The 113,007-nt window shown below is 41.2% G+C and overlaps 14 protein-coding genes across 16 annotated transcripts in view; 7 read left to right on the forward strand and 7 right to left on the reverse strand.

The window, feature by feature from the left end:
* Positions 1–17,411: 17,411 nt before the first annotated feature.
* Positions 17,412–24,513, forward strand: anapc5 (anaphase promoting complex subunit 5). The gene is made up of 17 exons (XM_076104495.1): positions 17,412–17,928; positions 18,011–18,090; positions 18,250–18,359; positions 18,474–18,717; positions 18,944–19,010; positions 19,166–19,267; positions 19,380–19,570; positions 19,682–19,763; positions 19,896–19,988; positions 21,065–21,246; positions 21,497–21,632; positions 21,784–21,858; positions 22,593–22,714; positions 22,796–22,903; positions 23,099–23,246; positions 23,367–23,529; positions 23,618–24,513. The coding sequence occupies exons 1-17, from the start codon at positions 17,731–17,733 to the stop codon at positions 23,836–23,838; spliced, it is 2,322 nt and encodes a 773-aa protein (XP_075960610.1). The 5' UTR covers positions 17,412–17,730; the 3' UTR covers positions 23,839–24,513.
* Positions 24,514–26,827: 2,314 nt separating this feature from the next.
* On the reverse strand, positions 26,828–31,905 carry ggt1a (gamma-glutamyltransferase 1a). The gene is given in 12 exon segments (XM_076104496.1): positions 26,828–26,999; positions 27,844–27,966; positions 27,969–28,168; positions 28,595–28,722; positions 28,806–28,993; positions 29,263–29,399; positions 29,836–29,985; positions 30,153–30,313; positions 30,767–30,959; positions 31,336–31,425; positions 31,503–31,633; positions 31,733–31,905. Coding segments are annotated over 12 exon segments (1,821 nt in total). The 3' UTR covers positions 26,828–26,852.
* Positions 31,906–35,323: 3,418 nt separating this feature from the next.
* lrrc75ba (leucine rich repeat containing 75Ba) lies at positions 35,324–49,105 on the forward strand. Its single transcript, XM_076104611.1, has 4 exons — positions 35,324–36,332; positions 38,818–38,946; positions 40,408–40,520; positions 46,778–49,105. Exons 1-4 carry the CDS (start codon positions 36,048–36,050, stop codon positions 47,382–47,384), a joined length of 1,134 nt encoding a protein of 377 aa, XP_075960726.1. The 5' UTR covers positions 35,324–36,047; the 3' UTR covers positions 47,385–49,105.
* Positions 49,106–50,005: 900 nt separating this feature from the next.
* On the reverse strand, positions 50,006–56,969 carry ggt5a (gamma-glutamyltransferase 5a). Its single transcript, XM_076104697.1, has 12 exons — positions 56,800–56,969; positions 56,248–56,375; positions 56,053–56,148; positions 55,052–55,238; positions 54,783–54,943; positions 53,841–53,987; positions 53,497–53,627; positions 52,161–52,345; positions 51,812–51,903; positions 50,817–50,923; positions 50,543–50,653; positions 50,006–50,459 (listed from the first exon to the last, which is right to left on the reverse strand). Exons 1-12 carry the CDS (start codon positions 56,967–56,969, stop codon positions 50,313–50,315), a joined length of 1,662 nt encoding a protein of 553 aa, XP_075960812.1. The 3' UTR covers positions 50,006–50,312.
* A 2,070-nt stretch (positions 56,970–59,039) lies between these two features.
* asphd2 (aspartate beta-hydroxylase domain containing 2) lies at positions 59,040–64,748 on the forward strand. Of its 2 annotated transcripts, XM_076104860.1 has the most exons (5): positions 59,040–59,356; positions 59,887–59,966; positions 60,453–61,649; positions 62,137–62,250; positions 62,457–64,748. In XM_076104860.1, the coding sequence occupies exons 3-5, from the start codon at positions 60,785–60,787 to the stop codon at positions 62,585–62,587; spliced, it is 1,110 nt and encodes a 369-aa protein (XP_075960975.1). In that variant the 5' UTR covers positions 59,040–59,356; positions 59,887–59,966; positions 60,453–60,784; the 3' UTR covers positions 62,588–64,748. The 2 variants fall into 2 exon arrangements, with proteins under 2 accessions (XP_075960975.1, XP_075960974.1); XM_076104859.1 differs by lacking the exon at positions 59,887–59,966.
* Positions 64,749–67,168: 2,420 nt separating this feature from the next.
* On the forward strand, positions 67,169–73,647 carry cabp1a (calcium binding protein 1a). 2 transcript variants are annotated; one of them, XM_076104668.1, is made up of 8 exons: positions 70,067–70,201; positions 70,957–71,142; positions 72,561–72,591; positions 72,818–72,961; positions 73,061–73,170; positions 73,291–73,365; positions 73,473–73,545; positions 73,622–73,647. In XM_076104668.1, exons 1-8 carry the CDS (start codon positions 70,067–70,069, stop codon positions 73,645–73,647), a joined length of 780 nt encoding a protein of 259 aa, XP_075960783.1. The 2 variants fall into 2 exon arrangements, with proteins under 2 accessions (XP_075960782.1, XP_075960783.1); XM_076104667.1 differs by lacking the exons at positions 70,067–70,201; positions 70,957–71,142 and adding an exon at positions 67,169–67,903.
* Positions 73,648–76,125: 2,478 nt separating this feature from the next.
* On the forward strand, positions 76,126–80,969 carry mlec (malectin). The gene is made up of 6 exons (XM_076104603.1): positions 76,126–76,330; positions 76,729–76,951; positions 77,456–77,634; positions 77,914–78,090; positions 79,983–80,040; positions 80,668–80,969. The coding sequence occupies exons 2-6, from the start codon at positions 76,750–76,752 to the stop codon at positions 80,910–80,912; spliced, it is 861 nt and encodes a 286-aa protein (XP_075960718.1). The 5' UTR covers positions 76,126–76,330; positions 76,729–76,749; the 3' UTR covers positions 80,913–80,969.
* Positions 80,970–87,735: 6,766 nt separating this feature from the next.
* On the reverse strand, positions 87,736–93,898 carry hps4 (HPS4 biogenesis of lysosomal organelles complex 3 subunit 2). The gene is made up of 12 exons (XM_076104680.1): positions 93,500–93,898; positions 92,779–92,869; positions 92,507–92,650; positions 92,301–92,408; positions 91,885–92,001; positions 91,304–91,398; positions 91,142–91,214; positions 90,634–90,758; positions 89,908–90,544; positions 89,539–89,665; positions 89,077–89,188; positions 87,736–88,743 (listed from the first exon to the last, which is right to left on the reverse strand). The coding sequence occupies exons 1-12, from the start codon at positions 93,529–93,531 to the stop codon at positions 88,572–88,574; spliced, it is 1,833 nt and encodes a 610-aa protein (XP_075960795.1). The 5' UTR covers positions 93,532–93,898; the 3' UTR covers positions 87,736–88,571.
* Positions 93,899–94,903: 1,005 nt separating this feature from the next.
* LOC142964384 (uncharacterized) lies at positions 94,904–99,004 on the reverse strand. Its single transcript, XM_076104681.1, has 7 exons — positions 98,672–99,004; positions 98,384–98,558; positions 98,180–98,250; positions 97,929–98,099; positions 97,753–97,850; positions 97,093–97,158; positions 94,904–97,007 (listed from the first exon to the last, which is right to left on the reverse strand). Exons 1-7 carry the CDS (start codon positions 98,685–98,687, stop codon positions 96,864–96,866), a joined length of 741 nt encoding a protein of 246 aa, XP_075960796.1. The 5' UTR covers positions 98,688–99,004; the 3' UTR covers positions 94,904–96,863.
* A 1,820-nt stretch (positions 99,005–100,824) lies between these two features.
* cox6a1 (cytochrome c oxidase subunit 6A1) lies at positions 100,825–102,377 on the reverse strand. The gene is made up of 3 exons (XM_076104442.1): positions 102,258–102,377; positions 101,233–101,375; positions 100,825–101,134 (listed from the first exon to the last, which is right to left on the reverse strand). The coding sequence occupies exons 1-3, from the start codon at positions 102,364–102,366 to the stop codon at positions 101,045–101,047; spliced, it is 342 nt and encodes a 113-aa protein (XP_075960557.1). The 5' UTR covers positions 102,367–102,377; the 3' UTR covers positions 100,825–101,044.
* Positions 102,378–104,001: 1,624 nt separating this feature from the next.
* LOC142964595 (C-type lectin lectoxin-Phi1-like) lies at positions 104,002–105,283 on the forward strand. Its single transcript, XM_076104990.1, has 6 exons — positions 104,002–104,080; positions 104,168–104,251; positions 104,332–104,418; positions 104,632–104,771; positions 104,920–105,035; positions 105,130–105,283. The coding sequence occupies exons 1-6, from the start codon at positions 104,002–104,004 to the stop codon at positions 105,281–105,283; spliced, it is 660 nt and encodes a 219-aa protein (XP_075961105.1).
* Positions 105,284–105,350: 67 nt separating this feature from the next.
* On the reverse strand, positions 105,351–107,877 carry LOC142964488 (phospholipase A2-like). Its single transcript, XM_076104828.1, has 3 exons — positions 106,472–107,877; positions 105,768–105,901; positions 105,351–105,623 (listed from the first exon to the last, which is right to left on the reverse strand). The coding sequence occupies exons 1-3, from the start codon at positions 106,669–106,671 to the stop codon at positions 105,505–105,507; spliced, it is 453 nt and encodes a 150-aa protein (XP_075960943.1). The 5' UTR covers positions 106,672–107,877; the 3' UTR covers positions 105,351–105,504.
* Positions 107,878–109,686: 1,809 nt separating this feature from the next.
* LOC142964490 (phospholipase A2, minor isoenzyme-like) lies at positions 109,687–110,854 on the forward strand. Its single transcript, XM_076104830.1, has 4 exons — positions 109,687–109,726; positions 109,917–110,073; positions 110,151–110,278; positions 110,730–110,854. Exons 1-4 carry the CDS (start codon positions 109,687–109,689, stop codon positions 110,852–110,854), a joined length of 450 nt encoding a protein of 149 aa, XP_075960945.1.
* Positions 110,855–111,257: 403 nt separating this feature from the next.
* The window catches only part of prkab1b (protein kinase, AMP-activated, beta 1 non-catalytic subunit, b), a 3,473-nt gene continuing 1,723 nt past the window's right edge, over positions 111,258–113,007 (reverse strand). Inside the window, exons 5-8 of the mRNA XM_076104827.1 lie at positions 112,786–112,900; positions 112,368–112,501; positions 112,181–112,249; positions 111,258–111,513 (exon numbers count right to left, since the gene is read on the reverse strand). Coding sequence (XP_075960942.1) covers positions 111,436–111,513; positions 112,181–112,249; positions 112,368–112,501; positions 112,786–112,900 — 396 coding nt within the window. The 3' untranslated portion in view covers positions 111,258–111,435. The remainder of the gene's footprint in view (positions 111,514–112,180; positions 112,250–112,367; positions 112,502–112,785; positions 112,901–113,007) is intronic.

Below are 113,007 nucleotides of genomic sequence, written 5' to 3' on the forward strand. Positions count from 1 at the left end.
GGGAAGGAAAGATGACAACTGTAAATGAGCATCACCAATCATAAAGTTTTAACTCCTTGAAAGTGGAAGGTTGGATGAAACTCGTGGGAGATTAAGTGAGATTAAAAATGCTTAATACCTGGCAACCCATCATTGGGCAGCTTTCCATGAAGCGGTGACACGAAAGGTGACTTTGACACAAAGAGTAGAGCGGTGGATGACACTCTGTCATGTGGGAGCAGGGCTTTTTTTCCCATTTCAGTGCAATAATGTCTAATAAGCTGCAAGAGCTGCGGTCATTGGGAAGTTTTTGGACAGAAACATCTTTGCTGATATAATATTTGGTTTATAAAAAACTGCTGCGTCCACAACCTGTAATGTCCTCTTCCTGATACTCTATGGTCAGTTCATCATATTGTACATATCTTAGCTTCCTATTATTAACACCAGGGGAGTTTTCACACTTTAAATTGTGTTTATGAAAAAGCAATCTTTCCAAGTCATTCTCTCTTTATGGGGTTCTTTTATAAATACTCATTGAAAGATATAATACCAGCTATAAATTAAAAGTGTCACTGATCCCAGTGGGCTGCACAGTATCTCCGCACACTGTAAATGTTGGCTCTATATCTAAAAATTTCATTGACGTCGGCGCAGCCAGTCCATGTTCAATTCCCCCCCCCCCCCCCCCCCCCCCCTCCCACAGTAATGTTCCCCTGAATTAAATGGGTTTGCGAAATTGAGAATACAGGAAACCATTTTGGAGAGATAAAATTATTTTGGTAGAGTGCAGAGCAAAGCGTATATCCTCTTCTAAGTGATTTCAGGGCTACGAAAATCAATAGCTCTCTAGTTGCATTTCTGCCAAGTTGATGGAGGTGGTTGAGAACAGGTGCAAAGATAGATCAAGTTGGAAATCAATCAAATCTGAAACATTCCATTTGAAAGGCGAGAAATGTAGGGCGCTGAAGTGAGCAGGAGTCAATTTTGGAGCTCTAAAGGTTCATTCATGTTGAAAAAAGCGTACAGCAGCTTGTCGAGGAGGATTGGGAGGTTAGTTTTCCATTGTTACTGTCTAAATTTCCTGAGAATTTAATGTTTCCCAAAACTCAACATGTGTTTTACTAATCAATGGATTACTCTCCTGGAAAATATGAAATAAAAGTGATGAAATAAACAATAATACATTTAATCTACCTTAATCTACTTCACTGGTGGGCTAGGTAGTGCTTGAGTAATTCATTTATCATCTCCAGCACTTAACTTTCTCAAGTGGAAATGGGAGATTTTCTATTTTCAGCCTCAAGTGCAAGACAGAATCCTTTTCTCTCCAGTTTTTTTCCCTTTGTTTTGATGTATTTGAGCCAATAATAATGCCTTACACTGCGCTGATACTTTTATCATTGGACGTGACCTTTCGGTGGGTTGAGAAAAAGGCAAACACTTACCTGTGAAATGTCACAATACTATCCTGGATGTCACTGTAATTGTATTTTTTGGGGAAAACAAACCAAAAAAACAATAGTGGCGAGCACAAAGGTGGCTACTTTCAGGGAGTGGACTCGGATATGTGTGTTCTTGTGTAAACATTGACCCAACACTTTCTGTGAAAACACAGTTGTTTTGATAAATAGCCCTAAAATTTCATTCAAATTTGAACAATTAATATTATGTGGACACAAATTCTGTGGAAATTGTATCTACCTGTTCTAGTCACAGCTGAAGGCATCATGCAAGTTTGGGTCTCCTTCATGTAATCTTGGGAGACAAACGAGGTGTTCCAGGACACTGCACATCTTTAAACACCAGCAACAAAGGACTTTCAGTTCTCTGCTGGGTTTTGACAAAACACTGAAGTTTTAAGACTGGATTCACAGACATAACATTTAAAAAAATACATTTTTAAATAGACCTGTAAGTGTAAAGCTCTGGGACATGAACATGCCCACAATAATAGGGACAACAATTATGAGATTCAAATTTGGCTGCAGTAATGAACTGGTGTGGATATTTCATAATGAAACAGAGCCATTTGTCATACCATAGTAAATGGACATCTGACAGTCATGTAAATAGTTTGCTTCCCAGAGTCACTTCAATCATATCTTCAGACACTGTTATTACGTTATCAAGCACTTCAAGTTACCATATAGACTGCTGGCTGTCTTTGGTCACACAGAGCCAGAACAAAAGGAGATGAACACTGAGGAGAAGAGTCTTCTTTCTTTTTTTTTTAAGTGATCCTAAAATATCACACAAATATCATACAAAAAATGCAAACGCTGTTATAAAAATAATAGCTAGCTTGCAAACCCAGTGAAGTCAAACAGTAAAAACAACTCAACCTAGAAAACTGTTTAATCTGTTCATGACTCAAGCTGTGTTGAAGGTTTCCTTAAACTTTAGAAAATACTGGATGAAACCTGACAGTGTTTAGTGACTGTGCCCCCAGGTCTCTGCCAGATGTCAGGCTCCACCACTTAGCTCCCGAGGTCAGAGAAATTCAGCGGGTATGTACATGACAAGTACGAATAGCTGTTTGTGTGAGTAGCCATAATTGCGCCGATAGGAACCATTACCTGTCCTTCCCAGGTGAGATTATCAAGTCAATGGTCTTGAACTAATGACCAGAACATTGAGCCCAGACCTCTGCGTGCTGCTCAGTGCCTGAGTGGCAAAGACGAAATCTGTCTGGGATGAAGCACCAATCAGCCTTTTCGACAGCTGCTGGTAGGAAACGTATGGACAACTGAATGGTATTTATAACAGCAGACAGTGAAGAGTCAGTCTAAGACGAATAATGGTTTGCAGCTCCACTTTGAGTCATTTGATTAAATATTGATGTTGAAAGAATCTCTCTAATAAAAGATTGAGCGTAAAAGAAATTTGAGCAATCAGATGTTGATAGGAAGAAATATAGAAATTGTTCTTCTAATTAATATTTTTATACTGGCAATGGAAGAAAACGACTATGTGAAACGGGTCACGAGACAAGCAGTTCCCCTAAGCTCCATGAAACATGATCGCATCTTAAGCTAATTGTTCTGGTTATAACTCATAGCTCTCATCAGTGTTGTTTCCAGGCAACTGTTCTCAGCAAAAACACTCTAAAAACTAATTGTATGGCTACATTAGCAGCCCCGCACCAAACAACAACAAGACAAAGTTGGTGACTAGCTGGTGAACATAGTGGAGTATTTAGCAGCGCAAGAGACACATTTTTTCCCTCAGAAATTGGTGGAGACCAAAACAGTGAATATTGGATTTGCATTCGTCGGGTGGACCAAAACATGACCTAAAATTATTAATGCAAATTTTCTCAAGTTTACAATGTGATAATTTCCTAATGTTATGTTTCCAGCTTGTTGTACTGCCCTCAAATTAACAAACAGTTAATCCAGGTATATAATAAAACAGGTTTACTTACATATCACCAAACATTTCAAAATGTCTTAATTTGTGAGCATGTGAAAAAGGGTAGTTAGCAAATTCACAGTACAACCAAGTTGTAATATGCCTAATATCCACTCTCATGTAGAAGTCTGGCATCAGCAATCTGATTAAAAAAAACAGTCCATGCTGAAACTTGTCAAAACTTGTTGTGTACTTATTTTGGTTGGTTGGCACTTTTACCCAAATCGTCTCCAAACTGTATGATTTTTGTTAACACGGGATACAGACAAAGTCACATAACCAGAAAATACTGTATTAACGAAACAAAATAGGATGCAAGGTTTTCCACATTCGTGGACTGTCCATCTGTGACGTGACGCATTTTAGAACGTAAAGCTTCTATAGTAACTACAAGGGCACTCAGAGAGCGCAGACCTTCGGCAGGTTTTCATAAGTGTCAAATAATGCGTGTATCCGCCCTTTGATCCGGATCCACTCCAACATTTAATGGGTCCTTCGTAGGCCCATACACCTTTCCACCAGTAGTTTTTCTTTATCCTGCTGACAAACAGACAAACAAAGTACACTGAAAACGTAACCTCCTTGGCATCATAAGTGTTTCCCTTTAAGAACATTTAAGACGTCCTTCATAAGAATTTCCTTAAATGCCATCATACTTGTGAGTAGTAACTTTTTTAAATCTGTCTTAACGAAGCCATCATACCAGCTGCCTGGCTTGGAGTCCTAGCCGTGATTAGATGGATAATAAGAATGATACAAAAGAGCAGCTTTGTATCCGGTAAGGCTTTAATAGCACCACATCTGCTCACCTCAAAATAAGAGCCAACCATAATCTCACACCTGCTGTTGGCTTTCGCTCAGCTGCACCGGCAGATAAATCTCACGGACCAGCACACGCATGCATGCGTACAGACGCTCACACACACCCAGACTGTCAGCGTGAATCCAAACGTCTGAGGCCAAACATCTGGAACTAATGCTCAAGGAGATTCTCTCTGATTTTATTGAATTATTCTCCTTCTGAGAAGAACTCTATTTGGTCGACACTTTAGAGAGGGCTAGAGTCAACTCGACATCTGCGGTCTATCAGATGTACTGACGCCCAGAAGCGTCAGTACATCTAGTGTAGCTATCCTGTTTTTAAGGACTAAAATTAATATCATGCTTCCAAGGCAATCCTGTTAGCCCTGTCTAATCCGACGCAGATTGGCAGACTTGAAGACTGGTCTCAGAGGCAGTTTGAGGATTACCCAGCTTGAGTTTGATAGACACCGCACTTACTGGTTGCTATGTTTCGGCCAGAGCCGGGGATTGCATATTCAGAGAGAAAAAAACAAGTCAATCTGTATGAAAAGAACAACTGCGTTCACTGACATTCTCATACTAAAATTGGTTTTGTTTACACCGCACACTTGAAGATAGACATGGTGATGAGAGCATGAAGAAGAATAAACTGCAACTGAGAACTCAATACAGCACAAGCAGCAAGTGCCATCCAATTGTATTCAATGTCTCACATGGTTGTCAGTGTTTGATAATTACTAGTATATCTACATCTGTTCCTCTTGTCTGTGCGGGTAGAAGACGTTTTTGTGCTGCAGTTGGAGTATCACTTTCATTTAGCAGGCTTTACCAACATGTCTATATGTCTAGCTTTCTGCTGTCCATTCTACCGCCCAGAGGTCTTTCAGACAGCAGTCTGTATCATGTCCATTTCTTAGGCTGACACGAAATGAAAAATGAAAAGAAAGTTGGTCCTCTAGCACTGCTGAACATTGCAACTTTAGGTTAAGTCATTATAGGTAAAATGCTGCAGATAAATTACTTCTCTCTCATCCACTTACGCAGCATTCATCAGAGAGTTGAATACATTAAGGCTAATTGAGCATTTTTGCCATTTGGGCTCTATTAATTGAAAAGCCATCACTGCCAGCCATGCACCAAATGACCACATTAACTGTCAACATTATGTTTGACATCCTACTAGATGAAGTAGTGCTTGGGGAGCTCTCAGTGGGCTCTTGGAAACACCAGACGAGAGAGAAAGAGAGAGGAGCCACGCTAAGCTTGTGTGTAGGTGGTGGGGCCTAAAGTCAAAGAACAAATTGCCGTCTCTTTGCGTCACTGCTGCTAATCACCGATGGATGGATTTGCCATGTCATCAAGGATTTGTGCCTGCTGGGATGAAACGGTGCAAACTTTTCATGGTGTGTTGTACGATCAGACGGAAACGAAACAGAAAATAGAAAACGAGCCCTGCAGTCTATTTAGAGACAAAGTCTTACATGCTGTATTCTTCGTTTCGCACATCATTTCTGTTCGCAGTGCATCTATCATGTCATATCATCCGCCTGCAAGATATTTTCACTCTTTGGGTCTCACCCTGTTTGAGTATCTGAGCCTGTGTTTCAGAGTAGCTAGCCTAGAGAATAAGATGCTGATTCCTGTCTCCTTTGGTACTGACTGCACTGCACTCATGTGCAGCCCTGTGCAGTGTGTTGCTTGTAAGATGACAACAGTGCTTAATTCTAACATAAAGGTATATGCCAGATCCCTCTAGATATCCTTTGACTTGGGCATTTGCTCAAGGATTTTGCAGCATTGTGCTCGGAAAATGTACTGCAGACAAAAAAAATAGCTGAAGCATAACATTTAAAATTGCTTAGCATTTTAGAAATGCTTATAAAACAAATCAAAATGAATAAGCACCCAAACCCATTTTACTGACATAGACAAGCAACTAAGGCCTTCTGAATGAAATGCAAATTCTTACCTATCAGTCATACTACAAAAGTTACATACAGGATGTAATGATCATTTTGTAATAACAAAACAAAATGAATAAATAAACCAAAATAGAAAGAAATACAACAGAGTGAGCGATTTTGTTACCACATCTTTCCTTAGTTTTGTAAAGATACAGAGTATCTAAAACAGTAAAATGCATTTGAACATCTTATATTGAATAATAGATTATGGATTAGTCTTTTATTCATACTGCAGCACGTGGAGCCCTGTGTGACTGATTCCCTAGAATGAAAAAAAAGTTGCCCTTAATCCCACGTTGAGGACATTCCTGCCAAACGTCTTCAAGGATACTTTCATGAATATGCCTCGGAGACATGAGCCTCCATTGAGACTTTGTCCACTGAATCTCATTTCCATGTTGGCTTCACTGGTAATGGTGAATGGTAACTAAGAGACAGACGGTGCTATTTAGTAATGTGGGGAATATAAATCCAGGGTGTACAGTGGAGTTTTTATTATAATTCATTATCAAGAATTTTCAAAGGGTATAGCGAGTAGCTGGAAAAACAAAATCATAGACAATCTTCTCATCCCTTTTAAATGTCAAAATGCCTTTGTTGCCCTGATGGTTTGGTAACGAGGGAGTCCAGAGGAACGTCTCTCAAAAGGAAACTTGAGAGTGAAGTTATGATGTCTGCATTTGAACTCACATTAAAAGTCCATCATTCACCGGGTTTTTATTTGCAGCTATTCATTACTATAGTGCAATGCATTTTAAATAAAGTGATAGGTATTTCCAGGTTGTTTTTCTTTCAATGGATTAAGGCTATGTGTAATGTAAAAGGGGTTGCATGAAATGGAAATCCCACAGAGAATTAACACCCGAGCCTGTCAGCTCTAGCATTTTACTGTTTTTGAGCGCATTGTTCATGTTTTTCTTGCTTGCAACCTGCGACTGACTAGTCTATCTCATTTCCAACACAACAGGCAGCTGTTTTCAACAATAAACTCTGATAAACCGATGCTAACTATGCAGCACCAAACTGCAGAAAAAGTTTGCAACTAGTTGGTCATATAGCGGAGCATTTAGCAACTAAAAAGCCTAAAACACACCAATGCCTTTTTTGGATAATCCCAATCAATCACTGATCAGGATCAGGTAATATCAAACTGATGCTAAAAGGTTACTTCACATGATATAATGTAAACTTTAATGCCAGATGAAGCTGTAGAATAGAAAACATGAAGCCATCATGGGCTAAGAGACCTGCTCAAACCTTCAGAAACAGCCAGATTGTAATCCTATTATATCAGGCACTCTGCTCAGACAAATGAAATCATGTGCTGCTACTGGAAAGATTCCAAGTTTACATAAATAAATTAAGAAACAGATTCACTTCCACCCCCTTCAGTGATTGCACCTGGATTCCCTCAACAGAAAGAAACGCATAATTTCACTGATAAGGGCTTCTAAATAAATTGCACACAAATTGTATTTGATTCAAATGGGTCTTCATGTTTTGGCCCTCTAACATTTGTAATGCATAGCTAGTTGTATGCATACTTTTTATATCTGCAAAGCAAATACAGAGAAAGTGAGAAAAATACTGTTTAAACCTCTATCGTGTAAATCTGCATTGTGAGCACAAATGACTCCAATGGTTTCATTGGTGAGACCTTTGCTGAAACATTACTTTCACATACAGGAGACCGTAGAAGACAACTAGAACGTAGCCCTTCACATTATTTAACTCGGTGAATACGAACCAGGAATATTTGTGCCCTAGGGGTTTCCTCTACAATGCCACGGGGATACGGGGAAAGATTATAGAGTAGCAGAAAGATTTTAAAGATTCACATATTCACTCGAGTCAGCTGAACACAGCACATTGTGATTAAGCTTGACAGCTAGTTGGCAAGCAACCAGGGATAAAGCTGGCGATAGCTAAAAGTAATGAATAAACAGATTAAAATGAATAGCTGACAGTAATAAATACAACTGTTCAAATTACCTACGAGTAATTGATAAACTACAAAGGATACATGATTGAAACAGTAAGCAAGAAGTAATTGATAAAAAGTTGAAATAGTTAGCTAAAAGCAATGGATAAACAGCTGAAGTTAGACAAGCAGAAGATAATCAGTTGAAATAAGACATGACTACATGAGTTAGCTAATGGATAAACATTTCAATATCAGCTAAAAGCAATGGATAAATGGTTAAGTAAAAGATAAACGGTTGAAATAGATTCCACCCCAAATGGTAGACAAGAAGAATGTAAAATTAACTACATTTTACTGTTCAACGGTGTGGAAAAATTATTGTAACAATATCCAGTTACAAAACATCAGTAGAGATAAATAACACAGAGTTTTAAATCAATTCAAATTAACATGACAGCAATATAGAGGTCCTTGAGTTCTTCTGACAGGGCTGTAGTGGTAACTTAACTCAGACAAAAAAAAGAGCCATGTTGATAGCATGGTATTATTGCACACACACTTTCAAAGTATCAAAGAGGGAGTATATGTCTGAAAGAGTTAATGAGCTTGAGCTTCAAGGTATGCGGCCTGTTTTAACAGACAAGTGTGGATGGATGGGACTGTTTGATCACTTGTTATCCTCCAGGTGCGCAGCTCCAAGGTTGCAGTGTTATTGCATCTTGGCTAATTATATAAAGTCAATACCAAAGTCTTTCCACATCTCAATTCATTTGGCTCGGCAAGGGCCCTTCCCCACTGCTACAGTTGCTAGTTATGAAAATCCTGGCACCTTATTACAACCACGATCGCTGTGCTCCGTCTGAGCTTTGTTCAAAGGCCTTGTCAGTGAGTGTACCCTTAATGGCAGGGTATCTGGACAGCTTTGGAATGAAAATAAACTATACTTTGTTTTATTTATTGAGACAGATTTTTTTCTAGCAAAAGAGTTGCTCAAACCAGCCTGAAGCAACATTATATTAATCCATGGCAGTGTCTGTGTGCACGTGTGCTGGGGGGTAATTAGGTGTGCAATGTTAGGCTTTGTTTCTTTAAATAGTCAGTTTCATCTCCCCAATTAAGCTAAGATAGATTAGTGCAATTTCCATTTCAAATCCCTAAGAAATGGTGAATATTGTGGCAAACATGTCATTATCCTTGCCCTGAAGAAATTGTATGATGAATTATAAACAGGAATTGAAATGAGGACTGTGCTGACACCGTGAGAATTCCCATTAGAGGCCAAGAAAATGAAAGATCTTTCATCAAAGTCTGAGATGACAGCACTGTATCATTCACTTCTAGCAGCTGGGTGTGCTTTTTTTTCTGCACGAACCTCAGATTATTGCTTATCTGTAGTTCTAAAATGCACTTGAGTTTTCTCCCTCTATTTAATCTGATTATTTTGTGCACCTGGGGAGAACAATTTTCAACAATGAAGAAAAAAAAACAACCCTCCCTATTGTCACTTATCCGACTGAGAGAGATAGTTTTCCTGATTTGAAAAGTGGATTTCATCAAAAGCATTAACACTGTTGTGACTGAAGTTTTCTTTCTTTGTCTTGCAACACGTAAACTATATAAAATGGGAAGTAATGATCCCAAGTGTATTACAATTTAATGGCGTTATTACAGCATACGAGCACAATTAGTTCATCAGCGGAAAGAGGAGATAATTTCCAATGGCTCAGCTTCATTTAATGGTAGTCCCAGAGATGCTGGCACAGCAGAATAAGACCATGTACCAGAGGCCTGCAACAGTGGATGACATTTGGAACCATTAACAGCTACTTATAAGTTGTGATTGTGTAAGGAATTTACCTGAAGAGCCACTGTACTTAGCAGAAAATTGGTGTGAAAATGCAAAAACATGATTGGCTTCTTTGTTCATAGAACATGCCATACAAAATTGCTCTTGAATTTAATTCATATTTAATGGCATACTTTACAATTACAGCAGGCATTTCTGCTGATGCTGCCGCTTTACTATATCCTTAATGTTCTATCAGAAAAAAGGTAAGTTGGGAGCGATCAGATGATGTATGGCTTCAACAATGCATTTCATTCCATGACATCAATTATTCTTTGACAGTTTCATGGTTGTCGGCCACCCATAATGGTATCCGATGGGTCAACTTGAAATTGGACAGGTGAGACGGTATGTCATCCTGACATAAGGACAATAGGAGCAGCATGAGCGTTGATATCTAGAAAAATTGATCCAGGGCCATATTCGCCAACATGTTTCTACTGAAGGGATATTTCAGATTACAGACTAGATATGATTATATTGTTTTTTATGTTTGTAAGTAGATACATTTGTGTTTAAATACAAAACTATACAAGTTGTTCATGCTATGAATGTGATGCTGTCAGTTCAAAATAAAGGCTGAGCTAAGCTTCCAACTGTGAGAAGCTCGTCAAAGACTCAGTCATTTTGAAAACAGCCAACCACATTCCTGAGAGAGACTACCGTCAATGCCTGAGTTGCCATGGCTGCATAGCGAGGATCTCTGATGTTTATTTTCCCCCCAATGCTTTTAAAACTGCAAGGCAGGAGATACTAATCAGACTCAAAGTTCTTTTATTACCGACAAGAATCGTGTAGCTTTTGCTGCGGCTGCCTTGTTCCTGTCACTCCTTAAAAATGATAAATGATTTTGCAATGTATTCAATAAATTACCTTGAGCGTTGCAAGACAAGGAGAGTGCAGATCTGTGGGTGGGAGCAGATAAAGGTGTCCTTGAGATATTGCATGCGAGAAAAATTCACAGTGGATTTAAAAACAAACTAGACTATTGCAAATATGTGTTCTGTGGAGCTGAAAAGCTTCCCATGATTTGCCCGCAGTATGTCTTATTTCCTCAGTTCCAGTCACTTTGACAGATACCTCGCTGTGTGTAATGCTTCTCCATCATCTACTGAAGACATGTAGTATAGTGTCAGTCCATCTAACTGTGTTGATATTTTTATTTTCCTACACACCTGTGTACCTAAATTGGAATAAAGATTTACCTTAAATACTATGTGGAAACCCTTCACTTGAGGAGCCCTCGTAATGGCCCTATAAAAGGAATTGATATGAAATGGTGATTTTGTGGAATGTTCCCTGGAAACTGTCTAAATCAATTACCTAATCAATTACCTACTAGCATAACCTCGAAAACGTTTTTTAACACGGTAGGTTGTCAACATGCAAACATTGACCCGCTGCTATGTTGTAAATTACAGGGGAGCATATAAATAATTTTCGAGGAACACGTTCTCCAAAAAATACATTTATATTCAGTTTTTTTTCCAGTTATTGAAGACTCTGAACTGTACTACGTCAATCAGCTTCTTTCTATGAGCATATTGTGTTTGCCCAAGTAGTTTTGGTTATTTCACAAGACAGATTTCTGTATTTCGTTTGGATTTTAAGGCATTATGTAATGCGTCTAATAAACCGAGCAAATCATTTCCCTCGGCTTAAAACCAAATAACTATGATGTCTATAATGGAAGTTGAAAACTTTTCCAAGTATGTTGTATTCAGGCTTTTTGGTTTACGGCTCTGTCACGACCAGCAGCAACAGTTTAAATATATTTTTGTGGTATAAAAACACCCACTCACACACATAAGCACACGCACAAATACACACAAAAGCTCAAATAAACAGACTCAACAAACCAAACACAGTTCCCAGAGAAGGAAATCCACAAACACACACTGACTGTTTCTCTCTGTGGATACCTGATGTGGTGAAGTAGGTCCAAATGCACTGTCACAGCCTTCGTTCTATTCTAAACTGTTTAAATCTCAGCACTGTGGACATTACTTCAGCACTATGGATAGAGGAAGTCAAGGTCCATTCAAAGAGATTGAATCCCTGCAAAGAGGCTGAAATGGGCGGTTATTCCATACATGGAGAGGTGGGTGTCATTTATGAGCTCCCAAATCCATTAAAGTCCTCAAGAGTCTCCTGTGTTTCTTTTTCATTCTTATCTGTTTTTTTTCTTCTTTTTGGTTGGGTGGAAACAACACAATGACAATTTAAACCAGCCAAGATGTAAAACATTTCTCCACCTCTCATACGCCATGAATTGCAGTAATGAAATGTAATATTCACTCTGGAATTTGCGGAATATATTTTTAACTTGCTCTCCTCAATGTGTTATTAATGTACAGATGAAATACCCTGAAGGAATCATAGAGGGCATGACCATATCTTAGATGAGAAAAGGAGGAGAGAGAGAGAGAAAGTTGCAATAAAATCCAAGTAAATCCCTCTGATACCATTTGGCAGATGGTTGGTTGATATACCTCAGGCTGGATATTAAAAATCTCAGATGGGCTGTCCAACTGACAACTTAATCCATTTAGAGACACTGAGTAAGCAGCAGGAAGCTGAGTCAGGGTCAGTGTACACAGAGGTTTGTCGTTTCTCACACGAGGCACAATAAGTTTATCTCTGGTAATCTATTCCCCACGCTTAAGAGTCAAACAACAACAGCAGGGAGGCAGGAGAAAAGTTCAATCATCCTGTTTTGATATCATGATGATTAAAAGGTGTCACAACATGAAAGCCCACTCAGACTGAGTCTACTTGTACATGAAAAGAAGGAACATGTGGTGGTTTATGCCATTTTCAATAAAAGAAAGCCAGTAAAGACATCGCTGTCTTGATGTGAGGGTACTGTACGTTATGAGAAATCCTTGGATTGCAAAGGGTAGCAGAAATGACCTTTTGAAAACCGTGCCGTTCAATATGTTAATTAATAAGGCCCTGATCCAAGGCAGAGCAAGATTGCCTGGGGCCAAAGCGGTCTTACTGACTTTCCTATTAGTATCCGCAGGAAAATGGAGGAAGAGATTTGGTCTAAAGGGAATATACAGAAAGGTGGCTTAGATAGTCGGCAACTTCTTTAGAAACAGACATGGCGTTAATGAATAGAGAAAAGTATGTTGCAAAGTAATTAAGTTCCAGCCATTGGAGAAAATATAAAACTACGTGTGCCCTCACAATGTCTCAATATAGCTTCGTCAATAGAACTTACTTTGTACAGTTAAAAGGTGATATATAGCTACGTTGTTCATTGACACTGATCTGCTACTGAGCTTATGTATTACTGTATATACTGCAGATATGAATGACATTCAGTTAAGAGGTTAAATAAACGTTCTAATGAGCACATTTCAGCAACAAGGAAATTCAAAGCACTTTACATAAAACGTCAAAAGACAAAAGACAAACTGAAAAAGAAATACATTATAAAACATTTAAATTCAATTAAATCCAAGAGAATAGAAAATATCAACAAGCTAAATTTGATTAAGACAGGTATAAAATACAAGAATACTGTATAATGCAAACAGAAGAGTCCTCAGCCTTGATATAAAAGAAGTGATACTTGTTCCAGACGACCTGAGAGGTCTGGATAGTTCATCATGTAGCAGAATATAAGAAATGCCTTAAACCATTCATAGCTTGTATTTTAAAATCAATTCTTTGACCGACAGAAACCCATGAAGACTTCAGAACTGGAGCGATGTGATCCACTTTTTTTGTCACGGTCAAAGTTTGTTTCCTGTTTTAGTTTGAAAGTCAAGACAAATGGTCTTGTCCTGTTTCTCTTCCTGCCTTTGTTTGTTGATTGATCTGTGTGATTGTCTGCGCTGCTCTTATGAGTTTCACCTGTTCCTGGTTATCTCCCTCCTTTCCTTGTGTATTTAGTCTCTGTGCTCCCTTCTGTCACTTCGTCTTTGTTGCTGCATGGAGTGTAGTTCACCTGTATAACCTGCCTGCTGTTCCTGCCTGCTTTTTGCACTCTTGGCTTGAAAGTTTTTTACTTAATTAAAGGATTTTCTTTATATCTGAGCATCTGAATCTGCATAATGTGTTGCATGTGCTGCTCCCTGCGCCTCAACACTCTTGGTCTTAGTGAGGACTCGAGCAGCAGCGTTATAAATCAGCTGCAGCTGTCTAATCCCAGTATTTTATTTTGGAAGACCTGTAAAGACACCATTACAGAAGTCGAATCTACTGAAGATAAATGCATGGACAAGATTAGAATAACTCCTGCTGAAACACATGTCCTATAGTCCTTGACTATATTCTTAACATGACTGCATACTGATTTTGTAATTATCTTAATGTGGCTGTTGAAATTCAGGTCTATGACCAAGATTTCTGGCTTGGTCTGTGGTTTTTCACCATGGCTGATAGAAGTTGAGCGCTGACTTGTAATCGTTCCTCCTTTGCTCCAAAAACAGTTACCTCTGTTTTATCATTCGTTTAATTGAAGAAAATTCTGACACAAGCAAGTGTGTGTTTGTTTTTCGCAACCTGAGTGAAGCTTTTCTATTCTTATCAGCTTGGCATTTCTCAATTAGGATGTTTTCTTACTAGAGACAGCAACACCTTAGTGGGTGCAATAGCATCAATAATATTTGTAATTTTTTAGAATTAAAATTATCTACAAGCTCATTGACTGAGACAGACAGGGCAGATGTGGCAGAGGGAACTTTAATAAATGTTACAAACCATTTTACTGTGGGTAACTTAAATCTGTGTTTGAATAAATGTGTTTTCCTATGATGGTTACTAGTTTTAAGGCATTTTCAGCCATAGATTATTATTATGAGCAAATCATTGTGGGCAACGTTGTGAATACATTTTGGATAAAATAACAAATTCTCAAAATCTTGAGCATAAATAAAGCAGCACACAACTATTTGTGTAAAGATATAGTGGAGTAAACAGAATGAAAACGTCTCCTGTGTGTATTGTTATCCAAGCTTCTCTTGGCTTAGTTCATGTGGTCGATCCAGCCGTGCATGCTTTTTAGTCCCTGTGTGCCTGCCCCAAATGGCTGCTGCTCTGCACTGTGCTTACAAGGGCATTATCACAGAAGGTGACCACTTTAAGATCTGTCAGCACAGTTGCCATTGTTTGCACTGGTCATGCTGTTAGCACCATTAGCTGCTAGCTGCAGGCTCAGCCGTCGCCATGTCGAGAGCCATGTGGAGGCAATCCCTCAATCACAGATACGCTCTGAATTTCAAACAAAGCACTTTAATGGGTAACTTTGGCATTTTTCAACCTGGACCCTATATATTTCTGTTCTGTTGATCGGGAACACTGCAGATAGCATCTGCGAAACGGGCTGCAATGTGAAATAGGGTCCAGGGTGAAAGATTCTGGAGTTACCCTTTAATATTGGGATTTGTTACGGGCATAGTTCAGTGAAACTCTTTGATATCAACATTTTAGCTGGATGGATGGATTTATGTCACAGCAAACAGTTTCTTTTGTCATTGGTCACGAACCTAGAAGCTAACAAATAACACACAAGACACGACACACAAGTTTATTTGTGCTGATCCTTTGAATGTCAAGTCCTACAAACTGTGCAGTCATACAGTTGGTAATGTTAGCTTACAGTGACTCATGTATTGACAGAGGAATTTACAGTCAATTTATTTAAGCTTTTCAAAAATATCAGCTCTGACAGGTGTTATTGTGCACCATCTAACGTCACCTCACCGAGAGAGAGAGAGAGAGAGAGAGAGAGAGAGAGAGGGGATAGTGGGGGTGGAGGGGGCCACATTGTTTGCACTGTCTCTTATCCCTCTCAAACCTGTTCCTGATGAAATCAATTTTGAACCAGACTGTATGACCTGCTAGTTCAATACTGCCATCTTCTGGATAAAGTTGCCTATTGTACTGTAAGAGTCATCTTCTCCCAACACAACCTGTTCACATTCCCAGCCTGTCTAATAATGATGCTTCATTTCCCCCAACCTTAGACCAACAACAAACACATTATTGATACAGACAATTTAAAGTAAGACTTATGAAGACAGTTAGTGAGATCATGTTGTCTGCTGATAGATACACATTATTCATGTAAATGACATCAAGTCAGGAATCTACGTTTCCTTAGAAAGTCAAAATCTGTAACCAAATGCGTGAGCAACAACAAGCTGGTGGTAAATGTGCTAAAGAGTGCATAACTTTAGTTCTATTTTACTTTTGTCACCTACACTGTATCATAACCACATCATATATATAGTTGTAATAGCACGATATTTTCCTCTGAGTCTGCATAATGGAAGGGATTTTCTCCTTGACATATGAGGATAGACATTGTTAAAAGTCTGAACTGTTTGGGTGATGTAATATAGCCACACCATATTGCCCACTCATTAGGTGAAAATGTCTTTATTTACTGTAAAATCAAACAGAAACATCCAGATATTGGCAGGTGATTAGCAGCTATTCACATTTCTACCTCAACAGATGTGCCTGACACATGTTTTGGATGTTATAGTATCCTGTTAGTGTCCCAAAGTAAGTCTATGGAAGAAACACCCTGAGCTCTCTCTGGCCAAGATCCTGCTCTGATGTCCCCAGGACTGTGAGCCAACTGCCAAATGAGACACTGCCCTCTCTGGTGGTCATAATGTGTAACTTCATCACTGGCTGATATAAAATATCTACATTCACCGGAAGTATTTCTTATTGTGTCTCCCTCAAGGGGTCTATCTCATGGATGTATTTGTCTCACCTTCACGCTGCTGCAGATAACAGTTGGCATGAGTATCTTTAAATAATGAGAACTTTCTGCCCTCTTGTGACCACGAACACAGATATGAATATAACGTGGGATGAACATACATGACAATATGACTCCTCAAGCAACGAGGTTGACACAAACTATTACTTCTGGTAAAAAATGTAAAACAATTTTTAATATGGAGTTTTAGTTACAAATTGTGACTGTTGGTTACATCCAAAAGCTCTTCTCATATATGTATTTTGTATATTATGCTGTCTATACGTCAGGCAACCTGCACCTATAAAGTGTCAAGTTATTCAAAACTTGGATGGATGGATGGATGGATGGATGGATGGATGGATAGATAGATAGATAGATTTATTTTTCAGAAGTTACGCATTATGACCACTGGAGAGCAATTAAGACTGAGGATTGTATCATAGACTGTATGAACTCCACTTCTGCACAGTTAGAATAGCTGCCATGGTCAAGACAGAAATAATAGTGTGTAACCACTTCCGGTGAAGACTTTCAAACTAAATGTGTATTAACTGTGAGTGACCGTGGGTATGGTGTGCTTAAATTCGACTGTATCGATTTATAAAAGCAGAAAGTCGTCACTTTAACACGTGTATTTCTATCGTTATTCCCATCTCTTTGTTATTGTTGTCCCAGACCAACGACTGAAGCTTGAAACCTGAAAATAAAGTTTAATGAAAAAAGAACCGCCTCTTGATGACGTGTTTTTAAGGGGACAGACGGAGGGCGGTTTGAAAGCAAAGAGGCAACTTCTGTCAACATGTTTAAAATAAACCAAATTAACTAACAAGACAGAAGTGAGCGTTCGCTGTCAGTAAGATATCGTACCTGCAAATGATCCGACACTAATAGTTTTTGCATTATTGCCATCTTTTAGGAGTTGTATCTAAAGAAACTTGATACGCTAGCTAACCGCTAGCTAGCTAACGTTACTGCTGGATGCGTTTGACTTTTATTTCCACTAAATGTTGACTCGGTGTAGCACAGAAGTGGATTCTTTCTTCGCCGTAGCTTAACACTAGCTGTCAAAATGGCGAGTGTGCATGATAGTTTGTATTTCAACCCCATGATGACGAACGGAGTGGTCCATGCTAACGTGTTTGGTATCAAGGACTGGGTGACTCCGTATAAAATCTCCGTCCTGGCGCTGCTGTACGACATGACTGTGTCCAAAATCACACTGCCAGAGAGAAGACGACTGAACAAACTCATCCTACCCTTGCAGCAGGTTAGTTTTGTTAATGTCGCTGTCTTGTAAACGTGGTGTTGTAGCAGGTGTTTCAGAGTCCTGTTTCATGTGTGGTCATCAGGGTCCAGACCTCACTCTCGGCCAATTCCTGAAGACTGTGGAGGAATGTTGCTCTCAGACTGCATATGCTGTCAAACTCAGGTAAGCTGCTTCAGTCTGACATGTTGTTTAGTTGCTCAGTAGCATGCGACATTGTCTTTTTGCGATGACATCTACTGACACAATAGCAAAGGTCCCAGACAGTACAATATCGCAATAATGTTAAAATGTTGCTGAGGCCGTTGTTTTTGCTTTTCAAAGGCTGCATGAAATGGCAGACGGAGAGCTCAAAGACATGGAGTACTTCTTTTCCACTCTTCCCACTCCATTCACTACTTTTGATTCTGAGGCTTATAAAACAAGTGTTGTAGGTGAGTAACACACACGATTTAAATGCTCTGAAAGTCGGATTTGAAGTCCTGAAATGTCTCATTTGTGAAGAAGACTTGCATTAAGCTATGTCTCACCTGTTTGTTTGTTTTCAGGGCTTTTTATGAGACACATGCTTCTGGCCTACAACAAGCTGTCTTTCAGTCAGGTCTACAAGTTGTACAAGTCCCTGCAGCACTACTACCACAGTCACTACGCCAAGCCTGCCGATGGGGAGCCGAGTTTGCCAGCGCTGGTCTCTAACGACTCCGACATGGACCTCACCAGCACTGAGGATACTGTTGGGGACAGAATAGACCGAGAGGAGTTGGACACCCCACTGCATGAGTCAGAGCTTCGGTTAGTGATGCCGTTACCGGATCAGATCATTTCTTTGTTGTAGCATATTTTACTTTCATGGGACAGACCTGAGTGTTTCAACCTCACCTTGAACGTTTGTTTTCATTGTCTGCACCTACTACTTTTATTAAATTGTTCAGTTACTTTGTGTACACCAAACATGTAAACCATGGAAAGACTTAATGCAACAAGGACGATCTCGTGTGTTATTTTGGCTCCGCTCTAGAAATGACAATACTCCAAGCAGAGGTCCCCTGTCACAGAAACAAGCAGAGTACTTTCTTGCAAGACAGGTGAGTTTTTAAATCAAGGAACTGTATTGAATTGCATTAATGCCATCTTGTTCAAACCAGCAGATTTGACACTAAAGGTAAATCAAATTAACCAAACGCATCCTGTGTCAAACCTATATGTGCTTTTGCGGTTATTGAAAACCTCTTCTCTGCAGGCATATCTTCTGAAGAACGATGAGAACAAAGCTCTGAAGCCTGCTGCGCTGCAGGAAGAGCTCAACAACATGCTGAAATTTAACCCGGATTTTGCTGAGGCGGTGAGCTCCGTCCACTAACTTCCCATACTATATTAACAAGCCTGCCAGAGGGGAGGATATCTTTTTTTTAATCAGATTTGTGGTTTTTCTCTCTCTCTCTCTCTCTCATCAGCATTATCTAAACTACCTGAACAACATGAGAGTCCAGGACATCTTCCTCTCAGCTCATAGTCTCTTACATTATTTTGATCGCCTCATCTTGTCTGGAAATGAGGGAAAGAGCAACGGGGATGAGGGCTACGGCCGAAGTCTCCGCTACGCCGCTCTCAACCTGGCAAGCCTGCACTGTCGCTTCGGCCACTAGTGAGTACACGATCTGGTGGAGTCTGAGCAGACGGGACAAGTTTCTTCTTCCGAGTATCCGTATAAATCGTGGCTTACATTATAGCTGTTCTCACTTTTCTTTTCCCTCAGTCAGCAGGCTGATCTGGCTCTACAGGAGGCCATCCGCATCGCCCAGGAGTCCAATGATCATGTGTGCTTGCAGCACTGTCTGGTAAAATACTTTTTTCTACTCTTATCATTTATTTAATGTCGCTGTTTTATGGCGATCGATGGTCCGTCATGTCTGAATTTCATACGAGTGTGCTTTAGATCTTTCTTCCCGTCTCTTTGTGTCCTACATCAGAGTTGGCTCTACACGCTGGAACAAATGAAGGGATCTGACAGCACTGTGTTAACTGAGGATTCGGTGAAAATGGCTGCCCATTTCTGCCTGCCAGTGAGTGCAACATGAGCTCTCGAATAAGAATGTATATTTTAAAGTGGCTATAGCTGTTTTATTATTTTTTTAATTGCCGTGGCTCACTTTTTACAACAGTCTCCGTTTGCCAAACTCCTAATACAAAATGCTGTAATCTTAAATTTGGCCTCAAAACTGCACAAAGCAAGCAAAATGGAAATTTCTGTGTTAAATTGGGCATCACACCATTAAATATGTTCATCACTGAATTTTAAACATAGTTTCATTTTTTTTTTTAAGTATACTAATTACTAAATAATTCTGCCGAACGGTAACACATTTTCATCAAAGAGTGGCCATTTCCTTAAGATCATACAAATAATTATGAGAAAATGTGCATTTAGAAGTAAAGCAATATAATTTAGAGAAACACATTTTTTTAATTTTATTGAATATACTCCCATCTCTGCAAATGTAGTGAATGAGTCTAACTTTCTACAACAGTAAATCCCGCACCTTCACAATTACTACTGTAATAAACACTCATTTCAAAATGTTGAAAGTAGTTAATGAGGAAATGAACCGTATCTCTTTTCCCTCGCTTAAGTTATCAAGTGTGTTGCAATGCTCAGCTGGATACATTTTGAATGAGCAGAAATGCTTGAAAATACCTGATTCAGTGAACTGTACTCTTAGTAGTTAGCATTATGCTAATCTGAGGCAGCTGCTTTCTGAGGACCAATCATGTGATTCAATGTTTTTGCACTTTGGCTGTAAAGGAAAACATTTTCACTTTAAAGTAAATTATTTAACAATTCAATAGGAGTGTTGTACATTGAAACTCTGATGTCAAAACTGAGCTAATGCAAACAGGAACCACTGTAACAGTGGTGTCCTTCATGTAACCATACATTATGTACAGCTGGGCTACAGCGGGCATCAGATAAAGATGTCGGCTGCACCTCTCGTTAGAAAATGAAAAGAAAGGTTTAAAATGAAAACACAGCTTTCCACACATGCATAAAAACAACGTATAATGCATCATTGTACACAGCTAAACCTGATCTTTGACATGTGTGATCCACCTCACTGATTGATAATCCTCCCCGCTGTAGTACTTGGCATCTCTGGGCATTCAGTCGTTGGTCCAGCAGGGGGCAACACAAGGTAAGACAGCCCACAAACTGATGGACGCACTGAAGGACACGGACATCCTGCACTGGAAGCACAGTCTGTCGGAGCTGATCGAGATCAGCCTGGCTCAGACTACGTCCATATGGAGGATGTACGGCAAAAGGTCAGGCTCTTCAGCTCGCCACCCCGACACATAGCTGTCAGTTGTGTTCACTGACAGTAGGCCGCACGCTAGCACACAACCTTCTCCTCGCTCTTATTAAATCATCTCTGCGAAACACTAATGGGCAATGCAAACTTGTCATCAAATATCATGAAAAACCACAAGGTGTGAAAATAAATGACTCAAATCTGCATGACCAGCACTTTTTTTCCTCTAAGTCCTTTACAGTCTGTGCCCGTGTCTTGTGCAGCACCATGGCTCTGCAGCAAGCCCAGCTGCTTCTCAACATGAGCAGTCTGGAGCCAGTCAACTTTGGGGTCCAGCAGAACAACACAGAGGCGTTCGCTGTGGCTCTGTGCCACCTGGCCGAGCTGCACGCCGAGCAGGTAACGCGTTTGAATTGGTTCTCGTCCGTCTGCTTCCTGCCCCCCCGCTGCTGCGTAACCCATTAGTCAGTTGACCCAGTATTGCGGAAGGGTAATAAACATCGATGAAGTCTTCAGAGTTCAACACGTATATTGTTTGCTTTTGTTACAGGGCCGGTACTCTGCCGTTTCAGAGATTCTCCAGCATCTGAAAGAACAGTTTCCTCCTCACTCACAGCATGCTAAGGTGCGTTCTATCAACCATTCTGTGTTAGTCGGTGCTGTCTTACAAAGGCAGAGAGCAGCAACTGCAGAAAGAGGGAAGTCTCAGGCTGGCTAGCAAAACCGTGTAACAGACAATAAAGTTTGTGTGTGTGTGTGTGTGTGTGTGTGTGTGAAACTGCACTAATTAGCTCATCTCAATCAGCTGTGTCTGTCTAGCAGCAATCAGAGGTTGCTGTGATGATGGTAACTGCTGAGTCACTCTTCGACGGGTCATTGCATAGAATTTAAGCTGAGCCTCACATCTCATCCCTCTGCTTCCCAAACAAAAAAAACGATCTCCTATCACTTAGATTTTATTACCGTGAGGGTTTAGGACCTGCTGATGAACACACATGTGAAATTTGTGTGTGTAATGTCAAGAATGTGAGTGTAAGAGCAGGTTAGAAAACTTGTACTGTTTGCTGGTTATTTACCAACCAAAAGGGCAATGCAGAGTGCAATTACTGCAGTTAAGGTTGATCTTTAGCTACTATTTCCACATGCTGTTTTCACATGAAATATGAATTTATTTTGCATAATATTTTTGCATGGTAAAACAGATGGAAAATATATATATATATATATATATTATTTACATATATTTGGCTGGGTTTTGAGGGGGAGACTTTTTTTCTGTGATGCATGATATGAGCATTCTTCATGATAGGAAATATTCAACAAATAATTGTTTTTTGTGAACCTATTTCTCCGAATCAGCTCTGGATGCTGTGTGATCTGAAAATTCAGTTTGAAAGACACATGAACGAAGGGAAGTACCATTTGGCAGAGCCACTGGTGATGGCGATCTCTGCCTTAAACAAAACAGAAGGTCTCTACAGGTAACGTCAACGCACTTCTGATCTTAACAATGGTTGTCTCACACATGTTTGTTGGAGCTGTAACACCATGTTTACTGATAGGAAAGCTCAAGTTCTGAAGGCTCTCAACCGGAGCACTGAGGCGTACAACATCTTACAGCGGCTGCAGGTGCACTGTGAGAAGACTAAATGTACGGAGGTGGTCATCAGGTAGATAGTCACTTCATTATTTCTGATCATTTGTTTCCTAGAGTGTAGAGTCAACTCACCTAAACTCCTTTTTTGTGGAATTTAATTGACTCACTTATTTCACGGCTCCCATAAATATTTGATGTCATCGGGGGATCATTGTGAGCCACGTTTTATTTTCTCGTCTACATGACTGCCTGTTTGTGTCTTGTACAGAGTTATGCTTTCTACCGCTGAGCTCCACTGGGAGTCGTCTGGCTTCTCCACAGCGCTTCCTCTCCTCCTGCAGGCCTTGGCTCTGGCTAGACAGCACCACCTACAGTCCCTGGCCTCAGAGACCATCCTCCACCTGGCCTTCACTCAGGTCAACGTCTCAAACACTGCTACGGCTCTCATACATGCAAATCACCAAAGCCTTTTTTTTTTTTTTTGCAGTGTGGCTGGTGGTTTCTTTACTGTTTTTTGTTTTCTCTCCTGTCTGCAGCTGATGTTGGGGGTTCCTGAGCACGCTCTGAGTGTTCTGCATGAAGCCATTGAGCCTGTTCTGGCCCACGGATCAGTCATGGACAAGGGACGAGCCTTGCTGCTAACTGCCCGCTGTCAGATGGCAGTGGCTGGGTTCAGGCCAAACGGACAAGGGCAAGCAGGTAACAACCTCTACAAACTCCCCCCGCACCGCCACCGAACACTGACCCCCTAGCTATTTACACACTGCTATTTATTGTCTCCCTGCAGATTTGCATTTGGCCGTTTTGGCTGTTGACACGCTAAATGAGTCGGCAGCATATTTCTCGAAGCTGAACTGTAAGGAGCGGCTGCGGGACGTCCACTACCTGCAGGCTCAGCTCCACCGTTCTCTGGGACAAACATCGCAGTGCAACAAAAGTGCCATGCTCTTCCGGCTGCTGGACCAGGAGCTGCAATCGCCAGCACCACCGGTCTCCATGCGACTGTAACTGCTCCCTGTCGAGCAACAAACTAGAGTCATCTTGGCTTCTGAAAAGGACACTGCTGAGTGGAGTCACTGCGGTCTTACCACTAGATGGGGACAAAGATCTTTCCTGCTCTGTCGGCACTAAGGTAGTCATAAACAAGGCTGTGTAACGGGTAGAGCCACAATAGATCAGTTGTCTCTTCACTTGTGATCGGGTACAGATTCAAATGATGGCGTGATGACGAACGGAACATGTTTTTCAATACTTCAACCACAGCAACAGTCCAGGTTTGTCAGACGGACATAACGAGCCTTCCAACAGCGCGGTAGAAATGTCTAAAGTTTATCAGGAGCTGTCACAGCTGTGCTGATTTAGCCTCCCCCTTTTGATGAATGAGGGTAATATCACAGTTGGCTACAAGATGAATGTGTTTCAGTGGCCCGGATGATTCATATTTCGCCAGAAGAATAGAGATTAAGCTGGAATCTGGAGGAGGAAATCGTGCTCCCATTTATAATGTAATATCGCCCGTGATGACGTAACACCAGATACTGTATCTGTATTCCACTTACGTCCGACACGGTTTGTGAGAACGATTTCTGGCTGATAACATTACATTCAGGTGTCTCTTGACGGGCATGTAATCCATTACTCACTGCACTTCTTTCAAGAAAATAAACAACTTGTTTCATCTTATTTTTTGTTTTTGATTAATCCCACGCAAGTGTAGGAATAATGGCGTGGGGCGTGTACGGTATCTGCAGTGGGAACATCTCTACGGTAGAGTTTAGTCATGGGTTCAGTAGTATTTAAAGTTGTCTATATCTTCTTCCACAACCATATCTAAGGTGCGGTTTCTGTGTTGACAGAAACTTTCTCTCTCTCTCTCTCTCTCTCTCTCTGTTTACCATCTGTCTGCAGTTCCCCCTGGAAGTTTCTGTTGACCGAGTTAAAGTACAATGTTTGTCTTTGTGTCAGTTACCGCGTAAACAAATTACAGTTTTGCATAGTAAAAGCAGGCCTGTTTTCAATGTAAATATCTCGCAGAGTTATGTGATGCATCCAGCTCTCACAAGTGAGGTTTTGTCACCGTTGCATGTTGTGATGTCGCTTCAGGCACTGGGTGATATAATACCTGTTTGTCTTGATTACAACTGACATTGTGAGGGCCAGTTCACAGGGTCGGTTCACGAGTGCAGTTTATAAAAGGAGTGTATGTCAACATAGTTTCTGCTTTTACCCAAAGAGTCTTTATGTCGAGGGTATTATTTGCTGAACTGGGATCCAAACCACTAATTGTTATCCATCAAGTTGCACTAAACCATTTAAAGCAGAAGGTGTAATTTGACGCTGTTGTTTACAAAGTGCTTTTCATGCAGCGGAGCAATTTACAAAGTTGCGAACATTCTACCAACTGTGAGGATATTAAAGCTCTTTTAAACCTGAACGGAGGAAAAAGCAGCTAAAAAAAGTTTTTAAACATTTTTGAGATTGAGGTTTTTACCAAAGGCAACTCTACTTGGTTTTTCATTTTCTCAAAGAGCGCACATGAGTGGAGATATTTACTGAATACTGATTGAAACTCACTGGACAGTGAAAGTAAAACAGGGTAAGTCTCTTCAGGGGTCCTGAGTCCTGCTCACGTTTTGTTTGCCTCCCTTTACCGTAATTGAACCTCGGTACGAAAAAATGTGTTGTGTTTTCGGTTTGCTTTGTTTGTCGGCAGAATTAAGGAAAAACTACTCGACGGATTTTCACGAAACTTAGTGGAAGGGTGTATCATGAGTCAAGGAAGAACCCATAACATTTCGGAGCAAATCTGAATCACGGAGCGGATACAAAACAATATATCTTTCCCTTTCTGCGCAGGCCCTTCCAATTGTGTGTGTTTTAGTGCTGAAACAGTGAGCTGATTAATAAGTTGATACAAAGAATTATGCAACACATTTTATAATTGAAAAATCTTTTAAGTTTTTAATCAGTCAAAAATGCCAAACATTCACTGTGCCAGCTGCTTTTCTGTTTTTACTGGGTGTGCCCTGGATTAAATGTATTAATATGTTATTTCCACAATACATGAGGTTCAGTATAAACACTAAATAACAAAATCTGACCAGCCACAAACTAAAAGAAAAGATAGTATATAGTGATTTCATGCCTAATATTCCAGTAACAGAAACACCCACAGGGTCTGTGTGGTCAAATATAACATCTTTGTTCAAAAATGTTTAATAGCAAGCATGGCAACAAACATGGCATAAGAACAATGCATGTTTAGAAAAATATATCTGCAAATGTATTTTTCAGATTACACTATACATTAACTTAACCTCTACTCGATATTAAACATTTACAATTCAAGAGTAATAGTTTCACTATAGAGTCGCGGTAGAAAACGGCACGGGCAGTTTCCTCTAAATGTTTGTTTCAGGATCAACTTACAACCAGGAGAAAGATTTGGGTAGAAACAGGCAAACATTCTGAGGTGTCCTTATTTTTAATTGTTTCATGGGTCTAGTTTTCAATTGATGGTTTGTCACCAGTTTGACAATAAAATAGATGAAAGTACTACATGGACAACCACACGGATTCTTACCTGAAAATGCATAGTGATGAAACCTTTCTTATTATTTGCCTAATTATTGATGCTTACTTTGTTGTTTTTTAATATGTTGAATACCATGTCATACATAAAATAAGTCTATCGTATAAAGAAGATTGTGTTTTAGGTTTCCCCAAAACGTCACCAGTACACAATGGTGATGAAACAGGAGTCAAACTAGGTACAACCTCTTATTTGACTTCCAAACTCAAATGATGCCCAAAAAGATAAAAGTAATGCTGAATAATTGAGTTTGAGTAAAAGAGGTTTTGGTCATTTTCCATGTTTGTGTAAAAGTAAGTAGTGGCTGTGTCTCCATAGCTTAAAACACTGCTTCTTCAGTGCAGGCACCTTCTTGTATTGTGGCTCTATCCGAGTGTCTTTGAGGAGACTGTCCAGACTGAGGGGAGCAGAGAAGGTCCTGAAGTCACGGTCAGTATCCTGCTGGATAGCCACCTTTCCTGGGGTCGGACTCCGCACAGAGACGCTCTCCCTGCCGCACCACCGCTTGGACCACGGAGTCTGGAATCGGCAGCAGCTGTGTTACGTGGTTCTTCTGGACCAGACCCTCCAGAACACTCTGCCGTGGTAGAACCATTACACATACACAAACATATAGAGTCTTTTGCAGGAGGTTACGGTTTTACTGGTCCATGATGGAGATCAATACATTCTATCCATTAATAATGCATTTCTGATTGTTTTCTAATATTTTACAAGTCTATGGCATTATTTCCTACCTTTCTGGCAGCCAGCACACTATGAAAATCAACTTGCATGAAACTTGGTTGATATGGAAATCTATCAAAGAACTGTACAGACATGCATTGTGCTCAAAGTTCAGTGTATGAAAAAAAAGAAGCATCAGTATTGCATAACTGAGTAATGTTGTGGGCTGTGTATTTCTTCCTTCGTTTTGAGGATGATATTTTTTTAGATGCAAAGTGCATCGATACAAATGTGTTATTAACAGCTTAGTTATTGAAGCGAGGGGTTCTTTAAAAGAGTGTCTGATGTGTATCGGTATCGGCTGACTTTCAAGGTTGCAGTTCCCCTATCGTGTCAGACGTGGAAAAGTGGTATGAAATAATCCAGATGAGAGCTGGGATTGCTCTTTGTCGTTACATCTAGATTCTTGAACACAATCTGAGAGACTAAAGACAAATAAACACTTATTAAGTGAAAGTATTATTATCTCAAGTTTCAAGTCTTTGGAAGTTTATTTTCATACTGACATGAATTGAAACGACTGGTTGCCTGTGCCGTAGGAAATCAATCAAAAAACAAACGCATGGTATGCTTTTTAAAAAATTGCAGTCTTGTAGTCAAATGAGTAGCCTGTGTAGTGACTCTTTAACAGCTGTTAAGCCATTCCATATGTTCAAAATGTTGTTTTGCATTATACGCCTCAATGGGTGACCCACCTTTTCAAAGCCCTGCTCCACTACTGTCATATTTGGGTTGAGCTGATTGTGAACTCGTGGCTCTGTCACAGCTTTCTTTAGGTCATAGTTGAAGAACAAGGAGTTCAGGATGACCTGTTTCAGCCAGAAAAAAAAATGACATTTAGTTTCAAATACCTGACTGTGTGTTGGCTGCCGGATTGAAATGATGTCTGTGAATGAATCAGACTTACTAAGGCGGTGGCTGTGGTGATTTTTGTGCCCCCAGACGCTCCTACAACCATTTTCACTTTGTTGTCTTTGTCAAAGATGATAGTCGGACACATGGAAGACAGAGGCCTCTTGCCTGCAACAGATAAACAGAATGTGGCTGCGACTGCTTGATTGATAAATGTTTACTTTTTTCCTCGTGGTTTGATCGGCCACGTGCAGAATTTGCACAGCTAAAAACTGCCACGTGGATTTGACACATTTTTTAAATATGACTGTAAACAAAGAACAGCAGTGAGTCACAGTAGGAGGATGCTGCTAGTGAGCTAAAGCTATCAGAGTTCCTGACAATGACAAATGCAGGAACAAGTGAAAGCATGGTGGAAGCATCACCTCTGCATCATCCTCACTAGAGGGAGGGTCATCCTCTTTGTCATCGTGGAAACAAGGGGTTTAATTTAAAAAAAACATTGCTATCCATCAACACAGACATGTGTCCAAAAGTCATAACCAAAACTGGGGGTTGTAGTAATACGAGTGTGATAACTCAGTCCAGCCACACCTGGTTGAATGAAATTGTTCGGTGAAGGAGGGATTCCAAACCCGTTGGTCATGTGCGGAGAGCTGAAGTCGTCCATTTCATCGTTAAAAATGATTCCAGTTGATCGAGACATGACTTTGGAACCAAAGCTGGGGGAAATAAAACAGCTTTTCAATGAGTGATCAATAATCTGCCTGACAGGAAATATTTGTCTGAAAGTTTGACTTCTTACTATAAATTGATGGTGCTGGTGGCTGCCACGGCGCTTCCGTCCTCAGCTATGACTGACAGGTGAGCCGTCCCGTGGTTGTCTGGGACAAAGTAGTCCGGCTCGTAGTAGCTGTCTGGGTGGGTGGTGTCATCTGTAATTTTACTCCTTATGCCATCAGCAAAGTAGTCTGAAGTCATGTTTAGAATGAGCTGATGGGACAAAACAAGTCAGTCCCAGAGGAGAAGCTCATCACGTGAAAATGACAAACGGTAAATAATAGCTTAGCACTCTTCCTGGCCTTTGTAACAATACAGCAAACACTGTCTTAATCTTCTCAAATCAGGACTAAATAAAGGGATTTCCCACCCACTCTTATAGAATTGCCCAGTGGAGACAGCGGTGATCATACGGAGTATACAGTGAAGCTTGAAAGCTCTAAAGTATATTATTGACGTGTAATAATAATAACATGTCTTACATCGGTAATATTGAGATAACGTGGGTCCCCGAGTCTGCTCCTCTTGGCATAAGCGAAACGGAAAGCCTCCACGATTCGATGGTACGTCAGAGTCTTTTTCTCTGCTGTAGAAACACTTGTGCCGGTGAAGTTGTACCCTGCAAAATATCCACAGGAAAGAATCACATTGTCTGTGTCTAATCAGGTAATGAATATTCTCCATCATGGTGCTAAACACCCGTTCTAGTCGGTGGCAGGTCATTAAACTATGAATTCTCTATTCAAATAGCAACACGAATCCTTTCAGCCATATGAATATGGCACCATGTTCCTCCAGATTCATTTATGAACACATTAAATCTCATCCCTCATTTGAAATTAATGACGCCACTTTTTATTTAAAGCGTGACTAAAGATTCTCGGCCTGAACAGATGGGTTGTTGATGGTGAATTAAATTTGGCAAGCAGAACTGAGTCGCATCTCTGTTGTCTGCTTCCAAAACAGGCGGAGAAACAATCCAGGGACGACCTGGGGAAACCTGACATCCTTTCTTCCACATGGCTGCACAACAAGCACTTGGCCAGGCTGCTCACCATCCACTATGTTGAGTATGAGTGCCAGCACAGGGCCACTGGAGGGGGCGTCTGGGACATGCATGGTGTATTCCCCAACGTTCAGCTTCAGAGGGTTCTCATTCAGCACAGGTTGGTACTCCAACAAGTCATCCAGGGAGATAATGCCTCCTGCAACGAGCACAGTAGTGTGAATTGAAAGTGGGGAATAATGCTCAAATTAATGATTTAAGTCTTAGAAGAATTAATAAATAGTTGGAGTTCTGTAGTGTCCAGTTTGGTTATTAGTGTATTCACAATTTCTTAATACAACAATGAAGAATAACACAACATAAGACCTGCTGCCTGGATGTCCTCAACGATGATTCGTGCCATAGAGCCGTTATAAAACACATCAGGCCCCTCTTCTGCTATTCTTTGGTAAGTGTCGGCCAGCCTTGGAAATCTAACAATATCGTTTTCCCTCAGTATGTTTTTTTGAGAATCACAAAACACCTCACTGGAAGATAATAAAGAAAAAAGTAGAAAACCAGTTAAATTGTTGAGGTGTTTGAGCCTGTAGAAAATTAAAGCCACTACTAGTACATGTCAGTCCATTGAATAGGAAGCTACCATGGATGTATTAAGAGAGGTGGATACTGCACTGCAAATCAACTTTGCTGCCAATTTGCTCCTGTGGCCACTCACGGTACTGCATGTAAAATATCCCCTGCGGCTCTTAAAGCATTTTCCCCTCAAATGAATGGCCGCCATCTTGGAGTCCAGTATCCAGTTCTTGTAATACATCCGTTGTAGCCGGGAGAAGATTAACTTAAAAAAAATAAGAGTACTGCCCAAAATATCTAACTATTCCTTTTACGTTGTCAGCATAAATTATTGTACTATATTCAGTCATTAGAAAATGCAGCAGAGTTAGTGAAGCCACAAATCAGTTAAAACTCTTCACCCTCACCACATGTTGGCATCTCCTTGAATAGAATCTTTGCTCCTGGAGATGGCATGAGCCAAAGCTTTTCCTATAGGGAAGCCATCTCGAGCCAAAGCAATGCTGGGCTCAAACAGGTCCTTCCATGGCAGCCTGCCATGCCTCTTGTGGGCCATCTCGTAACCACGGATCTCCCCGGGAATGGCTATGGACAATCCACCTGTCGTGTAGAAACAGCAGAGCCACAATTTTGAAATTCACAAGCTCTTTCCTTCTGGTCCCTGTCTGACTTGTAGGATCAGCATACTGAGAGACAACAAAACATCTATAGCTCCAGCGTTCTGCTGCACATACAAATTTAGTTTTTTTTATTGTTATGTAACCAGCAGCAGACACAAGGAGAAGTTGTTAACATTCAAGAGGAGCTGGATGGGTGGATTTGGGACTATAATATTTATCCTCTCTAAATCCCTCTCTAGCTCTGATACAACATTAGAGTGGAGTTGCAGTAGCTGCAACAGCTTTACAGGACACAGTTAATCTTTTTCTCCTCTGTGCCTGGGAAATACTCCAGCAGCTCAAGGCAAGTAGGCTACCTGTACGAGAAAGCTTGGTGTTGTTGCCAAACATGTCCTCAGTGGCGTTCATGGGCGCCGTCTCCCTCGCGTCGATGGTTTCCACCTTCCCTGTTGAGCAGAAAATGAGGACAAATTGCAGATTGTGTTTTTGCTCGGCTACCATCCGTTGAGAAGTTGTAACTCACCTGTGGAAGCGTCATAGATGACAAAGAAGAGCCCTCCTCCGATGCCCATGCTGTGAGCGTTCAAAAGGCCGACACATAGCAAGGCAGCGATAGAAGCGTCCACGGCTGAACCGTTTTTCTTCAAAATGTCCCTGAAAACACCATGAATACACTTGGTAGAAGCCGTCACTCACATATGCTCATGCAGAAAACCGAGCATACAACTGTTTGTAAAACAAAAGTCTTCTTACCTCCCCACTTCTGAACACTTTCCAGCATCAGCAGCCACAGCAGCCTTTGAGTAGAAGTGGTCCGAGGGGGGAGCCGTGTTTTTCTTCCCCAAGCCCATGAACACCCCCAGGAACAGGCTCACTGCAGCCACCAGAAGGACCACCAGACCAGCAATCAGGGACTTCCCAACCATTTTCCTGCCCAGGAAAACCAGCACACCTCACAGTCAGACAGAATCCTTCAGCTCAGAAACAAGTGTCCTCTCCTCCGAGCATCACCGAGCATTTTCAGAGCTAAACCTTAACACGAATAACAATGTGAAAAAGGTGCATCATATAATTTTTTTACGGTCAAGGAGGGAGAGCAGGAGGGTCACTCACCGTTGGTGTATTGCACCGATAGATAGAAAATATTGGACAAAAAGAAGGCAGAAGAAGGGAGTTGGCCATTCAGCTGACTCTGTGTGTGTCAGCGTGGTGACAAGGTGTTTTTATGACCAGCTTCACTCATTGGTGATGATGTGAACGTGACATGTCATCTTAGCTCAGGTGTCACACTGGATAATAAGCATGTGCTTTATTTGTACATGTTTTCGCACGTTACAGGCAAAATAATTGACTTGTACTCTCAAGATGGCGCCGCAAATTGCGGCCTAAGTGTTGCGCTCTCTAGTACCTTTTCTGTTTTTGTTTGTTTATTCAGTTTTTCTGGTTACATTCACCAGAGGGAAGATTTTGGACATCCGACTTGGGCTGCGGTCCAATAGTCTTTTTTTGCTTAGGAAGGTTCCTGAGTTAAAAGACCTGGAAGTATCCAAGTGGCAGCCATGATAAGAGCTGGTCAAACTCTCTAAATGCTAAGGAAAGGTGCTTCAATGCTTCTTTTCTTATCTCTTTCAGCCTACTGTACATCCTTTACGAAAGAAAAGGACTTACAACATTTAAGCGACGCACCATTCGGCCGTCAACAACATCCGCCATTGCTGTTTAATTGTACATTATGGATAAATTGAAAACATCCTTCTTAGGAGGTGTGAGTTTGTCACAGGGCTCATTTTCTACGTGTTGAGTGTAAGAGCAGTCGGACTCTCTTAGCACTGCGGTTGCATTTTCCTAAGTGCGTATGAATTCTCCTTCACCTTTCCTTGACCCCATGATGTTTTCCATGGAGGTCAAGGAAAAGTGGTTTGGAAAAAACATAGGATGGGATTTATTATTCGACCATGGCCATAGAGAGAAAGGTACATAGAGGAAGATGGGGATGATCGCAAAGGTTAAGTAAGCTTTCCTCTGTAATGTTTGAGCTCTTAGAAACATTAGCCAGGAAGTGATAAGGTTTGGAATTCTTGCACATTATATTAATTTTTTTTAAATGATGGATGCCTTCCTTTCCTCACTTTGGAGTGAAACTCTTTTGAGTTTTTCTTTGTAGTCCTTTCTAACCTTCTATTTCACGCTGATTTCAATCTGGCAGGCGATGCCAAAGTGAAGGTGAGAATGATCTGTTTACAGATGCCAGCAGCATTCATCCCTGACTCAAGGCTCTGTTTGATTGGCTCAGCCGGCAGCGTTGCCATGCTCAGTAGCCGTGTCACAGTCTATTTGGCTTATTCTTCAGGCGTCCTCTGAGCGTTTGAGAAGCCTGAGCCTTCGCCCAGAAGCGCAGGTCCAATCTGACATGATCGGTGACAGGAACTTCTAAACAGCAAATACCCATCTGTGGTACCTCACCTAATCCTGCCTGCACTCCTGTTTCTGGGCCACTCTGATAAAGCACTGTCAAAGGAGCCTGTGGGCTGCTGCTGCTGCTGTGATTGTGTCCAAATCGAATCACTATTATCCGGTTCTGGATCTTCCAGGTTCCCAGCCGCTCCAAGGAGGGGAATTTATGTAATGGACAGAGCTGATTTATAGCGGAAGACGACAATTACATATCTGTTTGTTGCAGATCACAAAAGCCTTCCTTCAGCCTTTGTGTGTACGTCACTCTCGCTGCACGGGGGTTGTTTTATGAAATATCAGCTGGAGCTTGTTCATATTTTCATCCCTCAGCTAGAAGCATATTTAATTTTGGCTTTTCTGCTAGGGATAAAGTCTCACCTGCCAGGTCTCCCTCCAGGTGTTTTCACACAATACAGGGGAAGGCTTGTCTGTGCCTATATACTCAGCAGTAAATCAAATCACACACTGCTGTTGTTCCTCTGTGACAGGTGAAACGCAGCCTGCAGAAACAGAGCGAAGGCCACAACTGAAAAGGGGGTGATGTCATGTGTTTGTGTGGGTGTCTGCAGTCCTTTAATAATACAAAGTCATAGACATGCTCTGTTGTGTGTGCTGCACCTATACTTTGCGGTTCATGGTCAGCGTCTTAACCCCTAAACTAAGGGGACACCCCTATTACAATGTTTTGCTGCTCACGGTTGCTCTTCATGATTTGTGTGCTATCTTGAGAATGTTGATTTCACTGCCCTATGTTGTTACTTTATAACCTTTCACTTAATTGGTTTTTAAACATCTTGCCAAAAGAATGCAGTTGAATCTTAGCCAGCTTGCTAACCTTAGCACATTTACAGAATAATGTGTGTTGTGGTTTTAAATAAAGAAAATGAGAAAATCCACCCACTTATTGACTTATTTCAAGAGGCACAAAGTTAAAACTAATCATCAAAGTTATCTAGCGGTGAGGTTTCAGATTGCAACCAAAGTAAACTTCTGTTGTGTGACAAGCCCGTAGGAGAACTACGGCGGCCGGTGCAAAAACGTGAATGTCCCTATCTGGAGCAGTGTTTGGTTTGTCTGTTCTGGGCTTCTGTAGAAACAAAATTCAAGCAGCAGAGGCCGAGATATTCTGACTTGAGTCCGTAGTTTGGGTCAAGCGCCTGAAAACTAGGATCATACATTTCCCACAGTGCAACCCAATGTATTTCATGAGCCTCCTAAATGACCACGTCTTTCAAACCTCCAGTTTTTAACACAAGTTTTCTGTTAAAGTCTCAAGCCCAAGCTGAGATAACCCTAATGTAGATCCTTGCGCCTACGAGGATCCCAGATAGGGAACATTGCTCTGTCCGGTTGTTGTAGCACTCAGACATTGGATTCTCACTGTGCTTTAATAGCATTGATGGCACAGCACGATCCTGTGGATAACACCAACCTAAACAAAAATGTCACATAAGAGCAGGAAAGACAGTTCTGTCTAGCATGTGTTTTAAAAATGAGTTATTTCATCAGCATTGCTTCAAGAGTCAACATTCTGACAAAACTAATTCATAGTATGGTGGTGATTCATGACATTAATGGTGCCAGACAATCATAATTACAACCTATACGAAAATATACAGCAGGCAGGGTCCAGGGAGGATACAGTGGTGCAGGGGAAAGCTTAAGAAGAGAGCATCAACCCCCCCCCCCCCCCCCCCCTGCTCCACTCAATAACTGTACACACGTCATATCAGAAAATAAGGTCAAACCAGGATCAAAGTCCTTCAATCCACAATGATGGGACCTACAGCAGGATGCATATTAAGTTCTCCCACAAATTACCCTTTAGGGTCCAAGGACCAAGATAATTCACATGACAGAAACACACTCTGGGACATGGACGTAGTTCAAATAATGACAGTGGCTTAGTGGAGTTGACAAGTGCAAACAGGATTTGACAGCTTGTGCAATGGCTAAGGGACAACAGGTTTGCCAAAAACAAGTTGATATTTGTACTGGGCCAATGACAAACCACATATTATTGGGCATCTGGGTAAATAAGGAACAAGCTGCAACTTTAGTGTCTTAATTTCTAGTCATCTGGAGGACTTCAGCATGATTTATCTGATTGTGCATTTGTCACATGGTTGTCTAAGATATAACAACACTGACATCTTTTTTTTTTTTTATTATTTGTTTTTATCCTCCCTTGTAGCTGATCGTAACAGAGTGTAATTTCAAGCATTGGAAGAGAGATGCGTAGCGGGCATCTGATTGGTCGGACGCTCCACGTTGCTCAAATCTAAACAGCAGCGTAAAGCAGAGACAGCCAGCGGATGAAGCAGCCGGAGCGTCCTCATCATCCGAGCCAAGCGCACGTAGCCCGCGGTGGGGAAAAAAATAAATCAAAATAGCAATGTGTGCCGGGTGCACGAGAGAGTCGTGATAAATTAGACTGTCGAGGTTCTGCACCGGATCAACGCAGCCACGCAGCGCCAGACAACACGGCGCTGTATTTCTGCCCTCCGCCACTGAGGAGCATCTAACAAAAACTAGGTCTGATCATGGGTTCCTCTTGGTAATATTGTCTGAGCTGCAACACAAACGCCGCCTGCATCTGTAGAAAAACAACACAATGGGCTCCAGACTGAGCAGGCAGAGCAGCCTGGACAATGAGAATTTCTCCAAAAAGCGACGCAAGCTTCTAGATGGCTCCGGAGAGAGCGACGTCAGGGGCAGCCGAGGCGGCGGGGACTTTCTGTTTGCGATGATGCTGAAATCAGACAAACTGCCTGGGATGCTGCGGAGGACCAACCACAGCCCGTACATCAGGCGAGTGACGTGGATCAAAGAGATACAGAAGCTGCTCCGTGACCGCAGGATGGAGCAGGCAACCGACGTGCTCAAACTACTGAGGAAGGTAAGGAAGATGAAACTGCACACAGCTCGGCCTCAGGGAAGTCAGACCTATTTACATACTGGAGCCTACTTCCTTAAGCCAGCAGCCATACATCCTCAAAGCAACAGATGAGAACAAGCAGATGTTCATGTGTGTGATTGCACTTTGTTTTGTGCTGCATGCCTTAAGTCTTATAGTTCCACAGGTGCTTTAATCCCCTCCTGCGGGCTCTGCTCTGCACCCCAGCCCTCCTCGCCCCTCGTTTCCCCCTCGAGGTGACTCCGCATGCATGGCCTCGCTGGTTCTGCCACTTCCAGAAGCATTTGTTTTTATAGAAAGTAGGCCACTGCCAGAGCGTTGCACCTGTGACACGCTGTTTCAGTGGCAGACGGTTTGTGACTCACCACATTGTTCACTCTCACCGAGAGTAAACATGCTCCATGTTGTCATTTGATTTGACGGGATGACCTGCCTCTGAATTAGGACATGGCCAACCAACAAACGGCCATTGCGTTATCCCAAATGTCATTGCCTGTGGATGGGATCTTGATATGATATATATATATAATATATCTATTATGGCCAGAGTCTCACCTCTCCTTAGGCTGTTCTAACGTTCCCATTAGAGAGACCTGCCCCCTCCATCCCTCTCCACTACAAATATCTCTCTCTCTCTCTCTCTCTCTCTCTCTCTCTCTCTCTCTCTCTCTCTCTCTCTCTCTCTGTCTCTGTCTCTGTCTCTCTATCTATTTTTCTCTCGGCAATGGCCTGTGCTCCAGCAGCAACAATGGAAGCGCTGGAGTCCTGTGTTCCACCAAACTAAATATTCTTCTTCTCCTAAAGCTTTTATTAACTCTAGGCCTATAAAAAGGTCACAGAAATAATAAATATAGACTGCCGTCATCGCCTTGATAGTGTCACGTGCTAGAGTCCTGTGAAACCCTTGTGATGTTAGGTGATTTTCACTGAAGGATTACTCGTGTTTTTTGCTTTTTGGCTGAGGACAATCTGTAAAACCCACTGCCAAAACCACAGTTGTTTTAAAGAGCTCTAGCAGTATATCTTCACTTGACCGTGACAGTACTTTTAAGCAGGTAATGTTGTTGAATATGTTTCACAATGTCCAGCTCCACTATGCTGAGTAAAGGATGTTGGATCTTAATCAGAGGTTTGTTTTCATAGCCTTCTCTTCACCGGCTGTGGGATATGTAGCATCCGACCCGTGTAGAAATATGTAGGTGCATCGAAGATGTGACAGCGAGCCTCATTTGTTTTGCTTGTCCTCAGGCCCCCTCTGTCTTTTAGCTGTCGGCCAATCCTGTTTTAATTACCCTGAAGCCTTGACACAGGAGAGAGTAGAACCTCCTTAATCAAGCCGAGGAGATAAACTGGCTGGCCTCGGCTCCATGACAGCTACGTCACAGGGGACATGGGCTCGCTCCTTCTAAATGAGCTTCCTTTTTATTTAATAAGCCTTACTTTATCTTTACTCGCAGCATTGCAGACAGATATCTGAGAGATTCAAACTGTCTATTACAATCAATGCTGATTGTGTTCGCGAGAAAAGAATGTGCGTGCGTCTGGATGCAGGTGTGTGCAGGCTGCACGTGCCTGTCTCAAAGGCTTGACTCTCTCATTAAAGATGCATGGGCTGTACATGTGCTTGTCATAGTTTGCCTCATTGGGACCTTGGGGAAGGACATGTTGATGAAGGCGGATTACAGTTCGGTTCACACAGCTGAACTGTTGCTTGTCTCACCACACTCGACAGGTCATCACAAATCTGCTTTTTTTTCAGTTGGTTTGATTTGTTGCTTTTTTTTTTTTTTTTTTTACAGAAGATCCTTTTGGATTTGTCATATTTGTGAGTAAGCTGCAATGACGGCTGTCAGTTCTGACCTCTTTGCCGATGCATTCATGTGCTGCACAAACGTTTCAACCACATGTACTCCCACTGACATATTTCTGTTAGGTAAAAGGAATTATACAAGAATTGTGGTTAGAGAGATACATGTGTTTTGAAAACAACATTCAGCCAGGGGATTAAAGGCATTTTTGAGATTTCCAAGGAGGATATGGAAAGATCAGGGATAGTACAACAGTGTCATCTTATAGTTTAGCTTGCATATTCCTTAAAGTATGGAAAAATGACCTCACAAAAAACCTTGCAAACAGTTGGGGCCGTGGCATTTTAAGATATGTGTGGAGTGATGCCATGGTGTTGTGCCAAAACGCAGTGTTCCATGTGATTCCCCCAAGAGCTCACATTCCTACTGTAGATGAAAAAGCTCTCCTTTAATGAATATTTAAAACAAAACACTTTTATCTTTCCATCTCGAGTCACATTGCCCGTGACACAGCAGGGCCCTATTTCCATCGCTAATGCATTTTTTTCCTCAGGTCCAAAGTCACACTTTTAGATGCCTGATTATAATTATTGCAGGGTGTTTCTTATGTTTTCACCTTGCTGTGATTGTGATTCATCTCATGTTGTCTGCTTTGGTAGGATCTTGGTTTGGAAGGCACCTCGCTCAATGACATCTTATACAAAAACGCTGCCTTCCTCAACCTGGTGGACCCGATCTCTCACGAGCTGCTGCTCGGCCTGGCTCGAGAGATGCAGTGTCCTAAGAAGGTCAGTCTACTTGGTTCTTCCTTTGCGTAACACTTGCAGAGTATCCACAGAGATCCAGCTTGAAATTGGTATTCTGCAAAACAAAGCTTTCTCCTAAGAATACTCCCCTGATGGTTTCCTTTTGTTAAGTAAGATCAATGAAAATCCAATCAGAGGATGTTATCGACTTGCATTTCTACCGGCGGATGGTGAAAATAAATCCTTCTGACACATTTTGGCCTACTTATGAACAGCTAGAAATAGGAACATCTATTTAATGTTAATCCGAGATAATTATGTTTCTCTTATTTTCCTTCTGCCATTTTGTTCTATGCACTTTGTTAAATTTATTGAAGTATGTCTTGAGACTTAAACGGGACATGTCAAAGTAATTTTCAGATTCATACTTGTATTTTGGGGTTTTAAGTCCCCCAATCGAAAATGCCCAGTCTGCTCTGACTGGCTAGGAAGATACTATTGGTGCACCTTTGCAAAGGTTGTTCTCAAGGGGAGATACTCAGATGGGGGGGGGCTAAATCTGAATAGTGAGGAAAAGTCCCGCCCCTTCCTGTGGACCACCATAGTGCGTTATTTTGGGAAAATGATGCATGTTACAATTTTTGGATCCCCTTTGAATCGTGCCATGAATTACACACAGAATGTTTTAAAATGTAAAAGATCATTTTGAAAGTCGGGAATGTCACTTTTTACCTTGGCTAGCTAGCCAGCCAAGGTAACGGCCCTGTTGGTGTTGGTGACGTACATTGTGCGAGGAGAGAGATGTAGTTTACTGAGCGTTTCACACAAAACTAAATGGATCTTGACTGTCAAAATTATCTTTTAAATTGACAAACATCATATTTGTAATTTATGGCACAATACAAACATTTTACATATTTTTCTGAAAATAAGGTCCCATGGGGGACACCTGAAGGGGAGGGAACTGGGTTAACTTATACCCAAGTGATAAGAAATCAAATAGAACATTAAATAATAAGGCTGTGTTTTGTGCACAAAAATAAATTAATTGCTCAGTATGTCTCAAGAATCAACGGTGAATACTTCATTATTTTTGATGTACCCAATGGCCACCAGCAACCACAACATGGCTAATGAACTGACATTACCAGTGTTTACCAGTCGCTGTGTTAAATCCCCCCCCCCCCACCGATGCACACTGCATGTGATTCGATTTTCTTGCTCCAACAAGGCAGGTAAATTGTGTTTTGTTCAGTAGTAGCTCAAGGCGACACAAATAATAACAAACCGTTCTGTTCGTGTGAAAGATCTTACGGTTACAGGTGGGTACGTTTTGGAAAATTGGGGAAACTTAAAGGCCAGAAAGTGTGAAATAATGAATAGCAAATATGTTTAGTCTTGAACACACAAGCACGAAATCTCATTTTGAAAGCTGCTGTGTCACTACTGTTAGTCTCTTTGTTCTGCATACCATTTTTATTATCTTTCTGCACTGTTCTACAGGATGCAGACACCAGAAAGTCTTCTGATAAGATTTGCCGACAGCTGATCTACCACCTGACCCCGCACTCAAAGTGGCTGAGGCAGAGCATGTCCAGACGGAAATCCCAGGCCTGGTAAGCCCATCTGTCCAGACATCCAGTCTGTAATAAATCTGCAGCTACGCACAACAGTCAGCAGAGCTCAGCTCCATGTCGAACTGTAGAGATTTCCATCTTTGTAGCTGTCATTGAACTAGGACGGAGCTGGCCACAGGCTGACCTGGTGGGAACACCATGGTAACCACAGCTGTCAGTCATCTTTCTTTTTCAAGTGCTTATAAGGTCCGTCCTGTGGATGTACATTGCCACTGGCCTCTCTCGCTATTAAAAAGTGGCGTAGCAACAAATCTGTCCATCTGTTTGCTGAAGAAAAGCTGGGAGGGTTGTGTTATAATGTAATTATACTCGTCTTGATGAAAGACTGGAATTAGCCTGTGTACCGACTCAGGTGTTGGTTAGTAATGCTATTCATAAACAGGCTATCATAATACTTTCTCGTGTAATTGCTTATTCTGCGGCCGACTAGACGCCATATACAATGCAATCATTTTCTGAAGGTGAAAACAATCTGAGGATAGAGAAGGAGACAATGGGAACACAATGAGATGAGACAGGTTCATTATGTCTCAGTCTGAGGTATCAACACGCAGTATCAGAGGACAGCAAAGACATAATTGCAGGGATCTGTCAGGAGGACATTATGCGGAGCTGTACACGCAGGGCTTTGTTGTGCTCATGGACGTTTAATTCAGCCCAGAAGAGGAAAGACTGGATTTAACTGACACTGATGGCGTCTCTAAAAATGTGCAGATACATACGATTGCTAAATTCCTAGCTGAAGGGGCTTTTTTTTTTTTTTTTTTTCGCTTCGTAAACCTGCAGAGAGAGAGAGAGAGAGACACAGTCTGACACTGGCTGAGACAGCAGGAGCAACATGAATCATTAAAACAGAAATCCACCCTAAAACAGAATATTAATAGCCTAAAGAAGATGCTGTGAGCTCTGACAGCTTCGAAATACCTGGTTAGTTTTTTTACCCAGTTAGTTTTCCATTTATCGTTATGAAAGAGTTCAGCTCAGGTTGTAGTGTATTGTATTGCAGTGTGGGCTCGTAGGGTTGGAAATGTTCAGAGATTGTTTGTTTTAGAAAAAGTTTGACTTTTTTGGAAATACACTTATTTGCTTTCTTGTCCAAAGCTAGAAAAGATAAATGACTCATCTGTACAGTAAATATGAAGCTGCAGCCTACAGACGATTAGCTTAGCTTAGCATACATACTGGAAATTAAGGGAAACAGCTATCCTGGCTCTGTCGGAAGGTAACAAATTCTGCCTACCAGCACCTCTAAAGCTCACTAAATAAGACAAATATCTGGTTTTAATTTGTATTCTACTGTCAGACAGGGCCAGGCTGCTGTTTCCCCTCGTATCCAGTCTTTGTGCTAAGCTAAGCTAACTGTCTCCTGACTGTAGATTCATACTTAGCACACAGACATGAAAGTGGTATCAATCTTCTCGTCTAATTCTCTGCAAACAAAGGTGATTAAGCGTATTTCCCAAAATATTGAATTCTTCCTTCATCAAATAGGGATTTAAATGTCCACATTTAGAAGAAAAGCATAAAAAATATTGTTGTAGGGTGGATTTTGTCTCCCTTTAACTTCCATCTTTGTTCAGTTGCAGGCAAACTGCCCTCATCGGTGCAAAAATGCAAAAATCCCACCTCTGAGAGATTTCTCTGTTCTCAGAGGAAACAGAAACGGCTCAGTCCATTTTAATGCCACCGGATTGTTCATCCCTTCATGATCCAGCATTAGCACTGAACACCGGCCGTTCTGCAGACTGCACACACATTTCTAACTGAAATGCCATACTGAATTAATGTCTGAATCTCACTAATCCTGTTAATCTATCTAACTAGTTTATTTGGGTTTTGCTCTAAATGTTTTCTTTTTTTTCCACATTAAATGAGAGAGCTTGTCAATAAGCTTTGATGGAAGCAGTGACCCAGAAACGCTGGCGAGGCGCTCACTCCCTTGGGGTAATTTCATGTGAGCATATAAAAATCAGCAACACTTTTGTAACCATTTTTCTCTTTCTTCCTGTTCAATCAGCCTTTTCTGACCTCGTAATTACTTGGTTCCTTTGTTATCTAAACGCTCAGAAACTAAATAACCAAAACTACCCTTCAGTTGCCGCTGCCTTTTTAGTTTCCACATCACCTGTTCTCAAATTTACCAATAAACATGATGTTGTGCATTGTAGCATAATAGGCATGTTAAAGCTTACTCCAGGGCCCATTAGTAATTTTACTGAGTGATACAGCTTCAGGAAAATACAGAATAAGATGCAGAAAGGACAAAGTGGTCAGCCCAGTTCCTCGGGTTGTGACCAAAACATCGATCAAACAAAAAGATATGGGGCGGATAATTATGTGCAGGAACTGCCTTTGTTGATATGGACTGTGAGCTGTGAGGTTCCTGCACCTTGAAGGACAATGCAGTAGTGTGAGTGTGTCTGTGTGCCACTGCAGCACACTCCTCTATAGTCTTGCGTATATAATGCCTCGTCAAATGAATTACAAATATAAATGTCAGGGAGCAGATGTGATTAGACTACTCATCTCGTGTCTCTCCTGCACAGTTTAGCTTCAGCCATCAGAGGGCTAATACGAATAATAGAGCAAACCGTAAAATGACTCTGCAGAAAACAAAAAGACAAGGCAATAAAAGCCTGCGAGGGAAAGCAAGATGCAAATAAAGTCCTGGAAATGATTTATTTCAAAGATGAAATAAAACGGGATGTTGCCACCCACCAACTGTTCAACACGTGCATTTTAACATTTAACATTCTGATCTTATTTTTCCAAATAGCATTTCCCTAAATCTCAATTAGCTTCAGATAACACTCCAGTTATGAATATTTATGTTAATAAATAATTAGAGCGATTCCATTCACGCCAACTGAATTCAAATGCTGCCTCGTTATATTAAATCAATGACACACACAGACTGATGAGCCACACGTCGCGCTTTACACATCACATTAATTGACTACTTAATGGATTATGGATGGATATTCTTTAAGACTTCATGTTTTTTGCGAATAGATTTACTAGCATCCACTATTACTAACATGTTGTCATTTGTTTTATTACTGGCTTAAATTCAGCAGTTCATTTGGTGCACGGAGGGATTATTTCTCTCTGCGTGCTGCTTAGAGCATCTACAATAGCAACATATATTAAATGTGATTTTTCTTAATACACCCATATTTCCTTTTTAATCAGTTTTTATCGCTTACCTATAAACTAGTTCTGTCATATAAACTGAAACCTGATGCCAGCGTTCTTGCGGATCTGAAGACGGCAAAAAAGATGGCCGCTAGACGTTATCGGTGATTTCTGGTGTCGGATTAATCTGGAGGAAGGATAAAAGAGGCTTCCGGAGAGGACGACTTAGACATCCATTTTTTTCTGAGCTCAAAAGGATGAGCCTGTCTGACAAAGGAAGAAGTTGTGTGATCAAAACCTATTCACACCTGGAAGGGAGCCAGTGCCAGGCCACAGTCATTAGGACTTCTGTGCCTCTGGAGAAGATGAGGGTTCTGTCATATAAAAGGCCAGACAATAGAGAGGGGGGGGGGCTGTGCTTCACAAGATTTTGATAAAGATAGAGCAGTCTTGATAAATGTCTCATAGATTTTGTACTCAACAGCTGATTAAACTACATTTTAGCCTTGCTTCATGAGTGGGTTTTAACACTCCTTTTTTTGTGTTTTACAATGAATACAAATGCCCTAAAGCATGACGTTTGTGCTCTTCAAGCCATCACCTGCTTCTAAAATGAAGCACTCAGTGCTGCTCAGGCTACATCCACTTTCAACGGGCCCAAAAAACACTGTAAAGCATGACAAGTGACAGGTACTGCAGTGGATGTCACAGTAAGTCACTGGGCGCCGGAGGATGTTATAATTCACTCTGACACCGAATCAGTGTTACGGGCCACTTCAGTAACAGCTCAAGTTAAACACACCACATCCCTTGCCCTTTTGGAAACAAAAGGCCATCACCGTGTGTAAATAATGCAAAAATATTTTCAGCTGCAACGTAGAGCAATAGCTAACGCTGCAGAAAAGTGTCAGAGTATCACTTGTGTTCACGTTCATCCTCAAATCCTGCTTGTGTTACACAATATCCTCGAAGGGCTTTAAGGTTTACAAAGCCTTGTGCTATGAGTTCATGCACCAAAACACACAGATGTCCTGCACATATCACTCTCTACTCACATATTTGATACAGTTTCCTTCAATGACATGTCATTCACTTTATGAATCACCTCAATATTCTGCGTCACACACAAAAAAACGTTCATATAAAACTAGAAAGCAGCCCGGTTAAACAATCCTCTAAATCAGGGGTCTTCAACGTTTTTCAGGCCAAGGACCCCCAAACTGATAGAGAGATGGAGCAGGGACCCCCGACTATATATATTGTATAAAATTGTGTTTTATATTAAATGGGCCTAGTACCGTGTATACCTCTTTATTGTGCATTCAATACTAAGCTATTCAAATAATACACAGGTTCATATATTCATGTTTTTATTTTAAACGTGTGCAAGGTACAGTGAGTAGGGAGGCCGTGCCGCTGCCATTTATAAACATACCTTGTCAGCTGATACCAGTGCCAATATCAACGTTGTCTGTCAATTGCATGATAATCATGCACACAAGCTTTTCAAACTGATGTTTTCATTTTAAACATAAATGTGGAAACGAAAAATGAATGATGGCCTATTAGTGTCACTGCCATGCATAAAGATACCTGTTATCTTTCATACAATACTGAACTATTAAAATAATGGACAGATTGATGTTTAGAGAAAAAAAAATTATTATTTTTTTTTTTTTAATTGTCTAATAAACCAAAAATTTCGCAGACCCCCTGTTGAAGACCTCTGCTCAAAATGTGTTATTTTAATAATGGAAAGTGGTTCTAAATGTTTAATCGGCATTGAAAAACAATGTTTGCTTGAGTCATGATGATGAAACTAAAAATCAATGAAGTCACAATGTCTTTATGTGATCCACTAACACTAATGGATCGTCAGTTAATGATGTTAATGTTAAATCACAGTTATGTCATATATTCAGTTGTATGCCACCAAATTGGCTGGAATCCAGTTACATAGAAAAGGGCATCATCCTCTCTGACAGCAGAACAATACCTTTTCTCAAAGATACTGTATTTGAAACTGTTTATATCAAACTGGTGGACAGATGTAAACATGGTTTGGTTTCAGTGCACCATTGTCTTCTTTGCTACACTACCCTTCTTGCAAAAACAACAATTATGATAACACAATTTTCAAAAACTCGCACTCCCATTGCTTTCGTAAAAGCTGATAAAAATTGTGTTTGTGTTATGTAACATCATTCCAGCTCATTTGGTGGCATAGGCTATAAATGAATGTATGAAGTAACTATTTGTTAAAAGTTATAATCCTTACTTGATCATCTATTAACTAACGCATGAAGTCATAGTGACGGAATCATTTATTAATGGGGAGCAACAAGAATGCATGATACATCATGCATTAGTGAAGCATTACTGTGTTTTGTAACCTGATAACAATGTGTTACCGGCAATCAAGGAAGTGCAGATTGCCCTTCCTTAAAAGAAAATGGCAGAAATGTTAAAAAATGCCTGTATTTAAAGTGGCAATGTTATGAAAATAATTCCTGTTTCTGCACTACTTCAGATCCACACACAAACTAACTTGTTCCTTTGCCTGACTTTTCACCAAATGTAAACAACATGTCAACAAATTGTTGACATCTTGGTCACTAAAAAGAAGCATAGAAGAAACCATGACTTCTTCGGTGGAGATAATAACATCATCTCAACAGAGCATTTCCAAAAGAATAATCTCCTTCCTTTCAGATCTGATAAATATAGTGGCCAAGTAGCTTCTATTCAAGTTTCATATTTTCCTAAATCACATTATAGTTTATCTGTTAAGTACCAAACTGTTGTGGCCCTGTGCTGTAGGGAGCTCTGTCCTTTAAGCTCAAGCTGCTGGCTCGTTCGGATGTTTTGGCTCCTCTGTTTACACTAGTAAATCCCCATGCTGGAGTCTCTGTGTCAGCCTTCCGCTCCGTGCCGGCCCAGTCACCCCCTCCTTTATACAGCACAGGACACATTACATAAAACCAGGGCCTTGTTCCCAAATCACATCCTTTCACCTCACAGCAACAACTTTAACTGGTTTATGTATTGTCAAAGAGTCATCGAAGTAATCTCACTCTCTTTCTCTTCATTGTCCTCAACAGTCTCAAGACAACCCTACAGAAAAAGCTGTGCAGTGACTCGGTCGACCTATCAGGCGTCGCCCTGTCCACCCGCGATGTCCGTCAAGTTGCCTTCTACCTCCAAAACAACAGAGACAGCGTGGTGGCCGTGGACATCAGCTTCACTGAACTCCAGGACGAGAACCTGAAGATTCTCCTGCCCCTTCTCGCATCGTTGCCCAAACTCAGCACCCTGGCTCTGAACGGTAACCGCCTCACCCTGGCTGTACTCAAAGACCTCACAGAGATGCTCAAAGACCCCAAGATGTTCTCCAGCCTGGCCTGGATCGACCTGGGCAACAACGTGGATATTTTTACAATGCCTCAGCCGCTGCTGGTCGCGTTGCGTCGCCGCTGTAGCCTGAAGAGCAGCTTACCAACTATCTACGAGTACACAGAGGGTCAACCCTACTGCTACCACCTGGAGACTTCCATCGAGGAGCCCAGCCTCTATGAGGAGGAAGAGGAGGAGGAAGAAGAGGCGGAGGATAACGAGGATGAGATGGGGAACAAATTTGAACTGGAGCCGTGGAGTTTAGGGGAAAAGCAGCTCTCCAAAGACTTCACCCTTCACTACTGTGAGAGGTGATGGGGTATTCTCACTCTGAGGCTCTTTCAACTGTGGTTGAAACGTCGTCCCACAGCACTCCGTTACCTCCTTCGCCCTCACACCACGAGCCCAGTCACCCTTTGAGGCACAAGGGAGACCAGTGCCCACATTGTCTCGTCCCAACACAGCTACCAGGCTATTCCTAACCATCTCTGAGTTAACCCACACAAGACGAAAGTGAAGCGACGACGGCGGACTTACTGTGTTGGTAGATGGTGCTCTTGGGAACAAGGTGCGGTTTCATTGGAGGGGGGCTGGAAGAGTTAATGAAGCGGTGTTCTCTCTCTCTCTCTCTCTCTCTCTCTCTCTCTCTCTCCTCTCTATTTCCCCCCTCTATCACTCTCTCTCTCTGATAGTGGCAGCTGAGGAGCCAATCCGAAGGAGATTTAGATCAGTTGGTGTGATGGAGGCGTAGCATCCCGGCGGTGGCTGAAGTGGAACTCGAGTTAGTTTGGAAACAGAGGGTCCCTCTGGGTTCTCTACCAGGACTGAGACTATCTCTGGCAGGCAGGGCCTAGCTCCACATTGTGTGTTCTCTGTTAATCTCTCAACAAAAGCTATGACACAAGTTCAACAGACTATACAGCCGACGACCCGTCACGTGACCCCAGCAAAACTGCTATGTCAAGACTTTTTGCGTTTTCCCCCCCTTTCCAAATGTCCACTTGTGAATACCCACGCAGCCCTTGTGTAGATGTAAATGAGGACACAAACCATGGTTCTCTTGTGTTTCCACGGGCTATTTTTGTGCACTTTTGGTGAACAAAGCAATCTTAGAAGACAACAGGTAGGACTCAACAATGGGTTGCTGTCACTGATTGTTTTTTGATATTCACCTCTTTGTAATTATTGAGCTGTTGTAGTCATCACCACAGTGTTTCAGTGCATTTATAACACCACAGCCAAGTGTTAATATGGGCCACCGAGCAGTGCTGCCCGTCCTACTGCCGTTTGTCTCTACAAACATGTTGTCATTTCCATTTGTTGATAGCGTACTTCAGCGGCCCTGTGTTTGTTATGCGACACAGCCATGACTGTTATCTTGGTTACAGTCTGTCTACAGTAGCACATAATGATTAAGTTAGACTGACTGAAAGCACTTTAAGGGGACTCTTTTTTTGGGGGGGATTTTCGTTTCTCCATAGCATATACTTTGTGTACATTCATAACTAGAGATATTTACAAAGCTGAAGCTGAACGCATACCTCTTCAAGGTGAAATGATGACCATATGGCTCATGATTGTCGGAAGGATCATTGACAAACAACATACCTGCATCACCCAGATATATAATAAATGTTTAAGTGTGTGGGTTATATGTGTTTGTAACAGTAAAATGTCTGATTACTGCTGTAATTATTTGTGTTGTTGTTTTGGTGTTTCGTCTTGTGTCCGACTGTGTAATTATAATAATGACTCTAATTATGAAACTGAAGACAATGATCTCCTCCTGTAAGCTTGAGCAGTGAACAAAAAAGGTAAACGGCTGAAGGGATTACACAGAAAAACGGGAAATAGTTCAGTAAATGTCAAGTACACTCAGAGCGTACACCTTTCATGTCGAATGTTCCATTTGGATGATGGAGAGCACTGTCCACTTGGTTCGTAGTTTATGTTTCGTGTGTCAACGTCAAACTTGTAGCCAGTGTGTACTTGTCTCATGCCAATCACTGACTGCCAATAAAAGGACCAATCCCAACTGAAAAGTGATGTCTGGATTTGTTTTGTTTCGAAGATTTCCAGAATAAGTGTGTTGAACTGTTGCAACGTCTGGGTCATGAGCAGAACATGCCGCTGCTGACAGAAACAGAGGATTTATTTATGCAGCTTAGTCTGCAAATACGGCAATAAAAGAAATCCACTCGGGCCGTGCTGTTTGGGATTGGTTGCTGGAAGTGCTGTACTTGTTTCTGATCCAGCGGATCATCTGTGCCGCCGCGTGCCGTCAGGGAAACGCCTAAGCTGCCGACGTTTGCCAGGGAAAGGCAGGGTGTTCATCGCATGAGGCCCTACCCATGATCCTCTCCAGGCAACCTTTCGTTTCTGCTGTCAGACATGTTGATGTGGCATTTGCAACAGGTGGCTCCTATAAGGTCAGGGCACAGTGTGACTGTCATACCCCCTGAGGTCCAAATACCATGTGCTAGGGCAACAGAGCCGAACCCCCAAAAACACCAGGATCTTATTATCTGACCTTTTCCCTTCAGTGTTTTATTTCCCTGGATTTTGAATACAATTTAAAATAAACAAAAAAACTGTTTATTTGACTTTATTGTTTTAATTGAAAACATTTCCCATGCAGGCCTTTAAGCAGCTACTTGAAGTTCAGAATTTTTATTATTCTCAGGAAACTCCTCTCCTGTTTGTATGACTCACTATTTGATCTGATTATCTTGCTCCAGCTGGTGCATGCTCTGGCACAAAAATGAAAAGTAATTTATGAAAAACGGCACAGAGAAGTCACACAGACTGTTCAGAATACAATATAGCACAGAAGGATGGATTCACAGATATCCATGGCAGTGATCTCAGGTTCAAGAGATTGAGCAGCCAGCTGAGGGTAACTTTGGTGCATCCAAAGAAAGCACTTAACACCATGATTTGTAGTTGGTATAGATTGCCACCAGTATTTATTGATACTAAAGATGGGTACAAACAAAGACGTAAGTTTACAGTCACAGTTGTTTCTTTGTGCACATTAAAATCCATTATGTCACTGTTACAGTCAGTTCTGTTAAGAGGCCAAGTGTTCAACTGCTTGTAAGTGTTCAGCTGAAGAGGCCAGTTATTCAGTGATTTATTCAATGATACAACATCATCGGTTGCAGCTTTTGTGGTTTTGTGGCTTCAGAAGGTCTCTGTAACCTTAAGGCACTCCTGCAAAACCAATGTCACTAGCTCTTGGTCTCAGTAACCTGCTGCTTCGCCCAGTTTCCTGACATCAGACACGGCACAGATGCAGCCATCTTTCCTCTCCACAGCATTGACCACATTGTAGAAATGGCTGAGATTTATTTTTATGTGCCCCAGAGCCTCCAGAGCTTTGCTTACATTCTGAAGGGCAAGGAGATAAGGAGACTCAGATGGAATAAATATCAAGTGTTTATTTTGGCAAATAAATGTATTTAATGTATTACCTCATCAAAGTTCTGCTCAAACCCTACTAAATTTTGAGGGTTGACATAAACAACCGGAGCAGCGATCGCCTCCTTGAGGCTCTTTCCAAACCAAAGGTGGTTCATGAGCACCTGGAAGAGAAAACAGAATAATACATGCAATCTGTCAAATGGGAAAGTGATGAGTTCAGAATGGATTATGGTGAAGACAGAACTTGCTCTGACACCAGTGAGGGGCATTAGATGGCAGCAATTTATCTTAATGGCACTTAGTGTTATTGCCCTGGACACGCACCGAGGCCATCGCTGTCGTGATCATGTTCCCACCAGTCGATCCAATCACCAGCGTCTTTGACTTAGACTTCAGCACAGTGGGGGCCATACTGGATGGAGGCTGCTGCCCTGACAACACAACAAAAGCCTTGATTGACAGAGCAGACGGCTTTAACTCATACTCTTCAATGTGAGAAGAAAAAGAAGGAAGTTACCATAAATGCAATCAATGTCTTTGAATGATGTGAATCACAGTTGGCATAATGGCATATATTTAACCTTTGTGCAGCAGCTGACGTCAGACAGAAGTAGAACTCTTCTGTTAAACATAGGATCTGATAAATGCTAACCTCAGTATGCTAATATACTCACAATGAGAAATGTTAACTGATGTTAAGCAGGTTAATGTTTACCATTCATTACCAGAGTTTAGCATTTTAGCATGCTAACATTTGCTTATTTACACTAAACATGAATTGCAGCTGAGGCTGATGGGAATGTCATTTGTTTTGCAGGTATTGGACAAACTAAAATTCTGACATGATGACAGCAGTAGACAAACACGTTATCAAAGAAACACCAAAGTTAGCCTCTTTTAAGTCATCCTCAGATGAATATAAATGACTGTACAACATGTCATAGCAATCCATTCAATAGTTAGACTCATTTCAGACTCACACACAAAAACAAAAGTCAACTTCATGGCGGCACTGGAGGAAAAGTCGTGAGATCACGAAAGTCATTAGGGCTCTGGGACAAAGTGCAGGACTGACAGACCAACAGAATGCCATTCTTACCAGAGCCATTAGCACGGCTAAAAAGAGATCGGTAAGCTTAAATATGTCCAAAAACCTTTGCTTGATATCCACACACAAAACCATAAACCATCAGGTCTGATGTCTCAGATACTGTAAGTCAGGTTACTTGTTTTTGAAAAGAACAAACCTGTCCCTGAATTTCTTGTATTTCACCATCGGTTAAAGTAAAACAGAAAATGTGTCGTGCTGATCTGGTTACCAGGAAAGATGTTCTCTTCTCTCCCACAGAAGTCAGACAGCTGGTTGTTGAGGATGACGCCAGTCCTCGGAGACATGACCTTGGAGCCAAATCTGTGAAGAAAATAATTTAAATGAACTGGATCTTGACATTATGGCATGCACTTATGAAACACATGCCCTTCTAAAAACTGCGTTTCCCCCAATACTGTGCTTATGGACTGTGATGCCTGGAGTCTTTTGAAAAGAGAGGTTCATTTTTAAATTCTCTTTGCAAAAACACTCATTCTTTAATCTCCTGAATCTTAATCTTCTACTTTTAAGTCAACAGTGACTTCTCACTGTGAAGCAGAACCCCTTCAAATACTGACATGTGGTTGATGGTGCTAGTGACAGACACAGCAGATCCATCCTCAGCCAGCACAGACACATGCGTGGTGCCCATCCTCTCCAAATGCGGGGTGATGTTGTAATAGCGGGGACCATGAGTCTTGTCGCTGCTGATCAAGCTCCGTATGTGCGTGGCAAAGCTATCCTCTGTGAGTTTCTTGGCCATCTGTGAAAAGTACAGAGCATTCAAAAACACACACTCATAACAAAAGAACACACATTTTTAAAGGTGAAGTTATGATTGTATTTCACAGTTGCTTTGCAGAGGAAACAAGATAAAAATTGAAATCAGAACTAAATTTGAAAGGGAACTGTACCCCATATATAACCCTGTCACTCCCAGTTTTTGCACTTGCTGTATTTATCTGCCTATATTATTTGTTTCAAACATTGAATCAGAATAACTAAGCCCATATGGAAACAAAGTCATATTTGATGTAAATAGTTGCATTCAGAAGCTAAGATTGATTATTTAAATTAAGAATTTAGGTTTGCCGAGAAACATCCAGTTACAAAATGCATTTATTAGAAATTGGAAGGTGTCAAATAATAAAGCTTATTACACAATTCAACTCCAACTAACCAGAGAAAGTTTTGAGGGCCGACAACAGTATCATAACCTATTAATAAGGCAGGCAAACACTGATCAAAAGCAACAATAAAACTTGACTCAAAGTTAATCAAGTCAAAGAATACCACTGATTTTTTTAACACCTATACCTTCCTCCACTTTAGGAAAGTGGCATGCAACCAAAGTTGATGCACACATGTTTAATCAGTCACCATAACAACTCAAGGACGGGGCTCTCATCGGAAATATTGATAGCAAGACCAGACAGTTCACTTGTAAGGTTCTCATATTGAAGCAATGGTGGAAAGTAACTAAGTACATTTACTCAAGTACTGTTAGTACAATTTTAGGTTATTTATACTTCCCTTTCCATTTTATGATACATTATACTCTTACTCCGCTACATTTCAGAGGGAATATTGTACACTTTGCAGATAAAAAATGTTACCGTAAAAAATATGATCAACAAATAAAATATCATGCATTTGTATATAAATGAAAACCTCTCAACAGTAAATAGAGTAGCTGCAGTTATTCTGCTAAACAATTTCATTTAATTTTGATATTTTAAGTATATTTACCTGATAATACTTGTGTACTTTTGCTAAAGCAAGATGTTTACTTATTAACAGTAATGGTTAAATGTTACTCTGTGGCCTTGCTACTTTTACGTCAGTAAATGATCTAAATACTATCACCGCTGGTTATAAGCCATGACTAGAATTCATTATTTAAAAATAACTTACTTTTTCTGAGCTGAACCCTGGATCACGGATGTATTTCTTTAATCCATTGGAAAACTTAAAGGCCTCAACAAGGCGATGATAAAACAGTGTCTTTTGTTCACCTATCAAAGATGTTGAATCCAAGTTGTATCCTGTAAATGAAAGCAATTGTTTAGTTTTGCAGTATCTAGACGCTTCCCTCGCATTAAACCCTCATATTCTCCTCATTTATGTAAACAGCTTACATGCAACAAACAATGAAAGTGTTAATTTAGCATTTCTCTGTTCAACACATGAACAAGCTTTATTATGTGATTTGAAAGTGTGGATGAGTGGCAGCTCTGCAATCTGTGTACAGCAGGGACCTTTCATGAGGTTAATGATGAAGCTGAGGATGATGCCCCCTGCAGGGGGTGGGGGTATGTACATCTGGTACTCTCCCAAAGGAACAACCCACGAATCAGTCACTGTAACTTTATACGATGCCAAGTCCTGCGCTGTGAGAGTTCCTCCTGTGCAAAAACATTGAAACAAAGGGAACTGAAAATGCATCTCAGCTCTCCATATTTAAGACTTTTAATGGTTCCAAGCAGCTCACACTGGAGTGTGTGAGTGATCGCTGCAGTGCTTTATGTGGTGGAAATGAATGTATTTCCTTGAGAGAAATCAAAAGTATCTCAAGCTTTCTGTCCTTTAAGTATTTATTACAGGATTAAATGTAGAAAAGATTGTAAAACGCTTACAAACAAATCAAAACAAAATCAAACATCTATCGAGCCTAAACAGCTCAAATGTGCACTAACATATCTAATAGAATAAAACAGAGTCATAGGTTGCTAACAGCTGAATAGCATTGAGAGCGTCTCTTCACCCTGGAAGAGCAAAGGGAGACTCTGTCTTCTCCACAAAGAAGCGAGCCTTAAAATCACGTCTGAGTGACGCGTTTTTCACACCAGTGGGAAGCTGTATGTCAATCTAAGTCCAGTCAGTCAGTCTCCTGTGGTCTAAAGGATGTTTACATTTAATTAGGTACCCATCTGTTTGCTATGAGGCTCCCCCACTTGGGGAGAAACTCTTACTTTGGTTCTCATGAGAAAACAGGAAACCCCTGCTCGGCTGCCCATAGGTCAAAGTTCACACTAGACCGAAAACATATGTGGACAGATTCAAGTAAAAATATAAGTCACATTGAAACAATGTGACTTTACAGACCCAATTGATTTGTTCATTTGTAATTAAATCATTCTGCGAGGCAGAGATAGAAAATGGTTGGGAAAAAAAGAATGATGAAACCCGTCTGGCAATACCTGCCTCCTGTATGTCACGGATTAAATCCTCCGCTATTCTTCCAGTGTAAAAAGCATCTGCCCCTTGGTTTGCAATTATCTCCAAGGTGTCGGCCAGTTTCTCAAACTTCACAATATCACCAGTCTTCATGAAGTTTCCATTCTTATCTGTATACAACTCTCTAAAGGACAAATACAAAGAAAGAAAATAGCATTTAAATGTAGAAAGGTGAAATGTTCATTTTGTGCTTTTCATATTTTTCAAATCATTTTAGGGTGTTTTTTTGTACCGTAGCGGCTTGGTCTCGTTCGCATTAATGTAAGCGATGTATCGACCTTGGATCAGAGGAATAGGAAACCCTTCCCTGGCCAGTTGGATGGTCGGCTGGAAGAGGGTGGCCCACGGCAACTTCCCATAAAGCTTGTGTGCCTGTTCGTAACCCCGAATTTCCCCTGGGACCCCGATCCATTGGCTACCTGGATGGATGGATAGATAGTTAGTCTAACCCTTTCAGCTTCCAAAGTAGCAAAGAACAGTTGCAGTCACTTTTTAAATGTTAAGCCTTTCGACTAAAGAGAGATTTGTGGTGTATTCATTGTTATGTGGTTGTTCAATTGTCTACCTGTCCAGGAAAAACTGATGCATATTAGCTTCTAACTCATTCGGGTTCAATTGCTTTTAATTGTGTGCTGTCCCTGCAAAAATAAACAATAAAATTAGTAACTAATTTACTCTAAACAAAAGTTCTTCCTTGTTTAATAATGTCATTGTATCAGTTATTTCCCATCTACTTAAATAGCCTCACAAGTATATGTTGCAACATGATTAATAGCTATGACTCCCGTTCCCCTGCGTGCGTTGTGTGTGTGTGTGTGTGTGTGTGTGTGTGTGTGTGTGTGTGTGTGTGTGTGTGTGTGTGTGTGGTCTTGGCTAAGAGCTCAGCCTGTGGCCGTTTTCTTTATGTCATGATAGCTGGGCCCCCCAGTATGTATATAATCAGACATTTGCATGTCCAAGAAAGGACTGACATTATCTTCAGTCCTAGACCTTTTCCTAAATCATTCATCTTTGTGTCCTTCTATGGTAAATTGGGTTCTCCAGATGTGAACCATAAAGAATTCCCCAAAAAGAGTACATTATTAAGGCTTATCCCTGCTTCCTCCAGCAAGATACAGAAGCTCAGTATACCTGACGCAACAGTCGGAACGAGAAAAACAAGAAACGCTCCAACTGAAAGAATCAGGGAAATAAAACAATACAGATCTTTGATGTGCTATGCCAAAGCAGTACCTGAAATTAGCTGAAAAGTCTTGGGACAAGCTTTCAGCAGGTCAGGTTTTATTTTCCCCGGCACAGTCTCTCTGGAGTTGATGATTTTCACTTTGCCTTTGAAAAGAGGAGATATTATCAATTTACTTTTGTCTCCACCACAGGACACGCTCTACAATATGCTGTATTAGAAGGTTGAATGAATGTAGCTGTTACCAGAGCTGTCCATCACGGTGAATATCGACCCCCCTCCGAGGCCCATGCTCTGTGGGTTTATGATGGACGTGCACAGCAGCGCAGCAATGGCGCCATCTACCGCTGATCCTCCTTTTTTAAGCATGTCCCTGAAAGACATATCCCTTATTGCTTGCTATTCGTAGCAATATATAAATATGTTATACTACACATGTACCTGCCAAGTAAGGGCATGTAGTGTTTCTTTTGCATATGCTGGTGTTATAAAGACTCCTTTGGTTATTAAATATTGTATAGATTTGCATCTGATTCAAAGAGGCATATTAGTTAGAATGGAATTGTTACCTCGCTACTCTGATCTTTACCATTATAGTATAAATATAGAAGTATTTATATAGTTTTAATAGGACTTCGTACTAGTCTTCTCATAACATAGAAATAGTCTTTTGTGCGTAATATGATGTTAATTTGTTCTGGTCAGTAGGCCCTACGGTGTTTATGAAGAGCACCTTACTGACCAGAACAAATTGACATGTTTATTTAGCCATAACAGAAGTGCAAATTGTCACTCACCGTCCAATCTTCGAACATTTCCCAGAGTCTGCAGCCACTGCAGCGCTTGAGAACGTGCCATCTGGACACTTAGTGTGCCCCACAAGCACCGCAATACATACAATTGTAGCAACCACGCCGAGCAGCATCAGTGCGCAACAAGTGTACACTGTCTTCTTTGACCTCGCCATGCTTGATCTTATCCAATACCTCCGCGGAGATTGTTAAGGTTTCATCATGAACTTTACAGGTTATCTCTCTCTGAAATACTCCAACTTTAATGACCGCCTTTGAGCCCGGTTGCCTCATCAAAAGAGACGCGTCTGGCTCCACCTCTCCGTCCGGGGCGCAGGAGGAGGGAAAGTAAGTTGCTGGGACGTTTGCACCCAGAGGTGTATGCATTGGTTGGGGGGGGGGGGGGGGGGGGGGGGTTCCGCCTCCTCTCACTCACTCACAGTGCTGTGGCGTCACTGGTCTCAATCGTCATGTTCTAGCCTGCAGTGTGTCACAATCATGTCACAGCTCGGTGTGGGAGGATCCCCTCATGAGTCTTTAGGGCGGCCTGGGGTTAATACGGGACAACGTTTTTCCTTGATCTAGCATCTTCATTTTGCTGTCAAAGTGCACCAGATCGATGCATTTAACTTGGCCTCGTTATATTTACCTCTTAATAAAAATCTTAAATTGAATGCCCTATATTTTGTTTCAATGTTTGCCACATGCTTTAAATTCCTCAGATATAGCTATGCAGTGTTCTATGCAGACCGGATGGCACGCAGCAGATGATAGAACGTTCATTACAACTTTAAAAAAATGTTTATTTGGACTTGCAAACGATGACTTGTAAGCATCTCATGACTCTCATTCTTTTTATTGGGCTCAGTGGATGTGTGCTCATAAACAAATTGTTCTTACTGTCTTCCTGTTGTTGCAAACTAACGGAGAGAGTCACGCTGACCTTGCACATAACTTCAAATGTGCCATTAAAAGCAGGATTTGGGATTCATTTCTAATCTCTAATTGGGCCCATGAAGATAGTAGAATGAATAGCTGTGGATACCTACAGAGAATCCCTGTGGGGTCAAGAATGTTGTGCTACATCCCTGGTTTGACCTCAAAACTCTGGGCAATAGAGGCTTAAGGCGCAAACACACTGTAATTAGGAGCTTAAAAGGCACAATTGTCCAAATTAAAACTAAAAGGTTCTCACTTTTACAGGTTTTAGCTTGTTCATTTTTTAATTGTGAATAGTACTGGTATTGCACAAAGCAAAACAGGTGTAATTACACGGAGACCAGTCTGGGCCTGTTCAACTCATAATCAGCATGAACCCACATATGTAATAGTGGGTTATTGCATAATCAAAGTTATGCTGCAGAACTTGTTCTGAGTTTTCATGTCAACAAGATAACATTGCAGAGTTTCGGGCTCCTGGTATGAGCGCCAATGAGATAAGTGTAGGCTCTCCAGGATTGTTGTCCGCAGTTGGATCCATCTAGGAAAAGTTGTTGACCATGTTGTCGTGTTATGTGTCATAACTATCACCATCAAAATACTGCTCTATGGCTGCTGTGAGCGCAACAGTTGCAAAGCATCTTGGGAAATGCTGTCTGTCGTTTTATCAAATAGTAGTCGATGGGCAACCATGAGGCATACTGAAGAGGGAGGCTCTCAATTGAGTCAAGTCAGCCAAAGATTAACAGAACAACACCGGATAGAAAGCAATTTTGCCTTCGAAATAAAGTAGTGGCCCACGGTAAACTTAGAAAACAGAATCACTAGGCTTTGAGTGGTGCTGCACTAATGATTATTGTCATTGTCTACCAACCTGCCAGTTGTTCTCTGCCAGGAAATAATTAAAAAAAATTGCATTTTGTTTGGAATATCACCGAACAATGAATCATCAAAATATAATTGATTCATTTTCTGTCGATCAATTCATTGATTAACCAATGAATAAGCAAGCATTTCAGCGCTGGTGTTGGAGTAATGTATTGTTTTGTATATTCTCAGTCGAATCATTGCAGGCAATTGTTTAAGCATAAAATTGTTGTTAAATTATTTTGCTGCTAACTGTTGACGTTGTACTGTAATCGGGTGAGTTTGACATCACCCTATGACTCATTACTGGGTGGTCCGGCTACCAGTCCGTCCATGCCACGTTTCTATAATTTGGCTCCAAAACTCAGAATGCTCCTCACTGAGACATTTATTTTGAAAGGGCTGCCCCCGGAAACATTGTTGCGTATTCTTCATTTTTTTTTATGGTCGGCGGCTTCCCTGGTGGAGCCTCAGTATTTACAACAATATTGTCTGAAGCCTATCTGGCGCTGCTGTCCATCACAGACACACAGACAGGGAGTCAACCCGTCGTGGGACAGCTTTCTTATTTTTTCTCTGGCGCGCGGTGGGTGTCGGTTCCAGTTAGGACTTCTTTTGTGCATTTTGGAGCTATTTCCTATAATGTTGGCGAGTGATATCCGTCTACCTTGTGCACTGCAGTGGTGCGCAGCTTCGCCCGGGAGAAACACCTGTGCGCCTCTCCTCTCCACTGGCCACAGTCATGAATGTTGAGTAGGTATGGATACAAACCTGTGCACGAAACAACGCACCAAACATCCACGTAGCTCTAGTGAAGGAAACACGAGCTCGGTTACTACCATCTGCTTGTTTTCCCTGGCTTATTGAGCGTTGCAGCTCGTCAGTACGTGGATCATCAGTTTTTATGGCATTGTGGCCCTGGTGGCGCCAGCTCTGGTGGCAGAATTACATGGAAACAGTGGAGGAATAAGGCAGGGTGTGTGTATGTGTGTGTTTTGGATGGCTTCGTGGTTGTGTTTTATGGTCCTTACATCAGGGTGTGTGTGGGGGATGTGGGGGCGTCTTGATGCTGTCAGACAGGATGTAGGGGAGGATCTATTGGAGCAGGATTATCCGACCATTTTTGGTGAGAAGCATCGCGGAGATCTGATCACAGTTGACGCATTGCACTCCTCGCTTTTTGGCTGATGATCCATTATCATTATATAATCATACTAATATAATCCTGTCTTCCTTCTTTTTTTTTTTTTTTTTTCAAAAAATTGCATACAATTACACCGAATACAGCTCGCCCCCTCCCTCGCCCCGAGAGGAACTGTTAATGCAGCTCATGCTGAGCAACCCATGAATGCCAATTATACATGTGGGTGGGTATCAACACTGTTTGAGTTTATATAATTCACTGTTTAGTGCGCGCTCCTTTAAGCGTGGTGCGTTAAAAATATAAAAGCTAGAGATTTGTCTTAAATGCAGCAATGTGCCCATGACTCATTGTTTTCCTACGTATAGGAGAGTGTGAATTCCAAATTGTGTGTGTGTGTGTGTGTGTGTGTGTGTGTGTTTGGGGTGCAGTCATTTTGAAGTCCACAGTGTGTGGGTGAGTTTCAGCAGGTGTGCTTTGTGGTGCATACAGGATGGGAATTTGCTCAAACTCTGAGGAGGAAGATATGTTTCGCAGACCCAAAGCACATTGTTATGATGCCTGCGTCAGGTTAACTCATTCTGCATGGCAACACATTGACAGTAAATAGTTTTGATCCTTCGTGTCAATCGCAGCATCACCCCTAATGTCAGTTTCAGTATTCTCCTCTCTCCTCATCCCTCTTTCTCTCCTTCTGTCTTGGTTTTTTCAGGGAACAGATAACCCTAAGGTGCGGTGTCTGTCTGCATTTGTCTGAAAGAAAGAGAGAGGGAGCAGCACGAATACCGCACAGCCAGGAAACATGCAAGGAGAGACCTTCCCCCGTTGCAGACTGGTGAAATGTCAGGACTGAAGAGCGAGTGTGTCAGATCAAATCAGCAGACTGTTTACCATACCATACACCATGCTTGACACTAGACTCACTAACGCCCTGTGTGTGGTTTAAGGCCATCCCGATCAAGAACAGACGTGTTAACTAATTTTTCATCAGCACCCCCCCCCCCCCCCTTCCCGTCAGATTCAGCAATCCAGAGACAAGCCCAGATGGAGTGGTCACTAGAGAATGTGAGGGAGATTGTGGCTGGAGGGATGCAGTCTATCAGGGAGTGTGAGATCTGTGCTTTCGCAATAGCCATGTGTGTGCTGCTGCTGTTCATGTGGTATTGTTACAGGGTGGGCCGGGAGCATGGCTCCAGCCCTCTGCGTGGGAGGTATCTGGCTGGGCCCAGCCGAATTGGAGGGGTGGTGGGGGGCTTCATGAGTTCAGACTGCCGTGGCAAGGGGAAAGGGAAAAATGGATCAATGCTCGAAGAGCAGAACGGCTTCGCCTTCTGCCAGTCGCCAGAGTGCTTCCGGTGTACCAGCGCCGGCGAGAGTCTGAACCAGAGGCTCTATCACAGCCTGCAGGATTACGCCAAGCGCTACACCTGGTCAGGTATGGGCAGGGTGCACAAAGGAGTCCGTGATCAAGGCCGATACCTCAACAGCCGACCGACCATTCAGAGGCCAGAGGTCTTCTTCCTCCCAGACCTACCTTCAGCTCCTTTCTTCTCCAGAGAAGTACAGAGACACGACGTGGAGCTGCTGGAGCAGAGCTTCCCCGCCCTTCTTGCCGAGTTTGAGAGCATCTACCACCAACCTCCAGCCCGCAGCGGCTCCTCCCTGCCACCAGGATGGAAAGCCAACAACACTCCTCGGGGGCAGTGGTGGACCTACTACCTGGTCAACCAAGGCACCCCTCTGGTTCTTAATGTCAGGAGGTGTCCGCGGGCCTGGAGGGTGCTGGGCCAGCTGCGCACCTTCATCGCCAACAACGTGTTTGGAAACGCCTGCTTCTCCGTGCTGACGCCTGGAGCTCTGATCACTGAGCATTACGGTCCAACAAATGTCAGGCTGCGCTGCCACCTGGGTAAGAGAGTGAACTGTTTAGTGAGCGGAAGCCGATTCGACCATGTGATGTCTGAGCCTTATTGTGCATTCAACTTACCACAACAGCAAATTATATATTTGTGTAAATAGCATATTTAAGTAGAGAGGACGAGCAACCTAGTGAATCAGCTGCTGTTTAGACCGAAAATCTGGATCCTCTTGGGTCATGACGGCACATGGCTGAAATTTAGTGGCTTGTGTGATTATTTTTATTGTTTTGACTGCACCTGAGCTTTGATTCTATTTCCAACTCCACCCTCTGAGATGGCTATAAATAGTGGTATTTCTTGTGGTAGACAGAGTCTTTCGTAAAATGCTTTAAAACGGCATACTGTAATCATACGGGACTCTCTAAGGCGAGGTCATTTTTGTCTGGGATATGTCACTTGGGCGATAGTTTATCAATACCCAATGCTTTGCTGTCCCATAATGACAGATGAATGGACTTTTTGTTTTTTCTCTGGCAGGTCTTAGAGTGCCCCCTTCCTGTGAGCTTGTAGTTGGTGGAGAGCCACAGTGCTGGTCTGAGGGCAGCTGTCTGCTTTTTGATGACTCCTTCCTCCACAGGGCCTTCCACGAGGGTAAGAAGGGATTAAAACTGAATCTTTTATTGCACTTCATACCCTTTTTTATTTATTAATTTAAGGAGAATTGACCTAAAAATAGTATAATCCAATATCAAGTCAATTGAGAGCCGTTTTAATACTCTGATGGGGTTTTACCCCAAGATGCAGAAATGGGGTCATGGTTTTTCTGTTGCTTTGTGTCTGTGTGTGTGTGTGTGCAGGCGGTGCAGAGGACGGCCCTAGGGTGGTCTTCATGGTGGACCTCTGGCACCCCAACGTGGCCGCTGCTGAGAGACAAGCCTTGGACTACATTTTTACTCCAGGCCGCTTAGAGGACAAGGAAGGAAAATAGGTGTGAGTGAGAAACCATGTCTGACCAAGAGACATATGCCGTGTAGGGAAGTGTCCGTAGGATTGGGGAGCAACTCTTTTTCTGCCTCCAGACCAGCTCCCACTCACTGTGTACATATTCTCTGCCTCATACAGTTACTTTCATAACTCTTCTTAGCAGATGACCAGACATTGGGCCTCTTTTATCAAAAGTTCAATCTTAAAATGCAGCCATTTTATTAATGTATGTTAACATGATGGCAGGGACATTTTAGCTTATCGGTCATTATTTTATTTTGAATATATGAATCTTCAATGTATTTGCATATGCAGAATGATGTGACCGAACACTAAAGAAATTGCCCAACAAGCAGCTCTCATCAAATATATTTTTTTTTTCACATTTTCCAACTTTGGGCTAATTTTGGAGCAAAATTATTTCTATAGAAGTTTCTTTTTGAAGCTCAGTTTTTTTTTGGTTGCTGCTTGAAACAGTAGAAGGCAAAGTACTGAACAGATATGATGAATGGATCTTTGCGAGCCAAAAATAATGTGTCACCCTCTTGCTGTTATGCTTCACGGCATATCTAGGTCCATTGGCCAACCTATTCTACCGGTATTCGCTATAGCCTACATGAACTGGAGTCATTGAGTAAGTGTTTGTTGTCCACTTATTAAACATTTAGTGTAAAGAAAGTATTGGTGGTATTACTTTACACTTAACATCCAATGCCAATTATTTTAAACTTACTGTAACACCTGCATACATTTCCCCCAAGGGCTAAAAAAAAAAAAAGATCATTCCACTTTCTATATTACTCAACATATTCAGTCACACTTAAGATGTTTGAGTCAAACCAAAACATGATTGTCGGTGGATATGCCCACTTTCAAATGTGGGACACACTTTTGCCTCAAGCATGAGTGGAAAATCTCTTGCTTGCAGAATGGTGACATATTTTCAATGATTATAGTGCTTATTTACATCAGATCACAGCCAAGGTAAAGCTAAGGGATATTTGCGTCTGTGCTGGATCATTTTGTTCAAAATGTTTTCAAACACATTGAACGAGATAACAATGCGTAGCTGCATAGTGGCTTTACAAATACTGATTAATGGTAAAAACTAAATTAAAAGATATGTAAACTAAATTCATTTCCTAAAGTGCTATGTTGGTGTGATAATAATAACTAAAGAAAGTATTAATTTATACATTTAAGGCATTTCTCATGTGACCTATCATATCTATGTGTTTTGATAGATATGTGATAACGGAGGTCCAATGTTGATCATGACATGAATGTTTACAGACGCAGCTAATGTCTCTGCCGGTGTGGTAGTTAATTGTGCTCCCCCTTGAAAAATCAATCCTGCTTTGAAAGACATGGTTAGAAAAGCACATTTTAGGTCAATTTGTGTGAGTCGGCCTGTGCTGTAACTGGAGGTGAAGCGTTTTTGGTAAATTTACTAAACCCTTGTAATTTGGTTGTATTTGATATACGGTTTGTATTTCTGTAAATAGGGTTGAGGTAAAAAAAAAAAAAAAAAAACGGAAAGGTCTGAGATGATTTACGATGATTGTCTTCAATTCTATAACTATTGTGTTGTCATGATTTACAGCTAAAGCGTTCACATTTCATTCTCCGTTCCATGAAATAATTTTTGATATATTCAATTTGTAAGATTCTGTAAATTGCTTGAAAATGAAGTACTATCTCTGTTGTTATGTGATGTATTTATTTTGAATCAATCTGTAATTTTGCAGCGCCATTTGGTATCCATTATTAAAGCCACAATCCTTAATTCTTCAACAGCATTCATGGATATATGTGCACAAAAGGTAGTGAAAATGTAACTTCAGCAGCTTTACAGGTCCATTGCAATTAAAGATACCCATCTATTCAATTATAATGTTTACAAAATGATTTAGCTGTTTACAACATCGGCCAACACCGGCACTCACATTGAGCTGTCCATAATTAGGTTTAGAATCAAAAGTGCTGTTATTCCACTTACGAGTGAAAACTGTCATTCCCAAAGCATTGCTTCACATATATACAGTATATGACGGGGCAACCATTTTGTTTACATTAGGATTAAGGATTTGTCCTTTAATGCATTCTTGTGTGGATTTTGAACAGTATTTATGTACATTTAATAAATGGTTGAGTATCTTATTTAACCAGCTGTTGTCAGAGGTTTCACTTTTACACAGATGTCACAGATGCTAAACAAGAGGTCTTCACACTGTAAAGCATTTTGTTCATTCCCTTCTGCTGAATCATCCATTTCATTAATGAAAATAGTGCTGTTACACTAAATCTCAAATACTGATTAACACATGCCGCAGGAGCTGAGTAGTTCATTGGTAGAGAAGAATAAAGTCTTCTGCCGAGGTGTTACTCTGGTATTGGTAATACACTCGCACTAATACACAGCAAAGGGGCAGAATAGGTTGAGTTGCCTCTTTTCAGTCAGATGCAGTTTTATAACAGTAGCACAGGGAGGCGTATATAGGCATGCAAGTTTTTTCTTGTTAAACCTGCACTGGCAGCCAGAAGCACTAGAATCAATAGTAATATGTTTAAATAGTGTCTTCAATACATTTTGTGTTCGTGGGTTTATATTTGGTAATACATCTGCTAAGCAGTTGAGGGAAAACATCCTTCACTGGAAAAACGTAGCCTCTTCTGATCACATTTGAGTTTCTCTAAAAGTACACGGGTGTTGCTAAATCTGTAGGCCTGAAGCTTTGGTGGCTGGAGGCCCATGTTGATGTGAAGTTGATGCCAGTAATAACACAGAATTCATTAAGAAAGCCCTTAGTGCTTGTATAAGCTGCATGTTTTATGGGCACATTGTTTTGTTTCAGTGTCACAGTGCTTGAATTATTAAAGTAGACGATAGTAGTTACAAGTAGTTGCAATACTACTCATGCTTTTTGCACCAGAAGTGTGAGTAAAGCTCAGTGTGTTCTTGAGAACAGGATACTGTAGCATTGCTGGAACGGAGAACAATTTGAAGTTCATACAGTATATGCACAAGGATTATCCTTGAACCAGTGAGCACACATATAGTTTGAATAATAAGACATGCGTGTGGGTGTAGAAATATACTAATATGTCTCTTATAAACTAGTGGGATGATTAGCTGTGGTGGAGTACAGGGACCTCCAAGTGTAGCTGATGGGGTTTCTGACAAAGTGAAAAATTGTTTAATAAGTCATTAGTGTCATACAAATGCAGACGAGCAGTTTACAACTACATACAGGCGACAAAACAGCATGATCACCTGTGAAATGACATGACATACATAGCCATGCAACAAATGATAACACATATAATCTTCAATTTACATAAAGGTAACTTGTGAAAATAATCAAGAGCGGCAATTATTTTGTTTGATCAATTACAAAATTGCCTGATATTGTTACCCTATCTTGGTACATAATAGACTGATATTGTTACCCTATCTTGGTACATAATAGACTGATATTGGTACCCTATCTTGGTACATAATAGACTGATATTGGTACCCTATCTTGGTACAGAATAGACTGATATTGGTACCCTATCTTGGTACAGAATAGACTGATATTGGTACCCTATCTTGGTACAGAATAGACTGATATTGGTACCCTATCTTGGTACAGAATAGACTGATATTGGTACCCTATCTTGGTACAGAATAGACTGATATTGGTACCCTATCTTGGTACAGAATAGACTGATATTGGTACCCTATCTTGGTACAGAATAGACTGATATTGGTACCCTATCTTGAGGCCCTGTTCTCTAGAAGCCCTGTGTCAAAATCTAAATTCAACAATATTCATATTTCTGCGGATATTATGCTTACATCTTTGTATTTAAGATTTGTATTTACTTCACAATCTAACTCACATACAGAGATCCTGTTGCATGAGTTATTTCCGTTTATAACTGGTTAGTTTGTGGCTCGTTTTCGCCCCGATATCTTATGGCAGGTTAATATGGCTCTGGATTGATACAATAGTGTCAGTGATATTTCATCCACTGGAAAGACAAACACGACGCTGGTAAAACAATGTTATTCAACACAACACCACTGACCATATCACAAAAAAATTGCTGCTCCTAACACAAAAGCAGAAATGGCCTCACAAAGGTTGTTATTGTTGCCGGGACTGTAGCTTATATATTCAACTGAGGCTATTTTTTTGTTTAAGTTTGCACATTGACGCTATCTCAAATCAGTTCCTTGTAAGGCACATGTTCATCTATGTGGGCGGGGTGATGTTTATCTATTTCTTCTGTCTTTGTCATGGAAAGGTTTGCCGACCAGTGGATATTTTACTACCGTCCATGCACCCACGTCATTGCCACGCTGCCAGAGACCAGCATTCGCATCAATGAAAAGGTGACGCGCTCTGCAGCGCCGTTTTTGCCCCTCCGTTCAGCTGTCTGCGCGCGCTCCGGCCGCGCTGCCGCACAACAATCAGGTGGTGAAATGTAGCCTGACTTAACAGGCTTTGCTATGCTTATATGGGTCGACAATGGAGACAAAACGGTGTATGATGTCGATGATCAACCCACCGAGACAGACTAGACCAGATCCGCAGCAATGAGTGCCTCATTTCCAAAATCTGAATCCACGACCTCCTTACTGAAATCATCCTCTGCGGTAAGGAGACCGACACACCTCCCTGAACGCACAGCAGAAAGCCGGAGAAGTCATCAGCATCAGCATCAGCACCAGCACCACCACCGTCCCGCCGCACTCCAGAGCAACAGCAAAGCCGAGGAGTCCTTCTGGTCGGCCGAGTGCGATATCAGTGCCCGGAGACCCCTGTGCCATCCGTCCCTCGTCGGCAGCCAGGACAGCAGTAACGATGCAGCCACTCGGGGCAAGTGTAAGTCACATGCCCCCCACAGCCAAGTTCCTGACCTGCCGGAGCCAAACGGTGAGGCGGACCGAGGAGTGAAGGAGCGCTGCAGGTCATCCAAGCCCACACACCGACACCACCACCACAGGAAGCACAACCGGGAGGACCGGCCGTCGGCAGCAGAACCACCCGAACCTGAGCATCCCAGTCGCTGCCGCACGCACACCCGTCCGGTCCTCAGGGTGCCCTCCCTGTCGGACAGCAACGACGACAGGGTTCCTCTCTGTGAGCCGAGGGACCATAAAGGGGGCAATTTGGCTAATAGCGGCTGTCAGGTCAACAGTCCCTCCCCGTCCTCCTGCTCCCTGGTCCCGGTGTCCAGCAGGTCCTCTCGCCGCTCCCGGAGGTCCAGTGCTGCTTCTTCTGCTTCTGATGTCAATATACGCACTATCCTCAATTCACTGTTTGGGCAGGTAAGTCCCTGACATACAGGGAAATTAATGGATTAATCAGTTGCTTTTTAATTAAATCACCTCCACAATTGTTCAGTGAGATAAACTCATTTTGAGAGGTTTAATGTGTAAAGTGCGGAGATGCTCCTGGGGCCCTGACAAGCTGTGACAGTGACAACCCAAATCCTAATTTATCTAAAACATATTGGTTACGCCTGTTCTAATAAAAAGGCTTGCGAATGGATAATTTGATTGACCACATTAATGTCTCTTGTACTGCCCGCTTCATCTAAAAATGAAATGCATTAAATTCCCTTTGGTTTGCGATGCAGAAACTAGTGCTTTGTGCTTTCTACAAAAGTGCACAGATATATGAAGTGGTTAAGTGTAGATTCTGGCTATACTGAAGTGTTTACAATCAATATACGCTAATGTGCTCTGTGATGCACTCTGCAAACACCATCATCACAGATTGGACTGGGAAAGCTTCTTCTACACATCCATTTCTTATGTAATTTGTAAATACAGCACCACCTCCTACAGACTCTCTCAATCAGGCCTTTGTTATTTAAGTGGATGTGCTGGGGCAGATGATACTAGTATGGAGAGGTGGAAATATCTGATGTGCTAATGTGTATTTGGTCAAAGATATATCCTATTGTTCTTGCATCATTGAATCAGGAACACTGCCGTGAGGATGTATTTGAAGCAAAGCACTTTGAACGGAGGCTCTATTTTAAGCCTTAAGTCTATTCACACAAAAGGAAAGAGCTCAGCTTAATATGCTTGGATCCTTATCAGTGGTGTGATTTTGCATAATTTCTGCTCACCGTGCTAGAGTCTGTTAACGGTTTTAGTTTTACATTGCAAATCCTCACAAAGCTCCACCTCGCTGCTTAAACTCCTGAAATATATGTTGCTTATTGAGGGCATTTCCTTGTCCCTTCCTCAAAAGTCAGAGTCTATTCTTGCCTTGTAGGGTGTTTGGATTTTAATCCAATCATGAATCAGCAGATAATTCAAAATGAGGAATCTCTCAGCCGTAAAATATAGTCAGTATGGGACCAGAGATCATGTGGCTTCAGGAGAAAAACCTGAAAGCCTATTCTACAAATAACCCCGCGAGCAGCTCTGTGAAAGCATTAGTGTGACCTCAAAAATATCTTTGGCAAGACTGTTAGATGGAGAGGAGTTCAATGACTGCCAGAAATGTACCGCATGGTTTGAGAGGTGCATGCGCTATCGTTGACATTGTCTGAACGACGCATAAAGTAAAGAGAATTTTTTGAGTTCAGTGTTTCGACAGAACAGAAATAGATGTAAGCAGATGGTGATCAGGGATGAAAAATTGGTTGAAAGCTTTCATGAAGAGAACCATATCCTCACTAACGTTCTGTGCAGAGGAAAAGATGACCTCGCTGTCTGTGGTCTGATTTTCTGTAGATATATATATACAGTAATTGCATTTTTCACAATCACAGTCTTTGTGCGTCTCTCTTTGGTGCCATGGCTGCTGTAGGTCAGAATGACTTTGTCTTTGACTGCAGAGGGCAGAGGATGATGTGTGGGGGTGTAAGGCAAGAAAAGGCAACGGCACATGCAGAAATATGAAATGCAATGTACAAATTCAAATGTAGTCTCAAGGCTGCAAACTGACAAATTTGTCTAACAGTTGAGAGAGAGATCGCAGGTGAGGACACTGGAAATAGGTCATTACAGAGTGTTGTTGTAAACCTGCCTGGTGTTGAATTTTACAGCCTATAAGAGCAAACACCTCACACTATGTGTGTGACCCTGAAGCAAAGATCACCTGCTTGTAATAATTTTCTGCAGGAAAGCTGACACCCCTTATCCCATTTCTCTTGTTTTGCCAGTGACACCACGTTGAACTGTTTACGTTGTTCACAGAATAACTATAACAGTTTGGTTGGTGTGACAGTCGGGTGAAATATCTCACAGACAGTGGATCACCTTCTTTTCCTTTAATAGGCATCATTTAGTTTCTCGCCCTCACTCACCTCCCTCTTTCTCTCTCTCTTTCTCTCTCTCTCTCTCTCTCTCTCTCTCTCTCTCTCTCTCTCTCTCTGCGTCTCACTGTGTCATATGCTGCTCATACTATTCCTGCATTCAATTACTCCAGATTCTTTTTTTTCCAACCAGCACTAGGTTAGCACCCCTGTCTTCATGGGTCTCGCTCTTGTTTGCACTCGTCTCAAAATCCCGACTGCAAAGATAGCGGAGAAAAGGTCCTCATGGTCCTTTTTAGTGCCTCTTTTCTCCTTTGGTATGGGAAACTGCTTAGATTGGCCTCTGAGAACGGTAGGATTGTTTTCAGTGTGATGCACTATTACACCCGGTCTTTCTCAATTTGTCTGGTGGATTTTGAAGGTGAAACTGGTAAAACGAAACTGAATAGTACAGCTTTCTCAGAAACTGTCTCAGAAACTGTCTCAGAAATTGGTTGTGTGCTGTTGCATTTGTTCCTTCTGTCTGTCAGTTATCATATTGCACATTGTTTTTGCAACAATGTTTTTCATATCTGTACATTGTTTTTCAGGAACATCTTTACAAAAACAGGCATATTTCATGATTATTCTACAGTTTGGAGTTTTAATATCCACACTGTTTAGTGTTGGTAGTGGAACTACTCTGAAACCGCACCGCTTGTAGTTGGCTCTCGAGTGCATTTTGATAAACATGTTAAATTAATGGACCTTTGTTTTGCAAAAGGAAAAAAATAATGTGTTTCGCGCAGAAGAAAATGTGTCTTAATGTCTTTTGTGATCACAACATATGAAGCTTGTGCCATCTTTTTTCTGTTTCTGAGTATGTTTATTGTTCCTGTGACAGTGTATAGGTCTGAGGTGCGAGTCCCTCCAACGTGGAGAGTAAACTGTTATGAATGATGAGTGGAAAGTTGGCAACATGGTGTTTTATTGATGCATTTTACCTTTCTGACATTTTTCATATTTCATCATTGTTTCTCTCTCATACATACACACAAGCACGCACAAGCACTTCTGATCCGAAGCGGCTACAGATCTCTAACACTGTCTCTGAACCCCTCTGGAAAGATGCTCCAGGATGCTGAGAGGAGATTCAGAGGGGTGATGTCCTGTGAGGAGATGGGCCAGGCAGGGTATCTTGAGCCTTATCAGGAGTCCATTGTTTCCATGACACAAAACTGCGTTCTTGTGAGCAACGTACGGTTGCAAACCTGTGTCTTCCTGAGTAAAGGCATGGCCACGTGCAGGCAGACTGTACGTAAGTCTGGACAAACGTCTTTTTCCTCTCTCTGTATTTATCAGCACTATATCTAACCCTGGATAGGATTTCTATCATTACCAAACAAGCTGCCAACTATCACCACTCGCTTGTTGAGAGACCCTTTCAATTACTTTCTATTATAATATTCTACTATTTCTACATCGGTTGCTATCTTGCCAGCTGTCAGAAGGAAACACACAGGTTTGGAAAATGACTTAGCCTGAAAGCTCAGCAACCAGATAGCTTAGCTTAGCACTGAGGCTGGAAACAGGCTAAAAGCTAACCTAGTTTTACGGGGTGTCACATGTTGGATTATTTCCTGTATAGGTGCAGTTAATACTTTGAGGTGGTCATATCTGACGTGTAAGAAACAAGATATGGCATGTTTTCATGGAGTTTTAGACTGATTTTGTTACCTTCAGACAGAGTTATGCTATCTGTTTCCCTTTGTCTCAACTCTTTGTGCTCAGATAATCTAACCGTCTGGTGGTTGTAGGTTAAAGTTTACTGCACAGACATGAGAATGGTATTGACGATCTTATTTAATTCTCAGCAACACAGCGAATATAGAACAACTGTTCAATGTTACTCAGTTGCAACCCCATCTGCACAGTCCTCCTTGTCCACAATATTACTGATCAATCAATGTGCAGTGATGGCAGGTGAATTGCATGAAAAGACTGAGCAGCCTTAATAATTTGTACTTTCAAGTGTCAATAACGACAGCGCAGTAATGGAGGTTAGATGAGTAAACTGATGAGGTCTGGGACATGTCAGTGATGATGGTTGATGAACTGACAGTGATGGATTGACAGATTGAAGCACTGATGGAGCGCACATGTTGGATGGGCTGGTTAAGCATCCTTGGGCTCATGTGCCTTCTGTGTTTTCTATGTCAGTGGTTCCGGTCAGACAGTTCTTTAGGCCTGACGTCAATGCTCAGTGTTGTGTTTAGACTTTTCACTGCTCCTGCTGTTAACCCCTGAGGGCTCTGGGATATGTCTTCCTCTCTTTCTGCCCTTTAAAGGTTGCGTTCATTGTAAGTGAGCGCTGGAAAAAAATAAAAACAGTCACATTCTTGTGTGAACTGGGTTATGGTTTCCAGTCATGTTTCATAGGGATCAGCCTATTTATACTTGGAGGTTTTGTCATCAAGATGTGAGATAGTTTCATTGTACTGGTAACACCTTTTACCGTTAGGTGTCCTTAACTTGTTGAGGTCCACAAGAAAGCTGAGGCTTGTTATGGAGAAGATCGTTGATTTAGGTCTGGGCATCACTCGAGTCACAGCGTTGTCAGCGGTATGTTTGGATGTAGCTCATACACAGACAAGCAGTTTGTTATGATGTGTGATCATAACGGCTGCTTTTGGTTTTGCACTGACCGATGATTAATTGTCATTTCTTAATAGGACAGAGAGCTGCGTCCAGAGGAAATGGATGGTAAGTTTCTCTTTCTTTAATGTTCCCTCTCTCTTTACTCACGTTAAGCAGTAAAAAGAAATGTAGCGTATTTTTAAAATGATTAAACAACGCAGGTTTGTCAAAATGCTTTACAGAACAAATGTATTGAAATGAAGGACATATTTCATCACATGCTGCCATAATTTTTATACTTATGTGCAAAGTAACAGCAAATGCTAAATGTATACCTGTTGTTGCTCTACAGAGTTGCGGGATGCTTTCAAAGAGTTTGACAAGGACAAGGATGGTTTCATCAGCTGTAAAGACCTTGGAAACTGTATGAGAACTATGGGATACATGCCCACTGAAATGGAGCTGATTGAACTGAGTCAACAGATAAACATGAACTGTAAGGACTTAACTTCTGTATTTAAATGTAATGCATATAGTTGTATCCTCTATGTGTATTGTGGTTTGACATCCTGTGCCAAAATCTCTTTTTCTTAAGTGGGAGGTCATGTTGATTTTGAGGATTTTGTAGAGTTGATGGGCCCCAAACTCCTCGCCGAAACTGCAGACATGATCGGAATAAAAGAGTTAAAGGACGCGTTTAAAGAGGTAAGAGTGTGTGGATTGGAATTTAGATAACTGCTTTCTGAAACTGTGGTCGTGTTTTGAGATTTTTACTATTTACTTTTTATAATTTATATTTTTTGTTTCTCTGCTTTTTATTCTCAGTTTGACACTAACGGAGATGGTGCCATAAGCACATCTGAGCTCCGAGATGCAATGAGGAAGTTATTGGGCCAGCAGGTAAGCGTTGGATCAGAGAGAGAAGACAGAGAGTCTCCGAACCATTCATGAATGAATACCCTCTGTGTGTGGCGCTCCACTAACTGCTGCCAACCTTTTTTTCCCAGGTGGGTCTAAAGGAAGTAGAAGATATTCTGAGGGAGGTTGACCTGAATGGTGACGGGCTTGTTGACTTTGAAGGTAAATCCTCTTTATTACCTACTCAATTACGCTTCGCTGTAGAGTTCTTTGTCATTCTCCTCCTCTCTCTTCACAGAGTTTGTACGAATGATGTCTCGCTAAGATCTTGAAATGATCGGTCCTGAATGTGAAGCTGTGTCCTTCTCCATACTTGACCAAGAGCAACAGAGGACATGCTAAGATCTCTGAGCCATCCGATTCTGAATGACACTGGAATTAAAACTCCTTGAATGTTGTGGAGCAAGGAGTCACCTCACACTTTCAATCAGTGTTCAAGTGTTCTTCCTGAAAAGTCTCCAGTTCAACTGAGGCAGAATTTGCTGTAGCCTAGCTGACGATTGTCCAACTTGTGTTTTTGCACTTTAATTCTCACTAAATAACTTCCTGTGGAGATAGATTGCTGGTGTCTTGTCTCATCTTCTACGTGGTAAAAAAAAGAAGTCTTACAAAATGTTGCCTTCGATGTACAACAAAGTCAGGATGTTTAGAGGGAATGCCTGTAGAGAGGATGTAAAAGATCAGTGCACTGTTTAACATTTCAGTATGTTTTCACACAGTATGTGTTATATTACAAATTGTAAGTGGAATGTCATTAGTGTGACATTGGTGCTCCAACCAGGAACCCATGTGGCAATATAACACCTGCATTGTAACTGTGTGACCATCTGTGGTTTTTCACTGTGCCATTCAAGTCCTATAAAAGCATCACTGTCTGACAACTACATGCAACGAGGAGGCAGATCTTTGATATTAAACTCTGAAATACATTTCATATATGTTATTCGCTATAGATCAAGGGCAGTGTTAATGCAGCTCTGGTTTGCAGCATCCTATGTTTTTCAGTGCTCACATGTTTAATGTAGCTTTGGGAACAAGTAATGTCTGTTTTTAAAAATCCGTACTGCCCTGTCTGAGACCATACAGTAGGAATGACATATTTTAACTGTACTTACAGTGGATGTAATTATGTTGTACCTGTACTGTATGTCAGTGTCAATATGATTGTAGTTGTGGTAACTTTCCACACATGTGTTGTCGAAGCAATTTTCATGCATGCCAAAGAGAAAAATTTATTAAAATTCAGTATGCAGATTTGCATTTTTGTCTAACACAGTAAATAAAATATTTCAACAAGTTAACTGTAGAAAAATAAAAGGTGTTTACATTTGAGCCCATTTTTCTGTGGTGATGTTGCTAAAGAAAACAGGCGCAAAATAGTAGAAAATGGTTTTCAGTTTGTTATTCAGACATGAAATGATCCTTACTCAAAAACAGGTTACAGCTTGTTTTGGTATGGACCTAAAATATCATGCTGTACTTCTTAATCTGTACTGTTTATATATATATAAGGCCTATATTAAAGTGTCCTCAGTATATTAGTATAGCATTGTGCGCTGTCCCTGCATGTCTTGAGTTCAAACCTCCTAATGATATCTATTATTCATACACCTCTGGCTGGATAAGCTTTACCTGCAGAACCATCATTGTGCAAGTTATCACATGAAAATAACTGAAAATAACTGTGCTGTGTCCCTGCGTGGCCTTGGACTAATTTTGCTCTAATTATTTATACTACAAACATATTTATTAGTTACACATATTACTAAAGAAACATCACACCATGCATACAAGGTAGGCTATGATAAAGAGAGACCTTGCTGTATTTGGGAGGCAGTGACAGACATTATTTACATTATTTTTCTTAGTGGCAACTGCAGTGATTTAATTTCACTGCTTTCTCCTGCTAAAACTATTTGGCAAAACATGAAAACCATGGTAAAGTAAAGCAGTTAAAACGATATAACACTAAAAGTATCAGTGCAATAATTAGTGCTTCATGTGGAGAGAATTGAGGAGAGTTTTTCAGGCACAGCAACACCCACGATAAAAATGCTCGATAACATGCTGCCTCTGAAGAAACATTGGTGGAAACAGCATCAACAGATATTTGCCCTTATGCTTGTGCAAAGTACTTTGTGGAAAAAAATTGGCCTTTGAAGGAGTTTGCTTTAAATGTATTGCAAATATTGATAAAATATATAGCACCAGCTGTAACAAACAGTTTAACTATACAGGGTTGTGTATGCTTCCTGTTAAGGATAGATGGTATTCCAAGGTATGTTTACCTACGCTGTGTCAAGTTAAAAACAAATCTAATGAAACACCTGTCATCCATATTTGCTGTTGCCATAGCAATATTCATTCATTCCTATCCGGGCAACTGACGAGTGCACCGTGTGCGCGCTGCGTTGGACTCTTGTGATTGGACACGACTCGGACCATCCCATACCGGAAAGAGGGGGCGTGGATATTTCTTAAAGAGCACGTGTAATATTCTTATATTTCAAAAGATATATGATTTTGAGTCCCTTTGAATATGTTGTAGGGAATATAAGATATCTTACATTTCTTACAATTCTATCTTCTGTTCTATGTGATTGTGCTATGATATGAAATGGTGTAAAATAGTTCAGGAAACCTGAACAGGAGCATGTGATTGGACAGAGTATGTGTCAGTCATTGGCCATATGGGAAGTCCAACGTTAGGTAGCCCCGCCTCCTGCACACTGGCAGCCGCTGTAGCTAGCAGCAGAGCTAACGTTAGTTCGGATGCTCACATTGAATGAAAGTCGGTGTAACGTTAGCAGGCTGTTGCCACCAGCAACTGGGAATATCTCCTCACCGTCAAGTTATCTTATATAGGCACTTGGTGAGACTGTGTTAGCATCGACCATTTTACACGTTGGTCGAAAGACGGGTTCAGGGACATTTGTGGAAGGGGAAGGTAAGAGACATTTGTATGGACGTTAGCTCTCGTAGACCAAGTATTTCTGGTTAGACAGGTAGATTTGCTAGCTAGCCTAACCGACGTTACTCGCTGCTAATTTATATATTTATTTCTAGTTTTCCTAAGTTAATTAACACACACGCTGTAAGTTGTGTTATGGTTAAACTGTGATACTTGTTTAAATTCCACTGTTACTTCCTGTGTCTCTGTGTGCTCGTGCAACTGCATGCTGGCTAACTTAGATATCATGTTGCATGTCCTCAAGACAAGCTGGCTAGCTCCTTGTGCTAGCTAACCTTAAGTGGTAAAATGTAAGGGTTACTTCCGTACAGCAACTGAGTAGTTATATGCTGCAAGCAAGCAGATACCGACGCTGTCTTGTCTCTTGTGTCTAGGACCATTGCCTGTGTGTGGCAATGCAGCGGGTCACGGCGCAGCTCGTCGCCGGGCTGGTTGCAGCGGTGCTGTCGCTGCTGGCAGATCAGTGCTGGGCGGACGGCGGGGGCCTCAGCCTAGCAGAACGGGTCATCTGGGCTGTCAACTGCGGGGGTGAATCGCATGTAGACGTGCACGGTATTCACTTCAAAAAGGACCCGTTGGAAGGAAAACTTGGCAAAGGTGAGTCGATGTTAACGGCAGTTTTACTGCTGATATGTATCTGCGTGTCTAGCTGGGCTTCACCTGTAAGGTGTTGCAGAGTGGGACATTGTGAAGGTAAAAATCTGTTCCTCAGAGTCATGTACATTTCTCTGCTTGGTCCGGCTTCCGCCAGTAACCACAAGCAAATGAGGAGTCAGCATATAGAGTAACAGCTCCGCCTCTTTCAGTGTATAGAGGAAGCAGGTGATGATATGATCAAATTGACTGTGGGTCATTCTTGGCCCCATTACCAGACACAGATACTGTAATTGCAAATGGTGAACACATTCTGGTAACTTGCCATTTGAGACAGAAGGCCACTGTATTTCATTGAGTGCAGGAAAAGGTCAGGGCTTTTAAAATTTTTTTTAATTTGTGCAATGTGTTGCTTTGCTTGACTTAAAACATGATAATTTCTCCAGTAATGTAGCTTTTAATGTTTTCTGTGCACTGACTGAAGCTGACGCTATTCTCCTTTTGTAGCATCTGATTATGGCGTTCGTCTGCCAATACTGCGCTCCAGTCAAGAGGACCAGATTCTGTATCAGACGGAGCGCTACAATGAGGACACTTTTGGATATGATATCCCTATACGCGAGGAAGGAGACTATATACTAGTTATGAAGTATGCAGAAGTTTACTTTGCCCAGTCACAGCAAAAGGTATGAATAATAAATCGGAGACATTCCAGTGTGAATGTGTATTTAATAAAGTTGTTATATTTGTCTGCACAGTTTGAATGGACAATGCATTGCATTGAGCAAGGCATGTCATTTTTTCCTGTTTTCAAATATACATTTCACTGCACAATTGTGTTCAGACAGTACTCTGGGAGCTGTTTGAATACCCATCAGTGTACTCTACTGTGTGCAACATGAATGTTAAGCTGTGTGTGTGGATTAGCTGTTAATCATTGCTTGATTTGGAATTTGTTTTTCTAGGTGTTTGACGTCCGTCTAAGCGGCCACGTGGTGGTGAAGGACCTAGATATCTTTGAGCGAGTTGGTCACAGTACCGCTCATGATGAGATAGTGCCCTTTTCTATTCGACGTGGCAAGCTGAGCGTGCAAGGAGAGGTGTCCACTTTCAACGGCAAGCTCACTGTGGAGTTTGTAAAGGTGAGTTGTTAATCCATGTCACGTTACGACTGTCACGTTACGGATTGTTTCTTTCAAAGAAAAAGCTATTCAAGTGTTTTCAAGAGTTTTGATAATAATTGCAATATTTTTATGGAAGTCAACCCAACGTGTATAAAAGTGCTGTCCGAGCAACTCTATTGTTTAATCATTTATTTTCTATATTAAATAGTTTATTTTCTTAAGATGACAATGGGCAGCTGTGTGCGATGGACAGGCGTTTTGAGAATAACCATTACACAAGTAATGTTACTTTATATTGAAATTACTTAAATAATAGGTAGTGCTGTCATAAAAATAACTACTTCAGCAACAGTAAGAATTATCTAGTGACAACATTTAAAGCAATAGTTTGAGAAATACAATTATTCTCTTTCTTGCTGAAAATTAGATGAAAAGGTGGACACCACTTTCTTGTCTGTTTAATATGAAGCTACCTAATGTAAGAGTAGTTCCCAAAATGTTGAACTTCATTAATTTCAAACTTGAGCCGTGTGCTAAATTACCATCATAACTTGTATGGCAAAGTGATTCTTCTTCAAACACGAGACCGAATTTTGAAATCGACGGCACATTTGCATAATGAACTCCATGTCTGAAAGGCTTTAGACAGTCAGTTGGCCTGTGTGTGTGCCATGCAAATGACTGGCAACGGTCGCACATCTGGTTGTCCTTTTATCGTTTTTGTTTACTTGTAGTGTAGCAATTAACTTTACTCTTTTAGTTCACACCAGACTAATACTGTCTGTGAATCTGCTTTCATATTTTCCACTATTTATTGACCCCTTCTTCAGGTAAGTGGTCGCTCACCTTTTTCCCCATTTCTCATAAATACAATTGCTGTTTACTGTGATTTAGGAGAGGACATTACGATGTCCAAAAGTCTGTAGCCTGGCTCTAAATAAGCTATGAGGCCCATTAATCTATCACCCTAAGCACATAAAAAAGGGCCTCTTAACTATTTCTGCCACTGTAATGAGGTTAGTAATTATGTCACTCTTGTACTTGTCACATTTTACTCTCTGGTAATTCATCCAGCTACTCCTGCTGTGGGCTTGCAGAAGCAATTGTGTTGGTGAAGTGTCTCCCCCTCATATTATCCAACATCAACGCTCTACTTTTGAGACACTTCCTAAAACCTGATCTATGTTACATTTCCCTTTTTGTACTCCATGCAATCAATACAGCACCATGTGACACTGCACTTCTGTTCCTATTGGCCTACGTTTGTCAGAGAGCCGAGAGGAGAGGCATTGTAGAGGGTGGATGACTTGTGTGTCTGCAAACGTTTAATTTCTCCTCCTGCACAAATGCCTAATATTAAAATGTGTGGTTAAGTGTGTGTTTGCATCTGTGTTTTTAAATTTGGGAACTTGCTGCAGGCCATACAAATAATATGTGTAAATAATATGTATTCCCTTTGAAGACCTGGGATCTGGTCAAATTTAAGATTTTTCCTGTGGGGTTTTAGAACATCTGGCTGTAGACTAAATTTGGAAGGTGGCATATTTAAAAAAAGCTTTTTATCTTGTTCTTACCTTGTTCTTCTTTTTATTGTTGGTAGATCACTTGCCCTCTCTGCACTTTCTTTCTTTAAAAAGATACAAGTGGGACACACTTCCTGCAACAAATGTAAAACTGTTCTGACAAAATCTCACGAGCACAGATGTTTCTGTTTTGGACTGTCCACTTGTTCCACCTGATGATGATTCTTTCCTTCCACTGTGATAGATAGAATGTAAATGTATCACCTTATTTAGATAAGAGTGCTAGACCCATTCATTATGTTTCTTGTAAGAAGAAAAACAAGATTTAACATCATTCCTGTATGTTATTAAATCACCTTTCTTACATTTGACACTCTTGTTTTTCAGGGTTATTATGACAACCCCAAGGTCTGCGCTCTCTATGTAATGAAGGGGACATTAGAAGGTGAGTCCAGAGACCGCAAACACACCATTGTGTTGCTCAAACACATGTACTTATTTTAGTAAAGTAGTCACAGCTAGAGCTTAAGCTGAAGGACGTCCCAAAAAAAAAGGACTTGGAAGAATGAAACTTTATTTTGGGGCAAGAATTGGAGGAAGAAAAAAAACCGCTACGTTACAATGAACAGCGATATAAATGACTGCACGTTTTGTGTAGCACACAGTTCTTATTAAATCTCTTTGAGAAAGTAAATGCGCACACACACACAGCATATATCAGCGGCATCTGACCTTACAACAGCCACAAAAGGAAATTCAACCCAAATCACTGAGGTAAGATTGGTATTAATGTTACCAGTTAGAGAACGTTGGACTGTTTCTTTGTAATGGAATGGTAAATGCGTACGATGACATTCACTCATTCATGTCCACATTCATTTCGGGGCGGCTTAGGTTGAGCTTCAGGACGTTTACAGGAGGATGGAGAAAAGGAGTTAGTTGAGAGCCCTGACACTACTTGTAGACTTGGTTGTAGCAGTGTTATAACAAAGTGCTTTGATAAATCCATTTGTGAACCAATTTCATTGCATATGATTTGGACAAACTTCCATTGCACTTTTTTACTGGACAGATGTGCCAAAACTTCAGCCTCACCCTGGCTTGGAGAAGCACGAGGAAGAGGAGGAAGAAGAGGAGGATAGTGAGCCCGGCGAGGAAGGTGGGAAGAAAAAGGTCCCAGCAGGTTCCAAGACCAGGGTCCAGTCAGGGCCCCGAACACCAAACCCATACGCAGCAGACAACAGCAGCCTCATGTTTCCCATCCTTGTGGCGTTCGGGGTGTTCATCCCTACACTGTTCTGCCTCTGTCGGCTGTGAGCTACAACTAGCGATCGAGGGGACGTCGAGCAGACGAGACGGAGTGAGACTATGGAGAGGGAGAAGGGGGGGGGGGGGGTGTGGGGGGGGAGGTATACAGGTAAAGGCATACACACAGGAGGGAGCGTGGAGAAAATCTTGACAACGGAGGGGGAAAAAAGAGACAATAACTTTTCGGAAAGCCACTTTGCGACGAAGCAAATGCTGCTGTTTAGCAAAGAACAGGAGGTGTAGGAAGTGTATGCTGTGCGCTTCTTTGTGAATGTGTTTCGCGTCCACCTCTGCTGACAGTTTTGAACTATGTTAGTCATTTCCACTCAGAGACAGTGCAGGATTTACAGATGCCAGTCTTCATGGTTTGAAACCACATTTCAGCAACTCTGGGGTGCTCAGGAGTGATTGTTCTGGGCCTGTTTTATAAATTAAAAGCATTGTTTTCTACTGGGTGTGGCAAGGAAGCTCACTCTGTTTGACACTCCTGCTCTGCATCTGGTCAGACGTGGTCCCTAAAATTGGAAATGGTGCTGCTTAGAAATTGGTTGAGTAGTTGGTGGATATACAGTTGCCATTTGAGAGGCTCCCATTTTTCTCAACTTGCATTTTTATGTCTTTCCACTCCGATGTAGTTAGTCCTTTCTTGACGTGTCATCGTCTTCTTGCCATACGTTGTTGAAAGAAAAAATAACTTGTCGTCGAACCAGCTGGCGGGATTGTTTGCTGTCTAAGTCGGCTTGCCTTTTTATACAAGTTGTTTTTCCCAAATCTGTTGATGCAGTGTGGTAGCGCATGATGGACTTATTTGGCATTGTTCCATCAAACACTGATTCAAGGCCATTAAACGCGTCTTCAACAGTGATCACAAAATCTTTTGTACTTTTACTTTTTTTTTTTAAAGAAATGATCCATTTTAAAGTTCAAACATTACAAAGTGAGAATGTGGAACAGAGACACCAGAGTCTAACTTTATGCTGTGAAGTGCTGAAGCTAAAGTGAGTCAGGATCTTTACATGAGCTTTGCCATCTCTATTCAGTTATTAAGTATGCATGCCTGCCTCTTTGTTTCACCAAAGAATGTCTTTTTTTTAAATTTGTTGGAAAAAGAAAACTTGGTGGCTTGTTTTAATTTGACAAACGGCTTGAGGCCTCTGTGGCAAGTGGTTGAAATTGGCGATATGTGGACATACAGTACCCCTCTTATCCAAATCTGATTCAGAGGAATAGAGCGTTGGGCACGTTTTATATCGGCGGCTAACTGGGTGGACGGTTGTCATTTTTCTTTCTTTATAAATTAGTGTTTTTGATTTCACACGGTATGCTGTGTTGACTCTGATGGGCCACGAATGTCAGTCCTGGGAGAGAACAGGTCGCTGCAGCTCCATGTTGATGTAATGAACCCTGAAGAGTCTGTGCCGGTCAATGCACTCGTTTCAAACATCCCTAAAGTTGCTCTGTGCGGCACCACAAGTTCATCCACCTGCAGTCAGAGATGCGAAAGCACAACATCGGTGTAAGTAGAGAATCAAATGTTTACTCGACGTTATAAACCAACAATTATCGTATTTTCCAAAATCTTCACTCAGCCTTTTCAAATCTGTTGTCTTAAAACTTTTAAATGTGGACTGTACCATTTTGTTAATTAAGTGTGAACTTTTCAGTGCAATTACGCTACTTGTTCTGGTCCTTTTGAATTGATTGAGCAAACTGGGGACACATCTATTTTTTTCTCTATTTCAATCTAAAATGTAAGCCTTTTTTCCTACATGGCCACATTATCAGACTCTTCTTCAACTGTGTTTTTAGTCTCAGCTTTTGGACAATGAGATCCCTTTTTGCTTTCCATGCGTTCTGAAAAGCCGCTTCGTTCCTCAGTTTTAATGAAGTTGAGTTGTGAACCCTCCTCTTTATGTATCTAGTTACATCCCTTACGTGCGTAGCTCAACTCCAAGGATAATTTAGTAACTTTACCTGTTTCATTAATGCTAATGTCCCCCAACAACCCTTTGCCAGTAGTGCTGTTGCTATATGCAGTGCTTTGAAAGCGGTTGATAATTCAGTTGTGGATCCTTCCTCACTCCTCGAGTCTCCTTCCCATTTTGATTGGCCAGAAAATATTTGGTCAATTGTTGGTGTTTTGAATTGCTTTCTCCTTGATTTTTATTTTGAAGATGTAAACTCAACTCATATTTAAGACATACAAGCACTTTTGTTTTTCTTCTGAAAAGATGCAACATTTTCATTTCACAAAGTCACCGTGTTCTGTTCCTCTGCCTACACCGTGTCGTGTGTGTGTGTGTGTATATAAGGTACTAAATCACACTTTTATCGTGTGACGACCGTTTTGTTCTCCTCTCTATTGTGCTGTAGCTGAGCTGTTCGGGTTTCTTTGATTATCTGATGACAACTTTGTGGCCTTTCTTCTGGGGGAGGAACGGTTGCCGGTACAGAGTTTAACTTTTTTTTTTTTTTTTTTTTTTAAGGTGCAGTCTGTTAAACTGACTGTCGGAAAGTCAAATAAATGAGATTATGTCTGAAAATATGGGATCTTCCAATCTATTATATATAATTTAAATCAGAGCGGGGCTGATCTGGAGATATTTTATAATGCGCTTGGATTTGTATGTTTGAATTTTTTTCCTCAGGATCTATTTTGTTTTGAGTTTTTAAAACTTGATATTTTATTGGTGTGACATTTTGCACTGCCTCATGTATTTTAAGATCATGTCATTTTTGTGTGTTTGTCTTTGCTGCCTTGAATTATTGAATACATTGTGCTTTACTATCATTCGCCTTGAGGTTGCTCTTTTGTTGGCTTGTATCAAATTCGCCTCTTTTTTTCTTCTTGTCAAAACACACTTTTCTGGGCTAGATTTTCATTCCACAGAAACAAGTCTTGGTTGGAGTAAAGGGCATCTGTCAGAAGTATATCTTGAAACTCAACTTTTTTGGGAGCAAAGCCAGTCAAAAACAACGGTTAATAGACAGTAGGAGAACTGTGTGAAATGTCCAGCACTTGTTTGTCTATTTAGCTCCTCACTAGCCTGTGTTGGACCTGTTACTGTCAATACATCTCATAACTGAATGAACTAGAGTGGAATGAAGATCTGCTCTGTTTTTGTTTTGTTTTTCACGCAAGAACCAAAAAATTGCCGCCATTCCATCATAATTCTTTAACAAAGTCACCTGACGTGACGCTGAAGGTTCTTCTTTTCTTCTTTTTTCTCTCGGCTGGTAAAGCAGTGTTGTCATCAGATTTGTTGTCCCCATTAATTATTCCCTGCCATGACACCCAATTGTCTTGAAATGTCCATCCTAAAAAAGTAATGTTAATTAATCTGTGATAAATGTAAATTTCTTTGAGTTGACCATCTCTAGCTTGTTGCCATTTCTCCTCATTTTTAAAGCAACTGAACATGAGATGAATTTAAACTGAGACAAATTTGAACAGCAAAACATCTGCCCACGTGTCCACCGTCCAGGCAGCTGACCCCACACACACAAACACAAACATCGAGGTCTGAAAGCCATTGATCACACAGTGCGAGTGTGTGAGACAGTGAGTGTGTGCTTAAATATGAGTCCTACTGTAACATGTGTTTGATATGAGTGCTCTTCTGGGGGCTCTTCTGGGGGCTGTAAGCAGCAGCAGGTGGGCTGAGAAATGTATTCGAGACCCCTGATCTTACTCTGATGTGGCATATATCTGAAATGGGAAAGGCTGATAAATGCTGTCTCTTTTTAATAAATGTGCTATTTTATCAGAATGTGGTGCTGCTGTTTTTCCACTCGGACACCCCTGAGGTCCCGTTGAGTACTTTGTGAGGTGGCATGTGATTCCACAGCATCCAAAGTCTGGATGAGCATTTTGGAACTGTGCGACTTAAAAACTATCGTCTAATATTTCCTGTAGTCACAGCAAAGTTCAGCAGGCGCACAGCACATGTGCGAGCCCCTTGTTTATCCAGGTGTGTTTTTTTTCCACCGTTTCCCACAAACTGAATACCTCTTTAAATAGAAGCACATACCTAAAAGGTATTGGGACCAGAATATCCAAAAGAGGAACACAGCTGAACAAAGACTGAATTATGTCCATGAACAGAAATGGCCTCACACTTGTATCACGAGGCATTGTTAGATCAAGCTTTAATAACCAAAGAACTCCATAAAGTTACAGTATATCATATTGACTATTAACATATGTGTATATATATTTATATTTTACAAAAAATTACATTTATAAATTAATAGCTTTGATATTGAAGTGCAGGATTTCCTTGTAAGCTTTGAGGCTATATGTCTTTTCAGCTGGAAAATGGATTCACCAGATGAAATGTTTACATGCAGAACACAGTCCAGTCCCAGTTTAACTTCACCGGTAGTACAGAGCCATGAAGGGTGTGTGTGAGAGGTGAACACCGCCAGTTCCACAGGATACCCCCGAAGTAGCCCGACTGCAGCCCAGGACCAGGCCCAGCTCCAGAGCAGGCAGCGTGCTGGCAACCCCATCCCCCCACACATCCGTATCTGTGTCATGCAGAGCCCCAGAAGCTGGCTTTTCTCCTGGTGGATACCTCCTGGAAGAAAACGCCACCTCCCGCATTTTCGCCAAGCTGTGAGCCCCTCCTGCACCACCTGTCGCCTGTTTCAGATTCTGGAAAAGGAACAGCAGATCTACTCTCAGCTCCACCGTGTTGCCCTGTGACCACAAACTGTACCTAAAGGAGGCGAGAGACAACAGGGTTACAACCAGGCCTGACACTGCTTGGTGACTTTACAGGCTTTTAGACTGAAATGAGGAATTTGTGTAAAACAGAAAATTAGTAAAAGTAAAGATCATAGTGAGTGTAGATTTTTTTTTTTTTTTTTTACCGTGTAGGTAGGTCTCGCTTTGCCATAGATGAAAGCACAGGATAGATATCCAGATGTTGTGGGTTGGCAAGTTGGAGGTGGAGCTCGGCTCTCATGATAGTCAATGACAAAATGTCCCTGCTGAGGAGAAACTCTACATCTGTGCCTGAGGAGGAAAAGAGGCAGTCAGGAGTCTGTCAGAGGCACAGTGCAGTTTAAGATGCAGCATTTCATGTCACAGACACACTCATGCCAGGCTGTAGTTTAATAAACCTCATGATCAGAGTAGGATCTCTGCCACAGAGATGTTTCACTCCTAATACCTTGTTAATCTGTCAGCAGGATATCAACACTTTTCAGAGGGGACATTAAGACTCATTTGTATGCAGAGAACATGGTCCTCTATAAAGCTGCATTCATTCATCAAGTCATTAATGTCCTCCAAGCTGCTTTTCAAGCACATTAGCTTTTACTTCTACAGCTTATGACATTCTTGCACTCTTTCAACACAAAATACGTGTTTGATGCAGCCTACTCATTCATCACCATCCTAAATCAGAGTTAATTTGACGATGAATTGAAATACTTTTAATGAGCAAGCTGCTCTTTTTTTCTATTCCATTATATATTCCATACAATCTTTATGCTGTAGAAATCTCCAAATCTAATGAGCATGTTTCGTGGTGAAGAAATAACCTAAATGTAAGTAATGATGTGTTTTGAAGCAGTTGAATTTTCCACCACTGTGCACAGCCATTTAGTGGAGTTAAAACACATGGAAATTTAACCCAATCTTCATTTTGGGGGGGGGGGGGGGTTGAGCTCTGCAACCCATCAAGGGCCACTGTGCCGTCTCTTAGTAAATCATCATGTCTACCAGGACCAACACAACAAAGTTCTACATTAGACCATAAGAAAATAAAGTGCATTATTACATAGCATGTGTTTCAGTTGGATCTACTGCGTCTTACCTCCTCTCAGTCGGCCTTGAATTCCTCTTACGCTTCTGCAGTTTACTCCTTCTTGACAGCAGTGATAAACCCGTCGGACAAAGCTAAAGAGAGACTTTCCTGGGAAAACCGGGTGCCGGGAGGCTCTCGGGGAAAAGGGCTGAACACGGAGCTGCAAAAGCGTTGCATTATCCTCGGGAGCTTGCGTGTTTTCCAGCCAAGGCGCCACCAGCTCTGCGCACCGCTCCAGGTGCGTCTCCGCGATCCCGCGCCTCAACGAGTCCATGCGTAAAGTTGGTCCGGAGGATTCATCTGCAGTTTTTTGGGACTGTGACAGAAATCCCAGCTTGTCTAATGCGCGACCAAATACTCCAATGTCCCTTGTCATCACCGAGAAAACAAATATAGCAATCCATATGCAGTGCGAGGAGGCCATGGTGCTATATCTCTAAATCCTGGCCTTTAGATCGTCACTGATGGATAACAGGCAGCTTCTCTGTTGTGCCAACTCTCTCTCTCTGCCTGCTATATATCGCACTGACAATGGGGACATCTTACCACTTAGAATTTGAATCCCGACCCTCCTCACAGACCCTGCCCCTTTTATTGTTCGAGCCCTTAACCACCCATTTACCCCCCACTGCTTTCTTTTAATGCGCCTGCATAATGAGGCGCCCCGAAGAGCGCCGACCCCAACCATTCAAATTCATCGACTTAGCTAATGACTAATGACTCCATATCTGGAACATCAAGAAGCATCTTATTTACAACACGTATAGCTCAGAAACATTCGGACAGAACAGGAGTAATAACATTTTATGAGCATGTGTTTGGCTTTTCAAATAGCTTTGCGCACGTCCCTCTTCGGACCAGTTGTAACCATATGAAACGAGGCATTAAGCCTGAAGTGAAAAACAATGGCTCTCAATTGGAGGGACACATGCAGGCCGCTGATGGCCCTAATAAGGCCGTGTTGCCCCTGTGGTTTTAAACAAGCATTGACAAAAGTAGCTCACAAGACTCAGCACTGAGAGGATCATGTATTCATTTAATACCCACTACAGCATATCACAGTGGACCTTTTCTTTGCAAACATTACAATACTAACATTTTTAACAAATAACACTTTTGATGAAAAAAACCAAAACAATAAATCTAATAGCCGAGTAGTTAAATAAGACTTGTTATGCCACCAAAGAGTTGGATTCAAATAAATAATGTCTATAAAAAGTTTTAGATCATTTTATAAATTTGTATAATAAACCAATACAGTGTTGCAGTGTGCGCAGCGGGTCAAAGTAGGATCATGTACAAATGCAGTTAAATAGTGTCAAGATTTAACCTGGCTTTAGTAAAAAAAAATCTAATTAAATGAATAAACAAGTAAGATGATTTTTTACATTTGCTTCAGTGATGATGAAAGGAAAATACCTGCAAAGTGAAAAGGTTGCAAAATGTGTGCAGTGTGTTAACAGGAACTTAAATATGGCAAAAGGGTGCTTCTAGATACAAGAGGTAATGTGTTTGAGCATATCAGAAAAAAACATGCAGAAAAAATAACTTAAAACTATGACTGAAACCTCATTGTTAACAAAACGTACCCTACATAACTTTAACCAACCATCCTCTCTGACATTCATAATACAAATTTAGAAAATGCAAAGTTCTGCTATTAATGGGAGTGCCATAAGGTTTTATAGCACAGCAGATGATAATATCATACAATCTGCTGTGGGGGAAAGTAAACCACAGCAGCAACAAAACACTTTAAATCATATTCTCAGCTTTTCTTCATTTTAAGGTTACTCACAAAGCAGCTTTTCATATCTTAAGCAAACACAGCAGACGCCCCGACGCCGTCCCGTCAGAGCAGGTTAACCCCGTGTTTCAGCAGTCTGTGTCGTGCCTTGCCGGGAAGCGAGAAAGCACTGTCCTGGTGGTTAGGGATGCCAGAGTTCCTTAGCGATCCCCCATGCTGCTGGAAGTAAGTTTCCTGGGCCACGCTGCGGATTCCATACACTGCAGCTCCAGCACTCCTGCGGTGAAAATGTCACATTTACAATTCAAGATTGTAGGATGAAGACATGTTATGCAAAAGAGCAAAGTGACATAAAAATGACAAAACATCAGAACTTTCTCTTCCAGTAAATGTGAGTTGTTGGAGTGTGATTTAGAGGAAGATCTAGAGGAAGAACATTTAGGGATTGGTGGGATGTGACGATAGACGAGATGAATTGACAGATCCAACCCCCACCCCCGACTTCTACTCGAGGAGCCATGAAAGGCACGAGAACTACCCCCCCCCCCCCACCACCACCACCCCCCCCCCCACCCAACAACCACCATCATCAAGTCACTCCCGTACTGACCTGATAATAGCCTCCTGCAGAGTTTCAGTGTTACAGAAATGTGAGTGAAGAAGTGATGTGGCTCTCACAAAAGGACGCTGTGGGGCTCCCCCTGGTCGACCAGACAGGTTGGCTGCAGTGACACACAATAACAAGAGACTCAGTACCCACAGTGGCACATTAACCTGGACATGCATGCCTGCTGCACAAAGGAATGCTGATCACAGTCGTACTAATTAGCCGTCAGCTCATGCAAAGACAAATATAAACTACCAACACCCCCCCCCCCCCCCCCCCCCCCCTAGCCCCCAGGTAGAGGCGGCGGGGCAGAAGATACTCACTCTAGAGGAAAAGTGAAAAGCGGGAAACTGGGAAAGACAGAATTTTCAGGAAATATTAGAAATGCAACAAAGATGCAAAGCGAGTTAAGAACACAAGAGAGACTAAGAGAGGAGATAGTTTGAAGTGTTATGGGAGCCTCACTTGTCAGCGTGCTCTGAATGCAGTCAAAGTGGGCAAAGATGTAGGGTCCTGGAGTGCCCGGGGCCCCTGGAGAGATGGTCCTCAGATGGGCCTCCAGTCCATTGAGTGACGCCAGGCTGCTGTGATACTGGATACAAACCATAGAGGAAGAGCCATACGTTAGCATCACCAAGACAAATGTAGTGCACTCATGTACAGTTGGTGGATTACTGAGGTAGGCATTGCGATGTGCATCAGCTGTGTCATTAAGCTTCTTTTTGTTGTCCTCCTCAAAAGAACTACGGTGCAACTTTTTTTTCAAAAACTTTCAATATCCTAATGTGACAAAAAATGAGAGAAATTATTATTACGGTTCCCGTTGTTTCTCACCACTTCCTCCATAGAATCTGTGTCACTCAAGAAGTGAGGCTCCACCAGCAGAGCCAGCACCAAGCCTTTCACCCGGTGCAGGTACAGCGTCATGGGAATCAGCGGACACTCCTCTTGGCTGTCAAAAGCACCAGAGCGAGGAGGATCTGGTATCTCTGCCTCGTGGCCCTGAACATTCCCACCGCCACCTCCACTGACCTCTTCCAAAACGTTATCGCCTTGTGATTCAAACACTGTCCCACAAGCTGTGTCTCCATCTCCTCCGCCTCCGTTTAGATGGGAGTTTTCTCCACACAATGAGCTGTCTCCTTCATTATGCATCGGACCGACTCCATCTCCGCTGCTGTGAAAGCTGTGATAATATGACTCTTCTTGCACTTCCTCCTCAGCTATAGGGGAGTGTTTTCCATTTGAGAAAGGGGACTCTAGCTGCTGCGGTGGGGGGTCGGCGGAGCTCTGCGATGGATCTGGGCTAAACATGGAGCTGTCTGACAAGTGAGGACTGAGGGACACCTTCTGGGGAGACTGGGAGGAACCTGTATCAGACGGCTCTGACTCAGTGGAGGGAGTGTCGGATAACGTTCTTGACAGGCGGGTCTTTCTCGGGGGGGTGTTTTTGTGTGGAGTAGAATGGGAGCTGAAGGATAGAAAACAGTTTCAGGCACTCCGAATTATCTGGGAAATGCTACACAAACAGAAGAGAAACTCAGCGAGGGAAGACGCTACCTGAAATGTTTGTCGACGGGGGCGGATTGCAGATACTGAAGTTCAGACATGGTCAGGAACACAGAGGTGGAGCTGACAGCACCGCCAAATGAGCTGACGGTACTCGGCTCATTGGACCTCTGGGCCTGCATCAAAATTAAAACACTGGCTTGAGACTTTTTACTGTGAAAGGAATAGTTCAACACTTTGTAGATGCTAATTGGCTTTCTTGTCAAGAGTTGGATAGCCAATACCACTCTCAGACAAATGTCAAACTTTTTTTTTTTTTAGTAGTCTTGCAATGTCTGTTTTTTTAAATGTCCAAATTACTGGTTATTGGCCAGTTCTCAGCTAAATGCAATGTTTTTTAATTATATTATTTAGTTAAATTAAAGAGTGCAAAAGATTTTGAAAAATTCTAAATTACTAGGCTAGTGATTAGTTTACTCTTCCAAATGTTTTATACAGAACTGTTTGGGGGCCCTTGGTGAGGCTTAATTGAGCACGGCGTCCTGCCATCGCATCTTACCTTGGTGTATGTTTCACTCTCATGAACCATCACCTTCATTGTGAGCTCTGGAGACATCTGCGTGCTTACAACTCTGTGTGAGAAAAGACAGAAAAGTGAGATTTCCAAGCCGGTTATTTACAAAAGCTATCCCACAGATGTCCAGTCAAAATGTCAGCTCACCTTCCTCTGAAAAGAATACAGCCTGCTGACACTAGAGGGCAGCGCTGACAGGCCTGGAGAATGAGGGCAGCTTTGAGCAGGAGAAGTGGGTCAATCTGGGGACAAGAATTCAAAATGTTACCTTTCAGTTCATGTACAAGCACAGACACTGAAAGGTGATAAATATACAATTTATAGGTTAATAACTTAATCTGTTCAGTTGTTACACCAAGAGACACTAATGCAAAGACAAAGGCCAATGTTGTAAGATACATTTTTATTACGCTACGTCATCTATTGTATAATGTGACAGAATTGGCATGTCTCAGTGTATTATGCAAAATCTAGAGAACTGTACCACAGTGGGATTTTACAAAATAGGCTTTACAAAGAACCCATTTGGTTGGCAGCTTGTGCCTGTCTAAATCTATTCTCTAGGTGCAATGACTATGCAGAAAGTTTGCCAAGACATACTGAACACTTACACAATACTACAAGACATTGTGACATAGTCATATCCTGTCTGAGAACATCTCAGTGTGCAGCAGCAGCAGCAGCATTAGAAAAGCAATTGTGGAACTGTGACACCATTTTGTACGTACATTAGTTGAGTCAATTGTTCTCAAGCAGCTGAAGATGTGATGAAGCTCTGACGATCCTGACTCCAGGTGTGAGAGGTACTGCGCCCATCGACTAGCCAGAGTTTCCTGACTGCTAAGCTAAAGTGCAAAACAAAGTTTAAATTACAGCAGGCATCTTTTAAAATACACAATTCTGAAAGAATTACCCTAAATACAAAGAAAACAAGCACAATAACCTGCTGGTTTGAAACAGAATTATTGCCTAGATTCTGTTTATTATGGGACTTTTACTCAGATTCTTTGTAGATTGCTCTATTACGTTGGTCTACAACTTGATGCAGATGAAAGTCTTTCTTAAAAAAAACATATTGTGAGACAACCCAGAAAAAAAACAAGGCTACTGTGGTATAAGACAACTAGACGGCTGAAGAGTGCACCTGGTAGCTCTGTCGGACAGAGCCATTGTAGAAACAAAAGAGGTTTATTAGCTGATCCAGGAGCTCACAGACACTGATGGTGGGGACTTCCACTGAGCAGCCAAGAGCCTGGGAGGAACCAAAAGATATCCCCAAAACAATCATCAAACACACAGTCAGAAACATCTTGAAAAGTTGCAGCTGAACCACCTTGTGTGCTCACTCACCCAAAAAAAGTCATCTTTCATACGGATGGAAAACATGTTGCGGCGCAGCCTGAGTATGCGCACAGGGGAGGAGGAGAGCTCAGAGACACAGCGGCTCGCGCCAGCAAGCTGACCACAGAGCAGCTCCTGCTCATCTAAAGGGGTCTGACAGGAATAGATGCAGAAACTAACTTTGAGATTACAGAACTAAAAAAACGTGGGTGAAAATACAAACACATAAAGAAGCATTAGATAATGATTATCATATGTAATAATGTGTCATAATGTCAAACCTCTTCAGGGTAGAAGTAGCAGATTCCTTCTCTTGTAGGATCACCCTCTCCTTTGACTTTGGATCCATCATAGAGGAAGAAATAATTACACCTGTACAGTAGATACACAAAGAAATGTCTCAATGATTCATTTAATGGCTAAAAAGCAAACACGGTTGTTGTCATAGACTTCAGAGTAGTGCGTCCTTAATTAACAGGCCGTTGTTTCATTTCATCACTTTATTCATGTGCTTGATAAGAAAAGCCAAACATTTATTAAAGCAGCTGTGATGCTCCAGCATATTTGATGTTCCAGGTGTAACAGAAATATCTGTTTCGTTTATATATTTTGCATAATTTAAGAAATTAAATAAAAATAAACAAGCACAACAGAGATAAATAATATCACAGTGCAGGAAGAGGCAAAAAAAAGCTATCTGGGCTTATTTGAAGCCTCCACCTATATAATATTGAACTTGCACAATATTACAGAACATAAAATGAGATAGGACTACGTCAAATATTTTGGACAACATAGTGCGTGGATGCCCGTGTAATGCAATGTGCGTGTGGTATGTTTGGTGCACAATAATAATCAGTATTACTTGGTTGATAGAGGCGGGCAGAGAATGCACACACAAAGATCAGAGTAGTGGTTTGTTTTCACGCACTGCAGACAGTGACCATCCTGCAGATAGATGGTCTCTGCAGTAAACCTGGACGCAGTCTCAGCTGACCTTACCTTCTGGAGTCTGGCTGCATGAACTCAGTCATCACCAAGAGAAGCCCAGAAAAGAAGAAGCTAGATGTCGCTCAGTCATCCGTTATCCTCTTACCCATGTATTTCCTACCGGACACACTGAAGATTCACTCTGACAAAAAAAAAAGTAGAACTGAAGATTTTAACTGCGACTCCGAGAGAGATGTTACAAATCCTCCGACGCACTGCAGGCTGTCAGCTGTTTGGCACGGAGAACAAAAAAAAAGATGATATTAAATATCACGCACACACACGACAGCAGCAACGGACAGTGTTCTCATCCACTGTTTACGTGTAATTGCTGCTAAACGTAGTCAGTTTGACAGAGTTAGCGCCACTTGAGGAATGCGGGTCAGTCAGTCACACGTGACGTTAGTGGAAGTCATGTGAAAGTATGGCAAGCCTACAGGGACAAACTAGTGGCCATTACGAAACGATCAACAAGTGGAATATATACTCACAACTTACTTTAAGCAGGCTATGAGTCGCACTACCTCGATATAGACAAAAAAGCATTACAAGTTCAAGTTTTTCTACATTAATACTGATGAATTTCTGTGTAGACAACATTTTAATGTCGCAGGGGGTGAAGTGAAGCTATAACTTTACTTTTGGATATCTCAGTCTGGTGCAAAGGATCATATTTTATGATATGATTATGCTTTCTATGTAACATCTTGCTCTTCACAGTATAGTTGTCAGACATAGTATGGAAATACTCTGGTGACGGACAGGTGCCATCAAATTGTACATAAGCCTATATGTAGCCTATTTGAGTACAGTAAATGTACTTCAAAAAGGACCACAGAGGCCCCGGGTAGCTGGGGTATCATAGAAGCCCCTGTTATTCTTACATGGACACTATAACCTCTCGATACTGTGCATAATTACACTGGAAATTCTGCTTCATATGGAGATTTAATTACACGCTTTTAAATTATTGAAAAGAAAGGAAAACACAGCCAGACATGTAATATGCAGGGAATTGCACATGTGCTTACATTGAACATACATGGCAAGAGACTGCGTATAAAATGGACCTTACAGCACATCTTCCTTTGAAGCCATAGTGAATCCTATTTTCAATGCTCGATTGAGGATGCCTTCAGAAGTTGACGGCCAGTGGCCGGATTAAAGCGCGATCAAACCGGAGTCAACTGACCAGGAGAGATCTGTAGAAGTTTCCTCTCTATTCTGAAGTCAGGACTCGGATCTATATCCTAGATACAATCTTAATCGTTGGAGGTAAAATTGTGTTCCCAATGAGTCGCTAAGCAGCCCGCCATCTTGAATTTGCCCAAACCTCCGTGCAGGAGTGCAGAGCTCTGCATGCAGCAGGGGCGTTATTTACGGGGGTCCATGTTTATACTAAGGTCTTTGGTTGTTTGGTGCGAATAAACAAATAACCCAGCGGTCAAAGTCAACCAGATGATGCAAGGCAAAAAATAAAAGTTTATTGTGAGAAGGAACAGGACGTTTGAACTCGTTTTGTTTTTCTTTTCCTGCTGTTATAGTCAGAGGAAATCAACGCCACCTGTTAATGAGCACTTAATGACAAGCATGGCTCATGAACAACAAACATAGGAAAGAAAAACATAGTGGCAGATGGGAAACACAAAACTCACAATCAGTGTAGGATTGAAGAGTTTAAGCAAATAATGAAGCCGGTGGCAGTTAAATGGCTACTGTTTCTCTTGCTGTGATTCTGTAAGTTCCTGTAACGTTACAGACTTCATACATGATTCTGTTGATATATTTTCTCTTGCTTACATATGGTTTGTTACGGTTATTAATCTCTGCATGTGTAACATGTTCAGCATTAGTTTAGGCGCAGTTTTAATTTACAGCACATGATGTCCTATTTCTGTCATTTACCAACCGCTCAAATACTGTAACGTTGCTCCATGATGTGACTTTTGTATCGCTTTTTTTTTGGACATACTATTCTGTCACTTTTTATGATTTTTTTTTCTCTATAATATTCTGTGATTTTCCGACATACTATATTATGATTTTGTTATGCCTTTTTTTTTTTTGATATCTAGCCCATCTCAGTCAGAACCTTCAAAGGGTTCCGTGCAGCAGGTTTCCACCTGTCCATCCAACATTTTCTAACTGCAGACAGGCTATGTCTCATTTGTAGAGTGCCATTTTGAAGCCTTGGGTTCAATATTTTAGCCGTCGCCATCTTGTTTTTTTGCTTTTGCAGTCTTGCTTTTTGCATCCAGAAGAAATACGAGAGGGTGGGACTAAGTACAACAGAACACGGAATAATACATTCTTAGGAGACCAAAACGGATACAATTCTCAGCGTCACTGGAGTTTAACATCAGAGTGAAGACAGATCACAAGTTTTATATTTGATTTGTTTTCTGATTCACCAGTTGGTTTAAATATATGTTGATTGTATGTCTGAACAACAAAAGGACCACAAACAACTTTCCTCATTTATTAGAAAGATTTATCTGAATATGAACCAATGACATTTTCTCTAGGCATTTAAAGAAGGAATGTAGAAAGACCTTCCATGGTGTAAATGAAGAGGCAGCCTCATAATTTAGAGCAATACTTGTTATCTCTAATGCAAAGAATAAAGTACCGTATGCCACAGGAATTAGTTCCACATTATCTGTGATTCCACAATGTGTCTAAATCACACACACAAGGCAACCAAAAAGTGTTCTTGAGTAGTCAAGTTACCTGATCTCAATCCAACTGAGAATGTGTTTCACTTGCTGAAGACCAAACTTCACGAAAAAAGTCACAACAAAGGATTTGCAACCAAATATGAAATAAACAGTTCCTAAAGTACTCTTCGGATGTGGATATAGGTTCCCCGTATTGAAGTCATTCATTGTTTAATTGATCAATTTTTAAATCCAATCTGCTGGAGTACAGTTAGTGTGTCAATGCACAGTCATTTCATTGATAATGAAATTCTTCTTGGGAACAGGGTTTACACAGAGGCTCCACAGCGCCTCCACATCTTCATGATACTGCCCTGAAGTCTCACCGGGCCTTAAGCCCACCTTGTGGCAACTCTTGCCGAGACAATTTCGGGATTGAAATAACATGTTGTCAACTAAAGGGAAGATTCCAATACTGTCAACATCTGCTGACTGCGCTAGTCGGCCCTGTGTGCTGCTGCATGTGTAGAGTTGCACAGTGCAATACCGCAACAATAAGAAAGGGTACGACACACAAAAGACATTGCAGTTAACTCCTCCGAGTTTATAAAACAAATTATGTGACTGACGCAATGTATTACAACTGTCAGACCAGGAATAAATAAAACATTGTTTTAACATATAATAGTGGGATAAAACATTAGCATTTCTTTGCATGGTCACAGCAGCTGCTTATCGAGTAATAACATTTCTTTCTCCATCTTCCTCATTTTAAGTGCTCTGTATGCCATCTGTTGGTCACGGTTCTCTATCTCCTTCTTGAGGTAGCAGCAGTAAAGGGTTTTTATATCTTCTGTCTGCCTCTGCAAAAGAAATGAAACAACACATGAGCTCATAATGTTTTTATTCTTTGTCACTACCATAACCCACCACTGAAACAAAACTCACCACAGCACTTCTTCCACCGATTTTAGCACAAGCTGAGTTATCCCTCTCCTGGAAGCTGTGCACATCCTACAAAAAATAACTTCTATATGGTAAGTGTTCAAAAGACAAATGCCTAAAAAAAAAAAACCTGTCTCCAATAAAATTACGCATGGAACTAAACTGCACTCTCAATTACTTTCCAGAGAAACGTTGTTTTCTCCCAGATTATGGTTGCAGTTTGAAACACATGGTCAATAATGTAAATGAAGAAAAAAAAAAAGGTACAAAACTACTTATTTGTAACTACTAACTAATAGTTATTTAGTTCAAGTTCAAGACCTTTATTTGTCCCAGAGGGGCGATTTGATCTGACGCAGTACCAATAAAAAACACAGCGCAAGACACACAAGATAAAAACCACTCATAACTAATCACACATAATAAAAACACATACAAATAGAAGAGGTAAAGTTGAATGCATGAAGTAAATAAGTTAAACTGCACATTTAGGAAACAAAAGTACACACAAACAGAAGCCCCCTGGGTTTTTCTGACCCACCCTCCTCCCTACGCTGACTCATTTCAAACCTATTTGTGATTGATTTACAATTTGGTTGTATGGGAACGTTATTTTTAGGAGACAGGGCTGCTAAAAAATGAAACATGTTCAGCAGCACTTACCCCTTCAAAATGAGTGTCACTGACGTCTGTCTCATCACTGCTCAGGCTCTCTGGTTCAGTCTTTGTTACAGGCAAGAGGAGGACAGGATGGCCTGAGACTGTATGGGTGGGGCCCAACATGGAGTTAGACAAGGGGAAATTCTTTCAAGTTTCAATCAGACTACAAGTTCACGTACCACTAATAAATGAGCTGTCAGATCCAGTCAGTGGCTCAATACAAGCACCTCCTAGGACCTCCACTCGCAGCCTGTTGTCTTTGTGCTGTAGCACATCCTCCTCTGCAGAAGTCAGCGACGGCATTGGCGACCCCCCTTCATTCCTCATCACCTCGACCTGTCTTCTTTTTGCTGAATGAGCACAGACCTGAGAGGTGAAAAACTCCCCTGGACATTATTATGAAGATGTAGACGTGCACGAACAAGGTTACCTGTTTGCACTATATTTTTATGTTTGACTTTCACTTGCTGCCACGACCTTTTGTAGCCGCTGTCCGTTACCCTGGGAAGTCGTGAAAAATAATAAATGGTTATGTGTCAGTGATGGTGAAATTATTGGAAAGTCCAAATATTAGAGTGACAAATATTTTAAAACAGGTTTAATGAGACACACTTATGTAAATAAATCTTCTTACACGTTTATTTTATCAGCAATTCTCTGCCAGGCTTCTTCTCTCAGTTTAGAGGCACTGGTAGTGTTTGATTTGGCTGTCAATATCTCTCGCTCTTCTTCATACAACTTCAAAATGAGTTCCTGCTCTTTAGAGCTGAAGAAATGTGCCCTCTCCTGTTTTCTCATCATCTGGATATCTATTAAAAAACACACAAAAATAAAGGACCTGTAAATATACATGTTTGCGAGTCTGAATGATTATTGTTTCTGTATATTTTACGAGATGAGATCATGAACAAGGTCTCCTCACCTCTGTCTGTGTTCATTTATAATGATCCGGGTTTCGGCGTGCGATTGCTTTTCCCTTGTGACCGAGCGGGTGCGCGCAGTTATCCGAGATGATTCAATGCTCGATTTAGTAATCAAATCGTTACCCACGGTCTTCACACGGAATAAACCCGATCGTAATAAATAGTGCAGTTTAGTCAAGGCACGCTTCAACATTAATCAATAACTGTCCATGCGACGGAAACGGATTAAAGACAACCGGTGTTATGAAGCTAGTTATCAGCTAGCTTTGTTAACCCAGGATTTTCTAATTCGGCTTAAGGCGCGTTCACGTGAAAGAGGTGGAGTCTGTAACAAAGAGCAAGTCACGTGAAACAGGTCTACATCATCCTACTAGATATTTACCATTGTTCCACACGAGACATCTCGTGTAAATGCAATAAATAACGTTATGTGAAATAACATAAGTAAAACATAAATGAAGGATATAATACCCAGATATGTGCATATTTCACAACTGTAACTCCACTGTGTTTGATTATTTATTTATTTATGTATTTTTCAGGGACAATGCACACTAATCAACAGCACTGTAAGTGAGCCAGAGAGGCTAATTTCCATCTGCTGTCCCCGGCCAGATGTTTCAAGGCAGCCTAAAATAACAAAATCTCAAATTGAAACGGAATTAAATTCATAGAGAAACGGACAGCAACGTATAGACAAAACCAATACACAGCAAAAGAAAAGTGTACGACATTAAAGCAGAGCAGACATAACAGGTTTCAGCATGCGTCACGCAGAACAGACTCACCTACAGGACAAGCACATATATAACACTGAAGCACATAACATACACATCAAAAAAAATGGAAAATAGCAACACTGAACAAGACAAATGCACATATAGGCGAAACAAGCAGGCAGGACAGACAGCACGTCAATGCTTGCACACCTGATTGGCAACAAGCCATTCCTTGAAGTTATGCTTGAATGTTTTGTACGTGTTTTGTGTGCGTATGTGTGGTGGCAGAGCATTCCACCAGTGAGCTGCCTTCACAGAGAACGTAGATTTACTAAACGAGCTTGACCTATGTGGAATGACACAATCACCTCTTGAAGCAGATCTAGTGAGTCTGCTGCTTTGAGTGCTTTGTTTAATAAAATCACTAAGTGGAGGCAGGGCCATACCATGTAAAACTTTAAAAACCAGACACAGATCAGTGAATTTAATGATGTTCTCCCAGCTCAGGGTATGGTGTTTGGTGAGAATATTGCAGTGATAGTGATTTTTATCAAGTGTTTTTAGAGCTTGTTTATGGAGAATATGAATGGATATTAATTTAAATTCACTTTATTTCCAATTTAACTTTCAGCCTCAGCCTTTTATTTCTCCAGAATTTAACATTTATAGACGAGCTTTAATCAGTGTATGCAGCTATGTATAAACATTTAACACTCAATTGTGAAAAGGCACATGAATTCAAAGGCTGGTAATTCTGTCGCATTACTGTATGCCATTTACATTTATAAAAACGATTAGGTGAAATGTTTCCCACCTTCACAGGTGTGAGGGAGGGAGATGTCAATCATAGCATATACACGTTTTCACTCCTCGAGGCCAAATCAGCCATATGTGAACGAAGGGTCAGGAGGGGCTTTAAATAGCTAATAAATTAAAAGGTGCTACACACACACACAATTACAGCATTTCTATTGCCTCTAAAGCTGTAACCGCCACCGTACTGCAGAGCAGCAGCCGTGGGAGCCAGTGGGGCCTCCTCACATCGACGAACATGCACTAAAAGTGTGCACAGCCTGCCCGGCTATGTCAACAAAAGAAGGAGAAGCTTGGATAACAACACACAAACATAGAGGGAGACATTACTGAACTAATCTTTAATTAGCAAATTCTTGTTTGCTGCTATATTAAGGATCTGAATCCTGTATATTGCACCTTTAAATAGAAAGTGAGATTGGAAAGCTGCAGGTGTTTCAAATAATATTTACTATGGCTCCATTGTGTTAATGTTCTCAGTAAGCTATGGCAGAGTTCAACCATCCTTCATTTATTTATTTATTATTTACACCTATGTTGTTACTGCTGGGACCTCTAAAAATTGTTTCCTGTGCTTAAATACATTGATGGTGAACAACACAAAAGAAATAAAACATGAATTGAGGTAATATTAGTTACTTTATTTATGTTAATTCAGGATCAGTCTGACATGTTGATGGTCCAGAGTAAAGGAACTGTTGGTTCGGGTGCCCCATGTTGAGAGCACAGAGGTAAACACAACAAAAGTGAAGAGTAAACTGTAAATAGAAGTATGGTCCAGTAACAACCGCTGAAGGAGGACTGGTCCCCGTGCCCGTTAGGAGGTCTGGAGGAAGGGTTTTACTCATCGTGGCCCTCATAGCCGGCAGGAAGAGCATTCAAGTGTGCATTGTGGAAAAGGGATTTGTTGCCATCTCCCCAAGGGAAACGCTGTAAGAAAAAAAATGAATGCAACACATAATCCAGTAAAAATATAGGCAAGTGTGGCATTTTTTAATGTGAATAATTGATGTTGCATGAAGTCAGACCTTGCTGCGAATGCGAAGGTGGGAGTAAGGGACAAACTCTGGCTGTTCATGGGAATGCTGCTGCTCTTTGAGGTACATGTTCAACATGCACACTGCAACACCAGGGAGGGCAACCACGAAAGAGAGGATCTTCCATGTCTTGGCTGGAAGAGACGGACAATAATGATTAGTTTGACAAAAAAAAAAAAAGCAATCCGAAATCCAATCACACGAAACATGAGTGATAAATGTGCTTTTAAGACAAAAGACACTTTCTTTAGGACATATGAAAGTGAAGTTTCATTACGTACTAAAACTGCACCCACCAAATCTGTCATTACTTAATGTTAAACATAAATGTTAGATAGGTGACCTCACACTACTACCCAGAGTGTGTGCTTTACCACAGTTAAAATGTGGAATGCCACCAGCTTATATCTCTGGACGCTACGAGGCAGTACACTTTCTACTGACAGCAAAAGACAGCAATGTGTGATGCTAAATATTTCCTGTATAACTAAAGAAAAGTCACATAATCATTTAATAACAAGTTCTTCCATCAGTTCCAGCAATCATTTCCATCAAAATACACATCAATGGGGAATAAATGGTAAATGTTATTACTTTTTGATTAATTATAATGAGTAATATTAATATAATTGTATATTTAAATTTCGAGTGTCTCTTGACCTGATAGGACCATGTAGTTGCGCTTTAGCTCACAGGACACATCGTTCGTGACCCTGCTCCACTTCCAAGCCATATAAAGAACGAACTTAAGTTAATTTAAACTACATTAAGACTGCACCAGTCAAGTGGATGTTTCAATGAAGTGGCAGGCTGACATTACAACGTCTTTAGGTCAGAAAGACAATATTTTGAGCCGCTTCTTCTACGTGTTGTCGGCTCAAGGATTCAAAAGCTATTGCTAATGCTGAACCAGCTAATGTTAGCTCAGCAAGGTCACTGTCAAAACATCACAAGTTAGGTAAAAAATGAATGACATTGACTACAATTAGGGGATTAAAATGTCGCGCTACAATTACCTGCTTGCTCGCTGTGTCCGCCAGCAGCAGCAGCGGCAGAGAGCTGACGCCGGGTCTGGGTCAAATAAGACCGTACCAACATTTGAGAGACGCGTCCGACAGCCGCCATTTTCCTTTCTGAGAAGCTCAGAGACCGGAAGGAAGTCATATTGATTAGAAGTGTCACGTGGAAGTCAGACAGCTCCACTAAGCCACCAAGCGGTGAGACTGTGAACTACAGCAACTCAGTAGATAAACTCAGTTCAAGTTTGCTGTTGTTCTGTTTTTTTTTTTTAATCACCACAAGGCAATGCAGTGCAATAATGAGTCTCACTTGTAAAGTTGTTTAGAAAATAGTCACTGAAGTAGGTTGCAATTAATATAAAATTCACAAATTCAATTTTGATGGTGGTCAAAGTGTCTTTTGTCCTGAGACAGTAGATAGTATGTACAGTTTGTGCTTTATAACACAAGGCAGAACAGTACCAAAAAAAGGTGATTGACATATAGTCCATAGTTGTTTTGGTCCTCTTAGATGAGTGGGGATTAAAGAGTCTGGTAGTAAGAGACACTGATGCAAAGTTATTTGACTTGTTTGTGTCCTCGACTTGAGGTGATCTGTATGAATAATCTCTATCGAACAAAATGTGAAGTTTCCACTGCATATTCTAAAGCAATAGTTCCACGTCTCACAAGGACTCACCAATTACACCAAATAGTTTTATGTTAATTTTGGGGATATTTTTTTATATTTTTGCTTACATACTGTACACTGAATACTTCTCCGGGCCTCTGAAACCAATCCAAATAAAACAGTATGTGAAGGGGAAACCACTCTTTGAATGAAATGTACCTCATAGATAAAAGATTGCAAGAAGACATTGCTTTGTATAAAGTCACAAGTAAAACAAGTTCTAAGGTATGGGGAAGCTGGTTTTCACTCACAGGGATACATAGTGGTAACTCAAACTTACAATGACAATAGGAAGGAAATTATTTTGTGTAATGTTGGTGTCACAATTGTCATATCCCCAAAATTCTCTTGGTCTTTTCTCCTTAATTACCTACACATCAGGAAATCATCTCACACATCATACAAAACAGAACAAACTCTTATTTCCTGTTTTATTTTGTGACCGTAGACAAATTATAACTGAATGATTACATTCAAAATCGTGTGTTTAAAGTGTTTCTCTTTAAAGGGGAGGACTTTGTGTGATCTCATGATCAGAGTCCAACCAGAACGATTCTGAGATATTCTGGTTGATGAAGGTAAGTGATTAATGTTCACTTTGTTTGTTCTTGAAATTACTTTGCAGTCATTCTTTTCGTTTATATTGATCCATAACTGTGTAGAAATGTGCATTAATCTCTGTGTCATGCATGTACAAATAACACCATCAATTATACACTGAATAGTCAGGATATCAATGAAGACAATCATTTTATATCATAATTTAAATTTAGCAAAACATTTAGTAAAATTAGCTGCATGTATTCGAACCCGTTTGTGTATCATACAGTATATAACGGCAGAAATCACTTTTGTGTATGGAGCCGTTAATAGTTAACATATTGGGCTTGAAAACAAACAAGGGAGATTTGGTTGACCTCTTATTTGCCAAGACTATGGACTGAATACTTTATCAACTTAGTTTTTCATTTTACAAATGAGAGCAACAGAGTTGGACATGTTTTTTTTACTAACAATTAAAAAGTCTAAAAAAAAAATCTATTTTCCAAGAGAATCTGCTTGTTTTCAGTAATGGAGTCTCAGTATCACGAGTTTGGGTCGATTGATAACAGTTCTGTCCCCGGAGAGCACAAGACGACTTTACAAACCGGTATGACATGTACAAGTCTTCCAATTTTGATCCAATAATGTCAGATGTCACCTTAAACTATGAATAAATGTATGTTAGTGTCTGCAGGTATGAAGAAGATAGTGGTTTGTGTCCTCTATGGAGTCCTGGTGCTGCTGCTGTTGATTCTGCTGATGGTCATTGGGATAAAATGTACGACTTTAAACTCAGTTTTCATGTAGCCAACTCACATTCTTCGTCTTATCATACAACCATTTTTTTGTATCTTAAAGTCGCCCAGTTAAATAAGGAAATAACTGATGTCAAACTCAGCCTTGAGAGAATCAGCAATGGAGGAACAACCTCATTGTCCAGTTCAGGTCAGGAAATGTTTTCAGGTCTGGTTTTAATGATGTTCAATCGATGCCCTCATTACAGCTTTTGTTTTGTTTCCAAATTTAAGGTGCAACATCTGTGCAGGAGGTCCCCTTATCGAGACTTGTCTCAGTCAGAGGTAAACACTGAATCCTTTAATATCAAAATTCACTTCCCCCCCCTCCCTAATCATGCTGTCTTGACCCTCATCAAACCAGGAGCATGTAGGGATGGCTGGGTGTCTTTCCAGACAAGCTGCTACGTGCTATCCACCACAACCGTGACCTGGAGCAAAGCAGAGGAGCAGTGCCAAAAACACAGAGGACACTTAGTGGTTGTGAATGATGTTGTGGAACTGGTGAGGTTCAAGTTTACATCAGTTTGGTTCCATACATTTTAAACTGCGTCATCTTCCTGCAACTGAATACAGGACTCTGATCAGGAGCACACCCTGTCTCAGAATAAACAAAGGCCTCAAACAACCTGTTGCTACTTTTGATTCCTAGGACTACATTTCAGGAGTAGTTGATATCAAATATAGCTATTGGATTGGACTGGTGGAGCGAGAACATGAGGGACACTGGAGCTGGGTGGATGGAACAGACTTCAATTCAACCCCAACGTAAGCTATAAAAAAAAAATAGAATAATGTTTTGGCAAGTTCAATTATAAGTAGCATATTAATCGTTTCTTATCCTTTCACCGTTTGTGTTTAGGTTCTGGGATAACGGTCAGCCTGACAACTGGGACTACAGAGAGACCGGAGAAGACTGTGGGCAGATTCATGCTTCTGAGAGACGCAAACGCAAGATGTGGAACGATGCAGACTGTAATCTGCCGTATCGTTACATCTGTGAGACAAGAGCGTGAGAGCCAGTGAACCTTTACAAACATGACATAAAATAATGGCTCAAATAAACACCGATGGAAATTATGTTTTAAAATATCCATTTATTCATTTTCAGAGTCACGAAATGGATAAAAGTTGCATATACAATACACGTGTGAGGTCTTTGTTGAACAATAAAACAGTAACTGAGTACAGTTGCTTTTATTAGAGACACTCTACACTTCTCCCCGAGTCCTTCGGCTTACGTGCAGCGCTCACTGGGAAGGTGGTTATTTCCTTCATTATAGTCGGCCTCGGCAAAGCACATGGCTGCATTCCTGTCACACTCACAGATGAACTTCTCACAGGGATCGTTGTCATCTAAATAACAACGACAGAAAAGAGCAGCAGTCGAGTGAGGAAGAAGAAAAGAAAACAGGGCAACCCACACAATTTTTGTCCCTCATCCACATACTGACAACTCTAATATTAAAGATTTCATTGGAAGTGTTGTTGAACGCTCACTCAGGCAGGTGGAGGTCTTGTTGACCTCGTCACACCTGTAGCTGTATACTTTAGTGTCGGGGTTGTCCAGGACTGGCACGCAATCGTCGTGTTGCATGGCATCACCGTAGCACTGGTCGTGGACCTCACAGCATCTGCAACATACAGAAAGCATAAAGGTGATTACACCACCTTCGTCACATCGCGATGAAGCAAATAACCTGCCGTTTCATAGTTCCTTGACTTTTAGGAGATCTATAAAATGTCAAATACTGAAAAATGTCTTTGACAAGGAGGTATCATCTTGTCCAAAGACTCTAAAGATATTCAGCGTACAATCACAGAAGATCCAGATTTTCTACAAATTTGTTTTAAAAGGGATGTCATCATATTTACACGGCCTCTGAAAGAACACACACGTCCAGTTCTACATTTGTTCAAATAGAAACACAGATAAAGATGAAGAGAAGAAGACTAACAATTAAACAGACAGTATATTCACATTCAAGAAGCTGGAACAAGTAAATACATTTGTGTCAAACTAAATTCAATCCACCTCCATTGTCTTGGAATGACTGCAGGAGTCTCAGGAATATATTTGACAACCTTTGTACACAACTAAAAAACTGTTGCTTGCAACGACACCATTAGAGGCAAGTCAGAAAATGTGTTTTTTTTGTCTTATTGCAATTCAACCTTTTAAATAAGAAATAGATCAGCATTACCTGTCAACATCATCTACAGGTGTGCCAGAGCCTCCCAGCCCACAGTAGCAGCCATAGTCAGCATAGTCAAATACCGGCCAGCTGTCATGTTGAGCGCAGATTATCATCGCCCTGAACTGCAACAAATGTTTTCTATGCAGCACTAGGGGACACAATGGAGACATCTCAGACAAAGCTAGTTCCCATCTCAAAACCACCATGACATAAAAATATCCCTGATGCCAATCAATAAGACATGCATAACTCTCAAAGTCATCCTGGGAGGTTTTCTACTTCTGAGTACTCACGGACTCCCGTGTGGCTGAGCAACAGGCTGAGCATGGAGTGAATCAGAAGCATCTTGCAGGTGACGATGTGGAATGTGAAGCTAAAGCCTTATAGTCTCTCTCTATCTCACCCCAGCAGCTGCAGCTTGTGAGCGAACGGGCTGGGTCCAATCACCAATTAGTGCCATGGTGGTGGAAAGGCCGGGAGAGCCACACAGAAGCAGAGTTCAAGCTCTGTGTGTGTGTGTGTGTGCGCGCGTGTGTTTTTCACAACAGTTTTCACCTCAAGCTGACTAGTACTCCTCATGACGGGTAAACTGAATCTCAGGTGTAAAAATAGTGGAATGGCCCTTTAATAATTCTGATCTTGTTGACTTGAACATTATCCTTTTTGTTTACAGCGGTGCCAATCCATTAACAGATCTTAACACAGGACCGGTTTGTGCATCTGAAGCTAAACTTACCAATGCTGCCTCCTGCTGTTCAGTCTGAGAACATCTTTGTTTCTCTCCAGTATCTCATTACTTTGATTAGACAGTGCAGATTAAAGGATATGCCACCACATGCACACAAAAAAATATCAAATTAGTTGTGGTATATTGGGGAGCCCATAATAGATAACATTATTCTCATCCGTCTGAATGTTGTTCTGAGGTCGGTTATACAGGTGTGTTTTGTACAAAAGAAGATCATAATGTTCAGGGTTTCAGCATTACAGGTGCATTGTGATGGGTGAGACAAAAAAGTAAATATCTTTCGAGTTTGGCTCAGTGGTCACCTGTCATACAATGAAAGCACAAACACTAGAATCATCTTTGTGTCCCTTGTAGAATATACACACTTGATCATTTACTACATTTAGGGACAGAAGGGAATAAAAGTTGTGTTCAGTGTAGTTAAATATTATTAAATGATTTGCAGCAAAGTCTTCTTGTTGGTTGCTGAATAATTTTACACAAATTATAATGTTAAAAAATACATTTATGTAAGCTACCAGGAAGCATCCATGTTCTGTGTTGGGCCACTGCACATTTAACAGGAGTCTACAGCCATACCAGCAGCTTTGCGTGACTGTACTTAGGCTCAGCTGAGCTAAATGCTAACATGCTGTCATTTAGCAGGTACTATTTACAAGGTTCACCATCATAGTTTTGCATGATAGCATGCTAACATTTGCTAATCAGCATTTAACACAAAGTACAGTTCAGGCTGATAGCAGGGATTTGGTCATGAACCAAAGTATTGGAAGAATTTAAATTATGACCTGATGATGGCACGAGAGGAAAAGTCATAGATCTTATCCTCTAGAGATCTATATGCAGCAAATATCACAGCAGTCTATCTAATAGTTGCAGCATAGCTAAATAGGTCTTAAATGCCTGAGCAGCAGGTGAACACGTTTCAATGAAAGGATAGTTTTGGTGTAAATACTCCTCTCACCTGATAAATTAACTTTAACCAGTACTGTGTGTTGTTGTCCAGACAGTAGACACACTGTCACAAATACAAACATGTTTCCATAGAAGCACGTGAAACACTGTGAGTGTAAATGGCTGCTTGTAAATATCAGGGAGTGGAATTTAGTGTTTGTGCGTATGGCAGTGTATTTCACTTGAGTGTAGTTTTCCGTTGTTGCCTTTGTGAGCATCTTTTCGTTAACAAATTGTTTTTTGATTATTCATCTGTTGCCCATGAATCTTTTTCCCTGGGTTATTTACTTTGTTACTCCCCTCATCCCCTAGACTTTAATCGGGGAACTTAACACCTATATTGACTCCTGACCTTGAGGGGGGGGGGGGTCCTTTTTGGCCAATGGCTAAGAGTCACCCAATCTCTTACTCTATACACTATCCATTATGCAACATAAACAGCATGCATACACAAACATATACAGACAGACACACACTCATGCTTGTTACATACATGTTTGGTTCATTATTATCATAGTTTGTGTCATGTTTCTTGTGTATATCGTTGTATTATCCTAAAGTGACCCAGCTTGGGCAATGTGCAGTGGAAAGTCTTGGGAAGTGCTAGCTATTTACACAGCTGTGTGTTGGAAACTTATTTTAAATTTAACTCCTGTTTAGAGAAGGTAAAAGCAAACATGAGTGAGGACAGAGTGAACCAAAAGGAAAGACCAAATAGATCAGGGAATATTTGATTAGGATATTTAAAGAATATATGTAAAAAGATCAAAAGGAAATTATAACAAATGTCCTGCCTAACCTGTGAGGGGAAAATAAATGACTCCTTGTCTACCTTGTCTTGTTGTATTTCCTGTGGATATTTTATCTTATTTACCTGAACGGTAAGCTGCCAACAGGATCATAATAATAATAATTAATATTATTATTGTTGTTATTATTATTACTACTACTATTGTTATTATCATTCCTATAGCTTTAGCTATACGATTTGGCATCTAGCTGAGAAAGCCCAAACTTGAACAAGATTTGGAAAATGATTGCTCCTATATTGACCGAATATCAATCAGGCTTCATCTGTGATCGGACAGCTGATGGGCAGTGACATTCAGTATCAAGGCACTAGTGGAAGTTGTAAAATGCTGTTCCAGGTTCACTAAAGGTGATGCTGAAGACGGAATCAGTTCAATGAAGATGTCGAATAAAAGGGATTTTGTGAGAACAAAGCTTAAAGCTGTCAGTCTTCTTGTTTGCTCTTGCTTTTGACTGCTTCTCCTTCGAGATAGCTGGGTCTAAGAAGAGAAAACACAAAACTGATTATATGTTTTACTGTCACACCTGTAAAATAAGGTGTTAAATACAGGCTGAGGTAAACGCAATTCTCAAGTAGAAACTTTAGAACAAGTAGCTCCTCACTTAAAGCTCCCACCCTCTTGTCACTCTCTCTTATCTCTACTTGTCTCTCACCTCCTGTTATATAAGAACAGGCTGCACCAAAATGTATGTTCTTCTGACTGCAGCCATGAATCTGACAGCTCCTCTGCTGCTGCTACTTCTCACTGGTAAGCTTGAACAAGCTGTCAATATGTATAACTCCTGAAAATAGCACACATTGTGAACATGTGCTGTTTGTGAAATTGTCTTTATCGCTCAATTCATAACTGAGCATTCATAACCGTTCTTTTAAAGATATGCCTTTTCTGATTTATCCATCATGTGTTCTTATTTGTCTGCCTCACATTTCTTCACCAGCTTGTACAGCCAGTGGTGCGCAGCTGCCCAAGGCCTTATGGCAGTTTGCGACTATGATCCAATGCGCTCAGCCTGGCATAAACGCTCTACGATACAACGATTACGGCTGCTGGTGCGGCTTCGGAGGAAAGGGAAGCCCTGTGGATGAAGTGGACATGTAGGATGCAAACATTGCCCAATTTTGTTTTCATCAATTTAAGAATGAAAGTAACTTGAGGTCTCCTGTATTCTTAGGTGCTGTGAAGTTCATGATAAATGCTATAGAGCAAGCAGAAAGGCTCCTGGATGCACGGCTATTGTGGACCTGCCCTATGTTCTTGTCTATGATTTCACCTGTTCAAATCAACAAGTGACCTGCTCGGGTAAGACTGTGACCCCACTATGATGGCTTGTCCAACTCATTTAGACATCAAATTTGACATATTTTCAGTGAATTTTTGGTGACATTCTGCAACGACACTGTTAACAAAAAACCTTGATTTTATAAATCAAGGTTTTTGGGTGGATTTCATTGGCTGGTTAAAAGAACAGCACTGACTGTAGCTGTACTGTATAGAAGATTAAACAAGGCTGCATCTGTGGCCCTGTGTGTACTGTACATACAACTGTATTTAGACAGCTATACATAGGTATTATGCAGCCGGGGAATGAGGTTTGATTCACAGTTGGGAGTACCTAACTGCAAACAAATGCTTCCCTATACTGCAGAGCACTTGCACACTAGTACTTACCGATAATGTGAGAGGGAGCTTCATGTTACGTTATTATTGACCAGCTATCTGTCAATTTCCTGACTCAACTCTGTCTCCGCAGCTACCAACAAAAAGTGTCAGGCTGCCGTGTGCGAGTGTGATCGGGTGGCGGCTCACTGCTTTGCTCAGACTGCATACAACCCTGAAAACAAAAACCTGGATCCCAAAGTCCACTGTGTCGACTGAGTTATCCAATCCACAAAAACACACAAGAAAGGGTTGGATTTCTAACCTATTTCTTTTCTAATTTCTCTGTAATTTGTACACAAAACCAGATGTAAAAGAAGTTTGATTTTGTACAATAGCATTAGTTTGAAATAAAATAGGCAAGTGAGATTCTCAGTGTGAGTCATTTCAGTTGAATTCCAGCCTCTGCTTGTCCTTGAGTCTGTTTGCCCACATATGGAGAGCTTGTGTAGCACAGGTTGCAGTAGTGCTTATCGCACCATTATATTTTTCCAGCCACAATTTCTGTTCACTTAAATATGTAAAGCAACACTCGAGGCAGGTTTCCACTTACGCATCATGTGTTATAAGAAGGAAAGCTTTAGGTTGTAGTTATGGATCATGAATTAACATACATTGTGCAGCAACTTTAAATACATTTTATTAGATTATGAGATTACAGGATGGTAAAACAGATGTATCAAATGTTTTGAATTGATATCATGAAGATAATTAGTTGTAGTTTTAACAAAACAATGCGAGCAGCAGCTGTGTACAACAGATGAATTATAAAATAAGAGGCTGCATCATAGCTCTGTGGATTATACTGGCTTGTAGAGAAGTGTGGTCACATATTTCTTTTTGTATCGGTGCGTTGCACTGAGGACCATCACGCCGTCCTGAAAAACAACGACACGAAGAGTATTTTGATAAAAATGGGGTATATAGCTGAAGTTTACACCGTTCAAGCAGAAATTGTTTGACCTAAAAATAGTTTGCTTTACCACAGAAAATAAGGGAAAGTCATTAAATAATACGTTTTAGAAGATAAAGAGAATTTATGTGCGTTCAAAAGACGGAACAGATATTTGTTGACCAACATTTTATGCATGTTGTATGTCGTATGCATGACATGCAGCACATCATTTCCCATCAGTTTGAACAAAATCCATTTAGTGTTGTCGAAGATATTTTGTCTCTCAGACAGATGAAGTTGATCCATAATTTCCGCCTGAGTGACAGCCATAAACTAGAATTACCGCCTCGCGGTTGTATGCCTCCACCAACACGACATGTTGCAGTTTATATCAGTGTCTGTCCAAAAAAGTCACTTCATCATTTTATCCTATTAGACATTTGTGTGAAATTGTCATAATTAGCATATAAATTCTTGAGTTATGGCCAAAAATGTGCTTTGTAAGGTCACAGTTATCTTTGACAACTGATGCAACTGAATAAAGAAATTCCCTCCAGGCCTTCCTGAGATATCACGTAGACGAGCATGGACCGGACAACCTGAAAACATAATGAATAAAAAAACATATCTGCTACAGGAGGATCTGTTACCTTGATGGAGAGGGCGTACAGGTGATTGAGCATCACATGGTTGGGTTCTGGAAGCAGCGTTGGGTCACACTGATGAGGATGTAGAGAGAGGATGAGTTTGACTACATTGCATGCTGTCATAACAGGTTTCTAAAGTGCTGTGCACCACTGAGACGAGCGTGTATTCCAGCATTCAGCCCGTACTTACAGAAATACCCGTGTCCTTGTTGAGCAGCACTTGCAGCAGGTGGGGAGGTAGGTAGGGAGGATTCTTGATCTTGTCCTCTGGCTTGGTCACATATGCATCCTGTAGGTAGGGGCCGGGAGGGGAACTGGACAAGTCTGGGGAAGAATGAACACAAAATCAAAAGAATGTGGTATAAAGAATTCCTCAAGGTTCATGCATTAGCAAATGTCATTGACGAATACAATCTACTCTAAAAAAGTAATTGCTCAAAAATGTTATAGTTAACTTTACTATGATCATTGGCTTTACTGCACCAGATTAAGTTTCCCCACAAGTCATTTGTTTTAATATGGCACACGTTCTAATATTTAAAGTTAATTAAAACTCTCTTCAATAATATCTGGGCAGTCTGAAAGTAGTTCATGATGAATGCCAGTACCCGAGATGTCAGCAGTATCCTCCGAGTCGATCCTGAGAGCGTCAAAGACTTCAAAGTCAGTTGTCTTCACCTGGATGACATTATTAACTGAGCCAGTTTTAGACGTCACCACGGCCTGGGAGAGAGTGTAAACAGAAATTTGATACTGACGCTCGTGAGTGTGGAGTAGGCATTTCTACCACAATGGAAAAATACAAGCACATTGGTCATATATATTATCAT

Source organism: Anarhichas minor, unplaced genomic scaffold (assembly GCF_050575085.1).
Source record: "Anarhichas minor isolate MPS153535 unplaced genomic scaffold, ASM5057508v1 ptg000030l, whole genome shotgun sequence".
NCBI classification, from domain to species: Eukaryota; Metazoa; Chordata; class Actinopteri; order Perciformes; family Anarhichadidae; genus Anarhichas; species Anarhichas minor.

Excerpts from the sequence above, each read along its gene's own strand:
- anapc5 (XM_076104495.1), top strand. The coding sequence starts at position 17,731 with ATGGCGAGTGTGCATGATAGTTTGTATTTCAACCCCATGATGACGAAC. Across the intron at positions 18,360-18,473 it reads TTATAAAACAAGTGTTGTAG|GGCTTTTTATGAGACACATG; the intron begins GTGAGTAACACA and ends GTTTGTTTTCAG. Across the intron at positions 22,904-23,098 it reads TGTACGGAGGTGGTCATCAG|AGTTATGCTTTCTACCGCTG; the intron begins GTAGATAGTCAC and ends TGTCTTGTACAG.
- hps4 (XM_076104680.1), bottom strand. The coding sequence starts at position 93,531 with ATGACTGAGTTCATGCAGCCAGACTCCAGAAG. Across the intron at positions 92,870-93,499 it reads ATGCAGCCAGACTCCAGAAG|GTGTAATTATTTCTTCCTCT; the intron begins GTAAGGTCAGCT and ends TCTACTGTACAG. Across the intron at positions 91,215-91,303 it reads TGTATTCTTTTCAGAGGAAG|AGTTGTAAGCACGCAGATGT; the intron begins GTGAGCTGACAT and ends TTTCTCACACAG.
- cabp1a (XM_076104667.1), top strand. The coding sequence starts at position 67,169 with ATGAGTGCCTCATTTCCAAAATCTGAATCCACGACCTCCTTACTGAAA. Across the intron at positions 67,904-72,560 it reads TCAATTCACTGTTTGGGCAG|GACAGAGAGCTGCGTCCAGA; the intron begins GTAAGTCCCTGA and ends ATTTCTTAATAG. Across the intron at positions 72,962-73,060 it reads TCAACAGATAAACATGAACT|TGGGAGGTCATGTTGATTTT; the intron begins GTAAGGACTTAA and ends CTTTTTCTTAAG.
- LOC142964595 (XM_076104990.1), top strand. The coding sequence starts at position 104,002 with ATGGAGTCTCAGTATCACGAGTTTGGGTCGATTGATAACAGTTCTGTC. Across the intron at positions 104,252-104,331 it reads GATGGTCATTGGGATAAAAT|TCGCCCAGTTAAATAAGGAA; the intron begins GTACGACTTTAA and ends TGTATCTTAAAG. Across the intron at positions 105,036-105,129 it reads GACTTCAATTCAACCCCAAC|GTTCTGGGATAACGGTCAGC; the intron begins GTAAGCTATAAA and ends GTTTGTGTTTAG.
- LOC142964384 (XM_076104681.1), bottom strand. Across the intron at positions 97,851-97,928 it reads TGACAGCTCATTTATTAGTG|TCTCAGGCCATCCTGTCCTC; the intron begins GTACGTGAACTT and ends CCACCCATACAG. Across the intron at positions 97,159-97,752 it reads GTGACACTCATTTTGAAGGG|GATGTGCACAGCTTCCAGGA; the intron begins GTAAGTGCTGCT and ends TATTTTTTGTAG.
- asphd2 (XM_076104860.1), top strand. The coding sequence starts at position 60,785 with ATGGAGTGGTCACTAGAGAATGTGAGGGAGATTGTGGCTGGAGGGATG. Across the intron at positions 61,650-62,136 it reads CAGGCTGCGCTGCCACCTGG|GTCTTAGAGTGCCCCCTTCC; the intron begins GTAAGAGAGTGA and ends TTTCTCTGGCAG. Across the intron at positions 62,251-62,456 it reads CCACAGGGCCTTCCACGAGG|GCGGTGCAGAGGACGGCCCT; the intron begins GTAAGAAGGGAT and ends GTGTGTGTGCAG.
- cox6a1 (XM_076104442.1), bottom strand. The coding sequence starts at position 102,366 with ATGGCGGCTGTCGGACGCGTCTCTCAAATGTTGGTACGGTCTTATTTG. Across the intron at positions 101,376-102,257 it reads CGGACACAGCGAGCAAGCAG|CCAAGACATGGAAGATCCTC; the intron begins GTAATTGTAGCG and ends CGTCTCTTCCAG. Across the intron at positions 101,135-101,232 it reads ACCTTCGCATTCGCAGCAAG|CGTTTCCCTTGGGGAGATGG; the intron begins GTCTGACTTCAT and ends TTTTTCTTACAG.
- LOC142964490 (XM_076104830.1), top strand. The coding sequence starts at position 109,687 with ATGAATCTGACAGCTCCTCTGCTGCTGCTACTTCTCACTG. Across the intron at positions 109,727-109,916 it reads GCTGCTGCTACTTCTCACTG|CTTGTACAGCCAGTGGTGCG; the intron begins GTAAGCTTGAAC and ends TTTCTTCACCAG. Across the intron at positions 110,279-110,729 it reads TCAACAAGTGACCTGCTCGG|CTACCAACAAAAAGTGTCAG; the intron begins GTAAGACTGTGA and ends CTGTCTCCGCAG.
- lrrc75ba (XM_076104611.1), top strand. The coding sequence starts at position 36,048 with ATGGGCTCCAGACTGAGCAGGCAGAGCAGCCTGGACAATGAGAATTTC. Across the intron at positions 36,333-38,817 it reads TGCTCAAACTACTGAGGAAG|GATCTTGGTTTGGAAGGCAC; the intron begins GTAAGGAAGATG and ends CTGCTTTGGTAG. Across the intron at positions 38,947-40,407 it reads AGATGCAGTGTCCTAAGAAG|GATGCAGACACCAGAAAGTC; the intron begins GTCAGTCTACTT and ends ACTGTTCTACAG.
- mlec (XM_076104603.1), top strand. The coding sequence starts at position 76,750 with ATGCAGCGGGTCACGGCGCAGCTCGTCGCCGGGCTGGTTGCAGCGGTG. Across the intron at positions 77,635-77,913 it reads TTGCCCAGTCACAGCAAAAG|GTGTTTGACGTCCGTCTAAG; the intron begins GTATGAATAATA and ends TTGTTTTTCTAG. Across the intron at positions 80,041-80,667 it reads AATGAAGGGGACATTAGAAG|ATGTGCCAAAACTTCAGCCT; the intron begins GTGAGTCCAGAG and ends TTTACTGGACAG.
- ggt5a (XM_076104697.1), bottom strand. The coding sequence starts at position 56,969 with ATGGCGAGGTCAAAGAAGACAGTGTACACTTGTTGCGCACTGATGCTG. Across the intron at positions 54,944-55,051 it reads AACGAGACCAAGCCGCTACG|AGAGTTGTATACAGATAAGA; the intron begins GTACAAAAAAAC and ends TTTGTCCTTTAG. Across the intron at positions 53,628-53,840 it reads CATCATTAACCTCATGAAAG|GATACAACTTGGATTCAACA; the intron begins GTCCCTGCTGTA and ends TTTCATTTACAG.
- LOC142964488 (XM_076104828.1), bottom strand. The coding sequence starts at position 106,671 with ATGGTGGTTTTGAGATGGGAACTAGCTTTGTCTGAGATGTCTCCATTG. Across the intron at positions 105,902-106,471 it reads CCTGTAGATGATGTTGACAG|ATGCTGTGAGGTCCACGACC; the intron begins GTAATGCTGATC and ends TGTATGTTGCAG. Across the intron at positions 105,624-105,767 it reads CAAGACCTCCACCTGCCTGA|ATGACAACGATCCCTGTGAG; the intron begins GTGAGCGTTCAA and ends GTTGTTATTTAG.